The 143219-nt window shown below is 37.2% G+C and overlaps 8 protein-coding genes and 1 long non-coding RNA gene across 15 annotated transcripts; 4 read left to right on the top strand and 5 right to left on the bottom strand.

The window, feature by feature from the left end:
* Positions 1 to 492: 492 nt before the first annotated feature.
* Positions 493 to 43957, top strand: kcnh2a (potassium voltage-gated channel, subfamily H (eag-related), member 2a). Its single transcript, XM_026206604.1, has 15 exons — positions 493 to 1051; positions 1689 to 1919; positions 10442 to 10609; positions 11305 to 11730; positions 12602 to 12813; positions 36324 to 36746; positions 37281 to 37677; positions 38916 to 39115; positions 39267 to 39519; positions 40512 to 40705; positions 40790 to 40910; positions 40991 to 41230; positions 42088 to 42283; positions 42382 to 42574; positions 42652 to 43957. Exons 1-15 carry the CDS (start codon positions 976 to 978, stop codon positions 43042 to 43044), a joined length of 3723 nt encoding a protein of 1240 aa, XP_026062389.1. The 5' UTR covers positions 493 to 975; the 3' UTR covers positions 43045 to 43957.
* A 1167-nt stretch (positions 43958 to 45124) lies between these two features.
* On the top strand, positions 45125 to 84578 carry map4l (microtubule associated protein 4 like). Of its 3 annotated transcripts, XM_026206607.1 has the most exons (15): positions 45125 to 45251; positions 51855 to 52039; positions 56216 to 56326; positions 56435 to 56524; positions 56639 to 56833; positions 70584 to 70999; positions 72915 to 73035; positions 73402 to 73461; positions 75284 to 75540; positions 76703 to 76756; positions 78730 to 78822; positions 79734 to 79815; positions 79911 to 80011; positions 80943 to 81123; positions 81625 to 84578. In XM_026206607.1, the coding sequence occupies exons 2-15, from the start codon at positions 51859 to 51861 to the stop codon at positions 81627 to 81629; spliced, it is 1947 nt and encodes a 648-aa protein (XP_026062392.1). In that variant the 5' UTR covers positions 45125 to 45251; positions 51855 to 51858; the 3' UTR covers positions 81630 to 84578. The 3 variants fall into 3 exon arrangements, with proteins under 3 accessions (XP_026062392.1, XP_026062393.1, XP_026062391.1); XM_026206608.1 differs by lacking the exons at positions 45125 to 45251; positions 51855 to 52039; positions 56216 to 56326; positions 56435 to 56524; positions 56639 to 56833 and adding exons at positions 61157 to 61278; positions 71252 to 71449; XM_026206606.1 differs by lacking the exons at positions 45125 to 45251; positions 51855 to 52039; positions 56216 to 56326; positions 56435 to 56524; positions 56639 to 56833 and adding exons at positions 67181 to 68497; positions 71252 to 71449.
* Positions 84579 to 85701: 1123 nt separating this feature from the next.
* LOC113045883 (myosin-7) lies at positions 85702 to 96220 on the bottom strand. Its single transcript, XM_026206611.1, has 38 exons — positions 96186 to 96220; positions 95819 to 96030; positions 95333 to 95476; positions 95092 to 95248; positions 94920 to 94947; positions 94710 to 94815; positions 94524 to 94616; positions 94007 to 94070; positions 93824 to 93922; positions 93635 to 93738; positions 93413 to 93551; positions 93221 to 93339; positions 92991 to 93140; positions 92720 to 92890; positions 92304 to 92613; positions 92117 to 92199; positions 91738 to 91943; positions 91536 to 91659; positions 91318 to 91454; positions 90981 to 91236; positions 90645 to 90887; positions 90390 to 90566; positions 90159 to 90304; positions 89980 to 90070; positions 89497 to 89886; positions 89280 to 89406; positions 89080 to 89198; positions 88788 to 88984; positions 88359 to 88542; positions 88093 to 88258; positions 87802 to 87926; positions 87336 to 87644; positions 87018 to 87221; positions 86637 to 86933; positions 86448 to 86552; positions 86260 to 86355; positions 86034 to 86168; positions 85702 to 85823 (listed from the first exon to the last, which is right to left on the bottom strand). Exons 2-38 carry the CDS (start codon positions 96017 to 96019, stop codon positions 85803 to 85805), a joined length of 5823 nt encoding a protein of 1940 aa, XP_026062396.1. The 5' UTR covers positions 96020 to 96030; positions 96186 to 96220; the 3' UTR covers positions 85702 to 85802.
* Positions 96221 to 100400: 4180 nt separating this feature from the next.
* On the bottom strand, positions 100401 to 112961 carry LOC113045882 (myosin-7-like). 2 transcript variants are annotated; one of them, XM_026206609.1, is made up of 39 exons: positions 112874 to 112961; positions 112717 to 112776; positions 112424 to 112631; positions 110638 to 110781; positions 110397 to 110553; positions 110266 to 110293; positions 109793 to 109898; positions 109594 to 109686; positions 109431 to 109494; positions 109237 to 109335; positions 109043 to 109146; positions 108806 to 108944; positions 108592 to 108710; positions 108360 to 108509; positions 108083 to 108253; positions 107683 to 107992; positions 107420 to 107499; positions 107125 to 107330; positions 106908 to 107031; positions 106685 to 106821; positions 106324 to 106579; positions 105983 to 106225; positions 105722 to 105898; positions 105488 to 105633; positions 105310 to 105400; positions 104823 to 105212; positions 104617 to 104743; positions 104414 to 104532; positions 104130 to 104326; positions 103726 to 103909; positions 102944 to 103109; positions 102719 to 102843; positions 102333 to 102641; positions 102042 to 102245; positions 101654 to 101950; positions 101466 to 101570; positions 101274 to 101369; positions 101056 to 101190; positions 100401 to 100728 (listed from the first exon to the last, which is right to left on the bottom strand). In XM_026206609.1, the coding sequence occupies exons 3-39, from the start codon at positions 112622 to 112624 to the stop codon at positions 100708 to 100710; spliced, it is 5820 nt and encodes a 1939-aa protein (XP_026062394.1). In that variant the 5' UTR covers positions 112625 to 112631; positions 112717 to 112776; positions 112874 to 112961; the 3' UTR covers positions 100401 to 100707. The 2 variants fall into 2 exon arrangements, with proteins under 2 accessions (XP_026062394.1, XP_026062395.1); XM_026206610.1 differs by having other exon boundaries at positions 112424 to 112649.
* A 5943-nt stretch (positions 112962 to 118904) lies between these two features.
* On the bottom strand, positions 118905 to 122050 carry LOC113045889 (uncharacterized). The gene is made up of 3 exons (XR_003276041.1): positions 121932 to 122050; positions 120210 to 120346; positions 118905 to 119179 (listed from the first exon to the last, which is right to left on the bottom strand). It is a non-coding gene; the product is annotated as an uncharacterized LOC113045889 (long non-coding RNA).
* On the top strand, positions 119187 to 123184 carry fitm1l (fat storage inducing transmembrane protein 1, like). Its single transcript, XM_026206617.1, has 2 exons — positions 119187 to 120352; positions 121538 to 123184. Exons 1-2 carry the CDS (start codon positions 120174 to 120176, stop codon positions 122232 to 122234), a joined length of 876 nt encoding a protein of 291 aa, XP_026062402.1. The 5' UTR covers positions 119187 to 120173; the 3' UTR covers positions 122235 to 123184.
* Positions 122718 to 126959, bottom strand: LOC113045886 (tRNA selenocysteine 1-associated protein 1-like). 2 transcript variants are annotated; one of them, XM_026206615.1, is made up of 9 exons: positions 126798 to 126958; positions 126195 to 126292; positions 125479 to 125578; positions 125004 to 125056; positions 124710 to 124841; positions 124145 to 124264; positions 123779 to 124016; positions 123642 to 123687; positions 122718 to 123533 (listed from the first exon to the last, which is right to left on the bottom strand). In XM_026206615.1, exons 1-9 carry the CDS (start codon positions 126831 to 126833, stop codon positions 123391 to 123393), a joined length of 966 nt encoding a protein of 321 aa, XP_026062400.1. In that variant the 5' UTR covers positions 126834 to 126958; the 3' UTR covers positions 122718 to 123390. The 2 variants fall into 2 exon arrangements, with proteins under 2 accessions (XP_026062400.1, XP_026062401.1); XM_026206616.1 differs by having other exon boundaries at positions 123166 to 123533; positions 123642 to 123684; positions 126798 to 126959.
* A 145-nt stretch (positions 126960 to 127104) lies between these two features.
* On the top strand, positions 127105 to 128593 carry mrpl34 (mitochondrial ribosomal protein L34). The gene is made up of 2 exons (XM_026206619.1): positions 127105 to 127322; positions 127745 to 128593. Exons 1-2 carry the CDS (start codon positions 127267 to 127269, stop codon positions 128061 to 128063), a joined length of 375 nt encoding a protein of 124 aa, XP_026062404.1. The 5' UTR covers positions 127105 to 127266; the 3' UTR covers positions 128064 to 128593.
* A 236-nt stretch (positions 128594 to 128829) lies between these two features.
* Positions 128830 to 139929, bottom strand: ano8a (anoctamin 8a). 3 transcript variants are annotated; one of them, XM_026206612.1, is made up of 17 exons: positions 139297 to 139929; positions 137242 to 137352; positions 136870 to 137002; positions 136586 to 136724; positions 134833 to 134929; positions 134623 to 134739; positions 133963 to 134090; positions 133682 to 133843; positions 132674 to 132826; positions 132459 to 132585; positions 132186 to 132241; positions 131964 to 132038; positions 131228 to 131869; positions 130921 to 131112; positions 130688 to 130819; positions 130015 to 130125; positions 128830 to 129860 (listed from the first exon to the last, which is right to left on the bottom strand). In XM_026206612.1, the coding sequence occupies exons 1-17, from the start codon at positions 139313 to 139315 to the stop codon at positions 129246 to 129248; spliced, it is 3009 nt and encodes a 1002-aa protein (XP_026062397.1). In that variant the 5' UTR covers positions 139316 to 139929; the 3' UTR covers positions 128830 to 129245. The 3 variants fall into 3 exon arrangements, with proteins under 3 accessions (XP_026062397.1, XP_026062399.1, XP_026062398.1); XM_026206614.1 differs by lacking the exons at positions 136586 to 136724; positions 136870 to 137002; positions 137242 to 137352; positions 139297 to 139929 and adding exons at positions 135036 to 135125; positions 135330 to 136290; XM_026206613.1 differs by lacking the exons at positions 136586 to 136724; positions 136870 to 137002; positions 137242 to 137352; positions 139297 to 139929 and adding an exon at positions 135036 to 136290.
* Positions 139930 to 143219: the final 3290 nt, after the last annotated feature.

Here is a 143219-nt window from a genome sequence, read left to right on the forward strand (position 1 = left end):
AAGCAATCAGCAAAATTTTAACTTTGATGTTAACAATAACTTATCTAGGGAACCCACTATGAACATTTTTAATGTCTTTCTTATCTGACACACACGGCTCAGTTTATGAAGCTGATGATCTCAATCTGGTGTCAAGGGCTGGACTTAAGAGCTACTGCTGTAAAATATTCAGTATCCACATACAGTTTATACATTTGTACATTTAAAACAACTTAAGAAATCTGCAGTACCCTCTTGGACCCCCGATAGAAAATAATTGATCCAAACAAAGAATCCACTTATATTATACCATCTTTATATTTAATTTATACATACTGGTTGTATGTTTTAAGAAAGAAAGTTAATTTGCAAATACATGGAAATCATCTGAAGTTTACTCTATCCATGTTGTCCAATCATAGTACTAGTTTAATCACTTTTCTTAGCTTTTCTTCTACCAATATATTATAGTTTGCGCTCGACCTGGTCTAACTTACCACTCTAAATCAACTTTGTGCTCGCTGAAGAGTGGCACTCTGAAAGGTAACATCAGGAGGAGTGAATCATGCAGTCCTCCACACCCATGACTCCTTTCCCTCCCCAACCATCCTCTCAAATCTATACACTACTACTCAATCTTATTTTTAAGCGCTCCCAAACACAGAGGGGATGTTTCACAGTGATTGAGTGGACTGGGATAGAAAGTAGTTTTGCATACATTTGCAAAAAAAGGAAGGAGGTGACGTGAGGTAATAGCGCAGACAGATGTTTTACTGAGCGCGAGGATGCGCGCAATGACAGATTCAAGGCGTAATTACTGTGTGACTTTAAAGTGGCGCGCGCTCGTGTTGCGTTGTTACGTCGATGATGTGTAAATGTAAAGCTTGTTTGCATGTCTGAGTCCTGGCAGCGCAGTCAGTTTAGCTCTCTTATTGAAAATAAGCACAATCAGAGGCGGAACTTGCAGAACTTTTTGCCCCACTAAAGTAGGACATAATGCCTGTTCGACGCGGACACGTTGCGCCTCAGAACACCTTCCTGGACACCATCATTCGAAAATTCGAGGGTCAAAGTAAGTGAATGACTTTTGTTCTTGCTTACTTGTTTCGTTAAATAAGCACTGAATATGTTCAGATGTTTATAATGATGGTGATGATGATTATTATTATATATTTTTTTAATAATTTTATAACCGGTATTCGTTTTTTCAGACTTTTATGATGACGACGATGATGATTATTATAATTAAGAAATGTTTTTGTATCATTTGAATATGTGATATGTGGATCATTTGGACCATTTGAATATGTGAACTGCTTATTATTGGTAACTTTACAATTCACAGCATCGACTTATGGACATTATATTTTTTTTCATCTAAATAAACAGATTTTTGATGTAAATGTATTCATTTTATATATATATATATATATATATATATATATATATATATATATATATATATATAATGTGACATTGTATGAAGTATGTGTTTTTTCTGTGAAAAGTGTCTTAACAACTGTGTGACTTCAATAATTAATTTTAATTTCAGCAATTTATTTAATTGTATTGCATATCACTGAAATTTTGTCTTTCTTTTAACTGAGATAAAAAAAGACATGCTTTCATTCACAATGGCAGCTTGTTTTTTTTGGTTCTACGTGAATGTGATTTACGAATGTCTTGCATCTCTTGCTTTACCTTAACAGATCGCAAATTCATTATAGCCAATGCTCGAGTTGAAAACTGTGCCATTATCTTTTGCAATGATGGTTTTTGCGGCATGTGCGGCTACACACGTGCAGAGGTCATGCAGAAGCCGTGTACCTGCAGTTTTCTGTATGGACCGCATACTGGACGACCAGCGGTGGCCCAGATGACCAAAGCCTTACTGGGCTCTGAAGAAAGGAGAGTGGAGATCTCCCTATATAGGAAAGATGGTAAGTTTCTGGGGGTGTTTCTTATATTTATATATTTAAACATTCATTTTTGTAGGTGTCATTACAGTGACGATTAAAACAACTGACCTAGAAGCATACCAGGACCACAAGCAATTTCATGCACTTGCATTCATATGATAAATGTTTGTCAGTGGCTTGCAACCTTGCACTCATTATATGTCTTTGGACGCACTAGTGCTTACTCCCTAAACATTATATTATTTATTTTCTGCTGAATCCTTCTGTGATATTTGATGTGTTCCTTGATGATTGATCTTGGAGTTTTGCCTCTCTTGTGGCAGTTTCTCTTACCCATGCCACCGTTTATTATGGATACTCAACTAAAAGATGAGGATTACAGACTAGTACAAGGGCTATTCTAATTATTTTTATTTCTGTCCTCTCTTATTTAAAGATAGCTTTTCTGGATGATGTATTGATTTCCAGGACAGCTGGGAGTATAGGAACAATAGTCATAGAAGACATCATTGCAAAGGACAATTTCTCACTATCCAGATCAATTCCCAGTGCTATGAGCCAGTAACCCAAATGGTTGCATAAGGGTGTCATAACATTGTGTCCTCTAGAGGTGCTTAGGACAGAGGTCAATGCAAACAGTGCGGATTTGAGTTTACGTTACTAACAAGTCAGCAACTTATCATAATCCATGAACTACCAGAAATGCTCCTGAATTACTATTTTAAAGTGAAGAATATGCTAGCATGTTAACAGAGCAGATAAACATACACATGGTCCATCCTAGAGTTTGCCCGAGCACATGGTATTTTTCCACTGATCTGGATGGTAGGAATACTTCTCAGTGTGACCCTTTGTAACCTAACCACCCTAAATTTCTCAGGTGTGCTCAGGCTACATTTATTCATTCTGAAATATGAGACCTCTCATTTTCTGACTTCCTTACGCTGTCTTAACAATGAAGTTTAGGATATACATGTGTACAGTCGTGGTTGTGTATTGACTTATGTGGTCTGTGGGTACTGTGTCATTGTAACCTACAAGTCAAATCTATCACCTTATGCCCATCAGGATTGTCATTGGACGGCATGTTCAGTATGTGTATCAGAATGCAATAGCAATATAAATATAAGCTATTGTTGGTGTTCAGATGCCATGTTTGAAAGTTTAAGCATGTTTTATGAAGGAGGTGTGAAATGCATTATGTGAAATCCTTGTTCATTTCTAGTACAGACTAGTTACCAGAGCTTTATTGTTATAGCAATTCTTCAGTCAGTCAGTCAGTTTTTTTTTTGTGTTGAAGTTTGTGGATGTATTGACAGCATCTAAAATGTAAAAGTATTAATGTATGCTACAGAAATGTAAAAATGTTTATCATAAATATATTCATGTAGTTACATTTTACTGTTTTGAGACCCTAAACCTTTTTAAAAAACATAATAGGCAGATAAGTGCAGAATAAATAATTTTAGTTAAAATATATTACTATAAAGATGTTTTTTCTAAATTAAATTGAGGTCTTTTCTTATGAAGAGATTTGTTTTATTTGTGTTAATTATTTATTTTTTGGGGGGCTTGTTTTAACATTTCAATTTAGTTTTGTTATTTACATTCTATTTAAATTTTGTCATTTAGCAGACACTTTTATCCAAAGTGACTTACAAATGAGGACAATTGAAGCAATCAAAACCAACGAAAGAGCAATAATATACAAGTGCTATGAATCGCAGCGAATCGTGAGTTGAGTGATTAATTAAATACTCCAAAAGACGTTTCATGCAGATACACAAAGAAAACAGAGAACAGCTTTCATCATTCAACAACATTCAGTGTAAATGATATGGGAAGAGATGTGCTTTCTTGTGTATCAATCCCATAAGAACCCTAAAAATTGTTGAGAATTAATCAGTAGCAGGACTTAGCACCAAGATTTTTTTTGTTACTCTAAACCATAAATACAACTAAGATGTGTTATAAATGTGTAGATGGCTATAGTCCAGAGGGTCATTTATTACTGAAAACTAATGTGAGGTAATGAAGGTGTCATGGTCAGTAATAACGTCATGCAGTCTGGAGAGGACTACTGGACGTTTCTGCACAAATTACCTGCTGCAAGGACACACAAAAAGCTCCTCTGAGGGAACCTTGAAGGATAATGATGCTTCAGCTAAATTCTGCAATACACAGGAAAGCCATGGGGTGTATTCAGAACCTTCTAGGGATGTACAAAAATGTAATTTTGAATAGAAAACTAGTATAATCAGCATAAAGAATTTTGTTTTATGAACCTGAAGAAATAGTACCTTCTCATTATGTTACCCAGTGCACCATTGCCCATTTTCCTGTAAAGGCGAAGATCCTTGCCACTTAAGAGAGTCCTTGGGAAGGACTTTGAAAGCAAAGCGTGGAACTAATGGTGGTTGCACCAGTAATCCTCCCACAAAAGAGCAATTGCTATTACTGGAATGTCCAACCCTCTTTAAAGCCTGTTGGTCCTCTGAGGTTTATCTATGTAAAGCATAGCAGATGATCACTTAATGATGACCCCTGAGGCAGATTATGCTCTTGCAGTAAATGATCTGGGGATGACTTTTAATAGGAACTCCCCATTTCAAAGCTTGCTACATTTTGTTTTTCTTTTCCTTAATGAGATCAATCAGAGCTTTATTAGTTTGAGCTTTATATTTGATGAAAATAATGGCATTATTCTTTAACTGAAAAATGCAACTGTAATTTGTTGCTTGTCTTTATGCAACAATAGTTATTTATAGTGGAATAACCAAACTGCTCTTTCCCATAATAAAACCTGTTCATCATATAATCTATTGTATGACTCCAGAAAGTTCTGAAATACTTTTCATGATGTTTTTTGTTTGTTTGTTTGTTTTTTTGTCATTTTTGGAGCTTGACAGTCTATTAACCCTATTTATTTTCATTTAAGGAATAGTTCATCCAAAAATGTAAACATGCTGATAACACATTTAAATGCACCTATTGTACATATGGGATGGTCTGATGGTGTATGTATCTTTATATGCACAGATCTGGTGAAATTTAGCATATTGCTTGCTCACCAATCATCTGAAGTGAATGGGTGCCAAACAACTGATAAAAAATATGACAAGTAACCCACTCCGTTAATTAAAATTCCAGTTGTTCAAGTAGTGTCTTGTAAAAAGAAAAGTTTTTATGAAACAAAGTTTATAATTTTAAACAGTTTATTCTAGCTAAAATATCCATATTATTGCTATTTTCAGTAACACTTTCTCTCTTCTGAATCAGTAAAGAAATATGCACAAATCAAGCACTATATACAAGTGACCACAGACCACAGTCGGTGATATGTGCAGACAACAGGGGATGGACTTTTTGCATTAGAGGAAGCATTATTATGGATTAGGAACATGGATTTTGCCCAGAAGCAAATGTTTAAAATTAAAATGCTTTATTGTTTCATACAAACCCATAGATTTTACTTCATAAAATATTAACATACTGAGTCGTGTGGATTGTTATTATGATGTTTTTATCAGCTCTTTGGACTCTCATTCTAACGGCATCCATTCACTGCAGAGTATCCATAGGTGAGCTAGTGATGTAATGTAACATTTCTCTGTTCAGTAACTATTCAGTCTTTGGATGACCTGAGGGTGAGTACATTTTCAGCAAATTTTCATTTGTACTTGAACTGTTTGTTTAAAAACGTAAAATAACAGCTTTATTTCCAGTATTTTTCACCCATCTTCTCTGGACTATCTTATAAGTATGAATAACTTTTTAAGAAGTATTTTTTTTTTAAATGATAAAGAAATGATAAGTAGTCACTAAATGATCAAAAACTCCAAAACATGACCCAATTATGAGCATAACAAGGAAAGATCCAATGGAAGACCTCTGATCAACAGATAAGACAGAGGATGACCCTGCTCATCAGTCTTCATATTCTGGTAATGGCCTCCTCAGCTATAGACAGAGTAATGACTGAAACCATCTCTGGGAGTTAATTATTTAAATGTCCGTTCTTCATCCCTGAACTGTCAGAGGAGACTCTAGTCAGAAAGCCCTCCTCAGCGTTCATCAGAGTTTGGAGTAACTTACTTTTCGGATGCTGATATACATTATGGATTTATTAGTTTGTATGTTGTTTACCTGGTTTTGCCGACAGTATCACCATAGGATCAAAGTTAGAGTCAAACTTGATGAATACTTTACAAGTGATAGAAAATGTTCGAATACAATTCATCTTTAATATTAATAGATCCTCTGCTAATTTGTTTACAGTCATCTTCTAGACCAATTCTGTTTTAATTGTTTAAGGGTTAGTTTGAGTATAGTATACATGGACAGTCTACCATGCACACAGTTTCAATGTAGGGACTGAGAGCTCTCGGACTAAATCTAAAATATCTTAAACTGTGTTCCGAAGAGAAACGGAGGTCTCGCGGTTTTGGAACGACATGTGGGTGAGCTATTAATGACATTATTTTGATTTTTGGATGAACTTACCCTTTAATGTTTAGTTATCATATATTTATTTTGCTCCTAAAAGAACATTGTATTTAAACCTTTTGTTTGTCCACTGACTTATTGACTATAGTGTGTTTATGACATGCCACAGGTTCAATGTTTCACTGGCCAGATTTCTAGGTATTTTCAGAGCTGACAGTGTAACATGAACCCCTGGCAGGCTTGTAGTTGGTGTTTTCCTAAGAGGAGTCACAAATACGCCAGCAGTTCAGCTCAAACCTTAGGCTATTATCTAAATTTGCATGCTATTTGTTTTATGATATTCAAATCCTACAAGTAAATCGAGAGGATAGCAGGCACAAGCTCATATACTGGTGGTACAGAGCTGCCTGCTACATCTTGCTTTCTTTGTTATTGCAGCAGGTATTCTCAAGAATAAACACTTGGAAACCATTCAAAAAGTAAATCTAAAATTATAGAGTTCTGCAAATTTTAGCAGAATTTGTGTGCAACTCATTCACATCGTTACTCACTTCACTCAGCCACTATTTATTAAGTATTCTAGCTAATTTGATATGAGTGTAGTATTTATAACATTAAAATCCATTCTGTAGAAATTTGCAGTTAGATTTTGTTTATTTTGGCTGATTTGAAAGTGCTTTCAGAAACAAATACTAGAAAGTGACTAACACTAGAATCCACTTTGAGATCTTGAAAATTTTTCAAATGAAATTCTAAAAAAAATCTACAAATTATTTTGTATACCATCTTATTTATCAGTTTCATTTAACACAATGGCTAAGGTATACTCATAAACAATCTCATGATAGTGGAAAAAGGTTCTACAGGTTATCAGAATTTTCTTTACCCAAAGGAAAACATTTTTAATAACTCACTGACAGACTCATTTTGGTGATCCCAAAACAATTCTACTATGGGACTGTGAAAACCTTTTTTGGAAGCTTTGTTATAGCATAAGAATGAATGAACCACAAATAAATATGTGTAAAATAAAGAGAGAATATGTTTCCTTCTTTGTGGCACAACAAGTAAAAGCAACCAAATGGAATGTACTGAAGCAACTGACATAAAAACTGCAGTTCAGTAAGTGTATCGCATTGGTGATACAAACTGCATGAGGACAAAGGAGATAATCAAAAAGTCTTTTAATCCGGTAATTCCAGGAGAGCAGGCACGAAAACCAGACATAGACAGAGAACGGACGAAAACTAAGGGAGAACTGAGGACCATGAACCAAACAAAGCGTCAACAGACAACAGGTGAACTGAATGACATAATCAGTCAACCCAGGAAAACTAGGTCACAATGGAGAACAAGAAAACAGTAAACAAAGCATGGATGTAACAGTTCACTCCGTCCAAGTAAGGCTATAACTAAGTTCAACTGAGGAAGGAGGGTGAGGGCTCTGGAGGAAAGCATGGAGTAAGAGAAAGGCAGAAATAAAAAGAGTCCAAGAGGGAGTGGAGGGTGGGAGGAGCCAAGGGGAAGCCAGGAGAAGGAGGAGCCAGATGTTGGTCCAGAGACCAGCCAGAATGAAGCCCCAGGGCGGAGTCGAGGAGGGAGGAGCCATGGTGGAGAAGGCCTTGATGGCACCCTGGGGACAAATGATAAGAAGAGAGCCACTGGAGGTGGAGACCCAAATGGAGCCAAGCAGACGGAGAGACAGGGCGACACTGAGAATCCGGAGGGCCAAGGCAGAGCTGATGGCTCAGGTAAACATGGTGGAGGCAGGGATCCAGAAGAATGTGGCAGAGCCGGAGCGACTGAGGACAAAGGTGGAGCCAGAGGGAAAGAGGAGCCAGACAGAGCCAGAGGGATGGAGTGAAGAGGCGAAGCCGAAGAATGGAGTCCCAAGGCAGCGGATGGTCAATGACTGATGCAAGTTTGTTCGCTGGCTCGTGTGTCATGGCTGTGACACCTCCATCGCTGGCTGGTCTATGGTTTGGGAGTGGGGCTGGAGATGACCTCATCAGCGGGGCAGTCGGAGAAATACATTTAATTTTTCTCCAGCACCCACTCCACAAATGCGGCGAAAGTGTCCCTGGGATCTTCCACTGGAAAGCATGTCTTCAACTGCTTGCTCAGTCTGGTGTGGTAGAAAACACAGAGCGAGCTATCAGGGTAATTTGTCAGGCACGCAAGATGTAAAATATCCCGTGTGAAGTCTTCCAGTGGAAGGTCACCTTGCTCCAGGTATAGCATGACCACAGCAAGAATGTCCATGGTGACAGAAGAAAAAAAAAAAATTTAGTGCGTCCTTTAGTCTCGCATTGATGATACAAACTGCACGAGGTCAAAGGAGATAAACGAAAAGTATTTTAATCAGATAAGTCCAGGAGAACAGGGACGGAAACCAGCTTAACATAGACAGAAAACAGACAAAGACTAAGGGAGAATTGAGAATTTATAAGCCTGAACCAAACAAAGGGAACTAATGAGATGATTAACAGAAGACAGGTGAAGTTAAGGAAACTAGGTTACAACGGAGAGAACAGAAAACAAGGCATACATGTAACAGTGAGTCATATTTTGATTCAGGAGCAATAATAATTCATTGAAATGAAACTTCATTTTACAAAGTGAGTCATGTGTTGGTTCAGTATTCACTCTGACAGATTCAGTGACTTAATTCATTGGATTCCTCAAGCTGAATCAAACAACTCCTGGTTTTCCTGGGTTTTAGAGCCCTGATTTTACCATTTTTAAATCAATTCTGTGAATTAAAAAAATTTAGAAACAAAAAACACTAAAAATCGCCAACATAGTTTACATCAGGACTCTAGTATGCTTGCTAATCTGCAATTGAGAAACCTTAGTAATAAATCTAAATCACAAAAAGGATTTTAAACTGATCAATTAGTATTTTTATACTATAACCACCACTTCCAGGAAAATATCTGAAATATCTATCTGAAACCACAGGATAATATTGATACAGTGCATCTAAACCTAACAAGAGGATGTGGTGGAGAGGAGGTAGAGAAAGATGGTGGTGGGGGGGTGTCAGGTTTCAGAGCCACTAAATCCCATTATTAATTTCAGTTTTCTATGGTGCTTATGTTCTTATGAAAACAATACAATTTCCTCTGGTGGCATTAACCTCCCGCATCCTAATAGCCGTCTCTGTCCTTGGTACTGAAAAAGCCAAAATCCGATTTAGTTTGTATGGTTTACAAATGAAAGCTTGCCTTTTTTATGGATCTAAACAGACATACCTTGACATTTGCAGATTAGATTGAGATTCACTTTGGAATGTTTGCGGGCATCTCTTGAAAGGCTTGGTCTTACAAATTAGATCATTAGTGGTAAAGTCACACCCTTTTGTATTTCACTAGCAGTGTTTTTTTCTTGAGAAATGTTGACATAAAATGCCTTCATGGAGCAATTAACATGTATAATAATAGCACATCAGCATTTCTGCTCACCTGTGTTGGTCTGATACCTTATACCCTCTGAATATTATGACGTGGAAGATGCCGTTGTTAAGCAGCAGATGGTTATGCTCTTCGTGACTGTGTTTTACAGAAGCAGATGCTGCTGGTATGAATGAAATGATTTACAGAGCAATTGAGGAGTGTGTTTCACTCTATAATCCTTAGAGATGGCATCATGTTCCCGAATTCCATTGTTGTCCTGTCTGCCCTTGAGTTCATCTCACTGTGAAGCACTCCTGGCTATCAATACTGGCCCATCAGACTGGCACAGAGAGGGGCTGATTGGTTTGGCATTGTGAGAGAGCAGGAACCACAGTGCCAATGTGGGAAGGCTATCAGTTGCCACAGTGAACAGTCAGGGCTCAGGACATCTGCCAAAGCTGGTTATCGCAGACCTTAACACAGACCTTTGCCGTGCTCAATGATTATAATAGCATTTGAGGTGGACAGGTTGTGAATAATAATAAATCCATTTAAATACTTAAATACTGTCTGCATCAACTATGTGTTTGCAGTGTAAAGAGGATCTTTTGTTGTTGGCTGCCCTCTAGTGGTGACAGAAATGTGACAAGAGCTGTTGAGTGACCATTATTGGAAAAGTTCAGATTTCTCCCCTTTTCGCAGGTGTGTGTTTGCCGTGCTTTGTGGATGTGGTTCCAGTTAAGAATGAGGATGGCTTAGTCATCATGTTCATCCTGAATTTTGAGCTGGCAGATCAGCAGGACAGACCCTTCGACAGCTCACCAGGCAGAGAGATCAACCACAAACACACCATCCCATGGCTCTCTAAAGGTACTTATTGCTTACATGTCTGATAACCAAAATTGCAAACCAGTTTTACAATACAGTATGAACCAAAATTATAAATATTAGTGCTGTCAAATGATTAATTATAATTATTTTTTTTGACAGCACTAATATAGATTATAAATCTTATGAAGATGCATTATGAATATTTTAATTAGAACAAAAACAATTTTATTCTGTTTATTGCCGTTTCATAATTTAGAATGACTGCTGCTTACTGAAAAGTTGAATAATTTATGTAAACAATGCGTTATTTACTTGTCCATTTTTTGCGTTATGGCATCGTTGAATGCTTTTTAACTAAATGGTAGTATTTATTGGTAGACTTGGTTTTGAAGAACTGATTAGTGTGAATAAGTTGTAAAAAGAACATAGATGTTTTCATAATAATTTTTATGCTTTTAGAGTCAATCATTCACTAGCAACACATCTATAAAAGCATCTATATTGGAATATTTATATACTGCTTGTTAAACATTTTATGTTGCCAGATTACACACCTCTTTTTAAATGACTGTCAATGAAGATGCTTTCAGGCAGCAGTATAGTTATGGTTTTTGTTGGAGCTACCATCATTATGTTTTAATAACATACTGCAGCAATAATCTGACATATACTTCCTTATATACTTATATATCCATATACCTCATAAACCTCCTTACTCTTTGGCATTTCCTCAGCTAAAAGGCGGCGTCTCAGGCTGCCCCTGCCCTTGCTGCGCTCCCTGAGTGGCAGTAAACAGTCTGTGAATGAAGATTCTGAAAGAGGCCCCATGCAGCCGATGCCCCATATGGGCCATGAGTCCGTAACCCTGGACAAACTGCTCTCCCTGCCTGAGCGCTCTGCACTGGGAGGATCTCAGCAATTTTTTTGGGAAGATAAGGCACAGAATGAGCCTGAAAGTGAGCCAGGGCCATCAGAAGCATCCCCACCCCTGCCTCACGGCTTCTCTCAGTCCTCCCCTCGTCTGCACAACCTCACCTCAGAGGCATCTCCATCAACCTGCAGCATGGCACACAGCCGCTCCTGCGAGAGCCTGCGGCCCTCACCCTCCACCAGTGACTTCAACTGGGACAGGAAACTGCCCGTCAGACCCAGTAGCGCAGGTAATGACACACAAGCTGGCCAACTCACTGTAAAGAATTTTGCCATTAAATAACAGTCATTTACTGGCAGAAGGGTTGCCAGTAAGGTACTGTTAATTTACAGCTCTCAACCATTAATTTACAACTCTTAATTTTTTTTTACAGTGTTTTACCATAATCCGACCATGAAAATGAACTCCGCTCCCATTGCTTCAAACAGTTGAGTTTAAAAACTAGCATTCATGCGATGTCAGTACTGTGAACTTATTTCTGTTGAGTTCACTGAGAAGGAATATTTCATAGTGTAAAACTGAAAACACTTAATGTGTTATAATAAAGTAACTAAAAACATGACTTTTCCGTAACGTATCCGCAACGCCACATTTACTGCCTTTATATAAAGCAGCAGAACATCAGTCTTTATGGCTCATCATTGACTGAAGCACATCCCTTAAAAAAAACTATAAGCCCTGCAACAAAATCCTCAGTTTTAGATGAACACTTATTAAGTGTGCACAATACAAAGTGTTTGAGTAACACTGAATCAGTGAAGTTAATGAGATGATTCTGTGATTAACTGATGATTGACCATTAGTGATGAACACCTGCTGTTAACAAGCAGAATCACTGAAAGAAAGAGGAATTTTTAACAGTGTAGTTACCCAACTAGGTTCTAACTTGTGTTGCAAAAAAAGAGGGATAAGAGAATACCACCATTATGGATGACAATCCAGTAAACAGTTGAATGGTAACTTTGCAAAAAATATGACCACTGAACAGTTGCAACTGACCAATCGGAATAAAGTATTCAAGAGAGATGTGTGATAGTTGAAAACAAAAGGAAAGTCATTGATAAAGATATTAATTAGATCTTTGTTTTATTTTCTTCTAGGTGCCATGCACTACAAAGCCAGCTTGCAGAATGCTACTTCCGATTCAGATCTCATTCGGCTCCGGACCTCAGCTCAGGGCCCCCGAATATCACACACCTTAACAGATATGAAGCCAGACCCCTTAATCGCTGTTCCACCGGGTGAGATTGACATAATCTCCCCCTGCAAACTGATAGACCGGACCCATAACGTGACAGAGAAAGTCACTCAGGTGAGGTTAAAAGTCTTATTGAGAATGTGACTCAATAACAAAATTGCTCCAAAAATAAAGCAGTTGGGGAATGTCAGATAGAAAAAATATATATATTCTGCATCAGAATACCTAAACATTATTATTACAACAATTAACTTACATAATATAATTAATCTGCAGATTAGGAGTTAATAAATGATATTAAGTGAAGATCATGTTCCATGAAAATATTTTGTAACAATGTAAAATGTTATAAGTTGACTTTACTTAGTAAAAGTGAGGAAACCGATTGACTTAAAATTTCAAAGTAATGTGTTAATTTTAAGTTTGCATAACTTAAAACAGTTTGTACATAAAACTTTATAAAGTATACTAAGTACCGCTTACTTAATCAGTTGTGTTAACTTTTTATAAGTTTTCACATTACTTGAAAAAAATTGGGAAAACGAATGCCTTAAAATTATCAAGTAAGCTGAACTACAAACATTAAGTAAAGACAAAAAGCAACAACCGAACTGATGTAAAACATTTTTCATTGTCTACAGGTAGTACAGTGTACCAAACAATGTCATTCGAGCAACGCAAAATTCTAAATATTGTTTTTTTGTTTTGTTTTTTACATATGATTAATACTTTTTTTTTAAAATGTATTATGGCAATGCAAAAAAATAAATAAAGGTTTTACAATATAACATTGTTCTAAGAGTAGGAAAACATTTTCGACCAGGGTTCAACAATGTATAACTTAAATTAAAATAATTGTAAAATTTTTGTGCAAACACAAGCTTAAAGGGATATTTCACCCAAACATGAAAATTGACTCTCCCTCATGTCATTCCAAACCCACAAGATTAGTCTCTGTCTTTCTAAGACTTCTTTTAAGGAAACCTTCGAGACTTCTGTTCCTTCAACGAAAGTCCAGGTAACCAAAATATTTTAATTTCTTCAGATTTTATTTGGTGGATATGGAGTGGATATGATTTGTTTAAATATGCCTTAATGACGTTTTTAACATATTTTAAGTTTTGGATACCTGGACTGTCAACAAAATGACAGAAACCTCTCAGATTTCATTCAAATTGACTTGATTTGTGTTTCAAACCAAACCAAAGTCTTATGGGCTTGGAATGACATGAGGGTGAGCAAAATGACAGAATAATATTTTAGGGTTTTCTAAATCTCAAACAGCCTTGACTTTCATCATCAGCAGATTTTTAGTGACTGTAGTTTTGGTTTCAGAGATTTGTGTCCAATGGAATCCGATGGAAATCTTGTGTACGTCACATTCACAGTCCTATAAACACCCAGCTAGAATACAATTCATGTTACATTTCAAATAATCTCACAAATGTACATTTAACTTGAGAATTTGGACCATTATCTTATTCTCTAGTATGTACAACTAACAGAGACAAACAATGGTTGTTAAATATTGTGTGCAAAATTAATAGTACAATTATGGCAGAACATGCACATAACATAATAGTGCCTGTAAAACACATTCAAAATAACATTACAACATATACTATATCAGTAAATTCTTCATCATTCATGAAAAAAAGGGTAGGGAGTAGATGTAAACCAAGTATTTTGAAATTAAGAACACTTCATGAATTTTAATATTTAGGTCAAAAAAGCTTTACAAACGATTTAAACAAAAATGTATTTTGCTCATATTTCATGAATGATTCAGACTAAAAATAAATAAAACATAAAAACTCATTGATAAAAAACTTGCCATCAAAGATCAGTGATGCCAGACTGTTGATTTTGATTAGCACAATCCAAGACATAACATCACATCCAATGTAGCTTTGCACCGTTTCCATATTTAATCTAACTATTATATGTTAGATTTATGTATAATAATTGAGCAATTAAAAAATATGACAAAAATTAGCTGAATCACCTTTCCATGTGCTTCAGATCGACTCCACCTATTTGTGAAACTGCGCATGACCACTCTAAAAATATTGATTATTTTAAGTTCAGCTTACTTTAATCCATTTTGTTTAATAACTTTCAGTGCTAAAACGTTTATTTTACTTAATTTTATTAGTAAGATCATCAGTTACATTTTTCAGTGATATTTCCTACTGTAAATATATCAAAACAAAATTTTTTAATAGTAATATGTATTGCTAAGGAATTAATTTGGACAGCTTTTTTTGAATATTTTGTTTTTTTTGCCCCCTTAGATTTTCATGTAGTTGTATCTTGGCCAAATATATATATATTGTGTGTGTATATATTTATATATATATATATATATATATATATATATATATATATATATATATATATATATATATATATATATATATATATATATATATATGTGTGTGTGTGTGTGTGTGTGTGTGTGTGTGTGTGTGTGTGTGTGTGTGTGTGTGTGTGTATACAAGCACACACACAAACAAGCAAATATTTCATAACCACTTGTGTCATTTGGCCAAGCTGACAAAGTAAGGAACACAGTAAGATTGCAAAATATTGGCCAATTAATTAGCCTGACTGATATATATGCCTGTCTTTGCGTAGGTCATTAATAGATTAGCCAGTGGTTTCTAGCTATTTTTTATCCAGTTGGTGGCAGTAAAAACTGCTTTTATGTAATATATATGGATGTAGCACTGGTCATTTAGGAGGGATTTTAAACTATGGTCTGTGGGCATTCCCCACAGCCATGTAAAAAAACTGTAGTTAATGTACATGCAGTTCATTTATGCAGTCATTTATAAGTATCCCACTGGAATATCTAATTCCTGGGGTTAATGCAGCATCCTGGTCAGGGTCATATAGGTGACAGCTCTGCATGACTGGCTGAACAGACACTTGCCATCCATGAAGGGCGTACCAACAAAGCGCAGAGGGAATGAGGTCATGCCAAAGGTCACATGGCACATGCCGCGAGGTGTCCTTCCATTTTCAGCTGAGTTGTCTGGATGCCCCATGACAGAAAGATCTATATCTCCACAACTGAGTAGCCATTAGCACTCATGTGGATGTGTGTTCAGAGATGCTTAGTCATTTGTCACTGTTTAGAGTAGTGCTCTGTTGACATAATCAGTTGTTTCACATTTTTATGTTGTAATTTACTTTAATTAAAGTTTATACATCCACGACATATCTAAATATCATTCAAAATTAATAAAAAGTGTTTTCATTGTAGTATTTTAGTTTTTTGTTGAGGTGGTGGGGGGTTCACATTTAAAAAGCTATTTTGGTGTTTATTGTGTAATACACAATAATAATACACAAAAAAAAAAAAAAAAAATTCATGAAGCTAATATAACGATAATGAAGCTAATATTCATTTCATGAAGCTAATATAACACCGGCACTAAAAACTTTTAAAAATAAGTTGAGCTCAAAACTCACTTTCAGTCAGCAGCGAATGTTTAATAACTTTATCCGTTGTTGATTTTAATCACCATTCAAGGCAGAAATATTTATAAGCGATGCAAAAGACTGCAGGCTAGGTATTAACGTTACCATAGTAAACACGGAAAATGTGACCGTTTGAAAAAATCAGATAGCTTTATCTGTCACAAGTCTTTTTGTTTTTTGTTCGGGGGCTTTTATAAAAATATATAGAAATTATAATTCTTTCTAAATGTGCTGTATATAGGCTATGATTAATGTATCACTTATTATAGTAAAACATAGATGCTTTTGTATTTAAAAATTTAACAAAGCATGCAAATAAAGCTAGTCCCAGTGACTTATTTCTTATTAGTTTTCTGATAACTTCTCTTTGTTGGTGAAATGATGGTGTTCCATGACGTTGTTCCTGAGCGGGATGTAAAGGAGGCCTGAGTTCTTGCCTGACCTGCCAGAACATCCACCTCAAGCAATAAGCTCTTTCCATCAGAAGCTCTTTATTATTTCTCTTTTGTTTTCTATGTGTGGGTGGGAGTGGGTGGTGGGTCCTGGAATTATTGGGTAGGATGACAAAAACTGTTTGTTTAGTTAATGAATTATGCAGTATGGAAATGTTATGGCGCAGAGCAAGTTGTATTTGTTCGTAGACAAAACTCATGAGAAGTCCCTTTTGCCCATTCACAGAGTGATGATGTTTTAACAGTCTCCAGTTTCTGTAAAATGCTTCAATACTACCAGGTCTATAGCTAAGCCATATGGCTGATCCTGAATGGATGTTGATAGACATTCATTGTTAGATCTTGCAAACGGAGAATGACTAATGAATATGCTAAGTCAATTCAGGTGAAGTTGTGACTACATGGACTTCCCATTGAGTAACTGTGGTCGAGATCGCAGGATGCGTTTTTGCATTCAGACACCTAGACAGAGTGAAATACAATTCCAGGTTCAATTCACTTCCAGAATAAACATTTCCTAATAATTTACTCACCCCCGGCCCCCATGTCTAAATTGGGATTGTCCAAATTGCAGTTTCACTGCAGCTTCAAACGGCTTTACACGATAGCAGCCGAGGAATATTTTCGTGTATATACTTTTTAAACACAACTGCTCGTCTTGCACTACACACTTAAGAAAAATAGTTCTAAACAGTACCAGAAAAGGGTTCTTTGGCTTGTAACAATAGCAGAACCCTTTTTATAAGAAACAAGCTTTTAAAATGCTATATAGGACATAAATGGTTTTATAAATAAGCTATTTAATGATTGAATAATGAATTTGATGATATTTTCATTAATATTAGTATCTTAACATATTTATAGCATTATTAATAATGATTATTATTATTAATATTATATGAATATATTATTAATTCATATAGTTTTTTACTCTTCTATCTGCCTGGTATGACAATATCCAGCAGTGTCTGTTAGGGTTTTACATAAAAACAACAACAACAACATGTCAAATAGGTACTTTTATTTTTTAATTACATGTGAATTTGTACCAAAAATGACAGTGCTCTAACAACAGTTATTAGCAAAGTACATTAATAAATGACAATTGGCATCGAGCATAAATAAATACTTAAAAAGTCAAACAAAATAAAAACTGGAAATAGTAAAATGAAGACCAAGTTCCAGTGAAATAATGTATTTTCATAATCCTCTATGATGCCTGTAAATCCATCATTATGTGTATTTTGGTGTGATTGAGTGGCCGTTTCTCTCTGCAGATGACGAGGTTGAAGGATGTGACAGCATCTAAAATACACAATTGATTTCAGAGTTACAATCTGTCTCATTCCATTTGTTTTAGTAAAAACAAAACAAAAAAAGGATCATAAATTAAATATGTTTGTAACGTAGTGGTGATGAGGACAGAAGTATCCTTAACTGAACAGGGCTGGTCACACTTATTTGTTCTCTGAAAAGAGAAAAATACATGATTTGCCATCCTCAACCAGAGCTGCTCACACATACATGTGATCAAAAAAGAAAAGGGGAAATTACATGTTTGTTTGAAAACCAGATACTATTTTAAAGTTAAATTTCTATTTAAATTTAAGAATGAAATAATTTACCTCTTGAGAGTGTGTTGAAGTTTGTATTTGAAATCTTGGAGAAACTAAGAGTACATTAAATTGATCAAAAGTGGCAGTGTGTAACAGTGTTAGCGTATTTACTTTTTCCAAATCACTGCTGTTCTTTGTAAATGTATATTTCTGAAAGAATTCCGAAAGAGTTGTATCTCCACAAAAATATAATGCCGCCACACAACTGTTTTCAAACTGATAATAAAAATGTCTTGAGCAGCTAATCAGCATATTAGAATGATTTTCTGAAGAATCGTGTGACACTGAAGACTGGAGTAATCATGCTGAAAATTCATCTGTGCCATCACAGAAATAGATCTGGTTTTAAAGAATAGTGTAAAGCATTGCAACCCCACACTTTGTCAAATGTACGTCAAATACATTTATATAGATAGTCAAATTGAAGTGCAGCACATTTTATTTTTATCTCAGGCTCTTGACATATTCCCTGCTTCCTAACCAGGTGGACAATGGCAGATGATTACATGCTGCATTGATCAGCATGTGTGGGATGCACAGTGTGTTTGCGCTGTGATCAGTGACTATTAGCTCTGAGATGTTCTAAGAGTGGATTTTGCTTTTATAACTCTCCCACCTTGATACTCAAAAGGCAATGCATGATGTTTCAGTTACTCATTAGTGTTAGTTCATAGTTTTCACCATGTGTAGTAGATTCTGCTGTGGAATCCAGACAGATAAAAGCATTTCCTGTGAGAAATATTTTTTTTTCAAATGGTGTCCCAGATGTGTCTTTTTAGGCCTATACTTACAACAGCTGTGGCCAGGCTCCGTGTAGAAATTACAAATGTTTTGATGGTACTTGCGTTGATGATAGAAAAAAATCTATGAAATTTATGCTGAGCTCAAGGGGCATAATTGCATAATCAATAATTTAATTAATTGTAATAGATTAACACATTAAATTAACAACCCAAATATACATTTAACTGAGCAGCGGTAGAAATGAGTAAAAAAAGTTTTTTTTTTTTATAAACATTTGCTTGTTTTCTAATAAAGTATTAGATTAAATAGCCTTTAGTAATGATGTGTTCTCTTCTCAGGCCTCATTGTGGTCCGTTTTTTAACATTTATTCATGTGCTACCCATGAATATTTTTTTATAATGAGGATAAGTATTAAAATTAGCTCTTTAGAGAGTTGTCCTGTTTGGAGTTGAAACAGAATGGAGGATCTACTACCCTTCTGTTTTCAATCTAAAATGCATTACTTAAGCCAAAAACAATTTCTGTAGCTGATACAAATGACCTCAGTTCATAGTAACTTGAAGTATTCAAAGTAAATAAATTGTGACTGTAAGGAACCTGGAAAGAATGGTTAAACGAATCTACTGATATTTCATTTTAATTGTTTTTGACGTCCTGGTTATAACAGGCTGTACACTTGAATACACCATCACTGAGCACACTGTTAATAAATGAGCAAATATAGCTTATGGGGCATATCATTAAAGAACTGAGCAAACATAAATTATGTAAGCCTTTTCTTACTTGAATAACATTCCAGTGTGGACTGGAGAGACATAAATGCTTTTGTTCATATTTTCACCACTGCAAGTGCATTTTGCACTAATGCATCTAATTTTTACTTAATGTATAAATTAATTTCTCAGCAATAACTAGAAAAGATGGCACCGATAAAGGCTGTAAAGGAAAAGGTTTATATCAAAAGATCAATTCAAAGGCATTACATTTTGAGTGTTTTTGCCCTCTGGATGCTGTAATGTTATCATCCTTTTGTTGTAACTGACTTATTTTGCTGTCTCTCTGAATGGCGCTGGACTGGATCCAAAAACTCCATTAGTTTGCAAAACTGCATTAGAGGACTCTTGGCAATGGCAAATTACAATTGTAATATAAAAATATCATAAAGAAATGAAGCAAAATACTGAACGTCAGACAGATATGTTCCAATTAACCATCTCTTCCAGACCAAGCTGCTGGGGACTTTACAAAGTAGTGTTCATCATTGCAGTTTTGCAAGAGTTTTTCCAGGAAAGGATGCTGAGTTTCCTTGTAGAGGCTTATTTGATTGTTTCACCAAAATTATCTGAAAAGTGCCCCATTCCATAATACATCATGATGGATGTGCAAGGTTTGCCATTAGTCATCATGAAATGTGCCTTTAGCTATGAATATTTCAGGCAAGTTCAGTTGAAACTTTTGTCTAACTGAGCAGGTTTAGAATAAAGACTATTCAGTGCCTTTAGATATTTTGTTCATATTTAAATTATGTACATCTCCCAACAAACTGCAGAGAGTTTTTATCATTTTAACAGTAAGCATGTAGCTAAAACTGTATGTGTGTTTAATTATTATACGATTAACCAGTTTTTAAGTGATTGTCAGCTGTGAACATCTGTGCAAATGTAGGAGTCCTGGATATCTTGTTAAAAAGTCATTAAAGGAAGAGTTTCCGCCAAAATTTGCTGAAAATGTACCCACCCTCAGGTCATCCAAGATGTAGATGAACTAGTTTCTTTGTCTGAAATTTAGCAATGCATAATTAGCACTTGCTCAAAAGTGGATCCTCTGCATAGAATGTGTGCCGTCAGAATGAGAGTCCAAACAGCTGTAAAAAAACATCACAATAATCCACAAGTAATAAACTTGACTTAAGTGCAAGTGGTGAAATGCTAAATTTCTTTAAATTTAATCTGATGAAGAAAAAAAAAAATCATCTTAATCATTGATGGCCTGAGAGTAAGTACAGTTTCAGTAAATGTAAATTTTTGGATCAACTACTCCTTTAGAGTATCAATTAAATTACAAACTTTTTAATAGAATAATACATTGAAAGTTGGAAGACGATATTGACAGTTTGAAAGCAGGCATTTACACAAAAGTCTGACATTGAAACACTAGCACATACAAATTTAAAATTCTGATGTGAATCCAAATTATATATTCTGAAAACAATGCATAATGCCCCATGGCAATAAATCAGCAGAGTGGATGGTAAAGTCACATAGACTGTGACATAATAAAAAGAAGTAAACACAATTTCTTTCCAAAGAACTGTTTGTGGGAGACTTGAATAATTTATCATTCCTTCAGAATTATGTATGATGACTTCAGGCATCTTAATTTTAATATACTGTTTATCTTCCCAACAGCCTGCTCTTCTTTTCTGTCTTTACTCATAAACCCAAGCATGATATTATTATGCATTATTCTAGGAGCATGAGAAATTCCCACTGATATTAAGAATTGCTTGTTGTAGTGGCATGATAAAATCATTTCGTAGTTTTGTCGAGGTTTACTATCTTTACGATCAGCTCAGTGAACTTAGTGTCCGTCACACTATATTAAAAGGCCTTCGGAGAAAAAACATATCTGGAGTCACATTCAAAGCAGCCTGAAGTGTTATTATATTCAAAGGAATCATATTATCTTTGCCAAGGGTTTTTTGACACGTTAATGACAGGAAAAGACAGACATACTATACAGTGCCTTTTCTTTTGATGTCTTTGTATTAAATAGCTATTTTTCGTTGTGTCTCATATGCATTGTCATTATTGGTTAAACTAGATTTCTCTCAGTATGTTGATGTGAAAAGTGACTTAGCATGCATGTTGTCAGTCATGGGAAAGTAATTATGTTGTCAGGGGTCATTTAGAGTAAATACATGACCTACCGATCAATCGTTTTCATAGTGAATGCTAACCAGCACATGCCAAAAAAATAAGTTAATGGTCAGAGATGTATTTAGAAGGGTGTAGGGCTTTATTTTCACTAGTTGTTTGGCAGTGAGTGCTTAATAGTGTATTTTGGTAACACGTTGCATTAAGATTAATTTAGCTAATGCATTTGGCATCTTAAACTAGCAATTAACAATAACCAACCTTAATAAATGTTGTAAAAGTGATGTAAATTTCTGCATACACTTTAATCTTCGAACATTTGGTAACTTCTCTTTTATTCAAAAAGTTCACATTAAAATGATCATAAGTAATTATTTAACAATGTTACAAAGATGTATATTTCAAACAAATGCTGTTCTTTGGACCTTTCTATTCTAATATCTTAAAATAGTAGTGTATGTTAATACATTTTAGCACTTCAACTTTATGAATTAACATATAATTATTGTTATATTACTATATTACTAAACCTAAATTAATAAATGCTGTAAAAATGTTGTTCATTGTTAGTTCATGATACCTGATGTTAACACACCAAAGCTTATTGTAAAGTGTTCCCTATCTATTGATTGAGAATAAGTATACTGATGTGAGCAGTGACCAACATTTTATAGAACATTTTATTAACAACATACATTTGTTTGACTTTAATTTCATACTTGTAATTTAAGTATGATTAATCCTAATGTGGGTGACAATTATCATAAGAGAAGCAAGTTAGAGGTGAGGGTCTGTAACATGCCTGGGAGCTGGGCACATAGAGAAAAAAATACTTTTTTTTAGCGTGTTTGTGCCTATCAGGGGAACAGAGGATATCCATCAAGCCCTGCAGCTGGGCTACTGAGAGCGAGGAGGTGGATCAGTCAGCCAGCTGCAATTACATCTCTTGCCGAGTGGGACTTCCACAGAGAAGAGAGAGAGAAAGAACACACACAAACATAGTGTTTCTGAAAGCGAGGGAGGGAGGGATGGAGAGGAATACCAGAGGCAGTTTACTCTCTTTAAAAGGCAAAGCGTGCAAAAAGTGGAACAGCTGCCCTGACAGCTTGATGATGGATCCATGCTGCTGCCGTTCAGATTCATTTGGTCTTTTCTGGTTTTTGTGCTAGAATCAAATGTGAAGATAGACAGTTTGTTCATGTTGTCCTGATTCACTTGGAGCGACCGAAACAGCTTGAAAAGGGGATGAGCAGCAGGAGGACTTGAAAGACTGGATGATTTGCTTTCCAACTTTGAAGGATGGAAAAATGAGCGAAATTTAAAGATGATTCAGGGGTTTATTGGAAGTCACTTGGGAGATACATTCTGAAAGAGATGCCTTCAGACTGACGGAACTGAAATGGTCCACCTCAGAGGATGAGAGTGTTGGCTGTTCCTGCAAGCAGTGGGTGAAATGAACAGTGGTGTTTAGACAGCTATCTTTATGGGGCAGAATTATGTCCTTTAGTGCCAGAGGCAGCATTCCTCAGGAGGGGGTGCAAGGGAGCAATGAGTGGAAAAACACACGGGTCAAGAGGGCTGTTCGCATCTCTAGTATTGTCGCACATGAGGTGAGTTCCCAAGGAAGGTATTATTGTTTTGAACACTTTTATATATACTGCTGTCAAAAAGTTTGGGGTCAGTAAGAATTTAGTTTTATTTCACCCATTCTTTCATTCAGTAAGAGTACATTAAACTGGTAAAAAGTGATAGTAAAAAATATTTATGATGTTACAGAAGTTACAGAAGTATTTCAAATAAATGCTATAATTTTAAATATTCTATTCATCAAAAAAAAAAAAAAAAAAAAAAAAAAATATTAATCCGCATATTCTCCTGAGCACCCAGTTAGCATATTAGAATGATTTCTTAAGGATCATGTGATACAGCTTTGCCATCACAGGAATAAATTATGTTTTAAAATTATATTAAAATAGAAAAATTATATTTTTTCAATATAATAACATTTTACAGTATTATTTTTACTAATACTTAATAAATACTATTATTTAGTTCTATTTTTACTTTAATTGAATTAAAATAAATGCAGCTTTAGTGAACATAAGAACCAACTTTAAAAAAGAATGTGAATGTGTATGAATTTCACATTTAAATATAGGTAAACTCAGACTATGAATATTGAGGTTCTTTGGAATTCGGTAATGTTCTGTATATTTAAAGTAAAAGGAAACATTGATTTTAAATCAATTGTGATCTAATGATAGTATGTGTGTGATTTGTCTCCAGTATTGAGAGACTGAGGGTGAAGAATGATTTCAGGAATTACTGCAGGTATTCTGGACAGCATCTATAAAAGCATTCCCATCATCACTGTTACAAATATGATTTTTGAATGTAATGTACAAAATGTATAAAATGTAAAAGTGTTTACCTTTCATATGCACTGCAGTTGCAATTGCCATTTCACGTTATTCATTAATTTTGCACTTGAGAAAATAATAGCCAGCATGAGGGTGAGTAAATTATTCTAGGATTGAATTGTGGGATAAACTATTCCGTTAATGTTTTCAGATGTGCCTGTTCCTGTATTTAATGTGACGAAAACATCAGACATGAACACTGGCACAGGACAGAAACACTGGCATTTGTCTCTGCCCAGAGCCTTGTCTTGGCCACATGTAAGATTGGTGTTGTTGTGTCAGACCTGGGCTCTGCTCACCACAGTTTTTCTGTAGGTCAAGCACCCTACATTCATCTCAGCACAAGGATGCCCTTGACTGCCACACCACCGTCTGTGAGGCACTGACAGACAATTGCTCACTGCAAATGGTAGTACCCTTATGGGCTGTAGCTTCGTTGATCGATGGTTGCCCTTTCTGAAAGCTTCCCTGTGAGATTCACTTTCAAATGACAGCTCCCTTCTTTAGTTAAATACGTCTAAACCTTCTACCTTTGATGTTTTTTCACAGTCAGATCAGGATATTCTGGGGCTGGATATCATCCGGTTGCTGTTGAATAGCATTGTTAATTGATTTGAGGAAGATAATTATGTACCTCAATAATGGTCTTTTAATGGAGGGTCTTTCTGTATGAGGACGGCATCCTTCATGGATGACTCATGCCATCATTGTGGCAGTATGACTATCGCGGCTTTGCAGGTGAGACTCAGATACATCAAAAAAGGTGGAGGGCCCGTACTTATGCCCCGATTTAGTCGGCCCTCTGTTCTGCAGAAGAGGGCTACTTCAGTGTATATTCAGGGTAGCCTGAGGGTTACAGTGGGAGCAAACCTTCCGTGTGAATCTCTCTAGCATGCTACAAGCCGTGGAGTGGCCAGGTGAACATGTTGGTTCCTCGTACGGGAATCTGGCTTTCATTTGGTGCTACTCCGGATGACCAGGTGTCTATTGCGGCATCGGAGGGTGAGCTGGATTCTGGGGATGAGGACATCCATGCTTAAGGCCAAGGCTTACCTTGCAGCTGGGTAGGCTGCCTCCACCCCACACGCCATGGCACTCCTGAAAGTATACCAGGCCAAGGCATTGAAGGAGATGCACGAAGGTAGTTCTGACCCAGGGTCGATGTAAAAGCTGTGCATAGCGACGGACCTCACCTTGAGAGTGACGAAAGTCCCTGGGTCAGATGATGGCAATGTCGGTGGTCCAGGGACACCATCTCTGGCTGAACCTGGCTGATATGTGTCAGGATCGTTTTCTCAATTCCCCTATCTCACAGGCCATACTTTTCAGCGATGCAATCGAGAGCCCAACTGTTCTTGGCTCCGTAGCTCATTCGGACCGTCAGACTTGGCTATGCAACTCAGTTCACCTGACGTCCCCAAAAGTTCAGAGGCATCAGGTTCACCTCTATGCTGACCAGCTTCTGTCTTCGGTCCCTCCAGTCGATATGAGGTCAGGGTTTTACAGCCCTTATTTCATTATACCTAAGAAAGGCGGTGGGTTACGACTAATCTTGGATCTGCAAGTTTTGTAATGGGCCCTTCACAAGCTACAGATCAAAATGTTGACGCAGAAATGCATTTTCAAATGCATCCATCCCTGAGAATGGTTTACAGTTATCGACCTGAAGGATGCATACTTTCATGTCTCAATTCTCCCTTGGCACAAGCCGTTTCTCTGCTTTGCATTGAGGGATAAAGACTTGTGCTTTTAGCTGTGCTGGCTTCCATCAAGAGTGTATGGGTCCTGCATGCATTTTCAGTTAACAAATCGTGCCTGGAATTTTGCCCAAGGTTTCAACCACACCTCTCATATATCAGGTGGTGATAAAAGCTTTGCTATGTTCCGTTCGTGCTTTATACCTATATGCGGACTGTACATGGAGCTGTAGGACCTCAGAGCAGCTCTTCATCTGTTATGGAGACCAGCAGAAGGGAAAGGCTGTCTCCAAGCAGAGGTTGGGTTTATCAAACCCATGGTGTGCCTTGCACTCTTGGTTTGAGAGCACACTTGACAAGGAGTGTTTCTTCATCCTGGGTGTTGCCGCACGGTGCATCTCTGAAAGATATTTGTAGAGCTGCAGGCTGTGTGACACCAAACACATTTGCTAGGTTTTATAGCCTTCGTGTAGAGCTCAGTGTCCTCTCATGGAGTCGCCTTAAGTAGCCAATGAACCAGATAGACTGTTCGGTATCTCGCTTGCTGCACACTTCCCCTCTACAGACTGGATATATGCGCTTATTCTGCTCTTCAGTTCAGTTTCCCTGCATGGCAAACCCTGTGTAGTTCTTCTGTCACCCTCGGCAGTCAGATGTGGTGAATACTTGTAAAGTTATTACAAATTCCAAATGTTGTACTGCCCTTATTGTCCAGTCCATATGTGTAAATTTCACATAATACCTCCCTGTGGGCAGGATGTGGATTCCCTGGAAAGGCTTTCCCAGCACGATACATTAAAACTTACTGTATGGGTATAGTGGAACAACGGAAATAGACTCTCTCCACATAATCCCTGTCCTTTCATCCACCACATTTGCCACAGGTAGCATCCGTGGCGCTTTGGTACGTATGTAACCCTCAACCCCTGAAGCAAGGAATGGAAACATCACGGTTGGGCCACCGGCTCTGCACCTCAGCGAAAACCTGAATATGCATGGCGCCTGCTGCCTACTTATGCAATTATTGCATGCCAATGTGCATTGGCTCATTTAGTTTACTCTAGAAGTAGATTGGTCTCTCGAGATCCCAATTTGTCAGTGACAACGTGAAGTCTCCAGTACCTCCTTTAGGGAACGAGGGTTACATATGTAACCCGAGGCACACCAACACCATGATAATTTAAACAACTTTTGGTGCTTTTGGCAGTGTTGGCAGGTGCCATATCCTGCTGAAAAATGAAATCAGCATCTTCAAAAAGCTGGTCTGCAGAAGGAAGCTTGAAGTGCTCCAAGATTTCTTGGTAAACAGGTGCAGTGACTTTGGTTTTCAAAAAACACATTGGACCAACACCAGCAGAAGACATTGCACCCATAATCCATGACCAACGGAGGTGCATCTTGGTGGCAGGGATTTAAAACTTTAACAAGACTCTAACTGACACACGCAGAGACAGGATTTTTTTCGAACAGGTAGGGTACAAGTGATTTAAAAAAAATTCAGCCGGTGTATATATATCGTGGATATATTATTTACCTGATATAAGATGCGTTTGGTTTTGAGTCAAGTGCTTCATTGTAGTACTAGTAGATCTCTTCAGCGAGCAGACAAACAACAAAGCAGAATGACTGGACTGTCACACCCATACCATTATAATGAGAACACCATTATAATAAAACGCTGTGAATTTTTAGTTTAGCTGCCGTGTTTCTGCACATTGTTTCGTGAAGAACATGTCCACATAAGGAGTTCGCAGATAGCATATAAGTCCTAATATTAACGCTATGTTGTATAAATAATGAAGCGTATTCTATATGAAATTATGAGTTTAATCCCATTGATTAAAAACTTGCTATCAAATGATCACTCTACTGGTCATCTTCAGCGTGCGCAGCTCTAAACAGAAACGCAGAACATTAATATCTTCTGTCATATACTATAGACTGACTTTATAATGAGAGCACTATTGTAAAAATGGTTAATTGTTATGGTTTCCCTGACGTTAAGTGTTAACTATCTTTAGGAAACAATCAAAGAAACAAAAAACTAATTATACTTTTTCTAATGTTCTGTGTGTTGCTCAAAAACAGAATATATTGTGTCATTTAAAATGATTCAGTTCGATTTGGTGAACTGGTTCAAGAAGATCCGGTTAAATCTAATGATTAGTTCGCGAACCGGATATCACTACACTTGAACGCCCTCACAACGTACCCGGAAGAAAAGACAATGCTGAATAAATAGTTTTTGTTATTTTTGGACCAACATGTATTTTCAGTGCTTCAACAAATTCTAACTGACCCTCTGATGTCACATGGACTACTTTGATGATGTTTTTCTAACCTTTCTGGACATGGACAGTATACCGTACAGAGGTTTTCAATGGTGGGACAGAAAGCTCTCAGACAAAATCTAAAAAATCTTAAACTGTGTTCGGAAGAATGAACAGAGGTCTTGCAGGTTTGGAACGACATGAGGGTGAGTCATTAATGACATAATGACATTTTCATTTTTGGGTGAACTATCCCTTTAAGAGCTGTAACAACCATACTGTGATACCTTGAAACCTTGATATTTTTGTTTAAGGTTATCATACTGTCAAAATCTCATACCGGCCCATGCTTAGTATATCTATCTATCTATCTATCTGTCTGTCTGTCTGTCTGTCTGTCTGTCTGTCCGTCCGTCCGTCCGTCCGACTGACTGTGTGTGTGTGTGTGTGTGTGTGTGAGTTGACTTTAAATAAGGGGTTCCCCCAATCCGAAATTCACTTTTTTTTTTACTATTACTATTTTTTTACATGTATAATCAAATATATAGAATAAATTCATACTTAGTCAAAGTCAGTAAACAAAGTATACATTTTAATAATTTTTAATTATAAAACACAGATCCCTTGCCAACATATGGCATCTAATCTGATAAACTAATAAATGTGTTTACTTCAGGTTTCACTGCATAGAGCTCTGTAAGGTAATATATGTCTTGGCTATAGATCAAACCTGTAAATTGTCTGGTGAGTCAGTGAACATGGAGCCAGTAAGGATAACAGTTTTTTTATGGTTTATTGGAGCTTCATTGCAGTTCTGTCCCAGAAGGCTATTTTGAGTCCCAAGGCTGGTTCCTTCACCCTCACGTCCTCTCTCTTTCCTACCCCTGCTGTGCTCTCATCTCACACTGGCCTTGGACAGACATGTCCAACCCTTCACCCTGGCAAACACAGCTAATTCACAAGGACAGAGTAATCATGCTACAGCAGCCAAATATATTTGTCATAGATTTTGTAAGACATTGGTAAATTGAACATGGCATAAAATATAATGTTTGATTATATGTAAATGCAGATTTGAATAATAAAGTGGATTGTTTACAGCAGTTACATTAAAAATATATCTTCAAGCTGCAATTACAATGCTGGTCACACCTGTGGAAAGCAAAAAAAAAAAGCTGTAGCAAAAGTTAATCTAGAAAAACTGACCTCAATAACTTGGGGGTAGAATGCATTTTGGGGCTTCATCTGAGATGATGCTGGATAATCAGCACTGGGTGAATCAGGCCTTGAGATGAGGATTTTGGCGTGATTTATTATCTAAGAGGACAGAAATTCAATTATGGTAATGCACATTTCTGCAGGTTCATCTTCAAGAGAATTGAAGTATTGACTGAAGGTCTCAAAGTTAACTCCTCCAATACTCTGGATATTAATAAATCAATCAATCAATCAATCACCTTTATTTATATAGTGCTTTAAACAAAATACATTGCGCCAAAGCACTGAACAACATTCACTTGGAAAACAGTGTCTCAATAATGCAAAATGATAGTTAAAGGCAGTTCATCATTGAATTCATTGATGTCATCTCTGTTCAGTTGAAATAGTGTCTGTTTTAATTTGCAATCAAGTCAACGATATCGCTGTAGATGAAGTGACCCCAACTAAGCAAGCCAGAGGCGACAGCGGCAAGGAACCGAAACTCCATCGGTGACAGAATGGAGAAAAAAACCTTGGGAGAAACCAGGCTCAGTTGGGGGGCCAGTTCTCCTCTGACCAGACGAAACCAGTAGTTCAATTCCAGGCTGCAGCAAAGTCAGATTGTGCAGAAGAATCATCTGTTTCCTGTGGTCTTGTCCTGGTGCTCCTCTGAGACAAGGTCTTTACAGGGGATCTGTATCTGGGGCTCTAGTTGTCCTGGTCTCCGCTGTCTTTCAGGTCAGTAGAGGTCCTTTCTAGGTGCTGATCCACCATCTGGTCTGGATACGTACTGGATCCGGGTGACTGTAGTGACCCTCTGATCTGGACACAGACTGGATCTGGTGGCCACGGTGACCTCGGAACAAGAGAGAAACAGACAAATATTAGCGTAGATGCCATTCTTCTAATGATGTAGAAAGTACGGTGTTATGTGAAGTGTTCCGGTTCCAGTTTACCTAATTAATGCAGCCTAAAAATCCTTTAACGGATTTGGATATTAAAAGCATATTAGTATGTTATGTGTATGCCAGGTTAAAGAGATGGGTCTTTAATCTAGATTTAAACTGCAAGAGTGTGTCTGCCTCCCGAACAATGTTAGGTAGGTTATTCCAGAGTTTAGGCGCCAAATAGGAAAAGGATCTGCCGCCCGCAGTTGATTTTGATATTCTAGGTATTATCAAATTGCCTGAGTTTTGAGAACGTAGCGGACGTAGAGGAGTATAATGTAAAAGGAGCTCATTCAAATACTGAGGTGCTAAACCATTCAGGGCTTTATAAGTAATAAGCAATATTTTAAAATCTATACGATGTTTGATAGGGAGCCAGTGCAGTGTGGACAGGACCGGGCTAATATGGTCATACTTCCTGGTTCTAGTAAGAACTCTTGCTGCTGCATTTTGGACTAGCTGTAGTTTGTTTACCAAGCGTGCAGAACAACCACCCAATAAAGCATTACAGTAGTCTAACCTTGAAGTCATAAATGCATGGATTAACATTTCTGCATTTGACATTGAGAGCATAGGCCGTAATTTAGATATATTTTTGAGATGGAAAAATGCAGTTTTACAAATGCTAGAAACGTGGCTTTCTAAGGAAAGATTGCGATCAAGTAGCACACCTAGGTTCCTAACTGATGACGAAGAATTGACAGAGCAACCATCAAGTCTTAGACAGTGTTCTAGGTTATTACAAGTAGAGTTTTTAGGCCCTATGATTAACACCTCTGTTTTTTCTGAATTTAGCAGTAAGAAATTACTCGTCATCCAATTTTTTATATCGACTATGCATTCCATTAGTTTTTCAAATTGGTGTGTTTCACCGGGCTGCGAGGAAATATAGAGCAAAGCTCTTTACTAGAGATAAAATACAATTAGCATCTTTTAAGAAAAGCTTAATGGGTGAACTTCAAAGAGAAGAAGTCACACTATTTAATTTTTGTCCAAAATTAACACTTTTCTAACAGCATTTCCTTTTTTTTCTTTTTTTTTTTAAACTGCCATTTAAGTGTATTGAAGCATTTATGTTTGTTTCCCTATTTGACTTTATATTTCTCCATGGAGTAACTTCTTTCTCATAAGTCACGTAATAATAAGTCTGTCCAGATAAGACCTGCATTACATGTATGTGACTTTTCAGGGGGCCGGGAACATTTGCAAGAGGCCCAAGAATGCCTTATTTTTTTCAGAGTGTCTGTTTACAAAAAGTGCAAATAACCCACATTGTTGGCAGTTTTGCCTAACTTTTTTCTCTCCCTTTCAAATACTAAAGTGCAGATAATTGTCACTATTTGCCATAAGTAGTATAAATGGCTACTACTAAAAATCCTGCCATTTTAACATAGTGTAATTAGCATCCATTTATAAAGGTAAAAAAAAATGTTTATTCTTTATTGAAAAAAAAAAAGCTAAAGTCTAATCAGTCTAATGAGTTTGGTGCGCCCTCTTACAATGGTCTCTCTCTCTCTCTCTCTCTCTCTCACTCTCTCTCTCTCTCTCTCTCTCTCTCTCTCTCTCTCTCTCTCTCTCTGTATGTACATTTAAGTGACTGGCAGCTATTTTCCATCTCAATCAGAGCAGTAGCATAAACAGGACATTCAGTTTAAAAATGGTTTTATTTCAAAATTTAGCATTTTTTATCAAAGTGTTTTAGAGCAATATTACACAGCACAGAGCATAGCAGTAGATGGACTGCAAGATACCAGAGAAGCAACCACTCAATGGAAGTAGAAGTCAGCTGAAAAGAAGCATAGATATAGGGGTGGACAGGTCCTGGATCCTGAGGAGAGCAGCTCCTGCGCTCACCGTTCTCCAGTAATGCTAGAGGAATGAGGGATTCTGCCACTTGAGCTGTGAGCAGTTGCGGTTGGAAGATTATTTGTGGATCATGATTCTGACCTTGGTGCTGAAGCCATTAAACAAGTTCTTCCCGTCCTGTGCTCCATTTATTCAGCCTCAGCCTTCATTTCAGACACATATGCCTTGCAAAAAAAGCTCCCAGAGCCTCTGCTTTTGGGACAGGACGAGTCCCACTGTTGGCCAGGAGAGCAGGGAGGTAAGAGCAGCGAGACACTTTGATATATTTATTTATGTGGATTATTAGTTTAGAGGGTCAGTCATTGTTGTCTGTCCATGTTTTGCTGGTCCACAATTTAATGAGTGCTGAGGAAAGTCAAGGATGTAAACTACACCAGCCTTTTCATAGATTTTTAACCTAGTTACAAAAATAGGTGCATGAATGAAACATAATTAATCTGGAAGCTAACTGAGATTTCTGTGAGGACAAGTGTCAGTGGGATGAGATCTTTTGATTATGAAAAAAGCCTGACTTTGATTTCCATAAACAAATTAAGTCTTGAAGATCTGTTTTTTTCTCCCACTTGCTTTTCAGTCTGCTGCGGATGTATTTCTTCATCCTAATGGCACATAATAAACAAGAGAAGTATTAGATTAACATAAATGAATTATGATTCTGCTTCACTGGCCTTTGGTTGACTAAGTTCCCTTATGAAACAAAAATATATTGCAGTATATTAGAAAATATCATGTAATATATTAGACATATATTCTTATATATATTTATTTATTCCAATGTATTGCAATATATTGAAAGCGGCAATCATTTGTATATTTTGCAATATATTATATAATATGTATCATCAATATATTATTAAATGTATTCAAATATATAAAATATTAGAAAATAAAAAGGGAAAATAATATATTACAATATATCACAACGTATTTTAAGAAATATATTGGTAAATATATTTTCCTTTCATAAGGGTTTAAGGCTGTCGTGAAACAGAAAATCATTTTAACTTTTATTTACATTAAATTAATCATAAGTACATACAAACATTTGTACCTGTAACGCCTGAAGATTAGTTTATATACTTTTATTAGATATATTTGTGTGTTGGTGTGTTTATTAGTATAATTAAGGCAGTAGATTACAAGTTAGAGTGATTAAAATTCTCTCACTGGAGCTTTGAGCAAATGACTAAACACTGGTCAACTCTTTAGGGAAAGGGAAAAGTTTAGCTGTTAAGAGGGTGTTTACAAGTGTAAAGCATTAATGTTCTCCCTGCAGTGATGTGTACTCAGTGAATATCTCAGAGACTAAACATGGCTTCATTACTTCACCCACTCCAGTTACAGCCCACTCAGTTCCTGTCAGAAACATGATAATAACTCTGTCCTACAGCGAGTTGGGTGTTGGGGGGTGTTGACTAAACAGTTTCTAGTTTAACTGGCTGGTTTATGAAAATATGATTTTTTTTTAACTGTTGTTACATCTGCATGACCTATACATACATGTATTTTCAGTACAATTAGGTTTTAATTGGATTTTATTCTTATGAGGACATAATATATTAACTTATTTAAACAAAAATAAATAAATAATAAATTGGAAGAGAAATAAAATGGCATATAAATATGATATTTATATGACATTTTATTTCTCTTCCAATTGGCATATAAATATTATATTTATATGCCATTTTATTTTTCTTCCATTATTTTTTATTTTTTTTACATTGTGCAGCATTTCATTAAAAAAACTGGAGGCACAATTAAGCTTAATTAAAAATCAATTAAATTATGCATACAACTTTACAAATACAGTAAAAACTTTTTTATTATGAAATATTATTACAATTCAGAATACCTCTTTTCTATTGCACACCTGTGCAATAATCATGATGTCTAATCAGCATCTTGATATGCCACAACTGTGAGGAGGATAGCTTATCTTGGCAAAGCAGAAGTGCTCACTTACACAGATTTAGACAGATTTGTGAACAATATTTGAAAGAAATAAGCCTTTTGTGTACATTGAAAAAGTCTTAGATCTTTGAATTCAGCTCATGAAAAATGGGGGCAAAAACAAAAGTGTTGTGTTTATAATTTTGTTCAGTGTATGTTAAAATGTAATTTATTTGTGTGCAGGCAAAGCTGAATTTTCAGCAGCCATTACTCCAGTCTTCAGTGTCACATGATCCTTCTAATATGCTGATTTGGTGCTCAAGAGACTGTTGTTGCTTATAGAGTACTTATCAGAATTTACATGTCATTTACAGAATGGAATTGCTTTTGTTTTTCTTCATTTACTACAATGCATGTTCTGAATATTCTATCACTGAATATAAATGGCCTTAATTCTGCTATTAAATGTACCTCTATATTACAATATTTACACCGTAAATCGATTTCCTGTGCACTGATCCAAGAGATGCATCTAAAAGAATCTGACGTGGAACGTTTCCAGAACAAGTATTATAAACTGGCAGCCTTCTCCTGCACTCTTACTAAAACTAAGGGGGTGCTTATCTTAGTTATCAGGAAGTTACAGTTGCCAGCTAACATACCGGAAGTGATGATAAGGGAAGATTTGTTTATATCCGTTGCAAAATACATAATGACAGCATTGGTTTCTATTTATTGTCTGAATAAGGCAGACAGTCCATTTTTACAAATATTTCCAATACATTGCTTGAGCAGACTGATTGCCCATAAGTGGTGGGTGTTGATTTTAATGCCATCATAAATCCTGTGTTGGATGAATCTCACTTTGATACAACAGCTAATCCATCTTCTAATTCAGAATTAGAAGAATTCAGGATACCACCTGCAAGGGCTTTACTTTTTTTTCCTAATATGCATAAAAGTTTATCTTGGATAGAATACATCTTTCTCAGTCCATCTCTAATTTCGTCTAATTCTTCCATCTCTATATTACCAGTCTTATTGTCTGATCATTCTGCTGTGTTGTGTAAAATTCATCTTTCCAATATTAAAGCCAAAGTCCCTAGATGGCGCTTTAACATTTCATTATTGAGCAATCAGACATTCATCAATTCGCTAAAAGAACATATAAAGGAATTTCTTGAAATTAATACAAAATGTGATGTAGATCCTCAAATACTGTGGGAAACGACTAAGTGTGCAATACGAAGATTCTGTATAGCTTTTTCTTCCACTTTTGCGAAAGCGAAAATTCATCAGCTTACACAATTAGAAAGTAAAATTCAATCATTACAAAACCTACAAAAACAGCATTTTACTGATCAACGGGCCACCCAGGGCCATCCTTAGGGGGGTACGGACCAAGGGGGACATTCTCCCTATGTCAGCTAAGGACGGCCCTGGGGCCACACAATTGTCCTCCTTGAAAGAAGAATATGATTTACTTTCACATTCAAAGGCGGAGTTTATCTTGCATTGGACTAGGCAAAAATATTATTTCGAATCGGAGAGACCTAGCCACTTATTGGCTCTTAGGCTGAGGGAATGTGAGTCCAAAGCATATATCAGCACAATAAAATCATCAGATGGTCAGGTCTCCACAAACCTTATGATGATTAATGACATATTCAAAAATTTTTATATAAATTTGTGTAAAGATGAAACAGATTCTGAGGAATCTGTCCTAAGTGCTTCCTGCTGAGCACTTTCTCAAGCAGGCGCGTGAGGCATCTTCTTCTTCTTCTTGCTTTATGGTGGATCGCAGACTCATAAGTGCATAACCGCCACCTATCTCAATGGTCCACTTGAGAGATAGGTGGCAGTAATGCAGTAAAATCTCTTTGGGCATTTTTGAGCGAGATGCTAATAGTCTAATTAATACAAATACAAATTGATAACATGTTTGAGCCAAGTTTATGTCTTCTTAATGATGATTCTGTATTCTGTGTAAGCTCAATACAAAAATAATGCTGATTGCTGGTTTTACATGTGCAAAACATACAGTAATACAGAACTGGTTTACACCGCACATGTGTGGGAAAACGTACTGTATCCATAGTCTTCTTAAAATATTCGCTTAAAAAAGAGCTCTCATTGTGTAGTATATTTCTCCTCAGGTGCTGTCTCTGGGTGCAGATGTCCTTCCGGAGTATAAGCTCCAGGCTCCCCGAATCCACAAATGGACCATTTTACACTACAGTCCCTTCAAAGCAGTCTGGGACTGGGTCATCTTACTGCTGGTCATCTATACGGCGATCTTTACACCGTATTCGGCTGCGTTCCTGCTCAGCGATGAGGAAGAGGCCGCCATGCAGCGCTGCGGCTACTCTTGCAGTCCACTCAATGTGGTAGACCTCATTGTGGATATCATGTTCGTAGTGGACATTGTGATTAACTTTCGCACAACCTACGTGAACAGCAATGATGAAGTGGTCAGTCATCCCGGCCGAATAGCCATCCACTATTTTAAAGGCTGGTTCCTCATAGACATGGTGGCTGCCATTCCTTTCGACTTGCTCATTTATCGCTCTGTGGAAGATGTGAGTGAACTTATGAGTAATTTTAATGTTTTTTAAAGGAATAGTTCACATATAAATGTAGATTTGTTGAAAATGTGCTCAACGACGAGCCATCAAAGATGTAGATTAGTTGTTTCTTCATCAGAACAGATTTGGAAAAATTTTGCATCACATCACTTCCTCACCAATGGATCCTCTGCAGTAAATGGGTGCCATCAGAATGAGAGTCCAAGCAGCTAATAAAAGCATCACAATAATTGGAGACCAACAGAGTGTTTGTTAAAAATCCATCAAAGACATTTTTAACTTTTAACCATTGCTTCTGGCTAAAATACAAGTTTTCTATTTATAATAATGCTTTCCCATTCCGACGGCACCCATTCACTGCTGATGATCCATTGGTGAACAAATGATTTAATCCTAAATATCTTAAAATCTGTATTGATAAAGAAATAAACTTAATTTTTGGGTTTAGTATTCTTTTTATTATGCTGTTATAGCTTCTTTTAACCATCTCTTAACCTTTCAATCCTCATTGTTTTCCTGTATTGACAGACGACAACTCTGATTGGTCTGTTGAAGACTGCTCGGCTGCTGCGATTAGTGCGTGTGGCGCGTAAACTCGATCGCTACTCCGAGTATGGAGCCGCGGTGCTCTTTCTCCTCATGTGCACCTTTGCATTAATTGCTCACTGGCTGGCCTGCATCTGGTATGCTATTGGGAATGTGGAGAGGAACGGCCCGTCTCGGATCGGTTGGCTTGATTCTTTGGGTGATCAGCTGGGGAAGCCATATAATAAGACAAATCCTGCATCAGGACCCTCTATTAAAGATAAATACGTCACTGCCCTCTACTTCACCTTCAGCAGCCTCACCAGCGTGGGATTTGGAAACATCTCCCCAAACACCAACTCTGAGAAGATCTTCTCAATCTGTGTCATGCTTATTGGAGGTTAGTGTCTATTCTTATTTCAGAAGAATTCTTTTTTCTTCCAAATTGGGATCTGCAATTGGGTGTTACTGTATGAGGTCCAACAAAAGTATATACAGTACAGACCAAAAGTTTGGACACACCTTCTCATTGTCTATTTTTTTCTGTGGCATCTATACATCATGTAGATGTACACTGACATAATTTTATTTATTTTTATTTATTTATTTAGGCTGCATTTGTTTAATCAAAATTAATAGTATTTTAAATTGTAATGTCACTGTGATATTGAAACTGAAATTTCAGCAGCCTTTACTCCAGTCCACCCTGTGGGCAAAATATTAACACACAGACACACACACACACACACATACACACACACATACACACACAAAAACAATGAAGATTCAGGTTTCTCTCTGATTGGCTGATGTGGTACCTGCTGGTTGTAATACATACAAATGACAAAGTGGTTTGTTCGTTGCATTGCAAAAATCAGTCTTGAATAAATTAGGCAACTTGTCATTATTTATAATGTTGATATTCGTTCATTTCATATTTACATGATTCAGTGATATTTTCAACATTAAATAAAAAGACTGTGAATACATTTTTTTTTTTAACTCATATTTAGGTCACAGAGTTGTATATGGCAGTATGATTCAAAGTCTTTAAAGAATGAGGGAAAACATGTCCTCCATGAATCTCTGTGTACAGTTAGCTTTAACCGATGTATGTGTGGGTCTGTTGACATCAGCTTATGTTTTGATTATTTGTTTTTATGAGAAAAAACCGAATCAGGCTGAATGGACTCAGACGTGAATTTCTGTTTTGCAACAGCTCTAATAAGTAATAAATATAGTGATATTACTGACCACAAACATTTGAACAGTAGTGTATAATATCACAACTAATATAATATAATGTGATTTTTTGAAGTTTCATTTATGATTAATATGCTTATATTTTCATGCACAGCATTTATATTTTAGTAATGGGGTCTCTCACAAGGAGATTATTATATTTGGGGGTCTTGCTTTAAAAAACTGTGTCTAAACTTGTCTAAACTTTCAATAAAAAATTTTTTCTACGGTCTGAAAAAGGCCCTACTTGTAAAGAATCAATAATGGTAAACTTCCCCACAAAGCTTGATTAGTAGATATGCACTTTCTGGCGCATTTTTAAGACTTAAGTGGATCAATCTTTTCTGACACTGCTCTGAAAGAAAATGCTTGTGTGTTGTTGTTGTTTTTTCACAGCGCTGATGTATGCTAGCATATTTGGAAATGTGTCAGCCATCATCCAGAGGCTGTACTCTGGCACCGCGCGTTACCACACTCAGATGCTGCGGGTTCGGGAGTTCATCCGTTTCCACCAGATCCCCAACCCACTCAGGCAAAGGCTGGAGGAGTATTTTCAGCATGCTTGGTCCTACACTAATGGCATTGACATGAATGCTGTGAGTCACAGAGCCACATACAGAATAGCCCTCTTGTGAACACCTGGGCGTACTCTATTTTTTCCACTCTGTTTATTTTTGCATATACACATGACAGAGCACATAAGGTGGTACCATTTATCACATTAACCTGTGTTCTATCACATTGCAGGTGCTAAAGGGGTTCCCAGAGTGCTTACAAGCAGACATCTGTTTGCATCTGAATCGTACACTGCTGCAGAACTGTAAAGCTTTCAAGGGCTCCACTAAAGGTTGCTTACGTGCTTTGGCTATGAAGTTCAAGACAACACATGCTCCACCTGGAGACACCTTGGTCCACGCTGGTGATGTCATTTCAGCACTATACTTCATTTCTCGTGGCTCCATTGAGATCTTAAAGGGAGATGTGGTAGTGGCCATTTTGGGTAAGTGATAAATCAAAACGACAAGAGCAAAAACATCGGACCATCTATTAGGGCATTCCAAGGACCCCTTCCCCTCAAAAGACTTTCCTAAAATAATTAAAATGAATGGATTATGGATTATGACTGCACTTATAAATGCAGAATGGAACAGCAGTGTCAATTATTTTTGTTTTGTTTTGTTTTATTTTAGTCATCCTTGGTGCATTTCAGACGATTGAAAAATTAGAAGGCTATGGCTCCATCTTGTGGACATTTGTATTATTTTTTTTAAATAACATGCAGCACCATCTGTTGTTGATGCATAAAAAACATCTGTTTTCTAAGGATGAATTTGGAATAACATACTAGCATACTGCATACTGCTCTTAAGCCATGGTCACACTAGACTTTAAATGTTTAAGGTGTTAGTGAGGCCAGCAGGGGTTGCTCACCCTGTAGTTTGTGTGGGTCCCAATGCCCCAATATAGTGATGGGGACACTATACTGACAAAAAGCACCATCTTTTGGATGAGACGTTAAACCGAGGTCCTGACTCTCTGTGGTCATTAAAAATCCCAGGATGTCCTTTGAAAAAGAGTAGGGGTGTAACCCCGGCATCTTGGCCAAATTTAAGCTGGTGTGTGGTGGCTGCCGTCGCATCATCCAGGTGGATGCTTCACACTGGTGGTGGACGAGGAGATTACCCCCTTCTATGTAAAGTGCTTTGAGTTCCCAGAAAAAAAGCGCTATATAAATGTAAGGAATTATTATTAAGCATGCAAGGTTCCTTCAGACCCTCGACAGTCGTGTCACAGACATCACACGCTGCAGTGTCTTTTTTTCAAATTAAATCAATGTAACGAAAAGTGTAGTGTGATCGGCCCTTTGCTGTTTTTGCCTTGTAATGCAAAAATAGAACTGGGTGGAAGTTTGAATTCAAAGTGTTTAATGTCTTTTACCTGAGGAAAGATGCATTGTGTGACTAGGTATCTCTTCCTTTGGCTTATCCTCAGGCAAGAATGATGTATTCGGAGAGCCCATTAACTTATATGCGCGTCCTGGAAAGTCAAGTTCTGATGTGAGAGCACTTACGTACTGTGACCTGCATAAAATCCACAGAGATGATATAGTGGAGGTCTTGGACATGTATCCAGAGTTCTCAGACTACTTCTGGAGCAACCTGGAGATCACCTTCAACTTGAGAGATGTAAGCTTGCACATGTCTGTCCTTAAAAAGTACTTAGGTACTTAGGTAGGTGCACTTTTAAACATGTCTTTATCTTCTGAACAGACTAACACTAAAGCTAGGTCAATTAGCAGTGACACTGAAGATTCTGACCATGGCTGTCTTGACCATAACACACGAAGAGCAAAGCTGTTCTTCCAGTCGAACAGAAACTCTATCCAACAAGGTAAGAGCAAACACTTTGTAACAGCTTCTATATTCTTTTAGATTCTAGGATTTTATTTCTACTGCAATTTTTCTTAGTAGCAGATACAGAGAAAACTGAAGAAAATCTCAATAAGGCGACTTTCAGAACTCAGAATTCAAGCAAGCAGCACAAGGATAGACAAGCTGCTCATCGGGACTCCCAGTCCAGCAGTGATGAAGAGGAAGAGACCCGACGGCCCACTGCGATAGTAGACAGCTCTCAGAGCCGTATCACTAGTGTCAGCAATGCTAATGGAGACAAGAACCACAACAGCAGCAACTCTTTCAATGCACTGTCAGGTAGGATTCTGATCATGTGAACTGTGACTAATCTAATCTCTTTCCTGTTAATACTGGCTTACTGTCTAATTTACAATAGGTGTATTATACAAGTGTTATGTATTTGCTTACCTAAAAAAAAGTGGGCTAGGAAAAAAATGACAAAGATCTTAACATTTATGTTCATTTGAATGACACAACTGGATTTAGTTTCAGTTGCGAAGTTAGTTTACCTAAAAACGTAAGTTGTCATCTTTTACTCAGCCTCATGTCATTCTACACATATAAGGCTTTCCTTCATCCTTCATATTCCTTCCTTCATATTTTTGATGAACCCTGAGAGATCTTTTTTCCCTCGATTGAAACTCCAATACTAAACACTTTGATGCTACAAAAAGTTAAATAAAAGATATAAAAGAAATCCATACAAATCGAGCGGTCCATTTTTTTTTCTGAAGAGACACAATCGCAATCGTCACTCTTCTGTGAAAAACAAAATAACAAAGGTAGTGGTTACTCTTCAGCCAAAGGTTTTGAAGGTTTCAAGCTTCTGGAAGGATGCAGAAGCACCACACAAATATTGTAACATATAAGTCATTATTCATTGATAATCTCTCAAACCATTGAGCTATTAGTCATTATGGCCAGATCACTGAGTCAGTGAGAACTCAAGAACCAGATATGATTCATGAATGAATCATTTGGGCTGGTTTTCATTGTATAACCACTTAAACTTCAGTATGTTTTTCACACAAATCTATTGTATGACTATTGTGCTTGATGCTCCAGTGAAATAAGTCATCATGAGCGTGTGAAAATATAATGACCAATTTTTCACTTCTGGGTGAACTCAGTTTTTACACAATTTTTCCAATTAGGTGCTCTTTCTGGGGTTTCTAACATCTTCAGCTTCTGGGGGGACTGTCGTGGCCATCAGTACCAGGAAGTACCCAGCCACAGCATGTCCTTACCCTCATCTTCGGTGCCCTCTAATACTGTTCTGCACAGTGTTACCCATCATCATTGCACTGAGGTAGAGAATAGACTGGAAATGATGCAGAGACAGCTCCACCGGTGAGATCCTGTTACAGTATTGTTGCTATCTTGGCATCCTTTACTCTTTATCCATTTACATTGAGCTGTATTTGTCATCTTGTTTTTTTATTTCATAGTTTGGAGAAGCGCATGTCAACAGACATGGGGGCCATAATGCAGTTGCTTCAGAGGCAGATGGTACTAGTTCCACCAGCCTACAGCTCTATGACTTCCCCTGTAGAAGCATCTCTTAATCCTCCCAAACCAGGCCGGAAATTGGTGTATCCTGTCAACCCTTTAGAGACAGAAACACCAGCCATTCTCTCTGAGGTATTTCCCAAACTATCAAACCACTGTCATTTCTTTACTTTAAAGTCTTTAATTAATTCTCTTGGATTTTTTCCTAGATACTTGACCCCCACGAATTTGCTGGCAGTGCCAAAAAGTCCAGTGAAAGTCTGTTAGGCGCAATGGAGCTCCAGCTCCTGGACTCTTCCTTACAGCCCTCCTCTGAGACTCCTTCTGGGGCTTATACGGGACGATGGCCACATGGCATGGGCCACAATGCAACAAATGTCCCTGATTATCTTCCAGCTCACACTGATCACCAACAAACAGTCATAGATGATCGAGGTAGTTGTAGTTTTTTGGATGCAGAGCCTATTGGAACTGTTCACCATTCAGAGTCTGGACTGAGGTTAGATTTGGAGTGCTCAAGACGCCTATCACTGCCAGTGCATCATCAAGTAGAGGATGATTCCTCAATCCAAAAACGACATGCCTCTAATCCAGGGTGTTAAGATTGAAACTTTTATTCAAAATCTCAGTGGAAAACAATGCATACATCCTAACGGCCACAGCAATGTTGGCAGGGTGTTTTGAAGTCCTTCTACTTCAGGTTCATATGAATTACCTCAAAGAGTCTAACGTTGAGGCATTATTAATGTCCCTGTGGTTTGGAAGATTTGTGTTAGCTGGTCTAACGGTACTTGTTTTTATCTGCCTCTTTGCGAAAGTGTTTTCTCGTTATTTTGAGGTGTGAATGTATGATTTCATTAGCGTATCAATTTTTTTAACAGTGTGGTTTTGTGTTGAATTGATTGTTTGTTTGGATGTCTTGGACATATTGTAGCAATACACTGGAAAGTCCTATCAGAGTATGATTTATTAGGGTTTAAATGGTCATTTGGAAATTTTATCTCAGGTGGAGGAACCCGAAGCTCATCTCTAGTAGCTGAAATACCTCATAGAGTGAGTTATTCCAGGGAACACCGGTGAATCCTGCTGAACAACATGCCCATAGTTTACATGACAGAAAGCATGTGTTTATATCTCTCAAGGCCATCCAGTGCACAGATTTTCCCTTCAGAATATGTTATCACTCCAAGTATATAATCATCAATTTGGCTAAAAGGTCAAAATCTGATTTAGACAGTTTATGAATGAAAACCCATTTTGATCATAATCCATATTATTAGTGCAATTAGTGTTGAAATATACATATATATATATATATATAACACATGATATCAGTTAGCACTGGTTCATGCCAAACACATCCAGTAGTAAGCCATACTATAAATGTGAAAGATATTTATAGGGAATGTGGATTATAGAAAGAGTATAGCTTGCAATGTTAATATGTATTATAACTTGTAATTTATTGCAAATCTCAGTAGGAATATTTATTGTTAGCTTACTATAAATTGATTATTGTGCAGGTTCTTTCTCTTATTAACTTATAATCAAATTCACACTGAATAAATTAATTAACATAATTCACAAGCCTTTTGACGTTTATGAAACGCGTCTCATCTGACTGAACGAAAGAGAACCATCAACCTTTCCTTGTGTTTCTCTGGTGTCAAAAATAATGTTTTTCTTTTTCTAAATGTCACCACCTCTGCAGTGCTCCTTCCAGCAAACACAGATGAAATCCATTTTTTCAAGACTTTGATATTGATGTCAGTGGATTCAGTCCATAGAGATAGAAAGGGAAACTGAGAGTCTAACCAATTTCCAGTGAAGGCTTCTGCTAAATTAAAACAGGAAGTTTGTGTGAATGTAAAAGAAACTTGCACCCTTTTGCACTTCTTGTTTTGCTGTCAACCTAATCTTTAACTGTCCTTTGAAATGTGTTTTCAGCATCAAATAGCCTAAGCATAAGAAAGGCCCACTTAAATATTCAAAATAGAAACATATCCATAAAATAAAGTTAAACCTGGTAATATGACTTTAAGACCATTATACTCTATATAACAAGAAGGAAAATTAATTTAACGGTTTATTCAAGTGTAGCTCCTAAAAGGAAACTCAGGTTTAGTGTAATAGGAAACCAGTAAAAAGAGACACACCCATTCACAAAAAATAAAGGGAGTCCTGCACTTAGCCTATTATTGTTATATTTTTATATTTATGCTCCTTAATCATGTTCCAGAACCGGATAAACAACACAATAGAGGAATTCCGTCCTTCCGCAACACTTGATGCTCTTTTACACTCGCAGGCAGCCTATGCTTGTAAAGCGCGGGTGACATAAATGCATGAAGTTACATTCAGGGGATTTTCACATGCATTTTCGCATAAAGGACAGGGAACTACAATGGTTTCACGTCTCAACGGACAGTATGATGTTTCTCGATACAATGTCATCAGGTCTGATGCCCAAATAGATCTATTCAGTGGCAAAATCAGCGCGCTGTTGCTGGTGTAGGCCTATTGATTGGCGAATCTTCCTGCATATCATCGGTCATCAGCATAATCATTGTGTCCATTAGATGTCCATCAATACTGGTGAGGGACGCATGTATGAACCGAGAGGATGCATAAGTCCAGCAGCAGCATATCGGAACGAGGACAGTTTTCCTGAGTTGTGATTGGTCGATGGGAATAAGGGGCGGGGCGTCGCCCTGCGATCACAGAGGCGCACTGTACGAGAGAGGGCGGATCTGACTCTGCACATCGGCCAACACTACAGCGTACTGAATTTTAAAAACAACAACATAGGGTAAGTGCACTTTGACATTGTGACTAGCGCTCACATTATACAACCTCACAATAGGAAATGCATGCCTATGCATTAAAATATCCTACGCTTAATGAAGACAAAACGATTTGGCGCGCACGCGTAGATTGTGATGCAGTCCCAGGCATTGCTTGACAGGCGTTAGTTATTTTTACATACACGCGAGATAATCAAGCGTTGTAAATAAAGGGTGCACGTCGACCTGCCGAGATTTCTTTGTCTGGGCACTGCCGCAGTTTGGATGTTCAGGACAGGTGTCCTCCGCAGCAGCAAAGCTCTGTATGAAAACTACTCTAGTTACATAACTTCAGTAGCCTACAGTGCCACATATTGTTTCAACATTGTGGACACTGTGGGATGATGAAATCGTGCGAGGTTCCTTATAGAGGACGTTCTGAGCTCTACACCCCATATAGCCTAAACTGCAAGCGAGCGACGCTACAAACCAGAACGCGTCTGTTATAATAAACTAAGATGGCATGATTGTAATAAGCGCGTTCTAGTTTGTCGCATCGCATTGTTCTCATTCATACTGGGTCTGTGCATCGCGTGCTCGGCTCTCTGCAGCACTGCACTCTTCAACATGCCTCGGACATGCGTCATGCTGTAAAATGCAATTGAAATGGAACACGCGATCAGGAACCGACGCACCGAGGGTCATGCATGGATGTCTGGGACTGTGGGAGACGTTCATATGGGTTATTAAACATAGCTATTCCCCCATGGCCTCTTTTTCTCGTTTGATATTCTGAATTGTTGCATTCTAGAGAGACAGAGGAACAACACTTTGACCACACCCCCCTTAAGTCTAATTCCATATTCGGTTATTGCACATTATTTCTTCTTCTTTGCACTCTGACTGGCTTTGTTTGCTTTGCATAAAGGTAGGTCATAAACAAATGTCAGTGGTGTTTATTCAGGTAACGCTGGTATGAAGGACAAGGATGTGTCCTTCTTATATTCTTGTCTGTATTTTGTTGTTATTATTGCATTTCAACTGGGACTTTCATCGATATTGTTCAAAGATCGATTCGCTTTTAAATATCAGGATTAAATATGGAAGTGATTTATACCATAAAGGCTGTTGTCATTCTGCAAATGTTTTCATTTGCCTGACATCATATTGGGTGTGAATGCACGTTAACATGTAAATTATCTTAGGTAGTAATACATAAACAATACACTGGTAAATAATAATGTTCCTCTCAAACAAAAGCCTGTATAAATAATATAAAATCACTCTCAATCGCAATTACTGTGTATTTTAATTGATTTAAATAATTTAATTAATAATTTAAATGTAAATGATTTAAATTTGCTTGGTAAATGTTAAACCTATTTTGATGGATTATGATCATTAATCATTATATTTGAATGAGCTGCCACATTTGAAATCTACATATTTCATAATAACCTATAGTGGTGCTGTTATTCTGATGGTAGCTGGTTAACACAGTTTTTAACTAGACCAAATTGGGGTCTAGATCAAGCTAGACCTTGATAAAGCTGGTAGACAATGTCAGACTTGTAACAACCCAGCTCCAAAAAGCAGCTTGGGCACTTTAAACTGATATGATATTTTTTTTAGTGGCAATATCAACCTGAATTTAACAGGAATTCTGACATTTGTCTCAAAATGTATTTTTTGTTGCCCTTTTCCCTTTCAATATTAAATATAAAAAATATTTAAACTGAAAGCTTAAGACCTAAAAATTCATCATTTTAAAATCAGACATTGCATCACCATGGAAATGGTACTTTAAAATCATTTTATAAAATGTATTTGTTAATGAATTTTAACAGTTAACTGTAAATTGTTTTATATAAATATAGGGTGAACCAACAGTGTCATCATATGTTGCTGGGAAAGGGAAGCTCTGTAAGATGGCATGCTGTTTTCTGGACAGCCGTGATTCTGGGGTGTCAGGTCAGGGCCTGCCGGACTGTTGTGATGCCCTGCGTCCCGTCATACATAATCTTGATTCCCCTCACTGATGGCCTCTGACTCTAATCCACACAGACACCCCCCCTCCGATGTTGTGCTGTGACCATGGGCAGGATGTTTATAAGGGAGGCCAATAGCACTCTCCCCATTTTAGGATGACGATATAAGCTTAGGGTGAGAAATGTTCAAGATCATGTTTGGTTACAAAAATATCAGCTTAGCTGATAATAATGCAACACTTCAATCCAACTCAGCAGTTTGACAGTTTAAGGTGCCTTATTTTTGGATGCCTCACTTTTACTCAGAATAACTTAGAGACAGACAGAGACTGGTAGCGGCGCAGATACATAAACCCTGTCACAATGAGTGGCAGCCAGTAATGGCATGCTCAATGGCTTTGGCACACAATGGAGCACATTCAGCCAGACCCCCGTCCCACGTTCTGTGTGCATTCATACAGGAATGGTTGGAATACAGCGTTTACACAGCAACACAAATGGCTGCCAAATGCCAGCCCAGTAGTCTCTTCTCAAAAACTCTTTTGAGCTCGCCGTTCTCCTTTAAACCGCACGAGGACAGAGCGTGCGCTTCTGTCAGACTCTGTTTAGATTTTGGAGCATTTTGAGCGACATTTGAAGAGACTCATCTGGTTCTTTGTTGAATCTCTATGTTTTACACAAGCCCAAACTATTAGAATTAAAAAAAAATTGATATCTCAATATTCTCTCCTTTTTACTTTATAGGGAGTTTATATACTTTACAGTTCACCCTAGAGTTGACTGTTTACTAGCCCCCATGTTTATTCCAAACCTGTATGCAATTCTTTCTTTTGTGGGGTACAAAAGGATACATTTTGAGGAACATTGTTAACTCAGCACTGTTGTTTGAGCCCACTGATTGACATTTTATGGACAAAAACATATTTCTCAAAATATCATGTTACACAGAAGAAAGTCAGTCATACAGGTTTGGAATTACAGTACATAAGGGTGAGAAAATGATGACATATAGTACCTTTTGGGTGGAGTATTCCAAAAGTGTCAAACTTTAGAATCATCTTTTGCTTCAGTGGAAGAATAACTGCTGACTGTCTGTTAAAATAGTCAACTGATCAGTCTCACACATTTACTTACTTGATTAGTGACCTTGATTTTTCATCCTGTGGTCTGTGACTTATCCTATCTGCACTTTTCTAGTCATGCATTAAGACAAGTTTCTTTAATACAGCCTTAGATGTTCAGTGTAGTCTCAGACTTTTGGACGAACACTGTACTTACTTACACACATACAGAGTTCAGGCCTCTTGAATCAAACAGATGATTTAAGTGAACAAGAGTATCCCTTCAAAACAGAGAGTGATGGCACTCTGTGACATGCCACTTTGTGCCAGGGCTGGTGACATCACGCAGGGCACAGAGAAAAACTGCTGAATCACAGCAGGACACAGGGCCGTGTCAGAGTCAGAGCAGTAGAAGTGCAGGGATGTACCTGTGTCTCATTTACCACGGTCTGATGAGTGAGCCTCAGGATACCACACCATATGACCTGCCATATGACATGTTGTTTGTTTTTTCTCTCTCTTTTTCTTTAATAAAACAATATTGTTATCATTAAATCTAAAACATTTTCAGTAATACAGCTGAAATACAATAAAATGTAAATAGTATATGAAGCACTAAATCTTAAAGTACATACAAACATCGTATTGCTTTGGAACTTAATATTAATAACATATTTTTAAATTCATCTGTGTTTGCTAAATCATCATTTTTTAAATGATATTTATTAATATTTAGTCATATTTATTCAATATTTGTAACTTTAAAACCAAAATGACTAAAGCTGGAAACTAAATGCAAATGTACAATGACAATTAATTATATTAACAATAATAATAACAAAAAACACTGATGAAAAATGTGCCGAAATATGACTTATCAACAAAATTGAATGGGACGATGTACTGTAGAAAAATTTCTGTAAGAGGTCATTTTAAGGATTAAATGTTTAGTTTATGTTCATACGGTCTAATGTTACTGTACATCAATGTGTGTGCTGGACAGAAACAGCTGATTACAGTAAGTGTTTTGGGATGATGTTGTGACGTCTGACAAATACGAGGGGGAATCACTCTACCTCTAATCCCTTCATTTTCTGGACCAGCTGGGCCTCTTACCATCCATCGGGATATCAAGAGAATTACTCTTTACATCCATCTACATACAGGGGGATGGGGAAAACAAGGAGGGGTGGAAGGAAATGCAAAGATGTGGATAAGTAATAAAAGTGAATTGGAAAGAGGAGATTGATTCTGGGTAGGGTCTGGGGCAGCAGCATTTTAATCCCATGTTTAGCTTTGAACAGACTTGCATAATCATATTAATGTCTGATCAAAACCATTGTGGAGATTTGTTTGGCTCTTAACTCATTTGCCCCCCGCTGTCAAAATGCACAGCGGCTTGATTTTTGGTTTGTATGTTCGTCACGCAACATTGTCGCATCTTTTTGGACCTTTGTTGAATAGGACAGTGCGTAATTGTTTTAATCTGGGTTCTCTGAATGTGGATAGTGTGACAGCTAGAGAAACAATGAGGCACATGCATTGGGCTAGTGCACAATGACAAGCTCTCTCTCTGTACCTTTCTTTCTCTCACTGACACTGTTTATTGGCATTATAAGGAGCCGTTTTGTGTGAACTGATAAATTTGAGCAAATCAAGAAGTAGAATTTTAGTCTAGTGGCACCTGATGTCCTATCCTAAACAGGTTCACATGCTCGTAGTGTATAATTGTGTTTTATAGAAGCATTTTCTCTCACGCTCTGCTGTTAAGAGGAGATAATCAATTTAATCTTTTAAAGTGCGACTTGTGTGACAGCTGTACATTTGGCATTCAGTCACATCCTTCAAATTGGCTGCTGATCTTAATATGTGGTGCACAGGCAGATGATCAGATTTGTCTAGGTCTGAACATCTGGCCATATTTGTGTTTTGTAAGCCTTCATATGAGAAGTCTTGGAGTGTATGACCCATCATATATTGGTCATTGATTTGAAGATATTAATTGTTATCTATTAACTTATGAATGTTAGCTGTAAGGAGCAAAAATAGTCCATTAAATTTTTATTGCAGGATTATCTAGGGCAGTGGTTCCCAAACTTTTTTCAGCATGCACCCCTTTCTAGTGTTTGGCACCTGTCAAGCACCCCCCCAACACCTTACTCTAGATTTCACATTTTTAATTGCAATAACTAAATACAAATATTCACTGTAAATTAGAAAACATAATAATAATAAAAGATCACTTCCTTTTTTTGTGAGATGGATGGGCCTGCATGTTTGCACACAGATCATATACATTAAATATATATGATATATACATATAAATATTTAATTTCTTTAAAGTGCCCGATTTTAACCTGGATTCACGAAACATTCTTAAGAAGAAATTTCTTCTTAACTTCCATCTTCTTCTTATTTTTTAATTTTAGAAAAAACTTAAGGATATTTTGTATTCCCAAAAAAATTCATCTTAAGAATATTCTTATCTTTTCTTAAGATTGTTGAAGATAATCTTCTTAAATTTAAGACAGCCCCAGACTTTTCTTAAATCCAAATAATAATAATAATTTAATTAATTTATTTGGTTATTTGAAATTAATTGTTATATTTGAACATTACAGCAACAGCTACATATAATACATAGGAGGACTAGAGATGTGCACAAGTTTTCTGAAGGGACAGCGAAGACTGTTGATGTAAACATGATCGCTCATGATTAGCCTATGCGTGACGCTGCTTTTTGCTGACTTCAAAACTCATTAGCAACCCTGAAACGAGTCAGGGTTAATTTTAGCTTATTAATACATCATCTTTGGCAATATTCAGTGCATATGAGTGCGCAGGATGCAGTTGCTGTAGAAGTGCGGATTAAAATACCGGAAGCGTTCACTCAGATGAAAGTGCAAAAACACGACACAAAAATTTATGAAACATATTGCTGCAGCTTAAGACAGGCTATTTTAAAAGTAACTGTTCAAAAACAGGCCGCATTAAAACATGAAGCTGAGCGCTATTCAAAGTCGCAACAAAAAAGGAAGATATTCTTAGGAAGATATTTGAGAACGTTTTAATATTTTAATTTATTTCTTAAGAAGATTTTTGTGAATCCGGCCCCAGGTGTCCATGCTGTTGAATGTAGTAAGTGAAAAAATAAAAATAAACGAATTATCAGTTAGCACCTAATATGAACTAAAAGAACAGGGCGGGGATATTGTGACACAAACGTGCTTGTAAAATGAAATGAAATCAATTGTAATTTATACAGTAATGTAGTGTGTAATGTGAAATGTAAAATTTTATTTCTTAATAAAACCTTTGCATGTAAAGTTTACCTCAGTTAAATACATAAAAATAATAAAGAGCGATCTTTTTCCCCGCCATTACAAACATTCTCTTGCGCACCCCTGGTGGTCAGTCTGCGCACCACTAGGGGTGCACGCACCCCAGTTTGGGAACCACTGATCTAGGGCAAGATAGAGGGAGAATATGTTTATGCCTTTTCAGCTGCATGACTTTTTAATTGTGTTCAGGCCTTCTTTGTTTTCACTGATCACCCTCATTTTTTTTTTTTTTTCTACAGGAGGATGGACTTCAGTTTACGTGATGCCTTCACAGATGGGGCACCTAAGGCGACCCAGGACAGCCTGCTGAAGAGGGATTTTGTGGCTGGGTTGGAGGCACAGACCTATGATGATAAAGTGGGCGAGACCGTTGGGAAGACAGAATACCGCCCCCTTCTGGATGGGAGGGATGGCAAAAGGGAAGGTATGTGTTTTTAAATACGTTTTTCCATAACTGAACATTTACCCTTCTTTGTTATTTAGTAGCAAAATTGTTTAATTGAAAACAAAGTTATATGATTGTTAAAGGATATTTAATATCCAAGCAACTTTTTTTATTCCATACAACAAGCCTTCAAATTGATAGCATAACTGTATATCATTTATGACATACAATTAGAATATGTTACAGAAATTTCTGTGCTGTTCTTTTGAAATTTGTATTCATCAAAGAAACAAACTGTATCACACTTTCCACAAAAAGATTAAGCAGCACAACAGTTTGTAACATTAATGAAAATACAATTTTTTTTTCCTTGCGCACCAAATCATCATTGAATGATTTCTAAAATATTTTGTGACACTGAAGACTGGAGTATTGGTTGATGAAAATTCACAGGAAAAAATAATAAATTAAAATAACTAATAAATTAAATAATTCAATTATATTTAGAAATATATTTGAAAAATAAAGCAGTTAATTTAAATATTACAGGTTTTATTTTTTTTTCCAAAACCTACCAATATTATTTAAATATTATAAATAATATAATAAGTATATAAATCAAATAAAATATAATACATAATGCATATTATTTGCTGCTCTTTTTTTATTTATTTATTTTTAATGCAGATAGGTTGGTTATATTGTGTAGTACAATGCAACATTAGGAACAGCCCGTTTACTTTCACTTTTGTAATTTACTGTCTTCCTTTTGCACTGGACTGTAATCTGATGTATCTAATCTGAAGTAGATGCTGTTTGTGGTTGTTTGTGGTTATGGTTGTCTCTCTTCTCTATCTGCCAAAACGTATGTAAATGGCAGAAGCACATTTTATTCCTTTCCTCTAGTTTCACATCCTGTTCGAGTTGGTTTCATGAGAAAAAACTCATTGAAATTCCAAGGTATTTTGGGTTGCTTTTATGCTTGTTTGTCTAGGACATACGCCTGATCATGGTTGGCAACATCTCAGATCTAAGAATTTCCCCTAAGATTAGGTTCTTTTCTCTTTTTTTCACCTCGCCAGCCGCCTCAAACCATGCTGTCTTCTGCCAAGAACCCTCCCGTGTGAACTCTAGGTTCAGTTAAGCAAACGCCATCCTTCCTCTTGGGTTACAACCATCACCACTATTTATTCTCAAAAGTGTTTATTATCTGCTGGGGCACAGTTTTACAGTTAAATCACCTGGTATGCATGATAGCGCTAATAGTGTCTAGGCTACTGAATAAATATGCTAAATTTGGTATTGTTTAACACTGGTGCTTTTTGTAAAGTCAGTCATTGGTAAAACATTTACAAACAAACCCTAAAGGTCACATAAAGACTATGAAATAGCTGTAGGTTAATGAATGTTTGATGAAGCTTTTGAGCGTTTGGCTTTTGGGATTGGGCCATCCTTTTATATTTCCTTTTCATTAGTCATATGAAAGCGTTTGTTTTGTTTTCTACATGTAAGAGAATATGCAGAAATGTTGACCTTTACAGTATGATATTGGGCTTGTGCTTGGCATAATGCTTAGACATCAATACAGCAGGATGCCCTCTGAACAACAGTAAGGTATATGTATGTGTGCAGCAGTGAGCAGATATGTGGATGCGGAGATCAGCAGATCTTTCTACAGAAGATGTCACAGATACTTTTCATAGCTTCAGCCAAAGATCCAAATGAGTGTGATTACATTTCTGCCTCAATTAAGAGAGAGAAATGGCCATGTATTTGATGTTACTCTAAAGACTTTCACTCTCAGTATGATCAGGCTGTAGCATCTCATAGTTAGCATATAGCAAAAGCTTATGTTTCTGTAGCTTCTCATCAGATCATTGCTGGAACTGACATTTTTTTCAGAAATAATAACTAAGCATACGTTTATGTATTGAGAAAACATTACTGCCTGCTAGCAGGCAACGAAATATATGTCCTGCAACATTTTTTTCCCCCTGAAAAGGTTGCGTGAGATAATAAAGCTTGTTTATTGACAAAGTAATAAAGATTTATGGAAATTGTAAGTTGTCTGTTGACAAGCGCTTGGAGGCTCATTTCTAAAGAACAAAGTACAAGATTAATCAATAACTATGCTGGCTATTAAAGGCTATGCAGCCCCTTCGAATCATAATAAAATTACACTTACAGTTCATTATTGTATACATTTTCATTCATGTCGTTTTTACTAATGTTGTAAATAACTAATTATTTGCAGTGCTCATCCTGTTCTACTCTCATATGACCTTCCTTTTCAAACAGCTGCATGTTGCAGACATCAAGGCTATTCAACTGGGTTAGAAATTAATATTTTCATTGTGTAGTATAACAAATATAATAAAATACTCTGTTTATTCTTTTTAATATACTGCTTTAATAAATTTGACATGGGTTAACATTTTGTTTTATTGTTCATTTTAGTTGTGTGGTCTGTGGGAAGGGTGAAAAACTCATCACTTGTCACAAAATCTAAAAAAAAACATATAAGCAGTCTCTTATTACTAGATTAAATATGATTTATCTTTGATTATTAAATATTAAATATAGTCTTTGAATATACAAAAATAGCAACCTTGGTTGTTATTTATGTCTAGTTGTTATTGAAATACTGAAGAAGCTTGTGTCAACTTAGTAGTTGGTATACAAACACAAATTACTAAATAAAGGAAAATAATTCAAATGACATGAAATAGATTCAAGTAGAATTATTTTGTGTATCAGTGTGCTTTAAAAGAATACTCCAGTCAAAAATGTGCATGTGAATTCTAACCTTTCTTCTAATCTTTTCTTCTCTGGAACACAGAAGAGGATATTTTGAGAAATGCCTCAGTGGTTTTTGTCCATACAGTGGAAGTCAGTGGGGTCCAGTGATGTTTGCGTCCCAGTGTTCTTCAAAATGTCTTCTATTTCATTAATTAGTCGATTCGTTTTAACAGTATTTCTGTAAAAATTCTGTAGTTCATCCATCATGTTTGTGTGTTTTTGCATAACCATATTGCATGTTAGAGACTCTCTGGTTCTTTGTGTGCTTGCTGCTGGTACTCACAGCACAGTACTGGTTTATGACGTTATATAACTGATGCTGTGCTTAATAGGATGTCTGCTGCTCCCCCCTTAAACTGCAAAAGGAGGCTCTCTACTACAGCATGACTTGCAGTCTGCACCTCAAGTGCCTCATGTCTGGGACAAAAGTGACTATTTTTAGTCCCTCTTCCATTTTTTGGCTTTTAACTGAAGCTTGTTTTCAGGTTCATATGCTTCTCTTTGTGTGGCCATTGCTCTGCTCAGTTTTTTTTTAGTACACCCTCAGCATCCTGGAGCATAAAGAACATTGAAAACATGCTATTTGAGGCATAAATGCAGAAATCACCCACTATGGTCGACCCCTCTCTACCTTATCAACATTCAACACAAAGGCCTGGCCAACAGATTCCCATTGCATCCTTGCTAATATAGCGGACACAGCGTGACTCACAGTGACACATGCACCGATCCTGTTTCACAGAGAGGATCATTGCATGGAGCTGGAACAGCCCATTCCTGTGGGAGTGCGTTCATTAATCCAGGGCTGGTATCTGAGCTCATGCTGGTTCAGTGCTGGCTCCTCGTGTCAGTCAGTTTTGATGCTGACAGAGTGCTTTGCCTAGGGAACATAGAGCAGCCTCAGCTGGTTGTATAACTACGGTAACAGGCCTGCAGCCTCAGACTGTCCCATCATCTTAGCATCACTCATCTCTAGTTGCCCTTCTCATAATGGCGAAATATTGTAATGGATTGAAGCAGGCTTATTTTCGGGGATGCCCCTCCCCAGTGCCTTTGACAGGGGACACATTCAATTAGACAGTCAATCAGATTTCATGAAAGTCACATTTACAGGACCTAATAAATGCCATTAATCACTAAAGTTACCAATGAAGAGAATGTGTTCATCTTGCTGTTAAATATTAGACTAACTAACAACAATAACAAGTTAAATACAGTAGCTACTGTATGTGGTTGTTTTTATATACTGTCTTTGGTGTTGCCATCTGCCATCTTGGATTGTATTATTTAGTGAATTAATTTGCTGGAAAAAAAGCACTTGCATTCCTGCATAAATCCTTTGCTCTTTAGTTTTAAAAACTAACAATGTTGATGCACTTGTAGAGAGTCAGTTTGTCTGTTTTCTCTTTTTTTCAGGGTCTGGGTCCTTGAATGCAGGCCAGCCTGGAGGGCAACGTCCGGACCCTCAGGGAGATATCCATCCCAGCCCGCCTGGACAATATGTCTATAAGAATGACTTTCAAACAGGTGGGATCATTGAGTATGTCAGTATTGCTTAAGAGAATTGAATTAAATCGTTCACCAAAAAAAATCTAATTATGTGCTAGACATTAGCCCAAGTCTTTCTAATTCCAGGTCCAGCATCAATGATGGAAAAGCCTGTCCAATTAGGTAACCAGCAGATGGGATCTACTGTGAAGGATAACAGCATGGACCCTTTTCTGGGTAACCACTGCAGTTTTTGATCTTGCTGCTTTAAAGTCGTGGGTTCTATTCAGTTCATTTCCTCAGGCTCGGTTAAGTTTTAATGCGCTATCGCTCTGCTGCTCTGTGCTTCAGGGTTCTCTCAGCCTGGAATGAATATTGGTATGAATATGAATGTTGGCATGGCCCCTTTCCAGAGCTCCAAACCCCCCAGCATGGGTGAACCTCAGAAGACCTCACCCTTGTTTGCCAATGAACCACCCAAACCATCCCAGATAACTGCTAATCTGAGTGACACAAGCCCTCGTAACAGCCTGGAAAGTTCTGCAGGTAAAGTCTATCACCACTTAAGGCACCTCACTGCAGTCTAGAACAGGTAAGACAGACTTTAAACACAGATATTAAGATACTGATTGATTATTATGTAACAGAATGTTCTATGATCTGAGCTGTCATATCATTCCACTGTGTCAGGTCAAGGCATGGATGCCTCATCAATATCTTGTCACAAGATAATTGCTTCATACTTTTCATGGTCTTCAAGATACCACTTATTCTGAGTATGATTTTACTGATATGATAAGCAATTGTAGGATGTTAACTCTGGTATTGGATGCTATGAGTATATGTAACCTGAAAAATAGGGGTAGTGAAAAATTTATTAGGGACTAGACTAAACATCTTACAGTGTGAAATGTCCATTCCAAATAATTTTACATGATAGATCATAATAGTCAATGATCGTTATTCACAGTTTGTTTTTGACTAGCCTGTGTGCACTATGTCTTCAAGTGCGCATTATGGTGGAAGGCATTTTAAAGATTTATCTTCAGCCACTCTGTAATATTACTTTTTGAGTGTGATGGCTGTGAAACTTAGAAGAGAAATGTGTATTTTGGCCCAGAGCCAGTTTAGAAAGCCATTTCACATTTTAGACCTCATATCTGAAAGATTGATGTTACTGCCACTGGCACTTCCTCCAAGTGACAGTTTATAACCCTTTGATCAATGAAGAGCACTGAGTCTAGCGAATGAAGAAAGGCATGTAAAATAGAAAATCATATGATGTAAAACTGAAAAACACTTTGGTTGGGTCTAGAAATTAATTTAGGTTTCATCTTAATATGCTTTAATGGCTGGACTATAGCGCTGATAAACATGCATGATAAACATGATCCAAATTCAATTAGAAGTAGATTTTGTTTCCCTCTAAATGTGTTTTGATGTTGTCAACCACTGTGTTAAGTGTTTGTTTTGTCATGGATTTTGGTTTATTTCAGTGACATTTATTTGCCCTCATTCCTGAGATATACTGGGTATTCCATGTCATGTGCCTCATCTCTGTGGCTTTTCTTTGAGTCAGTCTCTCTATGAATTGCCTCTGTTATTATCCGTGACTGTTATTTCTCCATGAGTTCATTTGCCTTTTTGCACTTTCACTTGATGTGCTCTCAAGTGAGCACATCTTAGTCTCAGCACATTCTTTCCCAGCCACTGCTGAAACTATTACACCCATTTAACTGCCCTCTACAGCAAGTATGAGCATGATATCCACGGATCTTACATTAAGGAGATAGTTTACCCCCCAAAAAAACAATTATGTCATTAGTTACTCACCCTCATGTTGTTCCAAACCCGTAAGACCTTCGTTCATCTTTGGAAAACAATTAAAGATATTTTTGTTACAATCCAAGACCTTCTGACCCTGCATAGACAGCAATGCAACTACCACATTCAAGGCCCAGAAAGGTAGTAAGGACATCAATAAAATTGTCCATGTGACATCAGTAGTTCAATAATTTTAAGAAGCTATGGGAATACTTCTTGTGTGCAAAGAAAACAAAAATAATTACTTTATTCAACAATATCTTCTCTTCACTCTGACACTTTGACACACGTTCATGACAGTACCACACAGTACTTTTCTGGGCCTTAAATATGGTAGTTGCGTTACTGTCTATGCAGGGTTAGAAAGCTCTCGGATTTCATCAAAAATATCCTAATTTGTGTTCTGAAGATGAACAAAGGTCTTAAGGGTGAGTAATTAATGACAGAATTTTCATTTTTGGGTAAACTAACTATTTGACAAAGATCAGTGATAGGCCTTTATCAGGATGTAACATAATCCAAAGAATTGAAACGCCAAATTTGTTTTCTATAGAGTTTATATGGCTAACTCTGATGGGTACTTTGCCACTGGAGAATTTCCACTGGGTTTTCTTTTGTTCTGCGACATAAATTGCAAACAGTCATACGTCAGACTAGAATTTTTTGCTTTGGGTGTCCTTTCCCAACCAACTGTCCTATGAGTGAGTGACATGACATACAGCCAAGTATGGTGACCCATACTCAGAATCCATGCTCTTTATTTAACCCATCCACAGTGCACACACACAGCAGTGAACGCATAAATACATAGTGAACACACACAACCTTAGGGTTAGTAGTCAAACTCTCTAACCACTAGGCCACGACTTCCCCTAGCACAAAAAGACAAAAGGGCACAAATACAAGAAACCAAAAACTCATAAGGTGCTTGTCTCCCATTGTAATATTTCACACAATGCAAACTGGAGAATCAGCAATTTCCACACAAAGGGTAGCATGTATATTTAGTGTGTTGTGAAAGTCTCCGCAAGTAACATTAATCTGAGATGAGAGATCATTTAATCATAAAAAAAGAAAAAAGAAAATCCAGTAGAAATTTCCAAGGAAACCCATGGCTAATGCTAATTCTCATCTGAGTTTAGAACTATAAACTGGATATTGCTACAGTATTCATTGTGAATTTGTGAATTAGTGGATAGTGTCTTCATATCATCTTCTGGTGTAACTCACCACATGATGCAAGTGATCAGTGGTTCATAGGTAGCTGATCTTATGTCTCTTTGGAATCTTAATAGCTGTTATGAGTTGGAGATTTTGCTGTCCGATGATTTGTATGGTAGTTAGTGACACTTCCTCTTCCTCTCTGTACACAAAGAAGTTTGGGGAAGCCCTTGGACAGGTGAGGAAATGCTCTCTACGGAGCAGTCCCATGCTTCCAACAAGGCAGAACAGAGTCACACTGATGCCTTGGGTTCCCAGAGTCTAGATGCAGCATCTGGTGAGGAAAAGTCCATCGAGGAAGGAACCGAAAAGCAGCAGAAGCGAAAAAAGAAGAAACGCAAGGACAGGGAAGAAATGTATGACCTTCTGGACAGTCTTGGTTCCCCTGACTCAGAAGAGACTTCTGAAAGCTCCAACCATGGCTGCCCCTCACCTCCTTGTAGGGATGAAGAGATGTGGGAAAGTGAGATCCAAGAAAGAGGGGGAGGACGCATCAAGGCCAAGAAGAGTAAAAGCAGGATGAAGCTACCTGAAGAATGGAGTGCTCCTCCAACTGTAATGGACATGGACTTTAGCAGCCCTAATTTGGGTGATTCAAAACCCCCATCCAGTACTAGCATAGATCAAGGAAGTGCACAGCCCTCACTCACCCCTGAACCTCTACACCTCACTGACACCCAAGCATGCAGACCCCAACCGCCCGGGCAAGCAAGCACCTCCATATTCGCGAATCCCGTAGAAGACTCAACTCTCAAGAGTAACAGGGATATGTTAGATAAGGATAATTCAACTAGAGACAATATCAATAAGTCTAACTTAGAGTTGCCTGGTATTCACTCTTCAGATCAGTTACTCAATGACCCAAATGATCCTGACCAGAAGTCAAGCCTTGCCCTTAGTCCAACTCGGACTGTTATGTTCCTTGACTCCGTGCTGCAGGAACAGACACCAGATGCAAGCCCCCCATCCCAGAGCACTCCCGTGAAAACCCCCATCCCTCACAGCTCTGCCCCAGAGGCTGCTCCTGATCTGACCACTGGCTCACTGTTCATCGGCACAGACATCCCTGTCTGTCAGAGTGCACCTGCTGTTAGTCACTCTTCCCCAACAATTCCCCCCAGCACTGCTGTGAACTTAAATCCTGAGGCTACACCTTCCATCCCTTCACAAACAGAGCAGCAGGAGCCTTCATCGGCACAGCCCCCCCTACTGGAAGGTTGGTGATAATGAAGACTGTATGGAGATGATTTACATAATGCATGGCTCAATGAAGTGGGCCCTCCTCTGCTTAGCTATCTCTGTTGCAGAAAATACTGTAGCAAGACACTAAGTACTCCATGTTTTTCTCTTTCTTTCTTTCTTTCTTTTTCTTTCTTTCTTTCTTTCTTTCTTTCTTTATTTCTTTCTTTGTGTCAATCCTCTATAGCTTGGACCTTTGCTGCATGTAATCCATTCTTATAATAGAGTTGTTTAACATTTCAGTGCAGTCATAACACACTGATCGCTATGCATCACGATTGGCAGCTGACTAACTGATATTCTTTAGTTTACCATCCCTTGGATTTCTCTTGGTCACAGCATCCCTCAAAATGCACATGTCTTGTAGATGTGTGTCAACTTGTCAACTGTCTATGTGCCATTGTATATTTTCTAATCATTCTGTGGGTGAACAGCTTTCTTTATGTCACTCCTCCTGGCCATCTTATGCTATATGACTCTTTATTCTGCTTTAGTCTTGTTCAAAACTGTCAATCCAATGTTTATGAGATTAAGAGGTCTGTCTGCTAAATCACCTGCTACATATAGATTTTGAAATTATTGTCTTTAGATGTGTTTAACCTTTTACTTTTAGCAGAAAAAAAGTTCTGTAAGTATGAGTTTAATTATGTTATTTTCTTCTTCTTTTCATGCTAATCACTGTTTGAACAAAACTGGACGTCAAACAGGTAAGAAAATATCTCATTATCTCACTGTGAATAGTGGGTACAGCCCACTGTATATACATGCATTATGTACTTTACAGTACAGTACAGTATATTTATCAGTTATTTCATTAAGCTCTTTTGCTATTTTTATATGGTGTTTTGTATATTTAGATTATATACAATAATTGAATGCTCACTTACAGTTCTTTAAAATAAATAATAATAATAATTTCTCAAATCTCAAAATGAATATCCATTTTTGGTCACACTTTATCTTAAAGTCCAATACTCGCTATATTAACAAACCATTAACTATGATTTTGCCTCAATAATCTCCTAATTTTCTGCTTCTTAATAGTAAGTAATGTAGTTGTTAAATTTAGGTAATGGTAAGATTAGTAATGTAGAATATGATCTTGCAAAATATGTGCTTTATAATGACTAATAAAAAGCCAATACGTAAAAGGAATACTAAGTAATAAGCAACTATTTAACAGTAAGAATTGGTCCATAAACTGAAGTTTTACCTGATGTTCTTACTTTACATTAGGCTGAGAAGCCTGAATTCACTTGTAGTATTTAAAAATATTGATTTTACATTTAAGTGTTTCATGTTTTATTTACTTCACAAAAATACTGTAGTGTGTCAGTGTCATTTATCTGTTTTTAGCCATAACACCTATCCCTATTGGAAATCAATAAAACACACAAGTGAGAATAGAAATGTTTTTTCCAAGCTTTTTTAAAGCTCCAATATGGAGGAATTTTGTAATAAAATTTCCGAAAATAACTTGTACAGTGTGATATATTTCCTCCAGTTGTGTACTAACAATATCTCAAAAGTATCCAAAGATTTTTTATTTCATAGAAATTCCGATTTTAAATAACTGGCCATCCCGGAAAAGAAATGTCGCCTCTCAGTGACGCAATGTGGTGGTTATGTTATAGCCGCGCGAATGGTTTGGTTGTCGTTGTTATGGATCACGATTACTCTTTGGCGAGTATTGAAGTGCCAGTAAAACGTAGGCATCCATATTCGGATACATGCAGACTGTGTGACAAACGGAGGAATAAAACTAGGATAAATATCGGCCAGGCGTTTAAGAGATGGAGAGAGCTGCGCGAAAATCTTGGACTTGACAGAGACTCTGCTCTCACGAGTGTATTGATAGACAGGTAAGCAAATCAATTATTTATTTTGTTAGTGTACAAGTAACGTAATAGTTACAGTAAAGATGATTTTTAATAGATATGAATTACACCACATGCCTGTACATTCTGTCACTGTAGCATTATTTTATCAATAACGTTACCTGTGAGAAAATAACATAACGTGGCAAATGGACTGTTTCAGTTTCAATAATAGCACTTATAAACAAAGTTATATTGCTCTTTGTACTAAGGTAAGGATTTTTATCACGTGTGGTGACCGAGATTATGGCAGTACAATTAAATACAATCGGATATGTGTTGTTAAAAATATATTTAGTCATTACTTGCAAATATTCATTCAAATTTACTTTTAGAACGATTGGTTTGAGCACGCTAAACAACACGGCATTAACCATAAACACGTAACACTGCACAACATTAACCCAACAAATCATTTAACAAATAGCTGTAAGTTGTAACGGGATAATATATGTAACGGAGGCCAGCGAGTAGTGTTGTGCAGGGTTGTGCCTCCTTGTTAGTGCATCTGCCTCCCATGCCGAAGACCCGGGTTCGAGCCCCACTCGGAGTGAGTGCGAGGAGCATCAGAGAGGACCCGGGAGAGAGGAGGTATTACATAAAATAATACGATCAGATATACAGGTAATACAAAAACAAATAAATTACCTCATCCGTGATCATGATTCGTTTATCCAATTTAGATACATTGCTATGGTGAAAACGCATTAAAAACGACATCTCCCATCGTCACCTGCTTCATAGCGTCATCCAGCTTCGCCTTTGTTATTGTTGGAAATGCGCCCTCTTGTGGTCAATTACAAAAATCACATATTGCAGCTTTAATGCCTTAATCATCTAAACTTAATGTTGTCAGTAAGGCTGCATTGTATAATGCTTACTTTTCAAAGCCTCTATGTCAGTGCTACCCAGCATTCTCACTAATATCTGATACTGAAATTATTGTTTGGTTTGGTTGAAAAAAGCTTAAAGGATTATTTAATTTCCAGAATAAGAATTTCCTAATAATTTACTCACCCCCATGTCTTTCAAGATGTTCATGTCTTTCTTTCTTAAATCAAAAGGAATTTAAGGTTTTTGAGGAAAACATTCCAGGATTGTTATTTACATATTAATTTCCTAAAAAAATGTATACCTAAAAGTATATATACTTTTTAACCACAAATGTTTATCTTGCACTAGCTCTGTGATGCGCATTTCTGACTAAACACATTACCTAGTCACATTGGTAAGGTCACACATGGTTAGTTCTTTGGCTGTGCATTTCGGCTCAGAAAGATATAGGGTAGGGTAAGAAACTCCATAGATTTTTATATCCAACTTCGACAATCGTCCGACATCGTTGTTTTACCTTTTTTTTTGTGAAGTTTATTTGACTTTCTTTGCATTTTTGCTTTGTAAACACTGGGTTGGTACTTCCACCTATACATCACACGTGACCTTTCCTATGTAATGTGTGATGTCGAGCTAGTGCAAGACGAAGCATTTGTGGTTAAAAAGTATATACATTTTTTTTAGAAAATGGCGATCTTTCTGCTAGATAAGACGTCTGTTCCTCAGCTGAGATCATGTAGAGCCCTTTGCAGCTGCATTGAAACTGCAATTTGCACTTTCAACCCACTGGTCCCCATTAAAATCCTCTATATTGAGAAAAATCCTGGAATGTTTTCGTCAAAAACCTTAATTTCTTCTTGACTGACATGGGCGTGAGTAAATTATGAGGTGAACAAATCCTTTCAAGAACTTAATGTGAAAGGAAATTTATATTTACTACCTTTTATCTATTCAAATTTATTAGTTTATTCAAGAACAGAATAATTAGGATGAGTTATTTTTAGTTGGTGATATTTATAGGTTGAATTCATACTCCCTATAGTATTTCCGTGGCTTTCTCTGTCTTTCATCGCCCTCTCTCTCACACAAACATAAACACATCTCTTATCTCTCCCATCCTCTTGCAGCAGCTCATGTAAAATTGATGGCTGGTCCATTCTCCATTATATAAGTCTCGTATAGTTGTTCTTTTTATAGTGAGTGATTAGGCTGTGTTCAGAGGTGTTTGAGAGGTGATGGACTCCGGTAGGGATATTGAGTACTGTGCAGTAGCTTTGGATTAAAAGCTAACACAGAGATACCTGATGACGTCTTGTATGACGCTGTATTTCAGCTCTTCAGGTTTATTCACCCAGCTATTCATCTAGTTTTTAAACACATCATTCGGTCCCCTGTGGATTTCAGTCTTTTAAATGCAGAAATAAGAGATGCCCTTCTTGGCCCTTTATTCCCTTCCTTTATTTGCTTCAGCCTTCTCATCCTTTCTTGCCCTTGCTCACTTACTTCCTCTCCCTCCCCTCGAGTGGTTCCAACCACACAGGACCCTAATATCAGCAGCTGCATTGACGGGGAGACTGTTGCCATGGATATGGGAGGCGGTTTCCTTGGTGATGCAGCGAATAGGACCTGCCAAAGAACAAGCTAGGGTGTAACAGTAGGATATGTTCCAGAAATAGAAACTCTGTGACATAGCTTCCCGTTTACTCAATGAGCGTGCATTTCTACCCCACGCTAAATGTGTTAAATGCACTTCTGGTGCTGTGTTTTCATTACTGAGAAGAGCATTGTGATATTTAAATTATTGTGAACAGATTTCAAAATATAGAGGTTGGCACTGGCATAAAACCACTCCATTTATGCAAAAGCTCTGTTTATAGTCATCATAAAATGCTACAATTAAATCGATTGTAATGTAGGCATGTTTTTATATGATTAATAATATAATTAATAATAATATAACATTAAATCAAAACCAATAACTTTTTTCATTCCAAAAAGGGCAGAACTGTGTCTAAATGGCACATAATGGCAATAAAAAGGATTTTATTTACAAACATTTAGAAAAATGTAGGTAACATTTTTAGATATTGAATCATCATTGCATTTCTTAAGGCATTTTCACCTCAGTTTCAATTTCACAAATTCAAATGTTACACGTTACACGTTACACATATTACATGTACTTACAATAAATTATGTATAATTACATGCAAGTAATCCTAACCATATAGTAAATACATGTAGTGAATTAATATTAATCAATACTTCAGTTTATAATTACACTGTAACAAGGACACCTTAAAATAAATTTTAACCAAGATTTAAATTGTGGAATTGAAACTAAGAAGGTAGTACATTAAGAAATGCAATGATTGGATAGGAAGTTTCAATATCCTCTCTATATTGAGCCAAAGGATGCAGTGCAATGTGTTTCTTAGAGGAATGTAAACAGTAAAATTCATCTGACATGTCCTTATGCAACAAAACCCATTCAGAAGATTCTGGCAAATTACAGCAATGAGACTGCCAGAGAGAAAAGACTTCTTTTATATTTGTCACTGGCCTGGAAGGCCACTGCAGCTGATGCATTGTAGTTTGTGTGTGTGTGTGTGTGTGTGTGTGTGTGTGAAGTTCACTCTAATTAAGGTGCCTGAGCCAATCAGACTACACAGGAATTACGACATTACATGCCCCTGCTCAAGTCTAGAAGGGTGTATGCAATGGGAGCCAGAAATGTAATATGCAATTCAGGTTTTGTGGTGCCCCGATATAATTTTAAAATCACGTTTTTAGTGCTCACATTTTTCATGTAAGGATGCCTGTAATTAACTGGTCTAGTAGGTTACCTAAGGTAGAGGTTTAAATGTATGTGCTATTTCTGTGCAGATACATACTGTAAAGTGCTGAATACTGCAGAACCCTGGCGTTGTGAGCGATTGTGGAAGTGATTTATGTAGCTCAGCCTATTTATGTTTAATTAATTTTTTTCTTTTTTTACATGAATAATTGTCTTGCATGATATGATAATCAGGTGTGTGTCACCATAAAAACTTCATTTCTCAAAGACAGAAGACAGTGAGAGGACATGACTGAACTGGAATGAGACTGATGTGTCTAAATGCTGGAAGGAAAGGATTTTTTATTTTTTTATGTTTTGAAGGGCTAGTGTCTGACATCTGATTTATCTGTTTTAGTGTGAGAGAAAAAAATGCCCTTAAGAGCCACAAACACATTGTGATCTGCACAAAACATGTTTATCCATCACAAGTAAACTTGGGTATTTTAGGTTGCATTTTTTTAATGATTTAATACTGTTTAATGATGGGGACATGTCTGCTACCTTTCTACATTGGTCTAGTTTTACTGGCTTGACTGGTAAATACTTTTGAAATCAAACATTTTTGTTTTTGTTTTTTTGTTGGAGTTGACGTAGTTCCATTAAATTATTTGCATTTACCATTGTTTTTCTCTGCTGTATGCAGTACCATTAGAACAGACCCATTTGGGGTCACCAACCAACATTTAAAAACCACTGCATTAAAACATCAACTAAGGCATTGGCACAGTTATATTAAGGCAGGAAATACGATTGCATTTGCTGGTTTGTCCATGCATTCTGGATCCTTGCTCTGGTAACATGCTTGAATTCCTGGTCAAATCCAGACATTCCAAAACAGAATGACTTATTTCTGATGTGGAACACAAAATAAGATATTCTGAAGAATTTGTATATTTTTGTCCTTACAAAGAAAGTCAGTGGCATTCAACGTGGAGACAGTTTTTCACACGAGAAAGAAAACACAAGGGTGAGTAAATGATGATAGACTTCTATTTTTTTGGGTGAACTGCACCTTTAATACACTCTCATAAGAAGTCTCTAGAGAATGAAAGTCACAGTACACAATGGAGGTCACACTTCCGTCAGCCTCGTACGTGAGAGACGGAAGAATATAATGATTCAGCTGATTGCTCTAAATGTGATTTGTACTGATGTTATTGTGTTGAGTGAGGGACACAGCACCTGAGGACCAGGCAATGATGACATCCTCCGCTAAGGGTGAAGGTGCAAGCTTGCATCTGCTAGAACATTCTGAGAACCAAACGAGACAATGTGTGAGTGAGAGAGAGAGAGAAAGGGGTATTTATAAACACGCTGGATGCTGTTTTCAGTGCGGAGCATCCAATAAGGACGCGGCTCGCGTTATCATGTGCTCGAACACTTGGAAGGAATGTGCGGATTGAATTAGGGTGAGAGAGAGAACGAGAGAGGAGGAGGATTTCGGAGATAGACACAGAGTCATCTCAGCCTCGGCATTGAGGGAGGTTTAGAGACCAGCTCATCTAAATCAATGCTGTTTACTGACGGATATCTAGAGAATATATCTAAATATATCTAAAGAGACAAGGACTGTAAAGATGTCATCCCAGCGCTCAGAGTGCAGAGATCTATGCGCGGTGCCACCCTCCATGCCAGGCTTGGAATCGTCAACAGCTGCCCAGGGCTGGAACTGGCAGCAGGGGCAGCCAGGCGGTCTGCAATCCTCCAGACTGTTAGAGGACGACAAGCAGGACCTTTCCGCCAAGTCAACAGCACTCAGCCAGGAGGCGGACCAACGGGTAACCAGTCTCCAGAGTAGCAGGGGTGGGAAGAATTTGGGCAGTGCAGCAGAAAGTCCCACAAGCATCTCGTCCTCTCCATCACCCCTGTCTCCAGGGAAAGACCTTTCCACCAATGGGGTGACATCGGGACCTTCACCGAGGAGTGGCGTCTTGACATCCTCAGACAGCGATTGGGATCCACCCCCCAGCATCTCGAAAACAGGCCTCGCACCGAATTATTGCGTGATCGGCGTGGTGAATGACAGCTATGTGGAGGGCAAAGTTGAGGGCAAAACGGAAACACGCCCACCCATGTCACCCCCCGTGCAACAAAATCGAGTGGTCCAGCGCACAATGTCAGGCAGTACCCACCTGACAGTGCCTGCTAGCCTTCAGCTGCCCGATAAATATCCAGGGAAGGATGTGCCGCCACTCCAGACCACCGTCAAATACTTTACCGTAGAGGACAAACAGAGTCTTCTGCCACCCATGAGTATCCCATCAGCCCCTGCTGGTGTGCCACAGAGTTCTGAAAGGATACAGTTGCCGCCACAGCCATCGGGAAGTGGAAATGCTGTTTCATCCCCTGACAGTCAGCCTAAAGGTGTCTGTAATGGTAGGTGAGATCAGCTGCTGTGATCTCTGTGGTGTGCCAGTGTAGGATTGGGCTCTGTTGGATCTCTAGATCTCTGGTTCTTGGATTAATTGCGTTCTTGTGTCTTTGAATCAACAGATGTAATTCAGTTTATCCGTGTGACAGAGCTGAACATACACTACCATTCAAAAGTTTGGGGTCTTGAGTTATTTTATTTATTTATTTAATAATATTAAACAGTAATATTTTGAATATTAGTACAATTTAATTGTTTTTTTAATGTATTTTAACATGTAATGAAATGCCATTACTCCAGCCATTAGTGTCACAATATCCTTCGAAAACCATTCTAATGTGCTAATTGGATCTCAAGAAACATTTCTTTATTATCAAAATGGCCACAATTTTATTTTATTTTTTTTTGTGAAAATTTTAATTTCTTTCAGGTAGCTTTGATGAATATACAGCTCAATAGAACAGTATTTATTTGAAATAGAAATCATTTATAACAATCTTAAACTCTTTACTGTCATTTTTCTATCAGTTTAATGTGTCCTTTCTGAATAAATGTATTATCATTAATATTTATTTTGTAATCTTACTGACCCCAAACATTTGAATGGTTTTGTATATTGTCTTTGTAGCGGACCTTCTCTCAAAGATAGTCTGTTATAGATGGTTGTCGTTGCAAATTATATTGAGCACATCTAATAGAGTGAAATAAAGGGATAAAGGTTTAGGGTGGTTATTTACTGTAGCTTAGAATGTTAACTCCTTAATGTGGGTTTAATCTGCTGACATCATGTCATGTATGCATATTCTACTTTTTTAAACACTTTTCAAGATTTGTTTATTGAAAGAGGTTTTTCTTGTAGATCAGTTTCCTCAAATGTTCCTGCAGATGGTGTGCTGTTTTTATTGTGTATGTGCACATCTGTGTATTAACACACCTGATGAAGACAGATTGCCAGATGCAAAGGTTATAGATACGGTTATGAGATTGACAGAAAGATGGATAAGAATTTTTGCGTGTGCCGCTGGCCGGCTGCAGGGGTACACAAAAATTATCAACAGAGTAACCTTTGGATGTCCTTTTGTCATAATTTGCTTTTGCTGTACTGAGATGAGCCCACGTTTCACACGTATACACTTTGGCATATCACCATCCATTTATCCATCTCTAACTGTGTGAAGAGCTTTAGAGGAAGAGTTATGGTTTTCATCAAGGGTCTCTGAAGGTACCCTAAGGGGTCCGTGGAGAAGATAAATTGAAAACATTCTAAATGTTCTAGACATTTCTAACTTTTAACAAAATGTAAAACTTTCCAACAAATGATGTTTCAAGCATTAAAAGCATTTTATTCCTCGATAATGTTAGTAAAAAGTGTCTGAAAAAATCTAGCTTGTATAGAGCCCTGGTAAAGAGGACAAAACAGACTTTAAAATTTGTATTTTATTTCATTAAAAAAGAAACATACTTTCAATATATCAAAGTAAGAAGGACATAGTATTACAAATATAGTTAAAATATTCTTTACAAAAATACTGCAAAAAAAAATACAAAAAACTAATAATAACAATAAACTGGATGCTTTTGACATTTTGTTGGCCTGTCACAACTTTCAATGAGTATTTATCATCTGTCTCAGGAACAGTGTGCTCTTTCTTTCTGTCCTTTCTTTTTTCTTTGTTGTGTTTTCTGTGTCTCTCTCTCACACACACACACACATACGGTTTTTGGTGCTTTGGTCTTCTGTTGGCCATTGATTTTTCACTTTGTGGGGTGAATGGTGCCAAGTTACATAAGACATCCAGACGGACAATGTGCTTTTCTGTCTGTCCGCTCAAGGCACTGTCAGTTTCTGTGCCCTTTACCATGACCTCTCATGCTTTTCTACTTTAATTGTCAGAATGTACTGAGACTGAGGCATAAAGTGGAACTTACTGCTAATTTGTCTTTAAATCATCTTGTATATTACAACAAGCTACAACCAAAAGCCGAACAAACTTACATTGATCATAATGACAATTATAAAGATAAAGATAATAATTGTAGATAGACATTTGCTTGATTAAACATGAGGATTTCAACTTTGTCTTTTCAAAGTAAAAGAAGATAAGACAGCCAAAGAGAAAATGGAGAAGGTGGAAACCGCTCCGAAGATGGAAAGCGTCAACATAATTGAGAAGCAAGACAAGCCTGAGAAAATTGAGAAGATTGATCACCTGGACAAGAAAGATGAGATCACAAAGAAACCAGACAGTGTGGATAAGACTCAGAAGAGTGAGCAAATCATCAAGGATGAGAAGAAAGGTGAGAAAGAGGAAAAACACGATAATAAAGCTGAGAAAGTAGACAAACCTGAGAAGACAAACAAGGAGAAAGACGAGAAGAAGGACAATGGAGAAAAAGTGGACAAGACAGCCAAAGCTGAGAAGAATGCGACGGCTGCTAAAGGACCTGCTAAATCTCCAACAGCTAATGGGAGCAAAGAGGTGACCAGCCCAGATAGTAAGGCCAAGGTAAGTCTGAAAAACAAAGGGACTTCATTAATTTGATGTTTTATTTTATTTTATTTAAACTGCTACATTTTAGAAAAAAGAGGTGTTTGCTCTCATTTTTCCATCTTTATAAAGAATAAAAATCAGTTACCCAAACTAACAACTTATGATTTATGAACAATTTGTACAGCCATTGCTGCTACCTTGGTTTTATCATGCTCCCATGTTTGCATCTAGTTTTTCTTTTGTGCTTTTGCAAATACATGCATGTAGCCTTCAGTTGGGTCAACCAAACAAAGCTCGGCAAGACCTAACTCGCTGTCCACTGGAGACAGTGCAGGTGCCACCAAACGCACCTCTCCCATCACCAACTCTGCCAATAAAAAAAGCCCTATGCCCAAGGCAACAACCCCCACTGCTGGCACCAAGAAAACCCCCACCACCACATCTACTCTTAAGACTAAGGCCAAGGTGAGTTAACACCATTTCCCTCATCTGTGGTTTGGCACTCAGCCAAAAATCCACAGGGGAGACCATTTGTGACTTTCTGTAATGCCCATCTCTCTTCTCTTTAAATCGGCCCATGGCTTGCCCTCTGTGTCATTGTCAACTCACAATGTCCTTCACCAGCAAAATCTCAAGAGAGAGGCGTGTTTTTAAGCTACTGAATAAAATATAAGGTGCCGTTTTATCAGTGAATAAATTACAGATATCAATTAATTTGACAGGGCTAATTATATGCCTCCCTCTTCAAATCAGGTTGTAAAATACTTTTTCTCCAACTTTTATGCATGGTGCTTGTAGATTATGAATCCATAATTCATTCTCACCTTTTTATCTAGTGTCATCTCTTCTCTGCTCATTTTCTATATGGATGATTTATCATTTAGGGGAAATGTTTTTTATCCATTAGTTAAAGGGATACTCAACCCCAAAATTAACATTTTGTCATTAGTCACATACCCCCATGTCGTTCCAAACCTGTACAAGCTTTGTTCATCTTCGGATCAATAATTCTAAATATTTTGGATATTTTCCCTCCATATACCGTATGCTGTGTATGCTCTTCTGAGTCAGCCACGCCACAAGGATGCACTGTTTCTACGTGTATTTAGCTTTGATTTGAAAGAAAACAGCGCATTCTTGTGGCGCGACTGAATCAGAAGAGCTTACACAGTATACTGTGATATGGAGAGACACAGAGGAGACTGCTGACAAAGAATTTGTTAAATAAAGAAGTTATTTCTTTGTTTTCTTCGCTTACAAAATTATTCTCGTCGCTTCATAACGTTACGGTTAAAACACTGATGACAGTTGGACTATTCTGACGATGTCTTTCATTCTTTTCTTGACTTTGACAGTGTTATTTACTTGTTTCAAGTCTTTCATCCAAAATATCTTAAATTGTGTTCTGAAGACGAACAATGCTTTTACATTTTGGGGTGGAGTATCCCTTAAAGGGAGATTATTATTATTATTATTATTATTATTATTATAAAAATAAAAATCTAGGAGATTATAGTAGTATGTTATAATATGCTTTACATTTTAATTTGGGACAGGATTTATTTTAGCTCATTGACTGCTAGGTAATGAATGTTACATTAGGAAATTCAAAGTTTGCTCTCTACAAAAAGTTTTAAATATACAAATTAACAGAAAAAAAAAGTATTACTATCACAGACAATGTCAAAGATCCACACCAATACCCAATATACCACAATCCGTTCAGATCGTTCATCTCGGTCACGTCATGAAATTTATTTATTTTTTTATTTTTTTCGTTTTTTAATTAGTTAAACTCTGCCTAAACTGAACAGTCATCCTCAAACATTACACCACTCTTATGTATGTAACTCATCTAATCAACCTCCTGACTTCAACTCATTTTCATTCATGGTTGTTCAGCATTCTGATGTCTTGCTCTTTTCTTCAGTCTTCTGAGACAGCCACTCAGCATCGCCCTCCAGTGGCAAAGGCTAAAGCTGCATCTGCTACGAATTCTAAAAATGGCACTACTATCACCCCAACTACCACCTCTGCCCGACACTCCTCTGGTGAGTTGTTCCACCATTCAGAACTTTAATTACATTTTATAACTATGAAAAATAAGCCATAGACTTACAGTCCTTATAATTTTCTGCGTAGTATAAATATCCCAGATTATAAATAATTGTCGTAAAAAAAATTGTTGAGTCTTTGTTTATTGAAAGACTTTGTAAAGGTGTTTTGTCAATCAAACAATTAGCAAGTTGTTAAACAACAATGTAATCCAGTGCTTTGCACTTCTGTCCTTCACATCTTCATTTTGCTTTTCATTGCAATTAGGTTTGTAGCTCAGGTTATGCATTCAGTGATTTAAAGTATAATCATGTAATGACATTTAAATTGACATAATTTAATTTGATTCTGTGTTTTCACAGCTACAAAGACTGAAAACCAAGCAGGAGAGGTGAAAAAGACAAGTGCAAAAACCACACCAGGTGAAAACAAATACATTTTCTTATCGAGAGAAATAACTTTAACAGTTAGAATTAAACATCGTTATAAATTACACATAGTATATTAAATTTACTATACCTCCTGGCAATGGTATTTACATACGGTATAATATTATATCAGATTTTGCTTTGGTTTAATTACTGAAAGTCTTGTAAGCTTCAGTTGCACTTGCACTAGACTGTGACTGCTTATTTCTTTGCTTATCATAGCATTGTGGTACATTGTAAACAAAACTTTATTTACCAGTAGACTAATAATTTTCTATGCATTATAATTTTCAGAAGTTTCTTTATGACGGACAGGAATATTGGAACATTCAAATGTTCTCACCATTATTATGTGCAATATATGAATCATTGTATCATCTAAGAGTATGTGAATGGATAGCAGTGTAGGGAAAGTTCACTTTCTACATGAACTAGTTCAAAGTTCAATTCACAAATTTTAAAATGAACTAGTTCAGTTCATAGTTCAAACTATAAAATTTTGAACTAAGTTCACACAGTTCCAAAAATGAACTAGTTCATAGTTCTTTTTTTCCATATGTTGCTGCGAGCTATTCTTTTTTTTTAAATTATTGCAACAGCCCATATAGAATCACAGACAGGAATTATTTTATCAGTTTTAACAATGAAGCTATGCGTCAGATTTCATCTTCATATCATATCCAATTTTGAATCCTTATCCAACCAGGGTTTACATTAGCATTGAGGGGACAGCATTGCCCCATTGTTGCTTTAATGCTTTGTCTCCCATTCTCACCGACCTTGTCATAAACATCATAAAGTTATTTTAAATGATCATGCGCCTTCTTGCTACATGCTGCTGTCGCCTCCATGTTTTTTTTTTTTTTTTGATGACGCGTCACGCATGCGGCGGATGGCGGTGCGACACTGGTGGCTGGTGTTGCCAGATTGGGTGTTTTTCCGCTACATATTAAGACCCATTTACGGTGTGTTTTAGCCGGGTTTTCGCCTGGAAGGCTCTATAGAAATCTGGCACCCTATTGAACAAAGTTAACCTGAGAGAGCGTGGCGTTCACAGACACCAGAATGAACGAGTTGACAGTAACGTTAATCCGGCATTAATACGGCACGTTCAGTTCACGTTCGCCCAAAATATGAACGAGTTCAATGAACGCGTTCAGGCACAACGCGTTCAGGCACAACACTGTAATGCACTAGTGTGTAAACTGTGTGTTGAAATTAAGACAATATTAAGACAATCCTTTCAATTAGCAGATACTTGAATAACACCCATTACATGAAATTAATTCAGTTCTGGTCAAATAAACCAACAGTCCAACAGATTTAAGAGTGGAGAGATCTTCTTTCAAGTGGTCAGCAGAGGTGCTTATGTGCAAGTGCTTAGGTGCTTACTTTTCTGTAGCTGTTACTAAATGCTGATTTGATGACGGCTTTAAGAGCAGGGTGAGAAGTTTACCTCTTCTGTTTCCTGAAAACACAGCAGTTCTGAGCTAATACACACCGACTAGTGAATTTGTTAGTCATCAGATCTGAAGCTGCTGACATAGTCAGGGATAGACTTACTCACAGAGGCCTGTCTGAAAACATCACACTGATAGAACCTTCAACTCCTCTCTACATCTCCTTGTACACAACAGACAAAAACATTGTCACTAAGATGAGAGCTTGGCACTTTTCTGGTGGCTTAGGGAGAAGAAATATTCATGATAAGTCAATGATAACAAGATTTATCTGTCTGTGACCTCTCATGCATACTGTATTAAACCTCCTGGATTGTGCTGTTTGCTGCTACAGTGACTTGCATTTTGTTTTGCAGTTAAAACAACTCCAAGAACAACTCGCACACCAACTTCTGCAACCAGCACTGCAGCCACCAATGGGACCCCGACCCCTCGTCCCTCCCGCATCACCAAACCCCCTGTACCCAAGCAGACTCCCCTAGAGAAGAAGCCTCCTGTACCTCGAGCCCCCAGAAATGTCCGACCCACCAATGCACCACTGCCGGATCTAAAAAACGTGCGCTCCAAGATCGGTTCCACCGATAACATGAAGTACCAGCCTGGAGGAGGCAAGGTGAGTTGACTGGTCAAAAGAAAACCAGAAGAATTTGCATGTGCGCAAGGAATGAAATTATATGGACTTTAGAGACAAACATACTGTAGATACTATACTCAATCTCATTTCTTTACAGCCTTAGATTTAGTTTGATGCATTTTTTGGCAACATATGATCATAAGCTCATGTTCTGCACAATTGCTGCTATTAAATACATTATGAAACTTTATATTTTGTTAGTTAGTTGCTTCTCATACTTACGTCTCATGTCACTGCTAGTCGATGTACTGTAAATGCCATTATTCATTTGATTGATGAACTTTTAGATACTGTCAGTTTTGACTGATCTCATGGATGCACAGCTTTCAACAGTGTTCTGTGATTGACATCCACCTGCCAGTAGAAAACAAAGCTCACACTTTTTATTACTGAATCTCTCCCAGCCACCTATCCTTCCCCATCTCTTTGAAATTAAGAAGTCCTTATGTAACTGGATTCCCCGAAGGGTTTTCACTTTTCAGGGAAGGTCTAGAGAACCCAGTGCATTAGGACTGGCTGTTTCCATATTTACACCCATCTGTAATACAGGCGGTGACTGTCAACTAAAGGCCACAATGCATCATTTAAATTAAAATGTCTTTTTATGAAACCCTTAATAAAGGATGTTTACTCTCTGGGTTTTCCATTAATATTTAAATGAATAGTTCACTCAAAACTGAAAAATTTGGCATCATTTACTCATCGTCTTATCGGTCTAAACCTGTGTGACTTTCTGTCTCCCGTGCAACACAATTTGTTATTTTTTTTGACAGTTCAAAAAAACAGCACTGATTTTGTATTGTACGGACAAAAACACAGTAAAACACTTTTTTAAAATATAATTTTCTGTTCCATATTAAAAAAAGAAAGTTGTACCAGTTTGTAATGACAGAACTGCCATTGTTGAGTGAGTTATCCCTTAAGTTTCTGTTGGCTTTGTATTTAACTGAACAGACACAGTTAAATACACTATTTACACACACAAACCGTTAGCTGATTCTTTCAAATTCCAAAGTAACCTTAGCATAGTTAATCACTTATCGTGGTACATCCTATACTTCCTTCTCTGAGACCTTTGACCCTGGGCTTTCTGTACCTCCTCCCCGCACTGCACTGACTAAAGGGGTGCTTGTCTCCTCAGGTCCCTGCAGCCCAGGGCAAGACTGATGCTCTGCCAAAGACCAGCCAGGGCAAAGTGAGTCCCTCCCAATGACATCTCCCTGACTCAATATCACTCTCTCTCCTGCTCTTACTCCTTCTGCCTTTCCAAAGATCATCAGATCTTGTAGAAACTTGCTTATGCAACCCTAATTTGCAACCCTAAAAAGTGTACACAGATTCACAAAAGCCTTAATATCAGACTATTTGTGTACTAAAATTAGGTTAGAATGGTTTTCTGAATTATAAAGAAACTTGCAGGCACGTGTTTGTTGTATATAAACATGTCTACATAAATGTGTTAAAGAATGTTTTTAGAGCAATGCAGCCTGATCTGTGTACTGTATGTCTTCTGTAGATTTAACACCACACAATTCTGTTTCTCAGGAGTTCACCTTCACCTACCAACCAGATAGATGTCATATAGTGTTTTCTGCACTAACCACATCCATCTAAAAATAGCATAACTGCATGTTGTACAGACTCAGCAATAGTATCAACACTCTATAGTGCAATTAATTTCTTACCTTATAATGGATTGTCATACTTGCACTCTTGCTTTTGCTTTTACGAAAAATGCTTTCCCACTGCACACACACACACACACACACACACACACACACACATATATATATATATCACTTTTCTTGCAGCTTTCCACACAGGGGACTGTGGCTATTCTTGGTGAATTTAATAGATGAAATGAAAAACTGAACTATACATTACTTTTCAAAATATTCTTACACATAATAGATAAAAAATATTATATTATATTATATTATATTATATTATATTATATTATTTTATATTATATTATATTATATTATATTATATTAAATTATATTATATTATATTATATTATATTATATCAGTGGTTCTCAACCAGAGGGTTTCAGAAAACTTCCAAAAGGGGCATCAGGAAGATAAAAAATTTGTTAAATATATATATATTATATATATATATTAATTGTATTTCTTAATCAGTAACTATTATCTTTTTTGAAAAACAAAGTTCTTGAAACTTCCGTAATCACAAAAGGAATTGTGGTTCATTAATTGATTTACCTGTATCAATATTAATATTGATAATAATGTATTGTAGTCATTATACAGAATATGAGCCTTTGAATATTGTATTAGACAATATTGCCTTTAAGTCAAAAGGTTGAGAACCTCTATAAGTGTCTTACGTAACATCTGTTATTGGCATATGGTTAAAAACTGTTTTCTTTGCATTTAAAATTGCTGTGTTTTCACTCCCAAGATCACCTACAGCCTCCTGCTGTTTCACAATGTCAGCTGTGGGTTTTGAGGAATTGTGCCTCTATACTGTATATCTGTTATCTATTATGTATGCAGTTCCATAGATATTGTTTAACAGTGCCTTGCATGTCAATAACTAAGTAGACTCTAGTGCTACTGGTGTTTCTTTGCTGCTCAAAGAATCATCATGGTCATGTTTTTGTTTTCAGCACAGCCTTAAAACTATGCAATATTGTATTTATCTCCAAATTACATTTACTTTTCCTGGATTGACCTGTCACTGCAGGTCAAATGAAACCGAGTTAGACTGCAGCCCCTCAAGTGTTTAAGCATTACCTGAGATTAATGCAATAAAGTGAGCTTTAGGCTGTGAAAACACACTCTTGAGTCAGAGCGTTCCTGGCCTGCTGTTACTCTGTCCAAACAAATATGTGAGTCACACAAATAAATCCTGCACCAAACAGCACAACAGACATTTGAATCTAACATGGCTGCCACATAAAATGTTCAAGAAACAACTTCTTCAAACACAACAGCAAAAATAACTGTTTGCTGCAAATAAATGAGTAGCTTCATCATACAACACTACATGAAGATACATGATGATTCTTCAGTGGCATTGTGCTACTACTCTTTACTTTTAATTTACAGTATACATTGTTTAACACTCATAGCCTTCATAGCGTTTGTTTCTGTCTATTTTGCATGTGTCTACCTTTGACAGTGTTTCCCTTGTGGTGTGTTTAGGTTCAGATAGCCCACAAAAAGCTGGACTTCAGCCATGTCACCTCCCGATGTGGCTCCAAGGACAATATCAAGCATGTTCCTGGTGGAGGAAATGTAAGTGTACAGTGTCATATTGGCTCAACGGCTCTCTTATATAAAATGTTTAAAAGGGTTAGTCATAAATTACTCACCCTTTTGTTGTTCCAAACTCATTAGACCTTCATTTATCTTTGGAACACAAATTAGGATAAATTATACATTTTTAGGATATTTTTTACATTCTGAGTTAAGAGGTAGTAAGGACAGTGGTTCATCCTTTACTTTACGAAGCTACGAGTATACTTTTTGTGCGCAGAATAATCTTCGACGCACGATTATGAGAGTACAACGACGCATGCGTGTGATGCTGCTGATGCTAGATTTCAACAGAGAGGATGAATTGCAATTTTTACCAAACTTTACTTATTCAAACCAGAATATACAGACAAAAAAACTAAGAGAGATGGACATTCTACATAAGAACACTGGCTCCTTTGTCCGCAGCGTGCGTTGTGGTACTCTAATGAATGCTTATAGAAAACTGACATGGAAGAAAAGAAATTACTGAATAAATTTATGATTTTTGTTTTCTATGTGCACAAAAAGTATTCTCGTAGCTTCTTAAAATGAATCACTGAAGTCACATGGACTATTTTAACTATGTCCTTACCTAGTTTTTGGGCCTACTACATGGTAGTTGCATTGCTGTCTATTGAGGGTCAGAAAGCTCTCAGATTTCATCAAAAATATCTAAATTTGTGTTCTGAAGGTAAAGGAAAGTCTTACAGGTTTAGAACGACATGAGGGTGAGTAATTAATGACAGAATCTTCATTTTTTGATGAAGTAACCCTTTCATTATACGTCACTTAGAACAGCAAGGAGTTACTTTTACAGAATGTGTCTTAAATGTTCTTTTCTCTTAGGAAATCCATTACCAGAAACAAATGCCACTTTAGTCTAACAGCTCTTTATTCCTGGTGTGCAGGTTCAGATTTTAAGTAAAAAGGTTGACTTGAGCAAAGTGACCTCTAAATGTGGATCCAAGGACAACATAAAGCACAAGCCAGGTAGGGGATGGGTCCATTTTAATATCCCCTATTACTGTAAATGCAGTGTGTGCTTGCAGTAAACAGCCATGTGAATGATGATTAATCTCTCTCAGGTGGTGGTGATGTGAAGATTGAATCCAATAAGGTTAACGTCAAGACCAAAGTGGGATCAATGGACAATGTAGGCCAAGAACCAGGAGGTGGCAATGGCAAGGTAGTAAATAGCTTAAGAAGATATTACATATTAGGAATGTGTCTCTATCATTATGGATATTACATTTTCCTGAAGGTCTTTCAGAAGCAAGCATGTGGTTTGTAAAATTCAGCCCCCTCAGCGCATGGAAATGGGCTTTTTTATTTTATATATCTATTTATGACATCTCACATGGCTGAGCACCAGTTTGTGTGTTTGTTATGGGATTGAGTATTATACTTTTTTTTAATTATATATATTTCCTAGTGGATGAATGTTTTGTGAGAGCGCTACATCAAACTGAAAAGTTGAGAAAAATGCATGTAAATATGCTACAAAGTTTGAAAACAAAAATTGTTTCAAATAAATCCTGTTCTTTTTCATTTTCTATTAATCAAAATGATGATTTCTGTATCATAGTTTCCACAAAAATAGTAGGTGTATGCTGTTTTTAACAAGAAATTTTTCTTGAGCACCAAATCAGCATGTTAGAATTATTTCTGAACTATCATGTGACACTGAAGACTTGAGCAATGGCTGCTAAAATAAATCAGCCATCAAAATATATTAGAATATATATTTTAAAAAATTATATTGTCAAAATATTTCACCATATTACCGTTTTACTATATTTTTTATAAAATAAATTCAGCCTTGGTGAACATACAGTAAGAGACTTTTTTCAAAAACTTTTTTTTTAAAAAATACCAAACCCTAACTTTTGTATGATAATGTTCTTGTATAATAAATCTTATGTACTTGTACAGTTCAAAAAGGATAGAAAGTGTTTGTGTTAGTTTTGTTAACTCTTAACACAACTTTTTAAGAAATACAATACAACAATGTTTTTTGATTAACATATATTTTCCACACACACACACACACACATAAATGCATGTTTGTCACCTGTAACCATATTCTATAACTCCATGCTTTTGCATTTTGTTTTCAGGCTGAGGGGGTTCAGCAGAAATCTGAGGGAAGCCCATCTCCCCCTGCTGTCTCTCCACCTGTCCAGGCAGGCAATGGAGCAAAGGAGAACGGTCTGAAAGAGATCTCTCCTGCTCCTGTACCTTCTTTGGGAGAGGGGCCCAGGGACTCCCAGGGCTTGGACAAGCGCATCCCTGGGACAAGTGAGTGCAAACTAGGCATAATCTGCACTTATGTATGACTCCTTAAAAAGAGAAACCTGAAGAGATATAATATAGGAAACTGAAATAGGAATGACAAAGAAGAAGAATGTATAGAATTACAATTCAAAGAACATTACTAGTTAATGGAAATGTAATCTAGACTTCTTTAACCCTGGTTCACAAAAGTTAATTTATTTAATAGGACAAAATAACTCAATAAACTAAATTCAAATTTCAAACACATCTATTTACCATTCTGTCATTCTCTCTGACAATAAGGGCTATGAACTAAAACGATATGCTGTTTTTTGTTAGTTTTTTTTACTTTCAAGCAAGGCTTTAAATTCTACATCCCGTTTGCTATCCTAGTTCAATTTCAAGATCTTAATACTGAACAAACCTGGTTTATATCGGAAACAGATAGTCTCATGTCGATTATTCTGAATGGAAATGTACAACACATGTTGTTTCCTAACAGCTTTTCCATTTGTTTGCCACCAGATTGAGTCCCACAAGCTGAACTTCCGCGAGAACGCATGTGCTCGCACGGACCACGGCGCCAAAATCATCTCCTGGTCCTCCCTGAGTGGCAGCCACCCCCACCCACATCGCAGCACCTCTCTCAGTGTTTCTCTGGGGTCCGCCATGTCCTCACTCTCAACCCAGCTTGTCCCATTCACTCAGCTATGAGATGGGTGCAAACCAGTACACTAGCAGGAGAAGGACTCTGATTTCAACACAGCCTGTCCCTATCTTCTCATTAGCTTCTTCTCTTGTTTACACTTTTCTTAGTTTTTTTCTTTGTTGAGAAAGCACCCATGAGATCATGTTTTGGGAAAGATCCAGGCTGTGGTTTAATTTACAGCACTTCTTTTCGAATGAAGGGTTTGGTTTGAGGCTAGATATGGGATAAAGTCACCAGAGTGTTAGAGACAGAGTTATGGATGCTCCAGCTGCTTAGCTCTTAATGTCATCTTTGTTAAATCCATAGCATTTTGTCCGTAACACCAGAGTTTCCTTCTAAACTTCTTACGAGCCTGTGCTATCCTTTAAACAGACCTAACTTTAGAGGTAACACCCTCTTTTCTGTCTCTATCTGGCAGTAGATGTTCTCCAATGGGAACCCCAGAACTCACTTGAGATGTAGCTTATTACATCATATTACAGCAGTTACGTTCCCTGTATTGTTAGTATTTGGGGCTGTCTTAAATCCCAGTCAAAAGGGACAAATCAGCCACCAGCCATCCATCTGCTCCCTTTGCTCGACTGACCCTGTCCACCTCACATGAATTATAAACCCTGTTCTCCCTCAGTATTTAAATGAGCACTTAATCATTTAAAACGTAAAGGTTGTTCAAACAATAGCATATTTACATCTTCAGTGAGTTTGCTGTGTTGTGTTTGCGTATATTCCTGTAACGATGAGCTGTATCATTATGTCTAACCATCTGATTACATTTTCCACTTTCCATTTCTCTCAAAGCATCTTGTGAACTAATAGGACACAAAAACACATGACACACATAAACTACAGCATGATACAGGAAGAGAAAAAGAAGTGGCACGCAAACTAAACAGACAGGATGGAAAGAAATATGGATGGATAAAGAAAGATTTCAGAAAGTTCAAATGGAAATGTGTTTACACTCCGTGTACAGGTCATTATTATTTGCAAAAAGGTCCAAATCATCCCCACTTTTAATTAAGTATTATATCTCCAAATCTATAAGGTAAACAACTTTTACACTGGACATTTGAACCAGCATGTGCAAGGGCCCATTACATTAACAGTAAATGTATTCTAACTAAGCATTGCAATACAATACATTTCCCTATTATTTATTCCGTGGCAATTGATAAATTGTTGTTTAGAAATTACTATTTAATCAAACAGTAGTAAATGCTATTTGTTTGTTTTTTACCAAGTGATATATTATTCACCATGTAGATGAATATCATAGTTTTAAACTCTCCAAACCTACTATTGTAGGGCTGCTTTTTTGAAACTCTTGACTAGTGAAACTGTTTAACAGTGAATTTGTGGGCACTTTATTGTTAGTAATATTATTCTAGATATATTTAGCTACACAATGCCTGCAGAAAAAAAAAAAAAAAAAAAAACATTTTGCCGTTGTTGGTTAAAAGTGATTCACTACATGGTGTGAAATATGTATTTTACATATCGCGATTTTTTCCCTGGTATTTTACTGTGACGTTATGGTAGATCATCGATGGGTGGTAATTTTGTAACATCAAAGAAAGTAATGTCGTAACATTGAAGAAAATCCCACGTAAACATGAACAACAGAGACCAGGAAGTAATAAATTATGCAAAAATCCTAATTAGCTGATGAGCATTTAAAATGCACTTTATGGTGGACGTTTTATACTACAACGAGAGCGATAAGATTGAATGAGCACATTTTACTAAATATTATCCCCCTCAAAAACAATCCCAGTTAATCAAAAATGCTAAACCTGCACCTGTATCTCTCAGAGCAGTCTGTAAATAGAGTTTGTGCGAGTGTGAGCAAGTGTGTTTAGTGTAGAGCAGCTGCGCTTGGCCAAACGGTCCTGTTGTGATTAGTGTGTACTGTTCAGGGGCTATGCCAGTAAACTTCAGTGTTGTACTCTTGATAGTGATCCTAAACTTTCATGCCTTCAGACAGCTCTATTTTGTCATTTCCATAATGAATGAACACTTCTCACATCCCCCACACGAGTCCACTCAACGCAGTTTTGTAAATACACGTTTCACACTTTACACCCCACAGGGGGAAAACACTACTTCTAGGTTGGGTTGTATAGAGAAGCAAAGTAAAGATTTTGCATCTATGAATATTTCTCCAGACAGTATTGTATTCTTTAAGACAGTCTGCCTTTTTTTTAAAAAGGGCTTGCAAACAAGAATGTTTTTAAACTGTATTGTATTCAAGGAAGCAAAGAATATATATTATGTGTGTAACTTTTTCTCTTTGTCATCACAGGTCACATACTAAATACAATGTAATCAATAGGAGGAGGAGTGTGATTGATTTTGCCTAAGGATGGAAAAACTCAAAGGACTCTGAGGATGTCCTTCTGTGTAAAAAAGGCACAGCATTCTGGTAATGACTTGAGTAGCCTGACACAGGATGCAGAAAGTGGGTCGAGAGTTTAGAGGTAATCAGTAACCACAGGAACAATGATTCCTCCCACAAACTGCACCTGACACATAGACCTTGAATGTTGTTTGAATATCCATGCTGCACATCTGAATTAGACTAACTGTAACTGGTAGACTAATCGGCATGCTTAAAACTAGATAGAGCACTGGAATTAGGCAGCAAAAGAGCCCCCTAGTGTGTCTGTTAGGACTCACAATGTGTGTACTACCCATAGAACACACCGAAAGAGCATGCTGACAACAATGGACTACAGACATCAGTCCTAAACTGGATTTAATGTCTCCCCCCGATTTAATATGTATTTTTTGGTATGAAAGAGGTCATTGTGATTAATTGTTAACTAGTGATGTGGATATTTAATCATGAATAAATAAAAAAGAAACAAACAAACAAAATGTGCTTTTTTTCACAGCATTGCATGTCATCTGCAAGGATGCATACATTATTCAGCATTCCTGAAACAAGGACTCTTTTAGGAAAAAAATCATATTTGGGCTACTCTAGTCAGTAGTCTAGGGATAATGATGTTGTACTGCACAATAAAAATGGAAAAATTGTAGCGGTACTGCTGTAGTCCCTTAATTTAAAACTGGTATCTGACACCGTATGACTAGTGCTACATGAAGCTCCACAGCTCAGCAGTACGTTTATACGGAAATTTGCACTCATTCACAATTCCAAAAGTAATGGTTGTCGTCAGACTTTTAACGTACCATAGTAGCACCATATTAGCTAAAAGGCACATTCAGTTTAATAGAACATGATGTCAAATAATAATTTTTTTATGTATTTTTTTACTGGTAGATTAAAAGTAGCAAGTTTGAAATTCACTGGTAAGTGCTATTCCATGTGTCTCAGCCCGGTTCTGAAGTGGACAATGTTAGCTCACCACAAAACACAGCAAAAATAGCTAATTTTGTCACAGATGAAATTGTCATGTCTTCTTCAGTGCATCCCTTTATGAAATTTATTAATTCATAAATGAATGAAAGCGAGGACGAAACTTTTCAGTAAATCCTGATCTTTCCTCATTACTTTGGCTGTAACAGAAAGAGATACATTTGCAATATGATTCAAAACACAGTCACTTCATAAACTGCTGAGCTCCGCTGTCTCTGTGCTATAATTTCAGAGACTAGGTGTGAAGATGATGACTTTCATGTGAAGGCAGTTTTATTGACAAACTTCAAGATTTTAGTTCACAGCAAAGTAAGGATACATTTTAAACAAGATTTTTGGAGAGAGTGGATGGAAAGAAGTGGATTTCTAATGTGGATTTCCATGTCTTTGTATTTAAGATAAAACAGTTACACCCTCAACACTGCGCATTTTCAATGTCTCCTGAATTTTTTTTTTTTTTTTCACAAAGTAATGTTAAACATTTTTACACATAATAACTCAGTCACAGCACAGATTGAATGCAATTAAACTTTATTCTACTATATGGCTGAAAAGAGCCAAGTGGATAACTAATACAACAAATAGGAGACACGCAGAAGGTCCATTTGAGCTTTACTCTTCATCATGTCCCTTCTGTAGAAAAAAAAGAGGAAATGGAGAGATTATCAGTTGTGGTAAAATATTTTAATTACATTATGTTCTCTAAAAATGTATTGTATATCAATGTGGCAAAAATCTACTTTAAATGAGCACTTGAGAAATGAGGGAATTACGACTTCATTTGACTTGATTGGTTTGAATCAGAATAGATGCGAAGAAAAATCAGTCTGCTTAATCACTGGCCTTAGAACCGACATCACGAGTTTTAGCACGTAGTTTGTTGACTTGTGACTCTGCAATGTCAGCTCTTTCTTCTGCTTCATCAAGTTCGTGCTGGATTTTCCGTAACTTGCTAATATGTGTGTTGGCTTGTTCCTCCTAAGAAGCAGGATTAGCAGTTCTGAGATTAGAGTTTGAACTTAATAGTATGATTTATCAAAAACAGTGCGATATTTAGGCTAATACTTACAGCTTCCTCTGCAGCCCTCTTGTAAGATTTGACCTTTAGCTGAAGCTTATCAACAAGATCTTGCAGTCGAGCCAGATTCTTGCGGTCCTCCTCAGTCTTTTAAGACAAATTATAGCAAAGAGACTTGAGAATTTGTTGAATTAGAATGTCGTTGTCGTCACATTTTCTGTTATTATAGTTTTTTTTACCTGGTAGGTCAGTTCTTTAATACGTCTCTCATATTTGCGAATTCCTTTTACTGCCTCGCTGCTCTTCTTCTGCTCTGATTCTACTTCATTCTCCAGCTCCCTCACCTGTTGACACAGTGTGCATGTGCTCACAGAGTGCCACTTGGAATAGTCAGAAAACATTGTTGGGATTTATGGTAGGTCACTCACCCGAGCTTCTAGTTTCTGGACTTGTTTCTTTCCTCCTTTCATAGCAATTTGTTCTGCTTCATCCAGGCGGTGCTGCAGGTCCTTAATGGTCTGCTCCATGTTCTTCTTCATGCGCTCCAGGTGAGCACTTGTGTCCTGCTCCTTCTTCAACTCCTCAGCCATCATGGCCGCATCAGTTATGGCCTTCTTGGCTTTTTCTTCAGCGTTCCTGCATTCATGCACTGCCTCTTCCACTTCTGTCTGAAGCTGGGATGTGTCAGTCTCAAGCTTCTTCTTCTGATTCAAGAGGCTTGTATTCTGGACAAAGGAGATGTTTGCACTGGATTAAAAGCTGAATAAATGGATCTGTTCAGAAAGAAGAATAAGCAACCAGTCACATACCTGGGAGTGCAGTAGCTGCACTCTTTCACTGGTATCCAGCAGCTCTTGCTCTGCAAGCTTGCGGCCTCTCTCAGTTTGCTCAAGAGCTGCTCTCAGCTCCTCTAATTCAGCCTGCAGAAGGTTGTTGCGTCTCTCTACAATCGCAGTGTTCTCCTTGAGATCGTCGTTTGTTCTCAGAGAGTCATCCAGCTGTAGCTGAGCATCCTAAAATATAAGTGCAAACTAATTAAAACAAACATTTCAACAACTGTCTACCCCTTCAAAAGCTCTCGCTCTTAGCCTCATTGTCTCACAGTATTGATTCTGAGTGCGTCTTACTTTCAGATGTGCTTGGACACTCTTGAGTTGTTTTTGAGCCTCTGCTGCTTGTCGATTTGCCTGACTAAGCTGGATCTCCATTTCATTTAGATCCCCTTCCATCTTCTTTTTTATTCTGAGGGCCTCGTTCCTGCTTCGTGTTTCGGACTCCAACGAACTTTGCAGCGTATCGACGGTTCTCTGCAAATTGCGTTTGCTCTGCTCCATCTCTTCATCCTTCTCGGCTAGTTTGCGCTCAATATCAGCCTTTGTTTGGTTGAATTCCAGCTGAGCTCGCAGAATTTTACCCTCCTCGTGCTCCAATGAGGCCTTTCAAAGAAGATTGTGATCTGTTACTTGGTTTGCAAGACCATTCACTTTTAATGCTTGTATTTAATATAATAATCGAAAAATATTATTTTACACATAATTGCATGAAATTCTGACGTCTACATATGAAGGAATAAAGCTGTATCTGAAAACTTACTTCTGCCTCTTCCAAAGCAGACTGAATCTCACTTTTTTCCTGTTCCAGCTGTTTTCTAATTTTCTCCAGTTCATGAATGCTCTTTCCTCCCTCACCAAGTTGCTCAGTGAGATCAGAAATCTCCTCTGGATGAAAAGAATATTGCATTTTAACATATTGCCTTATGTTCTCCAGCCTTAGTGATAATGTCTCCGTACAGTGCTATCAATAAATTCTTCCACCACCAAGTCTTTTCAACATTTACTTTTATTTATTCAAATTATATGTTTTTTAAATCATTTGCAAAGTTACCTTGGAGATTTTTATTTTCTCTCTTCATGGTCTCCAGGTGATCCAAAGATTCTTCATAGGAGTTCTTCAGCTTGAAAAGTTCAGTACTCAGACATCTGGCTTCCTTTTGAGAGCTCTCTAGCTCAACCTGCGACTCTTCGTACTTCTGCTTCCACTCAGCCAGGACCTAAAAGCATTTTTTTCCCATGTAAATAGATTATAGAATAGCTGGTAATTAAACTTAATTTTTAAGATCAATCCAAAATCAAAGAACCATGTTTGGTTACTTTATCAAAGTTTCTTTGTTTCTTGTCCAAGGCTGCTGCAGCTGCATTAGACCTCTCCAGGTCCATCATAAGATCTTCAATCTCATTTTGGAGTCTGTGTTTAGTCTTTTCAAGCGATGAGCATTTCGCATTTACTGCTTCAACAGCTTCTTCAGCCTCCTGCAACCGTTGAGCCAGTTTCTTCCTGTTTTAGAAAACAGAACAATATTGAGGAAGATCATTTCGTTTGCACACCCTAAAAGAAATAGATAGACATTTTATTATATTTTTACCTTACGTTTGGGGAAGCTTGGCCAACTAACAGAAAAACTTTTTGTTCGTCTTACATTTTAAAAGAAACATAACACAAACAAAAAGCTTATCTGTCAGTAGAGAAGTTAAACCTATATGAAAAAAATATATGAAATTCTATAGAGAAATATATCTTACTTGGCTTCCTCCAGTTCCTCAGTTCTCTGGATGGCATCAGTTTCATACTTGGTTCTCCACTGAGCCACCTCAGAATTAGCTTTGGACATGCCTCGCTGTAGCTCTGCTTTGGCCTCCTGATCCTCCTCATACTGCTCTCGGAGCAGATCTGTGTCATGACGAGCTGACTGTACAGCATGGGCTAGAGCATTCTTCGCCTGGAGGAGGACACATTGTTATTTAGCAGATCAACAAAAAGAACGCAATTAAAAAAAAACTAATATTAATCAGACAATGTTTCACACAATCACACCTTAGTTTCCTCCTCCAATTGCCTTTTAAGATCTTCAGTTTGCTGTGTATAAGACATCTTGCTTCTAGTTAGCTGGGAGACAAGAGAGTCCTTCTCCTCCAGCTGTCTTGAAAGTTCACCTGGGTATGTCATCATGCATTTTATTATTGTTGGTGTTTTGTCACTCATAATGATTGAAAAAAGTTATTTGACAGCCTTACCATTTTCAGATTGTAGTTTAGATTTTTGCATTGTGAAGTCATTGATACAACGCTGGCCCTCCTCATATTTTGTTCTGTATTCATTCATTTGATCTTCCAAAGACCTGCAGGTCTTCTCAAGATTTGCCTGAGCAAAGTAAATAATTTGGCTAGAAAATTACTTCCCAGCAAGTAAACAACTCCAAATTTAATTTCTGACTACTTGTATTAACAATACCTTAGTCTTAACAACATGTTCCATGTTTGAGACCACATCATCCAGCTCCAGCCTGAGTTCACTTTTCTCCTTTTCCAGTTTTTGCTTGACTCTTTGAAGATTGTCTATTTGCTCTCCCAAGTCTGCCACACTGTCGGCTTGTTTCTTCCTCAGTGCGGCGGCAGTGGCCTCGTGTTGTAGAGTGGCCTCTTCAAGGTCTCTCCGAAGTTTCTGAAACTCAGTTTCCCGTTTCTTGTTCATCTCAATCTGAGCAGCCGTAGCTCCTCCAGCCTCCTCCAGTCTCTCACTGATCTCCTCCAGCTCTCTGGCTAAATCTGCTCTTTGTTTCTCCACCTTGGCTCTAGCAGCTCTTTCTGCCTCAAGCTCCTCCTCCAGCTCCTCAATACGTGCCTATTATCATAAATATGTTGGAGTTATCTCTCATGTCTCATTTGATTTTTCCCATGTCAGTATGCTCTTTGTGTGTGTGTGTGTGTGTGTTACCTGAAGTTCCTTCAGTTTTTTCTGTAGCTGAATACAAATAGTTTGTTCATCCTCGATTTTCCCATTGAGCTGACTGATCTCAAAATCTTTCCTATGATTAAAAAAAAGATACACAGATAGACAGAGATATATTAGAACATACAGATTGGACTGTAAAAGAACGGAAGAATTTGATTTACTTTTTCAGACGCTCCTCTAACTGCTGTTTGTCATTCTCCAGGTCCATTAAGCTCTCCTGGGTTAACTTCAAGTCTCCTTCTAGTTTCCTCTTGGCTCTTTCTAGATCCATACGGATCTTTTTTTCTTGCTCAAGAGATCCTTCCAACTGTTATAAATAATTCAACATGTCAGTTGGTTGCATGGTCATTTGCTTGTATAAGAATACATGTGTTGTAAAATGTAAAACTCACATCATCCACTTGCTGCTCTAGCTTTGCTTTGGCTTTGGTGAGGGTGTTGACTTTGTCCTCCTCACTTTGCAGGTCATCCAGTGTCTGCTGATGAGCTTCTTGCAAGGCCTTTTTCTCCTTAGTAAGCTTCGCAATGATGTCGTCCAAAGCTGCCATTTCCTCTGTCAGGTTCTTCACCTGCAAAAGAACATTAAGTTCTGAGTGTTTGTACAATATAACTGTGCGTGCGTGCGTATGAAGAAAAACATCCAAGACCTTGTTCTCAGTGGCATGCTTCTCTTTCTCCACTTTCGCCAGAGTCAGCTCCAGATCATCAATATCTTTCTTCAGCTCTGAGCACTCATCCTCCAGCTTCCTCTTCTTAGCTGTCAGCTCTGCGTTCATCTCCTCCTCATCCTCAAGTCGCTCTGTGAGCTCTTTGGCTTTTGCCTCAAGCTGGATCTTGTTTTTGATGAGCTGGTCGCATCGCTCTTCTGCATCACAGAGATTGTCTTGCTCCTGTTTTGGAATGATGTTAAAACTATTCAGTCATTTCTATACTGTAGAAACACATTTACTTCTGCATTTCAAAGGCACAAAATATTAACTGACCGCTTGGACCTGAAGTTGTAGGTCATTCTTCTCTTGGAGAAGAGATACCATTTTTTCTTCCAGTTCTTTCCTTCGGGCTTCAGATTTAGCATAAGCCTCTTTAAGCTTGGCAAATTCATCTTTCATATTTGCCATCTCTTTTTCTGCTTCTGCTGACTTTAGTAGGGGTTTGATCTTGAAATATAGCTTCATCCAGGGCCAATTCTTCACCCCCATGAAGGCACGGACATTCCACTGGATAACCAGTAGGGCATCCCTGTGAGGACATTCCATTTTTATGTCAGAAAACATAACATATTTATATATATATAATAAATGTAATATAAAGAATTCTTGCCTTCTGTCAACTATCTTCTGGAACTCAATCCTTGCTAGAAGGCCTCTGGATCTAGCTTGAATACCAGTAATAATTAGAGACAGTCTGTCATCTCTCATTTCTTCCAGCTGACCCAGTAAACCAGCCTTGAAGAACACCTAAGCAGATTTCATTATAGAAACATGCATTTTACTTACAGTATTACATGACCACTGTCATCCTTGCTCCTGAGTTTTTACCTTTGTGTGTCCAAATTTATATTGATTGTGATCAATATCCAGTGAACTCAGGAGTTTCTCAGCTCCTTTCCTGCTATCTATGAATTGACCTTCAGGTATGGCTGCAGGGTTTAGGATTCGGTACCTGTAAATAAGTATAGAACACCTCTAATAATGGAAACCATGTGAATTTAGAGTTTAAATGACACAGAAAAATAAGAACCTCTGTTTGAAATCTCCATAGAGGATTCTATTGGGGAAGCCCTTCCTGCAAATCCTGATGCCCTCCAGTACACCATTACAGCGTAGCTGGTGCATGACCAAAGGATTCTCCATTGCACCAGGAGTCTTTGTCTCATTAGGTATGATGCAGCGCACAAAATGAGGGTGAGTTGATCTTAGGTTTGTCATTAACTTATTCAAGTTTTCCTGTAGGGAAAATGTACACCGAATTTAAGCTATTCAGTGATATTAAGGAGTACTTTCAATTACCTAAAAAACTACTGATTTAGATCCCTAGAAACAGCTTCATAAAATTAGCATACATTATTTATTTTTATCTTGTCATTGTGTATGAGCATTTGAGTCTGAAATTCAATTACCCTGTGAAGCGCAGACACAGTTTGGAACGAGGAGCCCTTCTTCTTACTTCCACCTCCTTTACCTCCCTTACTATTCTCTTGACCTTGTCAAAACAAGGTACACTAATTAATGTAAAGCAGTAGTATTTAAAACACTCATACGTGCATATGAGATTCTATTGTGCATACATAATTCATACATACATACCAGACTCTGCCCCAGCATAATTAGCAAAGAGCATTGACAGCAGCTTTATTGTGGACTTTTGAAAGAGTCCAACCACAGTCTCATTCAGTGGGTCTTTGTTCTTCACCAGCCAGTTGTTGATATTATAGTCAACTGTACCAGCATAGTGAATCAGAGAAAAATGAGACTCTGGCTTCCCTTTGATTGCTCTGGGTTTCTGGAAGTTGTTTGATTTCCCAAGGTGGTTGTCATAAAGCTTTGCTTTAAATGTTGCATCACTGGCTTTGGGAAACATGCACTCCTCTTCAAGGATGGACATGATGCCCATAGGCTGAATAAAGCAGTTGATAAGATTGAGTTGTAGACATGGCAGATAGCCTTGTTAAACAGTTAGAGCACCAATTATGTATGACGACTTTATCGTTAGCACTACTCACTTTCTCAATGAGATCAATGCAGGCCTGTAAGTCCATGCCAAAGTCAATGAACTCCCATTCAATCCCTTCTTTCTTGTACTCTTCTTGTTCCAGCACAAACATGTGGTGGTTGAAAAACTGTTGCAGTTTCTCATTGGTAAAGTTGATGCAGAGTTGCTCAAAGGTGTTGAACTGTAGTTATTACGTTTATTGAAAGGAATTGAAAGTATAAGTTAGACAATAATATGACTTTTAAACTTAACAACATGAGGATTTATCCATGAAGACTTACATCAAAAATCTCAAAACCAGCAATATCCAGTACTCCAATGAAATATTGACGAGGTTGTCTAGTGTCCAGAGACTGATTGATTCTTACAACCATCCAAAGGAACATTTTTTCATACACTGACTTGGCCAGTGCACCAATAGCGTAGTACACCTGAGCACAAAGAAGCATTTGTATGGTTTTCTGTTATATTGATAAGTGGGCATTATTTCATTACTGACCCTCCAACTCACCTGCTGGACATTTTGCCCTTTGGTGACCCACTCATTTCCTACTTTCACTCTTGGATGGCATAAACCTTTGATTAGGTCAGCAGAGTTGAGGCCCATCAGATACGCAACTTTGTCTGCAACTGTCAAGTTATTACAATTTTAATAAGATACATTTGAATTTAGTTTGCTACTTTCTAAATATAATCTACATACCTTCAGTCCCATCGGCTTCTGCTTGCTCCTCCCTCTGCTTTTGTTTGAACTTCATATTGCCATAATGCATAATGGCTCCAGTCAGTTTGTAGATGCCATTTTTCTCCTCCTGAGTAAAGCCTAGCACATCAAATGCTTCCTAAAATGTACAGAATTGAAGGTGTCAAATGAGAGCTTCACAATAACAGAAAAAAATATATTTGTAAATCAATTCATTCTTACATCAGTAGCAAGTAGTTCTTCACTATCATTAATTGAGGCTACAGTTGTTTCTCCTTGAGAGATGTAAGCGTAGTCATAGGGGTTATTGGTGATGAGCAGCATCTCTATTTTAAGAAAGAAAAAGAACCGTCGGTTTGTAGTGGTAAAAATGTAAAAGGCCTTTAATTAGGGATATATACTGTGTCATACCTAGCAGCTCAGGTTTCTTCTGAGAAAGGATTTGGTAGAAAATGTGATAGTCCCTTTCAGCTTTAAGCTGGAACGTCACCCTTGACTTCTCCAGAAGATCTGATATTTATTTAAAAAAATGTAAATGTTAGTCTTTGACCTCAAGTGCTTTTGTAACACCGAAACAATGGAATGACGTCTTACATGTCTCAATGTCAGCAGAGGCCAGCTTGCCACTGGCAGCAAAATGAATTCGGATAAATTTTCCCTAAAAGAATCGAAAATTATAATATTGTGAAATTAAACACAAGACTTAGATAACACAAGATAACAGAAGTATTATTAATAATTACATAAGCTGAAATTACTGAAACACAATCAGTATGTCTTATAAGAACCTATTGCCTAAAATGTGTTGAGACCCACTCAGTATTTGTTTTCAAATAACTTTAACCTGCATTAACATTTGATATTATCTGATTTCCCCCTGATTATAATGGTATATTAGTATAGATATACTATCACATTTATATTGGCTTAGCATGCAGTCTTCCATCTGCCAACCCTATGTTCTCTTTATTTCATTTTGGTTTATCAAAGGGGTATTTTCACACTATATCTGTGATATCGTTATGACATGCCTGCTTTGCCGAAATCTAAACTGGACAACTATTTACATGTTCATTAAAAGTTTTAATAAATGTTCAATGCTGAAGCTTACAAATCTTGAGGAGTTGTCATTTCTGATGGTCTTTGCATTACCAAAAGCTTCCAAAGCAGGATTAGCCTGGATGATTTGATCCTCCAGGGTTCCCTGTAATGAAACAGCAAATGTTTAGTCACCTTTTCAATCAGTTTATTTTCAATTAATGTAGAAACAGATGACAGTTATGAAAATGACACTTACCTTTTTTTCTGACCCATCTTTCTTTGCTGAGCCTCCAGCTGCAATGCTTGCAAAATACTGAATGACTCTCTTTGTGTTTACAGTCTTTCCTGCACCAGATTCTCCGCTACAGTAACATAGAACATAACAATAAATTGTGTAAATCTTTAACATGACAAGAAATATTTAATTAACTAAGGAATGAGATTAAATGTATACAATTTTACTTACGTGATCAGAATTGACTGGTTTTCCCTGTCTGAAATGGAGAAGACTATAATGTTACTAATTTCTTATGACTATCGATCTTTACGAGGATAATGATCATCCAGAGATTAGTGTAGAATTCAAAAACCTTCACAAAAGTCGACACTTTTTTGGTTCACCTTGGTTTTGTCCATACCTGTCAGCATGTACTGGTAGGCATTATCAGAGATGGAAAAGATGTGGGGAGGAGCTTCACTCCTCTTCTTTCCTCTATAGGCTACAACCACCTCCTGATTGTACACTGGCAGCCACTTGTAAGGGTTGACAGTGACACAGAAAAGCCCCGAGTAGGTCTGTGGGGAAGGGACAAGTAAAGTTCAGTAATTGAAACTAAATGGGATGTATTTTCAAGTGACACTGAACTGGTCTGCTCTCACATAGATCATCCATGCTGCATAGCGCTCTTTGAGGTTGAACAGCACGGCTGGCTCATGAAGGAAGGTGAACATTGCCATGTCTTCAATTTTATCAAACTTTGGTGGGTTCTGGGGATGAATGTCAGCTTCCTTTACAGTGACAGTCTGTAAGAAGCAGAAAAGTTTGAATTGGAACCATTATAATAATACTTTCATGCAAAAGTGGCATTACATTTGCTATTGTGTGCAGATTGTATTGTAACATTGCTCTAAAATCAAATCATCTCGAAGCTAACATTTTCATTTAGACCTTTATTTATTTTATTGTCAATCATTTTCAAAATTATTACAAATTGTTGCTCATGTTTTCAGCAACCACTTGTACCACTAAAATAAACCCATATATATATAAACCAATATAAAATGTGAAATAAAGTGTTGCCCTTAAAAATAGCTTACTTTCAAAATTCTCCTTCAGATCATGTTTATTCAATTAGTTGAGCCTACCTTTCTTTTCTCATTCACTACAGTGACTTTGTCACCTTCGCGGCTGACGATTGAAGCTTTCACATACTCTTCATCTGGATCAGGCACAAAACACTCCTTTTTCATATCAAATGGACGAGTTTGTGCTTCCAAACGCTCTCGTTCTGACTTCCGCAGGTAAGAAGCCGCTGCTCCAAACTCTGCCATATGAGCATCCGCCATGATTCCCTTGTCTGGAGATGATAAGGGAGGTTGTTTTTACAATTTTGCTGTGATCAAGCAGTTGCATTTATGATAGTTGAACATTGCCTTGCAGCGATCATAAAAAACAGCTTTTAAATAAATCTAGAAAAGGTTCTTAAACATAGAAAACACGCATGACTCTTACCTGATGTGCAACAGGTGTGGCGGCTGAAGAAGAACCTGTCCATGTGAATAGTTTCATTGTTACTCCTTAATGTTTTAAACTTTGTTACATCACTAAACAATGCATTACTTAAAAGATGCAGTCAGAAGAAAGCAGCAATAAGAAGTAAAACAGATTAATCATGAATAAAATTTTAGAACAGATTTGTATCATTTTGTATTAAATGGAACTATTCAGTTATGGTTCAAATCTTACCCTCAGATAAAACCTCTGACTTGTCTGGAGACCAACCATGGGATCTCTTTATAAAGGAAGTCACCCTCCCAAATTTGGCAAAGGCATGCCACAAGGCAGGAATGCTATCGCGTCTGAGCACTAGTTAGGGTGCAGCGAGGGTAGTTGGGTATTAGGGAGAAACAAGAACCTGCTAGTTGAGTTAAGTCTTATCTTTGTTATATTTGTTAGTGCTCCATATTAGGATTTCATTGATAGCAGAGCACTAATTTAGGTCAGCTAGAAAAGTTAAGTGGTGTGCACTTGAATGAAATGTGAATGATTAAAGCCAGATGAAATTGTACGTTGAAGAATAGGCATTTGAGGTGAATATCACTCCAAAAGGTGGAACAAAGAAGCAAGATATTTATAGAAAATTCCGTTTGTGTGTTCTTGTGGTTAGCCATCACTGCATTACTTTAGTGCCACATGAGGGTTTAACAGGCAACAAAGGGATTCAAATGCTGGATGTCTTAACAAACTTTAGATGGAATTCTATATTTGTCATCCAACATTGTTTAGAATACTCAGGAGAAGGTATCAGATTTCAGTTAAGGGATACATTTGAACTGCATGCCATGTGGGCTCTCAATTACCCAGAGAGCTTAAGGGGGGTTAATATATGACATTGTGTTTTTCGTCAATCTTTGCAGATGCAAACAACAATGTCATATGCCCTCTGAGTCTGCATCTATATTAAGCATCTTAGTCTGCGAGATTATCCAGGCAACAAGTGTCGAACAGCACACACAGTGGTCTTTCACAGATGTCATATCTTAAATTCAGTAAAAAAAAAAAAAAAAAAGATAATGGTAGTACAATAAAAACGAACTGTACACTGAGGTTATTGCTGTGCCATCCTTCATTATCATTCATTGTCAGCAAGTGTCTCCCACAACAACCAATGCTGTTGACAACCCATTGTTTCTTTAAGACAAAGATAACCCTGTGAAATTCCTGCAAAGTGGATCTCACTGACTAAGGAGTGAAACTGCATCATACTGTGAGCCTTTGGACCTTACTTTATGTCTCTGCCTGGGATCAACTTATAGCCCATCACCTAGCCATTATAGGCGTTTTTCCTCATAAATAAAACCAAGTGACGGGTCTACACAGAGACCCAGCAATATTTTATAGTATGCTAAAATTCTTGTAATGGTATAGAGTCCTGCACTCATGTTAATTCTTTGTTTGAGGTTACACATGTTGGTATGTCCATGCCGATGTCCTTGGAATTTGTTGCAACTGGGAGTGATGAAAGGGGCACTGATCCATAGGCCTCATGGGTAGACATTCTGTTCATATAGGACAAATAAATGCAGACAGAAACACTGAAATTGTGTTTAAAGGTAAGTACAAAAGGACATAGTTATAATAATATTGTCAAGTTACTGTCATCAAAATGGATAATAGTTATTTTTTTTATTATCTGTTTTTCCATTTGTAGAGTATTTGAAAACGACTGAATATCATTTGATACATAAAACTGGCATAACTGAAGGTGAGTTCCCTTGACAGTTACCATACAGAAAGGGTCAACAGATAAACAGGAGTTAACTGCATATGATAAGTAATACGACAAGTGATATTCTGTCACCCAGTGACATCTTTTAAACTATGACTGGCGTCAAAGTGCTAAAGGAAGTGACAAAATGCCAAGCCATTGTTGAAGAGTCAGAAAAGATAACAATGACCTCTCTTGTTTTCTAAAATCAGCGCAGCACTTAACATTAGGAATATCATTCTGACTCACAGGTATGTGCTTTAAAATTAATTTTGCTCTCACTGGTCATTAAATGAAATCACTGCTATCCATGAATGTGAAACTATCATAGCTGGTTGCTTAATAACAGTTGTCATGGGATTACATAGATACCCCCAAACTGTACTGTTGCCAATTTTATAATTTAATGTGACATAATTGACCATGTTATCAAGAATTCAAAATACATATCCAACTTGTGTATTTAATATGTCCAAAATAAAATCCAATGAGACTCTTTTTGACACCTTACAAGATTTGTGAGTGCAAGTGTGAATATTACAGCCATGACGGGTGTGATCAAAAAAAGAAAAGAAAAAAGGACCCCTGTGAGCACATTTTATACTCTGCAAGGCAGAGGACAAACACAGGCCTGTGAGGTATAAGTTAATAAAAGATTATTTTAAAAATACCTGGAACTGGGAAAATAAACTGATACTGATATGTATAAAACTATTGTTTTACATTATATAAGTAGTAATATTTCTTTAGCTTTTGTGTTTTATAGAATGATAGCCCTTGGTAGATTCTCTTTTTTTGTCTGCACATTTTTGTAATATCTATACATGAAATGCATCTAAGTATAAAGATGGTCTGGCACACATGTATCAGTGCAGCTGTCTGTGGTTATATGCATAAGTGCTTCAGAGTTGTTCATTGCTTTCCCCTTTCTGTCCAATCTATTTTGAGAACCAAAGGCTTTGTTATATCTCTTTCCATTTTATACATATACTGTAGCGCTTCCCTGTCAGACACTTAAAGCCTTCAATCCCTACTGTAATGTAGCTTGCAGTCAAGTAATGCTCAGTGCATTGAGCTCATCATGCTCATATTTAGTATTAGAGTTTAAAGTGCTATATGTTTGAGGCACAGCTACAAATGAAACTCCCATATACACTGAAGGATCACTGTGTACCTTTTGATAAATATAACCTATAACATTTTTAATAAAATAAATCTCAGGGATACAAATGTTAGATTTTTTTGTATAATGTGTGGTCAAATTTATTTCTAAGTTACCCTTAGAAATTCTATAGTAAACTAACAATATAAAGTATATTTTCTTTTATATTTACATTTTTAGCACACCGGGGTAATTAGCAGCATGATATTATCCAGCCATGACCTTTCTATTTCTCAGGAGAATAAATATTCAATTATTCAATAAATATCAGGTTATATGAAGGACAAATTCCCTTAATCATTCATCACAATGAAAAAAAAAACAAACATATATATATCGTCGAATATAGTTAAGAGAAAGATAGTTTAGCTTCAGAAATTAGAAAGTGACTGTAAGAAAAGAGCTAAAGCATTGAAAATCCCCATTTACACATTCAGGGCAATAATGAAACATTTTCAATCAAAAGAAAATATTACGAAATCTGTCTGGAAGAGGACCTGCTTCTATATTGTCTCTCAATGCAAATGGAGGAGAGTTTAGGCCCTTTCGCACCACTTTAGTTCCAGAACTAAATATACAGTACTAAAGTATTGGGAGGATTTTGCGCAAACTATTACTCAGTACAATTTAAAGGGTTGCATTCGCACCGACAGTGTGTGTAGTGTACTAGGATTTGACGTAAGCCGGTCGACAGCGATGGGTTTGCACACATGAGTAAAAAAGTACCCCATGTGAACAATTAAGTATATTTTTATATATTTTATGTTGTGGGCCTATATTTCGGCTGGAGGTCCTGGGCATTTTGTTCAGATGCATAGCATCATGGATTCAGTTAATACCAACAGATAAGAATTAAAAAACTGACTGTCAATGCTAGAAATCTTATAATGGGTCAAGGTTGGATCTTACAACAGGACAATGATCCAAAAACAAACATCAAATTCAAAACAAAAAATGGATCACCGAGCACAAAACAAATATTCTGCGATGGCCATTCTAGTCTTCTTTAGAAAATGAGTGTGGTGAAATGAAGAGAAGCAGCATCAACATGGAGCTGTGAATCTGAAGGGTCTGGAGAGATTCTGGATGATGGAATGGTCTCTTGTCAGATGTTCTCCAAACATATCAGGCATTGTGAAGACTCAAGAGCGGCTATCTTGGCAAAAACACGTAAAAGAAAAGTGTTGAACAAAAGGGTACCATTAATTATGGCCACGACTGTATATGATGTGGCAACTTGGACCATATAAAAGTAGCACAGTAATCTCCATACACACACACACACACAACAAAAGACTAGATGCAGAGTGACTTTATTTCATGAAAGTGAGGGAAACAAAAAGCAGTCCAAGAGTGCACATCAACTAGGTCAAAAAAGCTCAATGTGGGTGCTACCACACAAAAATAAGAACAAAACAAAGTAGGCACACCACAGCTCCAGAGACAGAGACATATTTAATTATATTCTCACCACAGGTGACGTTTTGAGCTTAAACGCTCTCCATCAGACAGTCTAATGTTTTGATCTTATGAAAGTGAGGGAACACAATAGTGGAGAAAGAAAGGCAAGCAAGGAAAGGCGATTTCAGAGGATTTCCAGGACTTCATTCTTCATCAAACCCTTTCTGTGAGAAATAAATGTTGACAAAGGAAACAGTAGGCTCCATTAGTTAATAGGGAAGGTATTATGAAATACTGGATTTTCTTTTAATAAACCAAATATGACTTGTGAGCCTGCAGTTAAAATATTTGTGCCCAGTCAGATGCTATCTAGAATTAGATTGCCCCTCCCTGTAATAAATGCCTACCACTGACTACCAATGGGAAATCAAAGTGCCTGTCTGACATATTGGCTATAAAAAGAGTGGGATATGTCCAATGCAAACTGAAATCAAGCAACTTTTAGCTTTTTAACATTTTAATTAATGATTAATTAATTGTGTCCAATATACCTTTGGCCCCACATCACGACTTTTGGCACGTAGTTTGTTCACTTGAGATTCAGCAACATCAGCCCTTTCCTCTGCTTCATCTAGTTCGTGCTGCAGCTTACGGAATTTGCCAAGGTGAATGTTTGCCTGTTCTTCCTATTAGGGGAGGCAAACATGAAACATAAGGCACCCATAGACAATACCATCCACGCCAATCTCTGAATTTCACCGGCACTTACAGCTTCCTCTGCAGCTTTTTTGTAAGCTTTGACTTTCATTTGCAGCTTATCAACCAAATCCTGAAGACGGGCTACGTTTTTACGGTCCTCTTCAGTCTAGGTTCATACAACTAAAGATTAATCTGGCGTACGTTTATTCGGATCTTTATTAGACTTAAAGATTTTCTCACGTAGTCTTAAATCTAATACCACCTGATACGTAAGTTCTTTGATGCGGCGTTCATATTTACGGATTCCCTTAATAGATTCAGTGCTTTTCTTCTGTTCAGCTTCAACTTCACCCTCCAGCTCTCTGACCTAGGAGTAATACAGTAGGAGTGCATTAGACATGGCTTTATTTATTTTGTCTTAAATGAGCAAGAAGTGGACTGTGAACTCACCCGAGCTTCTAGTTTCTGGACTTGTTTCTTTCCTCCTTTCATAGCAATTTGTTCTGCTTCATCCAGGCGGTGCTGCAGGTCCTTAATGGTCTGCTCCATGTTCTTCTTCATGCGCTCCAGGTGAGCACTTGTGTCCTGCTCCTTCTTCAACTCCTCAGCCATCATGGCCGCATCAGTTATGGCCTTCTTAGCCTTTTCCTCTGCATTCCTGCATTCTTGCACTGCCTCTTCCACCTCACTCTGAAGCTGGGTTATGTCAGTCTCCAGCTTCTTTTTCTGGTTTATGAGACTGGTGTTCTATACATTTAAATGTTGTATGTTTGTGTTACAGGGACCATTTATAATGTAACCTTACAACAAACATCCATAAAGACTCTTCACGATTTACCTGAGAATGCAAAAGCTGTACTCTCTCAGTGACATCCAGCAGCTCTTGCTCAGAAAGTTTGCGTCCACGATCTGTTTGTTCCAGAACAGCCCTAAGCTCCTCCAGTTCAGCCTGAAGCAAGGTATTACGTCTCTCTACAATGGCAATGTTCTCCTTCAGATCGTCATTGGCTCGAAGAGAGTCATCCAGCTGAAGCTGGGAGTCCTACAACATTTTTCATTAAGGGAAGTCAAGGTTTTATATATGTATATAAAAGAAGTGAATTGTGTAATAGTAACACATTTGTATTACCTTTAGATGGGCCTGAACAGACTTGAGTTGTTTTTGAGCCTCGGCTGCCTGTCTGTTAGCCTGGCTCAACTGGATTTCCATTTCATTTAGATCTCCTTCCATCTTCTTCTTTATCCTGAGAGCTTCATTCCTGCTACGTGTTTCAGACTCCAAAGCACTTTGCAAGGTGTCTATGGTTCTCTGTAGGTTTCTCTTAGATTGCTCCATTTCTTCATCTTTCTCAGACAGTTTGCGCTCAATGTCGGTCTTTATTTGGTTAAATTCTAGCTGAGCCCTAAGGATTTTACCCTCCTCATGCTCCAGAGAGCCCTGTAATAAACAGAATAAGCTTCCTCCTGTTTTTATTGCACTGATATTCATCTCAATTTTTGTGGCTACACCTGTACCTCAGCCTCTTCCAGAGCAGCTTGTATCTCAGCCTTTTCTTGTTCCAGCTGCTTACGAACCTTCTCCAACTCATGGATCGTCTTCCCACTCTCACCAAGCTGTTCAGTCAAGTCAGAGATCTCCTCTATAAGAAAAAATAACATTACCATTTCATACCATTTATCATTCCGTTATCATACATAATTGTAATTCTGTGCAAGTATGCAAAACAGCAATGAAGAAACCTTGCATAATCTTGTTCTCTCGCTTCATTGTCTCCAGGTGATCCAGAGATTCCTCATAGGAGTTCTTCAGCTTGAACAGTTCTGTGCTCAAAGATCTGGCTTCCTTCTGAGAGCTCTCCAGTTCACACTGAGACTCCTCATATTTCTGCTTCCATTCAGATAAGACCTAAAAAGAAAATTTTGTTAAATTTACTTTTTTATAAAAAAAAAAAAAATGTTTTTATTTTATCTTAAATAAAAGTTAATTATACATCCAGTTGTTTTGTTTTATAATTCTGATAATTTTACTATTAATCTAAAATCTGTAAATATATATATATATAGAGAGAGAGAGAGAGAGAGAGAGAGAGAGAGAGAGTGTGATTTCACCAAGTGCAACATGTTCCTGCATCTACATCCCAATCAACCAATCAGAATTGAGATATAACATTTCAGGATTTATCTGTTTATGGCTTACAATCAGGGTTAGTTGCTTCTTCACCTTTTTTAATCAGCTTTCATTTCCCACTGATTTAAGAATAAAATATGGGTAGGGTTAGGTTTAGGGGTAGGGATTGGGCAAAGTCTATATTTTTGGACAATAATGTTGATCTAGGATCATCAAAATATGTTGATCCAGGAACATGTCTTACTTTGCAAAATCACGGTGAACATATACATATATATATATATATATGAGTAAGTAACTTTTGACTGGTATATATTGATAAATCTCTAATTGGATGAATTCATACAATTATCAGTCTTGTATAAATGTTGTCTTAGTCTCGTTTAAAAACTACCTTGTCAAAGTTTCTTTGCTTCTTGTCTAAAGCTGCAGCAGCAGAGTTGGCTCTCTCCACGTCCACCATCAAATCTTCAATTTCATTCTGAAGTCTGTGTTTAGTCTTTTCAAGGGAAGAGCATTTAGCATTTACTGCCTCCACAGCCTCCTCAGCCTCCTGCAAACGCTGAGCTAGCTTCTTCCTGCATGGAAGGAATTAAAAGAAAAGACTTTTAAAAAGTAGAACTTGAAGTTCACAAATGTACCTTGCAGAAAATATTTATAGATCAACACAGGAAGCAGAAGATTTATAGATCGACATAGGAATCAGAATTATGGGGCATACAATGCTGGGTCTTTTTGTGTTGGTCCAAATATCCAGTACATTAATGTCCACAGAGATATAATGGTTTCACATCTTACTTGGCTTCCTCCAGTTCCTCAGTTCTCTGGATGGCATCAGTTTCATACTTGGTTCTCCACTGAGCCACCTCAGTGTTGGCTTTCGACATGCTTCTCTGTAGCTCTGCTTTGGCCTCCTGCTCCTCCTCATACTGCTCTCGGAGCAGATCTGTGTCATGACGAGCTGACTGCAGTGCATGGGCTAGAGCATTCTTCGCCTGGGAAAGATTTGTTTGATTACTTTGTTTTATTAGATTACAAATGATAAGTAGTAGAAATATAGGAGAAGTGGACAAGTATGTTACCTTATTTTCCTCATCTAACTGCCTTTTTAGGTCCTCCAATTGTTGACTAAAGGAGTTCTTACCCCTTGTCAGCTGAGAGATTAATGATTCCTTTTCTTCTAACTGTCTTGCATATTCATCTAATGTTTTGAACAGAACGGGCAAAAAAAACTTGTTATCATACAATATACCGTTTTATAGTTATGACAAAATTGTTGATTTACCATTTTCCGCCTGAAGTTTTGCCTTCTGGGTTGTAAATTCATTGAGGGACCTTTGATTTTCCACACACTGGTTTCGGAATTCATTCATCTGATCTTCCAGAGTTCTATTAACTTTCTCCATGTTGGTCTATTTAAAAAAATGCATTAGTATAGACTTAAGACAGGATTTTTTTTTTCTTTTTATGAAGATAAACCTTGTTATTCACCTTGGATTTGACAATCTGCTCCATGCTGGAGACCACATCATCCAGCTCCAGCCTGAGTTCACTTTTTTCCTTTTCAAGTTTTTGCTTGACTCTCTGCAGATTGTCTATCTGCTCTCCAAGTTCAGCCACACTGTCGGCTTGTTTCTTCCTCAGTGCGGCGGCAGTGGCCTCGTGTTGTAGAGTGGCCTCTTCAAGGTCTCTCCGAACTTTCTGAAACTCTGCCTCTCTTTTCTTGTTCATCTCAATCTGAGCAGCCGTAGCTCCTCCAGCCTCCTCCAGTCTCTCACTGATCTCCTCCAGCTCTCTGGCTAAATCTGCTCTTTGTTTCTCCACCTTGGCTCTGGCAGCTCTTTCTGCCTCAAGCTCTTCTTCTAGCTCCTCAACTCGAGCCTAGCACAAAACAGAAGTTGAGGTTTTTTTTTTCACTCTAAAATGAAAAGTGCACTGATAATCAGAAGAGATCATTAAGTATGGTCAGATAAAATACCTGCAGCTCCTTGAGTTTCTTTTGTAGCTGTATAATTATGTTTTGCTCATCGTCAATTTTACTGTTGAGCTGACTTATTTCAAAGTCTTTTCTGAAAATGAATTTATGACCTTTATATAATTAGCATATTCAAACATCTAAAACAACAGTAATGTGCTAATAAAGCAGTTGGTCTTACTTCTTTAGTCGTTCTTCCAGCTGCTGTTTGTCATTCTCCAGGTCCATTAAGCTCTCCTGGGTTAACTTCAAGTCCCCTTCAAGCTTCCTCTTTGCTCTTTCTAAATCCATTCGGATTTTCTTTTCTTGCTCTAGAGATCCCTCAAGCTAACAGATTTAACCAAAAAGCTTAATCTGCTGCAACAAATGTGCTCCAACAACAACAACAACCTTTTACTTAATAATAATTACTTACATCATCCACTTGCTGCTCTAGCTTTACTTTTGCTTTGGTGAGGGTGTTGACTTTGTCCTCCTCACTTTGCAGGTCATCCAGTGTCTGCTGATGAGCTTCTTGCAAGGCCTTTTTCTCTTTTGTTAGCTTGGCAATTATATCATCTAAAGCTGCCATTTCCTCTGTCAGGTTCTTCACCTGTGTTTATAAAGCTAATATCAGTTAAACGTTTTATGAGAGACAGACTTTCCTTTTCACAGTTAATTGCAGTTTGTATTAAACCTTGTTTTCAGTGGCATGCTTCTCTTTCTCCACTTTAGCCAGAGTCAGCTCCAGATCATCAATATCTTTCTTCAGCTCTGAGCACTCATCCTCCAGCTTCCTCTTCTTAGCTGTCAGCTCTGCGTTCATCTCCTCCTCATCCTCAAGTCGCTCTGTGAGCTCTTTGGTTTTTGCCTCAAGCTGGATTTTGTTTTTGATCAGACCTTCACACCTCTCTTCAGCATCACAGAGATTATCTTGTTCCTGTTTGCATTGCAAAGATTCAAAAGATTCATGCGAAAAAAAAGGATGCATATTACTGTTTATTCAGATCTTTTATGAATGAAGTTTTACAAGCATACCGCCTGAACTTGAAGTTGGAGGTCATTCTTTTCTTGAAGAAGAGTAACCATTTTTTCCTCTAGTTCTTTTCTACGAGCCTCAGACTTTGCATAGGCTTCCTTAAGCTTCAAGAACTCCTCTTTCATATTGGCCATTTCCTTTTCTGCTTCAGCGGATCTCAGTAATGGTTTAATTTTGAAGAAGAGTTTCATCCAGGGCCAATTCTTGACACTCATGAATGCACGTACATTCCACTGAATCACAAGCAAGGCATCCCTTTTTTATTTGTGGAGAATGCAAAAAAATTCTATCAAACATCACTTATAAACCCACAATGCCAGATTAAGTATAAAGTAATATAATGTATGGGATAGCTGTTACCTGCGTTCTACCATCTTTTGGTATTCAGCCCTTGAAAGAAGACCTCGAGATCTAGCTTGAATTCCAGTGATTATTTTTGATAGACGCTCATCTCTCATCTCCTCCAGCTGGCCTAAAAGACCAGCTTTAAAAAATACCTGGAATAATAATGGACGTTAAATTCACAACCTTGTTTTGTCCCAGCATTTTCCACATTCCCAGAAGGTGGCCTTAAAAGACTTACCTTAGTGTGTCCAAACCTGTACTGCTGGTGGTCTATTTCAAGAGAACTCAGCAGTTTCTCTGCTCCTTTCTTGCTGTCTATGAACTGTCCCTCAGGGATAGCTGCAGGGTTTAATATCCGATATCTGTAGAATCACAGAAAGTATTATTTAAAAATAAAACAAGCAGGTTTTGCAGTAACGTCTAGTCATTTTCTTCTTCACTTGTTTTCTAGGTACCTCTGTTTGAAGTCTCCATACAGGATTCTGTTGGGAAATCCTTTTCTGCAAATCCTGATGCCCTCTAGTACACCGTTACAGCGAAGTTGATGCATGACCAAAGGGTTCTCCATCGCCCCAGGAGTCTTTGTCTCATTGGGGATGATGCACCTTACAAAGTGAGGATGAGTTGATCTCAGGTTTGTCATTAGCTTGTTGAGATTCTCCTGTAAGGAAACACGTGTGTATTAGCACATTTGACTAGGACATACCAAATAGTTTTAGAGATTTTAGATATTGGCAGGCTTTAACACACCCTGTGAAGTGCAGACACTGTCTGGAAGGATGACCCTTTCTTCTTTTTTTCTTTTTTCCCACTTGCACCGTCTGCCATGGCTGGACAAAATATAAATCAAAGGTTTGCATTTTTGTAAATTGGGAGTCATTTATAAAGGTTTAAGAATAGAGCTTAAATACCACAAAATATCCTTGACACACTTGATATTGACTCATCACATGACTTCACATTACTTCAAATTTAAAGTGTCATTTTTTTTTGTTAAGACATAACAAGCAAACCTGACTCTGCGCTTGCATAGTTGGCAAATAGAAGAGCCAACAACTTCAGTGAGGATTTCTGGTACAGTCCAACCACAGTTTCATTGAGGGGGTCCTTATTCTTCACCAGCCAGTTGTTGATGTTGTAGTCCACTGTACCAGCATAGTGAACCAAGGCAAAGTGAGCCTCTGGCTTCCCTTTCACTATCCTGGGTTTCTGGAAATTGCTTGATTTGCCAAGGTGGTTGTCATAAAGCTTTGCTTTAAATGTTGCATCACTGGCTTTGGGAAACATGCACTCCTCTTCAAGGATGGACATGATGCCCATAGGCTAAGGGTATAAGGAATATGGAGAAATGAAGTTAAAGAAACACATATATAATTTAATTGTAATGCTTGTTGGTTAAATTTGCCTACTCACTTTCTCAATGAGATCAATGCAGGCCTGTAAGTCCATGCCAAAGTCAATGAACACCCATTCAATCCCTTCTTTCTTGTACTCTTCTTGTTCCAGCACAAACATGTGATGGTTGAAAAACTGTTGCAGTTTCTCATTGGTAAAGTTGATGCAGAGTTGTTCAAAGGTGTTGAACTGTAAATTAATTCGCAAAAGTATCAGTTTTATACATGAAAAATATAGACAATTAAAATGCTGAAGTGTTATTAATTGTGTGTTAAGCTAAGCGTTCAGTTCTCACTTCAAAGATCTCAAAGCCAGCAATGTCCAGCACTCCAATAAAGTATTGGCGAGGCTGCTTTGTCTCCAGAGACTGATTGATTCTCATCACCATCCAGAGGAACATTCTCTCATAGACTGCTTTTGATAAGGCACCAACAGCATAGTTTACCTGCAATAATCAGCGCATGAAAGTTTTGTTTGATTGCTTTGTCATTCTCTCATTGTTGTCAGCTTGAATTGTGCTTTAATACCTGCTGGACATTTTGTCCCTTGGTGACCCACTCATTTCCAACTTTGACCCTTGGATGACATAGACCCTTGATGAGGTCAGCAGAGTTCAGACCCATCAGATATGCTGATTTGTCAGCATCTGTAAATCAAGTTTCCTTATGTAAAGCATTATTGAAATACAGCTGTTCACAGTAATGATGCCATTTGACTTTCCTGCGAGCTTCCATTCCTTACCTTCAGTCCCATCAGCTTCGGCTTGTTCCTCTCTCTGCTTCTGCTTGAACTTCATGTTGCCATAGTGCATAATGGCTCCAGTTAGCTTGTACACAGAGTTCTTTTCATCTTGTGTGAAGCCCAATATATCAAAGGCACTCTGTGAAAGTAGAAAACTTGGGTATTTGACTGCCTTAAAGCAAGACATATTACTATTATCTGGCCAAAGATCATCATGGTTTTTGACCAGCTACTCACATCGGTTGCCATTAACTCTTCAGCATCATCAATGGAAGGAACTGTGGTCTCTCCCTGAGAGATGAATGCGTAGTCATAGGGGTTTGATGTCACTAGTAACATCTCTGTTTATACAGTTTCAGCAGAAGAGAGGAAGTTAAAGATTACAAGTTCATGTTTGTATTTGAGTATCTGAGCTTTCATAATTTGCTCACCAAGGATCTCAGGTTTTTTGTTGGATAAGATTTGATAGAAGATGTGATAGTCTCTCTCAGCCTTTAACTGAAAGATCACACGGGACTTCTCCAGGAGATCTATTTGGATAGATAGAACATAGTTTTATGAAGTAGTACACATTAATATATTATTTGCATTTTCACTTGTTTGTAAAGACAGAGCAAAGACATACATGTTTCAATGTCCGCAGATGCCAGTTTCCCCCTTGTATCAAAGTGAATTCGAATAAATTTTCCCTAAAAAAGATATGTAGAAGAGCCAGTTTAGCCATCTTACACAATATTGCATAAATGTTACTATGCTCAGCTATTTTGATTTACTACACATTCTCTTACAAATCTTGAGGAGTTGTCATTCCTGATGGTCTTAGCATTACCAAAGGCCTCCAAGGCAGGGTTCGCCTGGATGATTTGATCCTCCAGGGTCCCCTAGATGAGGAGATCAAATCACAAAAGAAGGTGAAACATTTTTGAAACAGGTTGCATTAAAAGCTTATTCAACACATTTATTATTGTCCCTTCATTAACGTAGAACCTTGTTCTGAGCAGATGCGTCCTTCTTCCCCCCACTTGCTGCAATGCTGGCAAAGTACTGAATGACTCTTTTAGTGTTCACAGTCTTCCCAGCTCCAGACTCTCCACTAAAGTCATAAAAACAGTATTATGGTGAGAAATATATGACATGACCATGATGTCCGTATCTCAGTGTCCTGAATGAATGGTTTCTAAATTTGCATGGTGTAGAGGCCGATTTTTATTTGCCTTAGTAAAGCCTAGTAATATAACAGTTTTAGGTCCACTTTCATTGTATGGACAAGAGACAGCTAGACTTTCTTCAAGAACTCTTTGTAGAAGTAGTAACCATATGGTTTTCATGGACAAGTAGGTAAGAAAATTAGACTATTTTTAATTTTGAGCAAACTATCACATTGCCAAAACACTACTACATCTCTGTAAATTTACTCAAAAATGTATAATGTTTTGCATGCGGTATGTTTTGTCACTTACGTGATAAGAATAGACTGGTTTTCTCTGTCTGTACGGAATAACAGAAACATACAGTTTTATTTATCAGTTTTGTTTTATTATTTTTGTATTTTATTATTTTCCTTTGGTTTGGTTATTTTTGAGAGTATCACCTGTCAGCATGTACTGGTAGGCGTTATCAGAGATGGAATAGATGTGCGGAGGAGCTTCACTCCTCTTCTTTCCTCTATAGGCTACAACCACCTCCTGGTTGTACACTGGCAGCCACTTGTAAGGGTTGACAGTGACACAGAACAGCCCCGAGTAGGTCTGTAGTACAGAAACGTTAGTAGAGTTTTCATCTAAAGGTAAAGCTTTGGTTTAAAGAAGAAGCTGAGACTCCTGTACACTCACATAGATCATCCATGCTGCGTAGCGCTCTTTGAGATTATAAAGCACAGCTGGCTCATGGAGAAAGGTCAGCATTGCCATGTCTTCAATTTTATCAAATTTGGGGGGATTCTGTTGCAGAACATCACTCTCTTTGACAGTGATAGTCTGTACAAACAAAGGAAAAGGTTTAAAGCAGGTTTTCCAGCCGAACACCCCAGAATTGCAGGAGGACTGTCAAATTGTCAATAACAAATTCAACTGAATGAAAATGTAAATTTTAACAAACAAATGTATTTTAAAAAAATCAAAACATTTTGATCTTATTTCATTTCAAATAACCTGAGATGATGTAAAATGGATGCAAAAAATAAGATTTAAATATTTAATAAAAATGAATCATTAATATAAAAATTATGCAAAAGTTGGTGTTGCTTACTGTCGTTCAGTTGTGGTTGTAGTAATGAGCGCACAAAGAAGGAGTAAAAGAAAAGCAGTTTTTAATGAATAAACACCGACCATTTAAATTAACATTAATCCAGGACAAAGGAGAACAGAACAGGCTAAAACTCAAATAGAGCAGATAACAAGGGTCAGACAGGTGAAGAGGATGACTAATAACAAGGGACAGGTGATTTACTAATAATGATAAAAGAACGGGAAGGAACAAATAAGGACAGATAGGAACTAAACTGGACACACACGGAACAGATATCGCCGGGCATGCTCCCTGGAGGCTGGAGCAGGACAGGAGCAGGGCATACACAGGGAGAGCCTCCAGGGCAGATCAGGGAGCGCCGGGAGCCATGGCAGGGCAGGAGACTCAGGAGGCCATGGCAGCACCTCTGTGGTCTTAGCCAGCTCAGCCACAGGTATATGGGCCTGCTAAAAACATTTTCTTGGGGAAATCTAGGATTCCTTGGGGGGTCGGGGGGGGCACTTGAGGGCGCTTTCGAGGAGCGGATTCTGGAGCATGCTTTCGAGGCACACTGGAGGAGCGGGCACTTGAGAGCGCTCCGGAGGGTGCTTTTGAGGAGCGGGCTCTAGAGGGCACTTTTGAGGAGCGGGCTCTAGAGGGCACTTTTGAGGAGCGGGCTCTGGAGAGAGGATGGGGCAGAGAACTCCGAACGTCTTGCCACAACCGAAATAGCCGGTACTCAGCACCAATCATCTTTATCTGTTTGTGGGTCTTGGATTCTGTCATGCGGTCGTGGTTGTAGTATTGAGCGCACGAAGAAGGAGTGGAAGAAAAGGAGTTTTTAATGAACATTAACACACATAGACCATTTAAATTAACATGAATCCAGGACAAAGGAGAACAGAACGAGGTCAAATCAAATAGGGCAGATAACAATGGGCAGACAGGTGAGGAGGATAACTAATATCAAGGAACAAGTGATAATGGTAAAAGGAGCTGGAAGGACCAAATAAGGACAAATAGGAACTAAACAGGAACATAAACATGACACTCACTTCAGTCTTTCTCAGTCTGGTTTAGATTATTTTTTACTTCACTGTACAATGTTCAGCATATATTGACTATTTTGTTCATCTGTTCAATGCATTGTTCATTATGTAGCCTATTTTAAGAGTTAAAGACTCCTTAAAAATGCAACCATTAAGTGGTTTTAAATGTAAACATATTAAATGTTTTATATTGTTGAAAAAGACGTTCATACCAGTAATGATCTCAGATCATATTACAATATCTAAATTATATAGTGGCTTATCAAACTTTCTCAGAAACTTTTGTGTTGTTATTTTTCATAAGTTCATTTCAGATTGAAAGTTGTGTTATTTTTGCACTGACCTTCCCTCCTTGTGTCTCCACAGTGACTTTGTCACCCTCCCGACTTGTGATGGTGGCTTTAACAAACTCCTCCACTGGATCCGGAACAAAGCATTCCTTCTTTAAGTCAAAGAGTTTAGTTTGCGCCTCTAGACGCTCCCTTTCAGACTTTCGCAGGTAAGGGGCTGCGGCCCCAAAAACTGCCATTTCAGCATCACCCATAGTTAACCTTCAATTGTAAAAAAAAAAAAAAAAAAGAACTTGTTAGACCTTGTAGTTTTGCAACAAGTGCTAGCATAAATAACATAAATTACCGAGTAGCTTATTGACAGATAGCAGACGATAATGGAGGCTCCAGGTGTTTGTGATTCCACCTAAAATACAGAAAAAATATACCAATAAACTATATGTAATGATACATTTTTCATAGAAACTTAACAACAATAGCACAATAGTTAGGAAAGAACATACACACAAAAAAGCCCCACTGGGACCAATGGACAGGTTTCTGAGATTCAGCACAACAGCAGAGATGGGATTTATAACCGCGATTGCCCTAACCCTATAAGGCCAGCTGACCTGTGAGCCCCCCTTCTGGCATAAGCACATCAAACATACCAAAACAAGCCAATCTTTAGGTGCACTGGCACTTAGAGGTGCACCATTGTGACAGTTCGGGCTGATGGCCAGGAATGCTGAATATCTTTCATGTGAGTCACTGGAATAATTGTTCTCCAATGATTCTTTGGCCCTTCACCTATCACTCACTCATTTATTTATCTAGGCCCCTCTCTTATCTGTAATTTTGTTATGGTCCAGACCGGGACACTGTATTTTGGAGGTGTGGGGGTCTGGCCTTTTCTCAGGTTAAGATTGCACATCACACATCCAAACATGTGGCACAATGTCCAAGGTCACATTTACTGCTCTATTTACAGTGCAATACAACTAAAGCCAAATTGTCAAATTAACATTTAATGGTAGAATCTGAGAACTGAATTCCTTTCATTATAAGAGATGAAATGTAAAGTGAATTGGCCATTTAGGAAGATAAATTGGAATGACATCTAATATTTTTTTTGTGTTCTGTAGAAGAAAGTCAGTCATACAGATTTTGAAGATGAGTAAATGATGAACAATAACCATCTTAATTTAACATTTTCATTAGATTTACATATCAAATCATGAATGTACGTACACTGTTGAAAAGTTGGAGGTCAGTACTTTTATTTTTTTAGGAAATTAAACTTTCGTTCCGGAAGGATGCATTAAATTGATCAGTGACAGTCAAGACATTTATAAATTACAAATATTATATTTCAAATAAGTTCTGTTATTTTAAACTTGGTATTAATCAAAGACTCCTAAAAAAGAAATCAACTGTTGTCAACATTGATAATAATAAACAAGGTTTATTGAGCACCAAATTAGCATATTAGAATGATTTCTGAAAAATCATGTGACACTGAAGACTACACTAATGGCAGCTGAAAATTCAGCTTTGTCATCACAGGAATGAACCACATTTTATAACAAACTAATTACTGATTTATTTTTATTTTTTATAATATTTCACAATATTATAGTTTTACTGTATTTTTATCAAATAAATGCCCTGGTGAACATAAGATACTTTAAAACAAAACTAAAAATCTTACCAAAAAAACTTGTATAAATGGTAATGCAAGCACCCAGTATCTTTAAGATGATCTACAAACATAAGATTCTGTTTTGACATGACAAAATCCAGCATCCTAAATATCCTATTTATATTGATACTGGAAAGTAAGTGAATTTTGAAATCGAAAGGCGGCTATGATATAGTTCCAGGGACACGGCAGCAGGCAGAGCTGCTGATGGTTTTTGTTAGATGATATTATCAGAAGACGTCACTAATGCAGCAGATTCCCAGCCAACTTGGTATGTTCACCAGAGAGACTTTTCAACACCTTGTTGATGTTCCTGTCACTCCAGAGCAGAGGTAATGACATTTATTTAGGCTAAACTTATATCAGCATTATATGGGATGAATCTGTTGACTACTGGATAGAAATTGTAATAATACAAATTAGAATAATATTTAATCAATACTGGAAATCCTCAGGAACCATCTCTTATACAGATAAATAACACTTTACCATGAGATTAAGGCATTATTCAACTTTTTATAATTCTTTTTTTCCCTATAATTTATAAATAGGCATGTTATTGTTACTAGTTATTGTTTATAACTATAAATGTTATTGTTATGTTAAATTAGCCATAGGAGTATTGTGCATTCCTCATTCCTGAAAGGTCTCACAGTAACACCATTCCTCAACAGCACATAGACACAATAGAATACTAATATATGAACAGGATATCTGAGAGCACAAAGTGCAGCGCTTGAATAGTGTAAATGTCTCTTATTAGCACGTTGCCTGGACTCTTAATAAAGATCTAAAAAAACAACGGATCTAAAAGTCCTTTAAATGAAAAAAAGTGGCATTTGAGGTCGAGACCTTTTAGCAATGAGGTAGGCTACATATATAAACTTTTTGTTACTCTTTTAAATATACACTAATATACATTACATATATATATATATATATATATATATATAATAGAAGAGGCCTTAATTTAGCTCTTATTCATCATCAATATTATTTTTTTATGAACCAAATTAAATTGCATCACTGGATTCTTTCCATCTCAAAAAGTTTAGTGTTTGAGATAATGCCTTTAAGTGCCCCGTGAGTGATTGTATGATGCTGAGCAGTTATTTCAGCCCAGTGGCGGGACGAAGCACACCCAGTCCTGCAGCTGCCCTGGGTGTCAATCAAAACTTTAGCAGTGGATTAATGATTAGTGCCAGGGATGACTGTGCTCTTCAGTCAAGTTTACAGGAAGCATATTTTATCTGGGTATCTTAAGAACCCGTTAAAAGGTTAGATGCAGTCATGAAGCAAAATGGCCTCCAATCATCCTGTTAATGATTTGAGCTTCGAGATTTGCAACTGTAGAAGTGATCAACAGTGTAGTATTTACTTTGAAAACAGGCCAGTTATAGTAGAACTATTATTGTAATGATGCAAATGTTGCCTTTATTGATTAAAAAAAGTTTCCATGCTAAGAATTTGATACAAAGGTAAAATTCACTTTTCATGTGTCTAATTGGTCATAAATGAGCATTAGAATGTGTGATGGGTTGTTTCATACTGTAGAACTACAGGATGTTTTAAAAGGTACTATTGTGTGGCTATTTAAAAACATAAAGACAGCTGATAAACCGCAGACATGCTGTTCATTCTATGAGAATGACACTGTGACTCCAATCATTCCCAAGAGCCCCTTTTAAGAGTCTGTGAACGCCTGGGACGAATCCCCATCAGCGTCATTATTTGTACATGGTATTTCCAGCCTTAAAACATTCTGACATGCATATATTTACACTCTCTTTCTCACACACACACACACACACATGGTTTATATACAGTACAGACCAGAAGTTTGGAAACACCTTCTCATTCAAAGAGTTTTCTTTATTTTCATGACTATGAAAATTGTAGATTCACACTGAAGGCATCAAAACAAGAATTAACACATGTGGAATTATATATGGAATTATATACATAACAAAAAAGTGTGAAAAAACTGAAAATATGTCATATTGTAGGTTCTTCAAAGTAGCCACCTTTTGCTTTGATTGCTGCTTTGATCACACTCTTGTCATTCTCTTGATGAGCTTCAAGAGGTAGTCACCTGAAATGGTCTTCTAACAGTCTTGAAGGAGTTCCCCGAGAGATGCTTAGCATTTGTTGGCCCTTTTGCCTTCTGTCTGCGGTCCAGCTCACCCCTAAACCATCTCGATTGGGTTCAGGTCCGGTTACTGTGGAGGACAGGTCATCTGGCGCAGCACCCCATCACTCTCCTTCTTGCTCAAATCACCCTTGATGCCTTCAGTGTGACTTTACAATTTTCATAGTCATGAAAATAAAGAAAACTATTTGAATGTGAAGGTGTGTCCAAACTTTTGGTCTGTACTGTATTTAGTAACCTAAAAGAAATAAGACATACAGAAAGTAATTAATTTGATTAAAATGATTAGTATCTGCTAAATTAAAATATTTATTGACCTCATCAGATCTTACTGATGAAGAAGTTGTGTACACATCATTTTTATTTCTTTGAGAAAGAAAAATAAACTTGTTACCCATGAGTCCTCAACTCAAGTGCCAGGGGGCGTCATTGGATAAGATACCAAAGGAGTAGCTCATCGGTTGAAGAGAGTTATTTTTAAACCCCTTTAAAGCGCCCCCTTCTGGTAAACAGTTGAACACAAGCAGTACCTGATTCTGGGTACAGTAGCCATGACTCTGTGAGGTAAATCTGTCCTACAAAACCCCATACACACATATATTAAAAAGTGTATTTGTAATTGTTAACCATACCTGTGAGGGTCAAATGTGCTCACATATATAGTGAAATATAAACACTCAAGGACATTTAACTGGTCCTCACTAGTTAAAAGGGTTTAAAATGGGACAAAACGTGGTTTTATTTAAATCTGGTGTTTTTGCACGTTTCGGGGATGGGTAGGTTTAGGGGTAGGGCTTGGGTTAAGGCATAGAAAATAACATTAACCTGATATAAAATCAGTGTACTAATATACTGAAATGTTTGTGTGTGTAAAAACCTTTTGGTAAACAGATATTCTAGCCTAGAATATTTTATTGCATCGTACAGATATCAATTACCTACTTAATTATGTCAATTTGATCATCATTTTGAAGATTTCAATGTTTTGTAGTCACTGCATTTGATTAATTATTGTATGGACATAACACTGCATACATTTACGTTCTAATAGTGTGAGCTTTGAATAGCAGGAGCTACAGATTCATACTTTGTAGTGCCAGTTCTGAATGAAACTGAGGAATGAAAACAAGGCTATGAGAGACAGAAATACATTACTTAATTCAACTGATGAAACCACTTTTTTTTTTAAAGTCTTTTAATAGACAGAAACTTAGTTAAACATTAGCGGTGAGTTTTTACAATTACATATGACGTTGGACCTTCATATGCTGACGTAAAGACTGCAAGTTGGGAGTCAAATTCAGCTCCTGCACAGTTTAGCTTCAGTCCCAATTAAACACACCTGCACCATCTAATCAATGTCTTAAGCACACTAGAAACTTCCAGACAGGTGTGTTAAAGCAAGTTGGAGCTAAAATAAAAAAATGCTCCTGCTCCTGAAGGGCCGTATCCCACCCGAATTAAATACACCTGAACCAGCTAATCAAGGTCTTACTAGGCATACTACATTTAGTAATTTTAGTCATTTACATTGTAAATGTAAATACTTGAAACTTCCAGTCAGGTAGGCTATGTTGGAGCTAAATTCTGTAGGACATAGCCCTTCAGGACTGAGTTTGGTCTACCCTTAGCGAAAAGTAGTGTATTTCAGGTTTATTTTACTAATAATAAGTAATATTTTTAAGTATACTTTATTTAGCAAGTATACAAATATCAGTGTTCTAGTAGTATACTTGTAAGTGTACTGTTTCAATACTCCTTGGAACTAAATTTGCCCAATTTCTAGTATATAAAAGTAAATTTTAAGTATACTTTAAGTATAACAGTAACAAACTTTGAGTACACAACTACTTTACCTCTATGTTTGTAGTTTGTACTACAATTATAATAAAAGTGAACTTATATGTTGTTTAATAATTAAATACTTTATACACTTTGAAGTATAGTCTCAGTAAACTACTAGTTTAGTAGTTTTACTGCAACTCATAAGTTTTCTTTAAGTGAACTTTACATCATACTTTATGTATACTACTATGTCCCTAATTAGGTTTGAATTTGTATATATTTTGTTATATGAATATCTGATCATACAAAACATCAAAAGAAAGAACAGGGTATCTGCTTGTTATCAGAAACATTTTATTCTAGCTTCATGCATTCATTTTTAAACACTTTAATGTTGGTAAGTTTCCTAAAAAAGAAAAGAAATAACATTTTGAACAAAAAAATTGAAAAAAGACTGAATTGGATTAAGAATTATAATCAAAACGTAGATGGAGTCGATCAGCACCCCAAAGCTTGACTGTAATTATTATTTCTTCATTGGCTGACATTTTATTCGACAGTTTTGCTGCTGTTTCATGTCAGAAGATCGTGTTAAATAACACGTGTCAGTTTCTGTTGTTTCTTTTTTCTTCTTTACTTGTGTTTTTTATGGAAATTCTGTGCAGAAGATGTGTACTAGCGCCCTCTAGGAGTATTAAATGTCCTTTTAAGTATATTTCTGAGGAGTACAAAAAGCCCATTTCTGAGAAGTACATAAAAAGTAAACTATCCTATTTTAGGTTTAAAAGAAGTATACTAATAGCACACGTGAATAATCTTATTTTTCGTAAGGGAAGGCCTTTAGGCTACTTTTCATTTTGATACAAAGGTTCACAATCTTTATCTAAACATGAACTAAAAATACTGTGACCACTTGAAATCTTTTAGGGTTTTTTTTATTTATTTAAGAATGAGAACAATAGGACAGGGACAGTTATTTACAGGAATACATCACATTACATGCTCATATGGCACATACAAAAGACACTATATTTAGCCTATCTTAATATGGAGCTAATTAAAGACAACAAGGAGAGAGAGAGAGAGCAGACTGGTGTTCGTCAAAGACAGAAAAGATAATGTAGTTTGTGCAGACAGTGGAGACCAAAAAGGGACTCGGTGATTGACAGAGACAGGCAACACCAACAGCTGAATCTAAGAATGGAGAAAGCAGTAGAGAGGAATGAAGACACAGTACAAAGGTTAGAGCTAAATATGGCTGAATTGAAAAGCACCCCAGTAACTGTACACAGGATTTGGTGACATTTAACCTGCAGTGAACCACTGACATTTTACTAGCAGTGCCTTCTGCTCATCCACTGAAAAGTGAACCAAAAGGTGTCATTATCTAGAGGTTTAAGAGTTAATTAAATTCATATTAGCTGTTTTGAACATTTATGCACTTGTCATATTTGTCCAGTTTTTTTAACAGTGATCATTTGGTCCATCAACGACAATACAGTTAGTGTGTTTTCACACAGAACTCTCTGATTGCAACATGACACCCGCCAACACCAACATACAGAAGGCGACAACATTTCTTTTTCTGTTCTGAGGGGGTGGGGAGCGTGTGTGCCATGTGAAAGGTGCAAGTGAGCCTCTGTTACAGCAGTTGTGCTGCTAGAGAAATGAAAGAGACCAACGGCTACAAAGAACATGGAAATCAGGAATGAACTGGATTTTCTTTCTCTTGGATGCAAGGAATAAACGGAAGTTTTAGGCTGCGAGAAGATAACGGGGTAGTGCAGATTCCGGATACAGAGGAGAGCTAGGCCTTGAAGGACACAGAGTGTAAGAAAAGGAAACTACTAAAGTAGCACATGCCTTTTTAATACCTGGATTAAATGCAACAATATATGTGACTGCAATTACAGAAGCATATCTTCAACATACATTACCAGAAAAGCGATTCCAGTGAATGAGAACACCCTTTTTCACTTGCAACACACTTGCACAGTTGCATTGGTCATTGGACAAGCTTACATAAATTGTGAATTTTTGTATCATTTACATCAGGACAATTTTACTACTCCAACACACTGCAGCAGTCACTGAGGAGGTTGTGTTGGATTCTGAAAGAAACTGGGCTTTAACAACAACCAATCCATATTATCTGTAATTTGCTGGTATAGTTAAGTAAACGATACAAATGTTTCTAAACTCTATCCTTGTGGTCATTACTGACCTGGCAGCTGGACTTCTTGGCAACGCATCATTTCGACGTCATTTTCATTTGTTGCTGTCATCATTGCTTTTGTTCGGGCCCCTCCTGAGCCTATGGGTTTCCCATTATAGTATCTTTGCAAAGAGGACTCACTTTCTCTACAGGTAAGAAACAAAAAAAATCATATTTGTGCAATTGAATATTCAATTAAGTAAGACCACACCAGTTCTGCTGTTTTACAGGTAATCACAATAGTAGTGAGTGTGACAGTGCTTTATACAACAGTCCAATAAGTTAATATTGAATTATTTACATTTTAGACAAAAAAATAAAATAAATCAAAGTCAAATCTCACAACACAGTCAGGAAAACACCTTATTTAATTTTTGACAAAACTGAAAACAAGGCTGTGAGTGATAGGCGTGGTGAGCGTGATTTCACCAAGTACAACATGTTCCTGGATCTAAATTCCAATCAACCAATCAGAATTCAGATATAACTTTTCAGGAAATATCCGTTTTAGGCTTAGAATCAGGGTTAGGTGCTTCTACACCCTTGTTAATCGACTATCATTTCCCAGTGATTTTAGGAATAAATTATGGGTAGGGTTAGATTTAGGGGTAGGGATTGGACAATAATGTTGATCCAGGAACATCAAAATATGTTGATCCAGGAACATGTCTTACTTTGTCAAATTACGGCGACCGGATAGGTGTACAGTGCATTCAGTGGATTGTACTATTGTTTAACAACATATAAATTGTTCAGCGGATGAAACCTCTTTCCAGAATAAACTTTTAGTAGACCAAAACTCCATAAACCAGTTTTGTATATTGTGAGTTGTAAAAGTAAAGATGTAAGGCATTTGTATACATTACATGTTATCCCTCAGTTTTATTTTCCTCAGCATTAAATAGAAAATACAGTCTAACCTGATTAAGGTCTGTAATGTTCCTGAATAAATCTGGGATTTTGAAGTAATCAGTTAAGTGAATGATACAATGACTCACTCATGAAATTGTGTATGTATTTGAAAAGAGTATTATATCTGATCCCATCAAATCATCTGCCTTGACCTAATGGAAAAATAAACCGTCCATTAGTTGTGCACTTCACAATGTCACCAGAAGCAGTAGGTCAGCGGATACTTTTCACTTACTGTTTAATGAATACTGTAAATTTGGAAATACTACTCTTTTCATATACTGGCTTTCGTCTCTGTATAGGAAAATATGCATATTTGGATGCAGCCACCATATTCTTACAACTGAGTGCAATATATATATATATATGTGATACACTGTTCTCCATATTAATATAGTAATGTATCATTCATCGTTCGTTTTTAGGGTGTTCCTGCGCTCAGGTTGGGGCTGGACCTGCATCTTTGTTGGCTCTTTTGTCTTTGTCCTGTCTTTCTCAATTCGTCGCTCTCTCACACTTTCCCTGCGACACCTTTCTCGGCTAGCTGTGGCAGGTGGTCTGTGGCTGGGCTTCCGCAAACTGCTTTGTCTGTTGGAAAATGCCACTGGGAGCTGCTATGAGCCCATCAGTTCCACTCTTGAGTTGGCTTCAGGGACCAATGGAGATCAGCCTTTACTGCTTTTAAGAGAAGGTGAAACAAAGGAGGCATGTGTCCGCTCTGGGATGCTGTGGCGTGGCTATGAAGTATCTGAAGATGCACTCCTACTGTGTTTGTGCTGCCTGCTTCTAGCTGAGGAGACTGCAGTGTTTGGGCCCTACCTGAACCTGGGTGGACCCTCTGGAGCCCCACTGCGCATCCTTTTCCTGTTCTGCGTCCTGCTGTTGAGTCTTTGGGTGTTTCTGCTGCTCTGCCTGCTGGCTTACTTCCCACAGTTTCCTACTCAGCTTTTGGGAGGTGCCCTGGGTTGTTTGAGCTGGAGAGTATTGTATCAGGGCTGGTACAGACTTGGACCTAGTTGGTACTGCCCTGGGAGGCCAGGGGTGGGACTTTTGTCAACACAGAGCAAACAGGAAGAGACATCTGAGACGCTGTGTGAAAGTAATGCTAAAGAGATCAACTAGAGAAGGCTTGAGCAATTTGCTTGGTACAATTTGGACTAACTATTCATAGTGGTGCTGCAGTATACCAGTGGAGAACGCAGAATATCTGGCCAAATCTCTATCAATACAAGATGAATGTCTATTTGATCAAAATTGCTGGCCTTTATACATTAATGCGTGCTTACTAAACCCCCAGTCAAATTGAATAACATGGTCAAAATGTATTTTAAACATGACCATTAAATAAATTTTCAATGTTGTTTAGATTTTACTGACTTTCTTAATGTTTTCTTTTGTGTTCCATAGAGTAAAGAATGCTTTACAGGTTTGGAACATGGTTAAGTAAGTGATGACAGAATTTACATTTTAGGGTGAACTGTGTAAGTTTAACGATTTAAAAATTAATGAGGTTCAAGTTTCAATATATTTGCCAACAGTTTGATCATTAATGCAGCACTGATTTCACACATAAAACCATGATTACAGAATAAATTAAGACACAAATGAGACATCATATTGATTTATTAGATTCTTCCTTGACAATCTCAATTTGTTTTTTTATTTCAAAAATAGTCACAGAATTTCTAGAGAGCTCAGCCTTAAATAAGAAACTTAAGATTCATTGATGCCCAAACGCATGTGTAATTTAAGGACAGAAAATTAATTCTGGGTCAGTGTGGTATAAATATTTATGCAATTCCGTCCCATTTTGCAAAAATCTCTAAACATGAACCATCTTTAGAACGAAGCTTTCACAAATGAAAAATCATCAGTGGCCTTACAACAGACAAAAAATTTGCTTATTTGGACCACACAAGACCACAAAAAAAAGCATGCTTCAAATTTCTAATGAAAAAGTTTAATAAGGCAAGAGTAGGAATAGTTCCTGGTTAAAATTGACAATAATATTGAAAAAGATTCTTTTCATACATCTTAAAAAAAAAAAAAAAAAAAAAAAAAAAAAAAACCTGTACAACAGAACCAGAACTTTGAAAAAAGAAAAAAAGATGATGGATTGGACACACACAAAGAAAACTGCTTGCCTGCACGAATGAAGCTCCAAATAAAAGTCTGAAAAGGAGAAAAACGTTCTCTGAAAAATTTGAACAAGAGCAATATAAAAAGGCATGTTCCTTCACAAAGTATAACAATCCAGGACTGTGGTGGAATCAGACAGTCAGGAACCATTCATCATCGGTATCTCAGATGTGACACTGTCCAATGGCTGCCAGTGGCAATCCATGAGCGAATCGTAGAGCTCCTCACTGCGCTCCATGAATTGCTTATTTAATGCCTCCACATCCACCGGTGGGTTTGGGTCTGAGGGAGAACAAAGGTAGTGTGTAATCTTTAATAATGTGTGATCTTGATGTAATCAACAATTTGGTCAATTAAAAAAATTAAAACTGAAACGTTACAAAATATTACCTTCAACAGGGTCCTCCTCAACATCCTCTGTGCCATCATGTGACTGCTGAAGCAATACAAAAAAAAAAGTGATCAATTGCAGAACAGAAATGGATTTTTTTTTTTTTATCTTCTTCAACAATCACTATTAAAAATACCTCTGTGGATCCCTGCATGTCAAGGGGCACGGGGGGCATCCCCATGGGTGGGGGTGGTGCCATCATCCCGTGTGGAACTGGAGGGGGGGTTGCATATGGGTTGTAGCCGTAGTTATAACCGCTGTACTGATCATAACCCCACTGTGGATAGTAATTGTTGTAAGGCTGTTGATAGTACTGCTGTTGATAGTTGCTGTTGTAGCTGTTATTCTGGTTGTGGTAACTGCTTGTTTTATTGCTAAAATGAAAAAGAAAGAATGTGATGAGATTTCATGTGGATTTATGAAGTTAAAATTTAAATATCAGAATTAAGTTTGACTGACCACATAAAACTAAACTTAAACAGAAATTTTCAATGAAATGTACCCTTTGTTGACAGCAATGCTTATCCTGATGGGTTTTCCTCCCAGACCTGATGCGTTCTGAAACTCCTCGAGGGCTTTCTTCTGTTCATTCTCGTCGCTAAACTTCACGAAGCCATAACCCCTGTACACGTGAAAAAACTAGATCATCAAAACCCGCTCCCTCATGCTTCATGCGCCTAATCATGCTGTATATCGATATTTCAATATGTATTCAGAAAGTAAGAATTAATTTGATGGTAGAACTGAAACTTCTCTTTTACTTTTAACATGAAGTAGCATCACTTCAATTGTGAGTTGCTCTTGCTTACCCTATATGGGGAAAACAATAGTTTTAGCAGATTTGTAACAACGGCAAATCACATCCATGTATTGTCTGTCCCTTTTTAGGAGAGGGAGGGTAAAGAGTATCGACTGACAATAAGCTTTGAACAAAATATTAAATAAAAGGAAAGGAGACCTCGTCTAGTTCAACTACCTCAACTTTGTTCATCATCAGTAGGTCGAACTGTCAGAGACAGCCAAGTAAGGTTATGCAGTACAGAGTTGGCGGCTGAAACATTTCATACCTGGAGTTCCCAAGGGGATCGGTGACAACTTTGGCTCCTTTGCATGAAGGGAATTTTTTCAGAAAGAACTGTTGAAGCTGGTAGTCATCCACATCTGATGTGAGATCTCCGACAAAGACTGAAAATTCTGGGCTGAGGAAGAAAGTGAACATGATGTGATGTAAAGTCAAAGAAACTTCCGCAGTTTGTAAAGTGACATATTTAATTACAAAAATGCAGTTACTTTTTTTTTGTTCCCCAACAAGAGATTAACAACTAAACTTTTTTTTTTTCCTCTGTACATGGTGTGCTTACCCAGGCTCTGGCCTTTTCCCATATGTTGCAAAGTTTAGCTTGAATTTCCTGGGCTGAAATGCAGACAAAATACAACCATTGAGCAATTAAACGACACTTTGCCTGTAGTATGGAGACAATTCGCTGACAAATAGAGTTATATTGTTTGAGTAAGGAAGCTATTATTTCCACATACCTCCACCAATCAGTACTGGCTTTATCCCATTCGTCAGCTAGTTCCTAACAGAGTTTATTCACCAGCTTCAAACAAAGTCATTTTAAAAACAGCCTCAACCACCTTCCTTAGGGAAGAAATTGAGCTCTGTAACTCGCCCATCACTAGCAATATATGGAGTAATAATTAAAATGTCTCGTAAAAGGTGGGGGCCATGCTGGTTATGCTTTCCTATAAAAATCTATACACACATGAATGTATTGAAATCAAATATAGATGCCAAAACTACACAATCTAATGGGTGAAAGTTTGGTATCTTACCGGATTCGATCCTGGAACCAGCTTCCCATTAAGCCTCTGCACACAACGGTCAACACTGGCCTCATCTGCTAGCTCTACAAAACAGTATCCAGCCAAGCCTCTGAGAAATCACAGAAGAGAAAAGTCAATGATTTCTGTAAACAAACATACACAAGACTAAATCTGGCTCATCTCAAAGGCAAATAAGCAGAGTAATATAATAACATACATATTTTCAGTGAGTCTGTTTATTATTAACACAAAGAAATAGGCTGTAGAACTAAAAAGTTGCCAAGATTCTAGATTGGCATGTTGTATCCATATATATATATATATATATATATATATATATTATTCTTTGTTTCTTTGACAATGAAATTAAAACCAATGGTGAAATATAAAATTATTGATTTAAAAGGTTTTGATTATATATAAAAACAAAATACTTTGTTTAGTTTCTGACATTGTTTGCTTGTTGCGATTCTGATTCGTGGAGATTACTTTACAGAATTATGGGTAATGTCGTTTTTAAATGGAATTCTGCTGTTAAACAAATATTTAAAAAATAATAATTAAATAATGGGGGCTGATGGCTTCTACAAAAGCATGTACAAAAGCAATAACAAGCTCTTGGCATGTATGTCTATAAAGTATTAAAAGTTATCATTAAGAACATATTTCCTGCTTGATGGACTTTTTACTTCAGGAACCCAAATGTTGCTCATTATGTATCTTACCCGGTAAGTCGATGTGTAATTATTTTGACACCGTGGGCTGTCTCTCCCATATTGCTGAAAGCTTGCTTAATGAAGTTTTCATCCATGTATGGGTCTAACTGTAAAACAAATAAGACGATTAATGACCTGTAATCATATTTTAAACACACATATATACCATGTTTTTACATAACGTAGAGAAGTTCTGCGTCACGTGTCCGTTTAGAGCGCGGGCGTCAGAGACGTAGACAAGATGAAGTAAAACTTAACGTACAGTTTTGAGAATTAAACCTTGTTGTATAATTACTGAGTCAACTCGAAATCATAATCCGGACATGTACTTTGGTTCATTATTTACATTAACTTACGAGTCAACGACATGAAAACGCTTATGCAAATATGAGAGGTCTGCTGAGAAAATACAAACAACGGATTCGTTACCGCCATAGATATTTACAAATGTGCTAAAACATTAATTCGGTGTACATTCAGCATTTCTTCTTCAGTTTAGTGAGCGTTTGGGTGGCCTGTTGGCCATGCTTGCGTAACATCGTGCTAAACCTAAGTGCTGCTGCTTGTTAATTTACAAACTCGAAGAAAAGTAAACAAAAGCATAATACTTACATCACCCATCCATAAACTTGTCATCCTGTTAAACATTTTGCCGGCTGAAACTCTTGCACCGCAGAGGTTTGCAAAAATTAAGCGACAGTTAGCTGCAGTATTCGTGTAGCGCTTCGTGAAGCTAGCAGAACGTTACGTTTACGGAATACACACACACTTCCGCTTCCGGCAGCGCAGAGATCAGATCCAGTGAACTCGAGAGTTCACTCGTCTGCCAGTCTGTCTGTTAGGTTTACTCAGGGTTCAGCACACCGCGTTACTGTTAAGAGTCCATGCGTGGGTATATTGTTTTGTTTTTGTAATAAATATAAGTAATTAACATTCCTCGCTACGCATGTGTTATTCTGGGTTGGACTTGAAGGGGGCAGTAGTGAGTTTTGAAAACTCGGGCCAGCCGTCCAGCAAAGGAAGAGACTCAAGACATGTGATGACTTTGGTATGACATTGATGTAAGGAAGGTGTAGCCGAGATGAACACATTACGAACAACATTTTTGCGCTTTACGGGGATACCGAGTTTGTGTTGGTATGTAAAAAAAAACATAAATTATTTTTAAAAATCTTGAGGTAAATTAATTTGCTTGACGTCCTTTTAATTGTGGATTTAACCACCAGCGTTAGCGATAACCTCACGTTTGACATAAACCCAACGAAATATTGGGATTAATCTAATCGGAATATATTCCAAAAACCACAGCAAAGCAAAGTTTACACAAAAATACAGTAAAAAATATTTCAAGAGTGTAATGATGATATAGTTACAAGATACATGTATGTAGTAATGAAATGTTTTTAAGTTTACATTAGTCATGCAAACCAGACCAATATACAAATTCATCTGTATATTTATCACTCTGCAACTAAATTTTGAGGAAAACTTTCAGTCAGGGCTCATGTACAGTGCATGCATGTGTAAATATTTTACACTTTATTCTAATTCACTTTCAGGAGTAATGGTCCTCACTCTACCATGTTCAGCTGCAGTCAGCTACGGTCTGTCAGTTCCTTGGTTCTGTCAAGGACAGGAGCAGAGCGGAAACCTGTCCTACAAGCAACCCTGAACACCAAAGCAGAGGGAGCTTGCGTTTTCCAGCAGCCATCCTGGCACTATCAACAAGTCCGCACAGTCAAACGTGGGACAGAATATCAGCCGAAGAACATCAAACGAAAGAGGACCCATGGGTGGATCAAAAGAATAAGCAGTCCTGGTGGGATCGAAGTCATCCTACGCCGAATGCTCAAAGGGCGGAAGTCCCTCACACATTGAGACTCTGACCGGACAGTTGCTTTGATAGACCTTTGAAGTGAATCTCAGTTGAATGTCAGCTGTGCAGTAGAGCTTTTGAGTTTCTATTGAAAATAGTTGTCAAATTAAAGCAATTCATGCACAATGACTCCAATAGACTTCATTGGATGTTTTTTATTTTTATTCAGTTTGATGGATCTCATCCTCCTTTATACTTCCAGTTGAGCATATTCTTGTCAAAGTTTTGCTGTATGTAGTGTTACACTCAGATCAGAGCATTTACGGTTAGATTTTAGAAAAACATGAGCATACATACACAGGTGCATCTCAATAAATTAGAATGTTGTGGAAAAGTTTATTTCAGTAATTCAACTCAATTTGTTTAATCTGCACACAGATTGTCTTTGGTTCTTTTAATTGTAATGATTTTGTCTCACATTTACTGAAAAAAATGACTTTTCCAAGACTCTAATTTATTGAGATGCTCCTGTAAGTAATCAGAATGGGAAAAAGGGGTATAGGTGAGAAGATAAAAAAAAAAAAAAAACATACAGATATACAGAAACTTCATTTGTCATGATCAGATTTTGTTCCCATTATTCGTACTAGTTAAAAAATCTGTATTATAATAATCATAAAAAAAATGTCATGGTCTATTGTATCACATTTTATTGAAAGTATTATAGTTCATTTTAATAAGTAATTGTATATGCATTTAATTTGTATTATGATAATAGTATAAAAGTAAAAAAAAAAAAGGCTTTGAAGTAACGATGTACAATGTGTCTGATATTCAATTTTTTACATTTATTTTCGCAGTAATTTCATTTTATTGCATTGTGGATTCACACTCATAAGATCAAAATTAGCAAGGACAATGCATTATTTTTAGATTGTCATATTTACTGTATCATAAGAAAAATAATAATGCATAGAAAAATATAAAAATCTATACATTTTACAGTGCTCATTCAAACGTCCTTTCTTGCTAGCCCATGCCTAAACTGATTTTATCATGCAGGTGACTTAGCATGCCGCCTTCAGTGAGTAAATTATATATGGAGGTCTCAGATTAATATATTGTATTAAAATGATTTCTGACATGCAGTTCCAACTCACTACATGGTTGCTTTATCACATTTAAGCAAATGTTAAGCATTACAATCAGTGCTATATATTAACTGAGTAGTATCAACATTTAATTCACTGTTTTTTTGAAGGATTAGTACCAAAGTCTGAGCCATCACCCTTTTCAACCTCAGATGGAAGCTCTTCTGATGAAGGGTTTTGGTCATTATTTGTTTGTTGTGCATTAGTGGCCCTTGAGGCATCTTCTGGTTTCCCTTGTTCAGCACCAGTACATGGATTTTCCTTCCCGAAGTTGAAGAGTTTGCCTGGATTGAAGGACTTGCTGGGAGACTGTGATTTCTCGTGGCTCCCATGTGAAGCTGCTTGTGTGACTGCAGCAGCGGCTTCCTTTTTTAACTCTTGGGATTTGAGGAACTTTAGAAAACCGGGAAGTTTGGCCTCGCCACTTGTGGGAGAAGTGGTAGAGGTGAATTTACCCTGGAGTGGGATTATGTGTTTAAGTTTCATTACATTATTGTTGCCTAAAAGGGAGCTGGGTCTTTTGAGTTTATCTCCCGAGCTGAACTTGGCCCCTGGGCTTTTTTCACGGGGATGTTCTTCACCTCCATGCAGATCGGACTTGTCTTGATCTTGTCGTGCCAATTCCTCGGCCATTTTTTGATGCTCCTCTTCTTCTTCAGACTTCCTCCTTTGCTGCTGCTGGTGCTGCTGTGCAAGGCGTTCATGTTTCTGATGCAGAAACAGACAATGATACATATTTAACTCAACTAACCAATATTTTTTTCCTTAATGTGATGATATACACATTAAAATTACATTTAGAAATATCAATATCTATACATTACAATGAACAATGTTAGCCTACACTCATGTGCTGTGCTACCTTTAGAGCTTCTCTCCGCTGGTATTCAAGTTTGGCCATCTCATCTGCCACCCAGTTTGGAATATCAGGAATTGCAACGTGAATTATATATTTGAGCAGAATGGCGAAGTGCTGAAAACCATATGAGAAGGTATGCATTCAATTTACTACATTTGAAACATCATTTAGCCAAGATTTAGGTTGGTTTTACACAATGTATATACAAAAGGAATGTATAGCTGTATTCAGCCAGAACTTATCAAAGACATTTACAGTGTTATAAAAGATTCTATTTCAAATCCTGTTCTTTTGAACATTCCATTCCTGAGAAACATACTGTATATCATGGTTTTCACAAAAAAATTAAGCCGCACACCTTTTTTTAACATTATTATCAATAAAAATAAATGTTTCTCTAGCACCAAATCAACAGAGTAGAATGATATTTGAAGGATCATGTAACACTAAAGACTGGAGTAATGATGCTGCAAATTCAGCTTTGCCAACAAAGGAAAAAAATATTTCTTAAAATATATTGAAATAGACAAGTTATTTTAAAATAATAATGTCCCACCATGTATTTTTTTTTATCAAATAAACGCAGCCTTGTTGAGCATATTCCTCTTTCAAAATACTCCTTACAAAAAAAAAAAAAAAAAAATCTTACCGACCACAAACCGCTCTTCATTCTTACCTCTAGCACTACAACAGAGATGATGGCCGTCTCGGGGCTCAACCAGGGGAAGAGTCGTTGCAGCTGTCCACACTGGCCAATAAGGTAACAGTTCACAATTATTGCGATCAGACCCATTGCCTCCATTGCGATCTGTTTCAATTTTAAGAACAAACAAAGCAATTGAACACAAACTAGAAAAATACAATCTGCTATGAATAATTTATTAAGCAACTCTGAATGGATCTCCTGACCTGCCATTGTCCAATGTTTTCAACCCTTTGCCCAAAGGGTCTCTGGAGGCCTGTGCAAAGTTTTAAGGCATCGCTTCGGATTTCTACAATGTTGTTTATGAGGGCACACATTGCTGCCAGAGGAAATGCAGAAGAGAAGAGCACAACGTAGCCAAACTGTATGAACATCTCCTGGTAATCCTGAAGAGTATCCTGCAAGTTGAAATAAAAGAAAATGAACTAGTTTTTGAAATAGCATTTCTAAACTTGTATGATTAATAACGGCATCAGCTGGTCAGGCCGATGATAAAGACAGAGGAGCACAGACCTCATAAGTTAGCATGCAACTTTCAATCTCTGGTTGGGTCAAAACAGTGGATTCGTTCTCCTCTGGAGGGTCCATCCAGGACATTTTCTTTTCCGTACTGTTGTTTTCCCCAGAAGATTGGATCTTTCTTCTCTGAGTTCCTTGAGGTTTACTCACAGAAACATCAGTGTCTCTATCATCATCGTCGTCGTCATCATCACGTATATCAAATATTAAGGATGGATCCATTCCTTTCTCCACAAGGGTAGGACTGCCATCGTCCTGTAAGTTGGCCTGTGTCGGTGCTTCCACAACCTTGTCTTTGTATTCCACCTTCTCGGTGAAGCTGACCTTCCTTTGCTTTAGTCCAGCATCATCATCCCCTTCCTCTGTTTTGGGAACTCTGTAGCTGGCGATTAAACTCCTCCTTTCTCTCTTTTCTGATTGCTCTGGAGGTGAGACACTTTTATTCACATCCAGACTGGCTTGGCAAGTTAGTCGTATTCTTTCCACTATTAAATGACTATAGTTCAGGAGCATGGATTGAATTAAGTCCCACAATGTCCTCAGAGCACCTAATTTATGGTGCTCATAGAGATACGGCTGTAACACTTCTTTGATATTTTGTAGAAACTGGCGGAAGATCAACAACGTGGCCAGCATCTGTAAATTAAAAGAAAGCATTTTTTTGTCTGGGCTGAATGATTGATTCATGACACTTTGTTGTTTTAACAGTATTCTGTCATCTGTGTATTACCTCTTTTAACCGCTCCATGTCTTTGAGATAAAATCCAATGTAGAAAAGGCTGAGGTAGGAATTTACGAACTGAAACTTTAAAATGAAGAACACAATATTTAACCATTACAGATATACACAATATTTAATCAATGGCACTGTTTTTACAGTATGTCGATACATTAATAAACTGAACATCTCCTGGTATATATATAAATAGGTTAAATAAACCATTAAACTTACAAAAACAGTCTTGAGGATGAGATTATTGTCATAAGTGCTTTGAAGTCTGTAATTTTCTGTCAAAATTAAAAAAATGAACAAACAGGTGTCACTGAAGAAAAAAACAATAATGAACAAACTAGCTATGAAATAACCAAAAATTCAAGTTTGCTGCTAATATAATAACAGAATTTATGTCCCAATCTGGCTAAATTCAGATACACATACTGTGTACTGAAAATACAAATACACATTTTAAATGTTGTAAATGTTATTAGCAGATTTAAGTCTTACCCATGTCATTGAGCCAGAGAGCAATTTTCTTGTACACTTCATCACATACAGTAACGGTTACAGCTAGAAGAATTTTGGGGAAAAATCTACATATGCTTGGCAACTCCTTTGTTTCAATGACAAATTCCTGTAAGAGACACAAGTCATGAATCCTGAATACCCTTTAACAAGATTTAGTTACAAGATTTGTAATAAACGTCACAGAGTATCCTTACTTGAAACTCCAGGCAGATAAACATGGCCAAACAGACAAAGCAGAGACAAAGGATGCAGATGGGAAAGCTGACCAACCAGCGGAACATTCTCCTCTTCCAGGGTGGGTAGAAAAACTCTTCACAGCCAGTCACCGGACTGCGACGCTTAATTCCCTGATATGAAAGTACATTTTTTTTGTTAAAGTAGAAACTAGTCAGTAATATACATAGTACTGTCCTGAATAAGCTATTTCACATAAAAGATGTTTACATATACTCCACAGGACAAAATAATGAATAACTGAATTTAGAAAAATTCCCCCGTTCAAAAGTTTACATACCCTTGAATCATAATACTAATGTATGTGTAATTTACTGGATGACCTACGACTGTTTATATTTGTGATAGTTGTTCATGAGTCCCTTGTTTGTCCTGAGAAACTGCTTTCAACAGTCTGCTGTTCTTCAGAAAAATCCATGAGCTCCTGAACACTGATGACGTTGTTCATCGTTCATGTACAACGATTACAAAATATAAACAGTCGTTTTCCAATCCAGGAAATGACACACAGTATTAAGATTCAAGGGTATGTAAACTTTTGGTCACTTTTATATATTAATTTATTATTCTCTCTTGTGGAGTATATGCAAATATCTGTTATGTGAAATAGCTTATTCAGGACAGTAATAAATAAAAATTACATGCATAATCCCTCTTAATTTGTTTTAATTATTAACATTTTTCACATTCTGCAAGGGGTATGTAAACTTATGAATACAACTGTGTGTGTGTGTATATAAACTTTTATTCTGTAAGAAAACAGTAAACTGATCTATGATTTCGATTTCAAATAAATGCTGTTAAAACATTTAAACTTGCTATTTTTCAAAGCTTAAAGTCTTGACCCTAAATCAGCATATTATAATGAATAGTATACAAACAGAGGTGGTCATTAGTGACCTTCACCTGCTGTTATCAAACATTTTGTGTCTTATAATTTAAAGTTCTATAAAATGATGTCAGCACACCCGAAATTGTGGACGGGGTTCCTCTAGTGACTCTGCTGGGGTGTCCAGCGTTCCCCACTTATATGCCAGTTCTGCTTCCCGCCGCTTCCATCTCTCCAGGAAGAGCGTTGCCCACACCACATTGAAAATGGCAAACACCACACAGCAGATATCCTGACTTGTCTGCATATCAGAAAAGGTTGGTGATATTACCATGCCTTTTTAACCAAATAAAAAAAAAAACTCTTTCCATACTTCCATTCTAAAGCTATAGAATTGTGATATCAAGGAAAACAACCTGCCTGATCAGACTCAGCAAAGATCCAGAGCAGAAAGCCAATCACTGCTGGATACAGCATAGAGTTGGTGTAAAAGCCCAACCAAGCAAAATACATGCCAATCTTCACACCAAAATAATCACACACGTCATCTGTCAGGAATGGGATAACAAAACATTAAGGCTTAATCTGCTTTTTTGCAATATAACAATATGAATGAAATCTGCCACGCATAACTATAAGGGAAAAATAGGTCTACCTTTTTTGTTACCCCAAGATAAAAGGCCCTGTTGATTTTATTTTTTTACTAAAATATTGTTAGATTGGCGCAAAGGTGAAACGCAACACACAATACAGTGAAATATGCCTCAACTAACATCATAGATCCAAAATTAATCATGTTTTCTTATAAGAGGGGCTCCTCTTTAGAGATCTCATTTCACATAACAAAACATGTAGTGACTCAAAGATTGCATTAAGAATTCAAACTGTAGCACTTCATATTTGCTCAGAGCAAATCAGTCTGTACTGGAGAAAGCAGGTAGGTACACATAAGTTTGTTTGCTAAAGGAAGAGCCTTGGCCTGAAATCTCTTTATACAAGCATTGAAAAGCACCAACTATTTCAAAATAACTAAAAGCTAGGTGACTCCTGTGTATGTTGGGAAAACACAGGAGTTCTTACCTAGAGGTTGCCTCTCGCAGACTGCCTGAACCCAGGACGTCATCAGCTGATTCAGGATTCTCTGCTCGTGAAGAGGAAACATTTGAAGAATCACACCCCTGGCTATAAGCTCTGGTACTGCCAAGGACACACAAAATGTTTATCAGATTTAGGGAAAAAAAACATGAATTCTTAAGCTTGATAAACATTTTAGAAGAAAAGAAATGGTACTGATTGGTTGGCCCTCCAGGAAGTGAATGTTATGAAGGGCCTCGCCATATTTCGCCCGCAGATTATCCATCCAATATTTGATAATACTCTGACGCTCCTAAAAAGAAATAACAGGGAAAAACTGATGCGATCTCATGAGAAAATGTGATTTGTATGGAAACATGAGGTTTAAAGTGCCCCTATTATGCCTTTTCGAATATTACCTTTCATGCAGTGTGTCATGTAGCTGTATTTGAACATAACCTATCTGCAAAGTTGAGAAGCCGACAATGCATGATAGATAAAGTTATTGTCTGTCAAAAAAAAAAAATTACGGTTCTCAATTACCTAAACGAGTCATCGGGTATTTGAATCTATTCTGTTACAGCTCTACATCACGAAGTAACACATTTGTGGTTAACATCATGTCGAGAAGTTGCTGTATCATAGACTGGGAGAGTAAATGTGTTTTATCACATCTTATAATTACCACAAACTTGTTAACACTTGACACTTACCACTGAGAAACGTCCTGCTCCAGACGTGCTTGTGAATCAGCCTCTTGTCAATCAACCACTTCAACCTCCAGCTCGATTTGGTAAGCTACAATCCATACCATCTTTTCTATGTATTGACAAGTCTCCAGGGCTGTCATTCTGTCATGGCAATAAGCGTTTCATTTCTGACACCCGTTGAACTTGGATGCATGTAAACTTGTTTTAGGATACTGGCATAATAGGGGCACTTAAAAAATAAAAATAAAATAATGAAGGTCCTCCCTTAAACCTTTAAATTCAAGGGGTCATATGATGCTTTTTTAAAGATCATTATTTTGTGTATTTGGTGTAACAGAATATGTTGACATGCTTTAATGTAAAAAAAACTGATTATTTTTCAAATACTGTACATTATTGTAGGTCCTCTATTCTCCACCTCTCTCAAATGTTCGACAAATCCATGCATTGTGATTGTTCAAACACAGCAAGAACTCATCGGAAATGTTACATCCCTTTCCATAATCGTGAGATTGATCTTTCAGAATAAATGTAAAGACAGTTAATAATGTCCTTAGTTTTACCATCAGTTCAAGCCCGAAAGAAGAACAGAGTCGCGTGACACAGTGATGAAGCTTGAATGTGTTTGCAGTGCACAAGCCATGGATGGTTAAGACAGCTGACTCAACTGTGTGACCCTCTCTCTCTCACACACACACAGAAGTGCCAGATTGTCATAGCAATGTCAGAATGACCTCCTCTACTAGGTTTGTCCATAAAATGTGTTCTGTTCTGTTGTAAATGATCTTAAAGATTCCTAAATGCATCTATCTGACATGGCTGCTTCAATTAACTGCGTTTACTGAATCCATGCTTTCTTTCTTTACATGAACATTTGGAAGGAATTACGAAAATAATTCCACATAGTGACGTAATTATGGGGGCGTGTTTAAATGAGCCGTTTTAGGGGGGCATGGCAGAGTCTTAACTTTGATATCTCTTTGGATTTGAGACTTTAGTCTTTGCAACTTTACAGATCTTCTTCCTGCACCAAGAGCACTCCAAAGAGAAAGGAAAGATTTTAATCGCATCAAATGACCCCTTTAAATATCAGTGGGGTATAAACCGTTTGTATGAAAATCTATGATCGAAACAATTGTACAAATTCTTGCAAATTAGCCACCAGTTTGCCAAAACAAACTTATTACAGAATGCCAGGATTGCGTTGACATCTATTTTTTTCATATGAGAAGACAAGAAATGAGAGATTAATGGCAGACCTGTGATGTGAAGAAACACAGCTCACTCTCTATGTTTTCATAGATGTCATCCTCCTCACATGAAAACCTGCGAGTGCCGCCTCCGTAGCGTGGCTTCACTGCCTTTTGCATCCCCATCTGTTCAGCTCCACGCAACAAGCTTCAGACAAAAAACAACAATCATTCTTATGCTTTATTTATGTAGGAACCAGTGACCAGCTGTCAAACATTTCAGACAATTTATATGGAAAAATACAATAACTAAGATGAGAGTTAGTTCAAGCAGGTTTTCTACAGTGTCTTACTTCTCAAAGGTTGAGGTAATGAAGAATGCATAGGTGTGCGTGTATTTATGCTGCCGGATCTGGATTCTGACTTGTGGAATTCCCAACCGGATTTGGTTGAGTAACCATAACAGTGTATGGTCATCTGTGGTGTCTGTGGAAAAGATGATAACATGCTGAAATATGTCCATCAGTAGATCAAAGAAATTCAGTATTTTGTAAATAAATGTAAAAAAGATATTATATGTACAAAATGCACAATTGCATTCATACTGTAATGTAGTAAATGTTACATATAAAACATTTGTGACATGAAGCTACCAAAAAACATCTACATTAATCAATAACTGTATTAGTGCAAATGAGCAAAACTGAAAGACATAACCTACACACCTGGGAATGTCATAAGAACATCACAGTTTTCAGTGGGTGCCATTGTGATCATAGTTTTATGCTTCATGAGGTACTGTCTGCCATGAAAGAGACGACCTCTGAGCAATTTCTCTGTTTGCAAAGAGAGAGAGAATTTTTTTTTATATATTTTATATATATATATATATATATATATAAATATATAAATATATATATATATATATATATATATATATATATATATATATATATATATATATATATATATATATATATAAAAATATATATTTATATATATATATATAAATATACATATATATATTTATATATATATATTTTTTTTTTTTTTTTTTTTTTTTTTCATTTAAGTTACTATACAAAAAAAGGGGGTCAATCAGGCCCTTAATGATGCATATATAAATAGCATTATAAAGTACACAAACACTACACCTTATTTTTCACCTTTTTATTTCATGTGTCTGGTTTGCGGGGTCATCCACTTCCAGGTTTTTTTTTAGCTTTAAAAACAGCTCTTTTTGCTGCTTGATACTGCAAAACTGGTGATTCTTACCACATTACATTAATGTATTAATTATAAACAAAGGTTTGTAGCACAAACAGTTTCACCATTTACTGCACTTTGTTATTTCCCTACAGTAGCTAATCATTATTTTTTTTTATTAAATTTACAGAAAACAGCTTACTTCCATGTTGAAAAATAATATGCGTGTTTGTTTTCAAAAAAGTACCAAAAAATTGAATTAATTCCATCACTAAGGCCTTGAGTGACTTATCGTATGTACACTAAAACGTCTGCAAACACATCACAAACCACTCAGCTTTCTATTTAAGCTGCCATCCTGTTAAGGTCCAGCCAAACAGACATTTCAAAAGACATTGTCCACATCCTCAGAAACCAAGCCTGTTTTTACACTTACCCAAATCTCACCATTACGCCCAGAAACATTAGTTGTCAACATTTAAAGTGGATCAAAACAGTTAATCAAAGTTGTCCTAAAACAAGAATGAATTTTGGTTTTAGAACAACTTTGATGAATGGTTTTGATCCACTTTAGATGTTGACTACTGTATTTGATATACATTTCTTATTGTTATTATTTTACTTTAATGGGATAAGAGGGCTATTTCTAATGTGGCAAATTCAGTCAAGTTGCCGTTTCATTTACCGTAACAAATACATTAAACACAGCTTTCTTCTTGTGGAAGCAGCACTCATTCTAAGTTGAAGAGTCCTTGTGTGAAAGATGTAATCAATTTTCTGACCACTGTGTCACAAACTGTGCTCTTTTTTAGTGACGGTTACATGAAGCGTGAAGTTCACTTTGGCAGCCTGTACAAAATTAGTTTGTTTTTGAAGAATCGAAAAAAACATGCAAAAATGTGAGTCTGAGATATTACCTTATTGCTAGCTCTTTCTTACATAAAAACAGATTAGGACAGAAAGAAGAACTAGATAAAATAATATCACAAATGTTCAGTCCCATTTATGGCAAAATATCACACAATTACATTAAACTATGACGATATGAGTAGCTCTAGTGGTATTCAACATATATTATTATTAGTGACAGCATTCAAACATAATGACCATCAAGGGAGGATTTGTGGCATAACAAGCAGGTTCACTGCACATATGGTGGAGAGTGATGCCTCAGGAAATATATGGGGTTATTGAAGTACCATTGTTTGAAAGGCAATGGTAATGATCTGAATGAGCACGATTAGAGATATTTTCATCAATAAGCAGGAAATGCCGTGTGTATTATGTGTCCACTACATTCAGGTGAAGAGCCTTTACCTATACCATTGAATCCTTACACACAATGTCAACAAACGTTAACAAACAGGCCAATAAGGTTTACTAGACAAATATTAGACCTTCAGAGATCATCCTTTTGTATTATATTCTGCCCCTAACAGCAGTCAACCTTGTCATACACTAGAGAGTAAATAACACAGCGAGACATAAACGCATATTTGTGGTTTGAAGTCACCTACGACAGCTGGATAACAACATGCGACTCTCTGCATGACGGCTGTCTGAGCGTCACTCACCTAACACCGCCGAGGACATCGCGTGAGATCTTCGCTTTGCTCTGCTTTATGAATACGTCAGCTGTGCCGTTACCGTCGTCGGTACTGGTGCTGAAACTGCACGGCCAGGTCCAGCAAGGCTTCCCCAGCGGCCAGAGCCTTTCCCAGATGCAAACAGGTGCAGAGCGTCCACTGACTGACCACTGAATAAATCCTCAATCACATGTTGACATCGATCATCCATTGCGCTGTCAGCACTCAGCTGATTTCCTCATCATTTTAGAAGAGCAGTGTTCAGCTTCCGTGCATTCGTACACTACGTTTGGTCACGTAGCTCTATCATTTCGCTGTATTTCTCTGTTTTGTTTGCCTGTGAGTTGTTGTCAGTAAGTTGGTGTATGCACCATCTGTCTCATCTTCACTGGAAAATTACGCAACGTGAGGTGCATTATTCATAGATGTACTGAAACGAACCAATGAGAGTGAATGCGCAAAGATCTCGCGTACAAAGAGGTGGACATTCAGTACAGGTGAGAGCAAAGACTGGATTTGGTAGCGATCTGGACATGTAATTCCTGAACATATCGTCTTGCTGAGGTGGTTTTGTACTTTGAGCTGTATTTCAGCCAATATCGATCACTTCTTTAAGGATAATTTCGTAAAGTGGGTTGTTTGTTGTCCTGGGGGCCCCTGCCCTGCACATTTTGCATGTCACCCTAAAACACGTGATTGAGATCATCATCAGCTCGTTAGTTCAGTTATCTCAATCAGGTGTGTTAGGGAGACATGTAAAATGTGCAGAGAAGGGCCCTCCAGGAATTGACAACCACCGGTGTAAAAAATAACCAACAACATGAAGTTAACTCTATTAGTTAAACATCAGTAAAATCGAATAAAAGTATATTTAATTGTTATTCTTCTTTCTCAGTGTAGATGTCTTTTTGACCCTGGACTGGGGGTAAAACTAGTACTGATTACCAGGTCCCCAAAGGAAGAGAGGGCCCTTGAAAAGTCTGGAATATATATTTTCAAGGGAAGGTGGGCCCATTAGGATTACCTAAGCATAGGGCCCGGGACCTTGTGCAGTGCCCCTGCTCTCATGTGTCTTTTTTTCTCATCGATAGCTACATGTTTTTACATTAGAATGGATATAGACTAATATTTTATAAACATGTGTTCCCAGTTTATGCAGCAGCTAAGTTACCGTCATGAATCCATTTAATTAAATAGTGTTGCATAATTAAAAATAATATAAAAACTATAGAAAGAACATCAAGGACCTAATGTTACTTTATTTTGTACTGTAAATCTACTTATGTCAGTAGGGGGCGATCTTAAATCGTTAACCCTGCCACCAGGCTTGTGGTCACTAAACTGCTTATTGAAAATGTGGTGGAAAACTAAAATGCTGTAAAAATATCAGCATTAAATGTACTATCAAACGGGCATCCTGATACCTCTGTAAAGATGCAGCCATTTAAAAACATTACCTTTTAAAGTTTAGCTTGAGATGAAAGATTTGTTAATCTTTTTTTCCCCTAATAAAATATTCTCTGTAAAAATGACCTTTTCAAAATAGAAGAGGCATTCATTTCATGGAATGACTTTCAAGCAGTCGCTGTCACTGTCACTAAGAACCTAAAGACTAAATTATAATTGGTTTACGGATGGCTGTTCAGCTTGACAAGCACGTAGGCCTGTAATTATAACACTGGCTGATAATCACATTGTCAGTCTACATCCGCAATCAGTGAAGGCAGGACCCTTGATAATATTTAAATAAGAACCACTTTCTGGTTAATAAGGTACAGGTCTTCATAAAGTCATTTGCACTCAAGTGTAAACTCATTGTACTGAAGATTAAATTTATAACTAGATGGCTATTGGTAATGACTATTAATTAATGCCCAACAATGTCATAAACACCTAATTCAGCAATCGTGGCATTATTTATAAATGTTGTTTTAATATCATAAAAAAAATATTTTTTTACGTGCAGAAGTTGGATCAAAATATCATTACTAGAGAAACTTTGTTTTGGGATTAGACTGTCAAAAACTGTGTGCCAGAATGTTTAATTGGCTAATGTCTTAGATGAGATGAGTTTTAAAAAGTAGGCTTTTCTTGTAGGATTTGATTTGGGAATTCAGAGTTAGCCTTCCAGAATGCAGAAATGTACTTATGATAGCACCACCTGGTGTCTGATGTGTGTTGGAGCGCTTGAGTACAGGAGAGATTTGAAGCTAACACACCAATCTGAGATCTCTGTAACTCAAAGTCGCTCACACGCAGTCACGCAGACACATTTAGGACAGTTTTTTTTTTTTTTTTTTTAGAAATACAAAAGGGTTTCAGGGGGCAGCAGTCTAATAATTTTAAGATCACAGAAATTAAATTGTAAATATAAAATAAAAATAGAAACATACAAATCTAATATTCAATATTATCCACTTCACTGATGCTGCATTTAGTTGGTAATCTTAGACAAACCAGTCCTTTTTTGATTTTCATTGGCATTTTGTATGCATTTATAATCTTTATGTCTATATCACATCATTTTCTCACAGCTGTACACATGTGCATATATACAGTACCTACATCTGACTAATGAATTAACTGGCAATACTGTACAGTGATAACAAAAAGTTCCCTGTAGTTTAAGGATATTTGAGTACTTGTTTTCATTAAATAACACATTTTAAATAGCACTTGCTGTTTTCATCGTCTAGAAAAATTATATAATCTCAAGAAATGATATGAAGAGGTCGATGAGAGAAGGTTTTGGACTTTAATGACTTTACCAGAATAGTGGGCATAGAGGGGCCTAGCAAATTAGGAAATGCAATCAGTGCTTTGGGGGAACAAAGAATGTTAGCTTCTAGAGACAAAAGGTGACTAGTTCTGTGACCTAAGTGGGAAAGGACATAATAATAATAATAAGCACTTATGCGTATCCTGATGGAGGGTGGAGAAGGGATATTTACCTCAGTATGCAGAACACTGTGTTTATTTTTAAAAGACCCCAAAGAAAAATTTCTCATGAATTCATCATTAGAGATTACAAAAATGTAATCTATTTCAGAGCTATCACCAGGAGAAACCTCAGGATAACATCGTTTATCTAAAGTTCAGTGCACTGGCACTAAGCACTCCACATCCATAAACAATAATTGCATTGTTTTCTGTATAGGCCTATGTCTCTGTGTCTTTATAAAGATAGTTCAAAGACGTTGGTGTCAATGTCTCAGACGTCACAGCCACCGAAACCTGTCTACCCTCTTTGAGAACTAGAGATCTTACTGTCTTAAAGGGACACTCCACCCCAAAATGAAAATGTTGTCATTAATTACTTACCCTCATGTTGTTCCAAACCTGTAAAAGTCTGTTCATCTTCAGAACACAATTTTAAGATATTTTGGATGAAAACCGGAAAGCTGGAGACTGTTACAGAACAGCATACACAGCATACAGTGATATGGAGAGACACAGAGGAGACTGTTGACAAAGGAATTGTTGAATAAAGTTATTATTTTAGTTTTCATTCGTTTACACAAATTATTCTCGCCGCTTCATAATGTTACGGTTGAAGCAGAGGCAGATGCACTATTCTGACGATGCTTTTCATACTTTTCTGGACCTTGACAGTGTAACTCACTGCAGTCTATGGGACAGTCTCAAGCCAAATATCTTAAATTGTGTCCGGAAGAAGAACAAAGCTTTCATAGGTTTGGAACAACATAAGTGATTAATGACCAAATGTTCATTTTTGGAGTGGAGTATTACTTTATATGAAAAAAATCATGTATGTCAAACAAAGGATATCCTTTAAGCTGGATAGCAGGCTCCTTCTGTGATGCCTCTATATATGAATTGGTGCCCTGTTTCTTTGCTTTTGTCTTATTCACCTTTTGGCATTCCTGGTTACATGATGCTTGTTGACATGG

Source organism: Carassius auratus, chromosome 27, assembly GCF_003368295.1.
Source record: "Carassius auratus strain Wakin chromosome 27, ASM336829v1, whole genome shotgun sequence".
NCBI classification, from domain to species: domain Eukaryota; kingdom Metazoa; phylum Chordata; class Actinopteri; order Cypriniformes; family Cyprinidae; genus Carassius; species Carassius auratus.

Excerpts from the sequence above, each read along its gene's own strand:
- kcnh2a (XM_026206604.1), top strand. The coding sequence starts at position 976 with ATGCCTGTTCGACGCGGACACGTTGCGCCTCAGAACACCTTCCTGGAC. Across the intron at positions 37,678-38,915 it reads CTGTGTCATGCTTATTGGAG|CGCTGATGTATGCTAGCATA; the intron begins GTTAGTGTCTAT and ends GTTTTTTCACAG. Across the intron at positions 40,706-40,789 it reads TCACCTTCAACTTGAGAGAT|ACTAACACTAAAGCTAGGTC; the intron begins GTAAGCTTGCAC and ends TCTTCTGAACAG.
- map4l (XM_026206606.1), top strand. The coding sequence starts at position 67,699 with ATGTCATCCCAGCGCTCAGAGTGCAGAGATCTATGCGCGGTGCCACCC. Across the intron at positions 71,000-71,251 it reads GCCCAGATAGTAAGGCCAAG|CCTTCAGTTGGGTCAACCAA; the intron begins GTAAGTCTGAAA and ends ACATGCATGTAG. Across the intron at positions 75,541-76,702 it reads ACCAGCCTGGAGGAGGCAAG|GTCCCTGCAGCCCAGGGCAA; the intron begins GTGAGTTGACTG and ends TTGTCTCCTCAG.
- LOC113045883 (XM_026206611.1), bottom strand. The coding sequence starts at position 96,019 with ATGGCGGATGCTCATATGGCAGAGTTTGGAGCAGCGGCTTCTTACCTG. Across the intron at positions 93,340-93,412 it reads AGAAGCCGATGGGACTGAAG|TTGCAGACAAAGTTGCGTAT; the intron begins GTATGTAGATTA and ends ATAACTTGACAG. Across the intron at positions 88,985-89,079 it reads AATTGGAGGAGGAAACTAAG|GCGAAGAATGCTCTAGCCCA; the intron begins GTGTGATTGTGT and ends GTCCTCCTCCAG.
- LOC113045882 (XM_026206609.1), bottom strand. The coding sequence starts at position 112,624 with ATGGGTGATGCTGAAATGGCAGTTTTTGGGGCCGCAGCCCCTTACCTG. Across the intron at positions 109,147-109,236 it reads CAAAAAACCTGAGATCCTTG|AGATGTTACTAGTGACATCA; the intron begins GTGAGCAAATTA and ends CTGTATAAACAG. Across the intron at positions 108,254-108,359 it reads CTGGCTTTGAGATCTTTGAA|TTCAACACCTTTGAACAACT; the intron begins GTGAGAACTGAA and ends ATTAATTTACAG.
- fitm1l (XM_026206617.1), top strand. The coding sequence starts at position 120,174 with ATGTTTCTAAACTCTATCCTTGTGGTCATTACTGACCTGGCAGCTGGA. Across the intron at positions 120,353-121,537 it reads AGGACTCACTTTCTCTACAG|GGTGTTCCTGCGCTCAGGTT; the intron begins GTAAGAAACAAA and ends GTTCGTTTTTAG.
- LOC113045886 (XM_026206615.1), bottom strand. The coding sequence starts at position 126,833 with ATGTTTAACAGGATGACAAGTTTATGGATGGGTGAT. Across the intron at positions 125,057-125,478 it reads TGGTTCCAGGATCGAATCCG|CCCAGGAAATTCAAGCTAAA; the intron begins GTAAGATACCAA and ends TCTGCATTTCAG. Across the intron at positions 124,842-125,003 it reads GGGAAAAGGCCAGAGCCTGG|CCCAGAATTTTCAGTCTTTG; the intron begins GTAAGCACACCA and ends TTTCTTCCTCAG.
- mrpl34 (XM_026206619.1), top strand. The coding sequence starts at position 127,267 with ATGAACACATTACGAACAACATTTTTGCGCTTTACGGGGATACCGAGT. Across the intron at positions 127,323-127,744 it reads GGGATACCGAGTTTGTGTTG|GAGTAATGGTCCTCACTCTA; the intron begins GTATGTAAAAAA and ends ATTCACTTTCAG.
- ano8a (XM_026206612.1), bottom strand. Across the intron at positions 136,725-136,869 it reads ATTACCTCAACCTTTGAGAA|CTTGTTGCGTGGAGCTGAAC; the intron begins GTAAGACACTGT and ends TTTTGTCTGAAG. Across the intron at positions 134,930-136,585 it reads TGTGTTTCTTCACATCACAG|GAGCGTCAGAGTATTATCAA; the intron begins GTCTGCCATTAA and ends ATTTCTTTTTAG.